The 126,706-nt window shown below is 38.7% G+C and overlaps 1 protein-coding gene across 5 annotated transcripts; it reads right to left on the bottom strand.

Annotated features, from left to right (window-relative positions):
- Window positions 1-21,405: 21,405 nt before the first annotated feature.
- On the bottom strand, window positions 21,406-107,715 carry ZFR (zinc finger RNA binding protein). 5 transcript variants are annotated; one of them, XM_025270654.2, is made up of 21 exons: window positions 107,551-107,713; window positions 107,159-107,258; window positions 83,472-83,495; window positions 81,733-82,015; window positions 79,948-80,092; window positions 76,720-76,938; window positions 67,892-68,139; window positions 64,261-64,452; window positions 63,446-63,737; window positions 59,587-59,780; window positions 57,790-57,909; window positions 56,557-56,702; window positions 52,785-52,947; window positions 51,500-51,705; window positions 50,659-50,809; window positions 47,955-48,096; window positions 43,275-43,372; window positions 42,311-42,406; window positions 28,332-28,443; window positions 28,120-28,217; window positions 21,406-22,935 (listed from the first exon to the last, which is right to left on the bottom strand). In XM_025270654.2, exons 1-21 carry the CDS (start codon window positions 107,585-107,587, stop codon window positions 22,756-22,758), a joined length of 3,246 nt encoding a protein of 1,081 aa, XP_025126439.1. In that variant the 5' UTR covers window positions 107,588-107,713; the 3' UTR covers window positions 21,406-22,755. The 5 variants fall into 5 exon arrangements, 4 of the variants coding, with proteins under 4 accessions (XP_025126439.1, XP_044788565.1, XP_025126440.1 ...); XM_044932630.1 differs by lacking the exon at window positions 64,261-64,452 and having other exon boundaries at window positions 107,551-107,715; XM_025270655.2 differs by lacking the exon at window positions 83,472-83,495 and having other exon boundaries at window positions 107,551-107,712.
- Window positions 107,716-126,706: the final 18,991 nt, after the last annotated feature.

The following is a 126,706-nucleotide window of genomic DNA, read 5'->3' as shown; positions in this document are numbered from 1 at the left end:
ATCCCTGATAGGCAGCTAGAATTGCACAGGTGCTGGCTGACCTTGGTACAATTCTACCAAGCAGGACATAATTGACATCTTTTCCAGGACTGTAAAAAGAGAAGCAAAGTGACTTCTCCCAGTGCTGAGCTGTGGCACCCTTGTTAAACAAAGATTTTTGTTTGTTTGTTTCCTTATTTTTGTTTTTAACTTCTGGCCCAATCCTTGAACTAAAAATAATGGCCTTTATTTGTAGTCCACCATATCAAATTTTCCTTCCTTCAAACCATCCTGTTTTATGATAATTATTTTATCCTGTTCTTCAGAATCCATTTGTGATCAAATGGGTTTGCAATGTGGTGATGCTAGAAACTTGATATAATCACTGCATCCATATATTCTCAGAAATGTATAGCCAGCAGGTGAGGAATGTTTTTAAAGACTGAAGATGGCTGCTGCTTCCAGGGGCAGTTTCCACTCAGTGAAGAAAACCTACATTGTCTTTAACGAGCAGTAAGGGGGTGAAGGGGGCTTCCTAGGTGGCTAGTGGGTAAAGAATCTGCCTGCAATGCAGGAGACGTGGGTTCAGTCCCTGCGTTGGGAAGATCCCCTAGAGGAGGGCATGGCAACCTACTCCAGTATTATTGCCTGGAGAATTCCATGGACAGAGGGGCCTGGCGAACTACATTTCATAGGGTCACAAAGAGTTGGACACAATTGAAGTGACTGAGTGCGCAAGGGGGTGAGGACGGAAAATAAGCCAACATCTGTTTCCATCTTCCTCTTAAGGTTCTCCAGCTACCAGCATATTTTCACTTGATCTTTAGGGTGTGGAGCAAATCTCCTTGGGAGAGGCCCTCCCAAATGACTGAAAAATTCCTGTCATGCTGAGGTCAAATAATTCTCTGTCTATTAATAAACACAGATGGTGGCCCCTAGACTTTGAAATATTTTAATTTTCACACAATAGTTTAAGGTCACTCTTTTCTCCTAATGCTGCCCTAAGCTTTCTTGGAGAAGTATAAATAGGAACAAATCTTAGCTCACATAGAAATGAGTGCCAGACCAAAGACAGTGCCGTTTCTTCCCACAGATGACGGAAGCCAAGAGTGTACTCCCGCAGGGTTGGGGGTGGGGGGATATTTTTCCTCTGGCAGATAGTGAAGCCTGGATATTTGCATTTCCTCCTCCTTGGAGTCACTTGAAGAAGCCTACATGCACATGTTACTCATCTTTATCTGCTAGGTACCAGGCTCATAGTTCAGTTCAGTTCAGTTGCTCATAGTAGAAATTCAATAAGTATTTGTACCTGAATAAAAGTGTATTCAATGAGAAGCAGCCTGGGCAACAGTTGATTAGATAGCAGGGGAAGCAAGAATTCAAACTGCAGCATGCGGGTTAGAGTCTGCACTTTTAAGTTGCTTGGATACAAAGAAAGACCTAATTTTTAAATGAATAAAATAAAACAAATACATAAAATTCAAGGACTAAAATGCACATATTATTTAATGGCCACTTGCCAAATTCCAATTTTAGCAAATGGTCCAGGTCTGAAGGCTTGCCCTCTTCTTTCACTGAAAATAGAAAATTCCTTAAGCTCTTGGTGCAACTATGGGTCTTCCAACACTTCCCTGAAGATGGTGAGGAACAGACCTGGATGAAGAAGTATTTGAATCGTCCTCCACCTTGTGGGGCAATACAGTGTGAGCCTGCCGGGGAGACTCAGTGATTGTGAACAAGGACCTCCTGGGGATTTTTTTTTCCCCTTTTTTACAACACACAACCTAAACTGGTCACATGGTAGGGGGCCTGATGAGCCCACTCTATGATTTGTATTCTGTCTTTTTCAAAACGAGACAGGCTGGGACCTGGGACCCTTTACTTGCTTTCACCTAGACAAGGGTCTCCTCCAGGATCTGAATACAAAGAAACTTGAAAGGAGTAAAAACAACTACATGCATGGATAGTAGGGGCAAATTATGAGCAGGATACAAAAAGGCCAAAACCCAACTGCCACTCCTGAGGGGTCAGGAAAGAAAGCAGGGTGCCACACATACACCTTGCACTCATCCCCTCCCCTCATTTCAGGGGCCAGCTCACCACCCACGCAGGGAGTAAGCGAGGGAACCTGTTCCTTGTTCTTGCTTTCTCATCTGGCCTCTTAACAATTCTGTTGATTAAAGAAGCCAAGAATCCAGGTTAGTAACAAAAATGAAAGTTAATGGTCTGACTCTTTCCTAAATAAAGGTTTCCTTGATGGCCCTCTGTGATTTGTCTCCCAGCCTCTCCCAATAAGACTGGAAGTTTGGGGGGCTTCCCTGGTGACTCGGTGGCAAAGCATCCACCTGCCAATGCTGGAGACATGGGTTCAATCCCTGGTCTGAGAAGATCCCATATGCTGCGGGACAACTGAGCCCGAGCTCTAGAGCCCGGGAGCCACAACTACTGAGCCTCCATGCTACAGCTACTGAAGCTGAAGCACCTCAAACCTGTGCTCCACAATAAGAGACGCCACTGCAATGGGAAGCCCGTGTCCACAACTACAGAGTAGCCCCTGCTGGCCGCAACTGGAGAAAAGCCCTCAGAGCAACAAAGACCTAGCATAGTCAAATAATAAAATTAAATGATAATAATAATAAAAGACTGGAAGTTTTTGAAAGCAGGGATGGTCTCCTCTATAGGAGGAGACCTATAGAGGTCTAGCACCTAACTAGCACCTAACTACTCACTGGACGCTAAAATATTAAGTGAGCCTCGGTGAGGACTGGAGAAACAGGGATTTGCATCCAATACTTCGGGAAGGATGAAAATCAATAGGGCAAGACGAAGGGCAATTTTGTGATAGTCATCAAAAAATATGTCAGGAATTTCACTTTGAAAAATATATCCTGACGAGACACATACATGTGACATGCCATCTATCCAAGCTTACTTTCTGCAGCAATTCTTTTTTTTTGGTAACAGCAGAATGTTGGAAAAAACCTAAATGTTCATCAGTAGGCAGGAGTTGAATAAATTATGGTACCGCCATACAGTACATAATGGGATACTATGCATCTATAGGAAAGAATAAGGAAGTTCCTTAGGTAGAAGCTATAAAGCTGAGTGGTTAAAAGCAAATATTCTTGTGTCAGACTGGGTTTATGTCCCACCTCCACCAGTTCCTAGATGTGTGACCTTTAGGTATTGATCTTCTTGGACCTCAATTTTCTTGCCTATAAAAAAAAATGAAAGTGATGAAGATTATAATGGCATCTGTAGATAATATATCACAGGAATGTTAATAAACAAATTATTTAGAGAGTTGGTATATAAGGTATGAGAGCCAACATGCATTCAGTGATCAAAGCAAGGTGCCCAAACATAGGCAGAGTAGGCTACCATTTGTGTAAAAGAAGAATGGAAATAAAGACTACATATACCTGGTTCCGTGTGTTTGCATAGACTACCTTTGGATAAATACAAAGAGAACTATGGCATTAGCTGCTTTTCCAATGGAAAATTGGGCATTTGGAGGAAAGACTGGAAAAGTGTTTACGTATATCCTTTTTGGTTTGTTTTTTCCAAACTTTAAACTTTTTGTGCTGGAATATATTCAACAATGTTGTGATAATTTCAGGTGAATGGCAAATGGACTCAACCATACATACACATGTATCCATTTTCCTCTAAAATCCACTCCTATCCAGGCTGGCCGGAGAAGGCAATGGCACCCCTCTCCAGTACTCTTGCCTGGAAAATCCCATGGACAGAGGAGCCTGGTAGGCTGCAGTCCATGGGGTTGCTAAGAGTCGGACGCGACTGAGCAAACTTCACGTTCACTTTTCACTTTCATGCATTGGAGAAGGAAATGGCACCCCACTCCAGTGTTCTTGCCTGGAGAATCCCAGGGACGGGGGAGCCTGGTGGGCTGCCGTCTATGGGGTCACATAGAGTTGGACACGACTGAAGTGACTTAGCAGCATCCAGACTGGCACATAACATTGTTGGAGCAGAGTTCCATTGTACACTAAAAAAAAAAATTTATTTGTTAATTTATTTGGCTACACCAGGTCTTTGTTGCTCTGTATGGGATCTTTTTAGTTGCTGCATGCCTGCACTGGCAGCCTGTAGTCTTAACCACTGGGCCACCAGGGAAGTCCCTATATGTTCTTTTTTATCTTTGGATTTTGAACTGTTACCTAGTGCAACAATAAATAAATCATGTATACACACACACATATATACATATATACGCACACACATACACACATAGAACCATCTCATGTAGTTTTTTTTAAATTTTAAGTGAAAGTCACATAACATAAAATTAGCCATTTTAAAGCGAACAATTTAAACACACTGAATTTTGATTTTAAAGCAAGAGCTTTTAACAAGACCTTGCCATTTTCTGTCTCTGTTGCCTTGGCATTGGTCCCCAAATCCATCAAGGTCTACTCCCAATGCTACCACCTCTTTGACATCTTCCCTGGAGACTGTTGGCACCCGTCTAGACGTCTTCCGGATTTCTAAGAGCGGGGAACCTGTATGCTGCCTTGACCCAGGAACTTGGCTATGTCAGAATCAGTGCAATTGTCTCCTTCCCTAGAGTTGAGCCAGGAGTTTCTCTCGTCCAGAGGCAGCCCCATGCTTCTCCATTTCCCCAGGAGCACTATCCTCGGGGCTTTGAGGAGGTTATCCGATGGACGGAACAGTATTCAGAACCTGACTCAACCTCCGCAGCCTCTAGGACGAGAAAACTGCGCCCTCTACAGGACTATTTTAAAATCGCTGATGAGGAGGGTGTTCTGAGCGCAGGCCGCGGAGTTCCCTCTGCTGGGGAGCTGGGGCACCTGATGAAGGGAAATGACAGAGAAGGCGGCAGAGCCTTGACCTCCCTGTCCTCCACCCGCCTCCTCTGGGCTCACCGGCTCAAGGACAACATAAAACATGCAGTAGAAACCAGGCTGGAGTCAGCTGCTGTCCCACCCCTAGAGGCTGTAGAACAACTATCAGAGCTGGAAAAAAAAAAGAAAATCATTTTGAACAGCCAGGGGTTGTGGGCGGGTGAGGTGGACGGTTGTCACAAAACCCGGAGAAGCAAAACAGCTTGCTGGTCGTGCCGCCTTGGGACTTACACAATCTGATTTCTGAACATGAGTGTTAAGCCACAGCCATCTGACACAGGCAACTTGGTCTGGTTATTTCTGAGCTTTATCTTTGTCACCTCAAGTCTTCTAAGCCACTCACAGTCCACCTCCGAGTTCCTTTCCATGTTTCTCCCCTGCTCTCTGTCCTGAGTTGAAGCTCCGGGTGCACAAAGCCCCAGCCAGCCCTGCGCTGGGGTGGGGCAGGCTGCCCATCTCCCGAGCTGGTTCCATTGCTCAGCCTGTTTGTCCCTGGACACGGAAGGTGCCTAGTTCAGAGGATGCCAGCCTCACCTTGCCCCTGAACAGATGGCTGGCATGGTGATTCCTCAGAGATTCAGCCAAGTCCTCATCCCTGGGATGCTTTGTGCCCTATCCTTGAATGAGGGGCTTGAAACTGTTGGTCGTTCAGTCATGACCGACTCTTTGGGACCCCATGGACTGTAGGTCGCCAAGCTCCTCTGTCCATGGGATTCTCCAGGCAAGAATACAGGAGTGGGTTGCCCTTCCTTTCCTTCTCCAGGGGATCTTCCTGACCCAGAGATCGAACCTGGGTCTCCTCACTACAGACAGATTCTTTGCCATCTGAGCCACCATGCGGGGATGTGGCCATTTTCTCTGCCGGGCAGCCTCCCAGGAGCACCCTGACTCTCTCTCTCCTAATTACTTTCTAGGTCTCATTTAGGGGCTGTTGAAAACTGTGGGTCATTTCCAAACCCCTTGGGAGATAAGAAGAGTCAAGGGGCTTATGCAAGCTCTCCAATACCTGGAAAGGCTGTGCTACCATTTCAACTACTGTCTGCTCGGGCCCAGGGGAAGGGAGAGCATCAACAAGGCATCACACACTGGAAGTCCCATACAGGGGGGCCAGACTCAGGCCCACTCTTCTCTTAGGTCCCCTGAGCCATAGGGTCACAGGGTGGGGAGGGGGTGAAGGTGGGGGGTAAGTGCAGGGACACTTCCTGCTGCTCACTCTGCTCTTTCTCTCTCAGGCTGGTCTCTCCCCAGCTCAGAACTCTGGAGAGAGAGAGACAGAGAGACAGAGAGACAGAGAGACTGAGAGACTGTGTGTGTGTGTGTGTGTGTGTGTGTGTGTGTGTGTGTGTGTGTGTCTGGAGTGGGAGTGAGGAAGCAGCAAGCAGAAAAACCTGTTATTTTGCTTGGCTTTTCATTTCACATTTCTCTTGACTCTTCGACTCCTGGGATAATAGAAGTCAAGGTTTGGCCTCTGATTCAGGGATGATCTCCAGGAGACAGCAATGAGAAAAGCTTGTTGGTGTCTCACATTGTGATGATTGACAACTTAACGCTTCACATGTCATCCAAGCATATGAAGGCTGTGTCTCACAAACTCAAAAGGGTGTGTTGTTCCTTCTTGAACTGTAACTGAGGTCAAAGCGTTGAGTTTAATCTTAAAATTTCTGATACTCCGGAGCTGGCTGGAGAAAAGTGAGGGACCTGGCCTCCAGGCTGTTTCTCCCAGAGATGGCACTGAGAGAATCTTCTCTTCCTTCCAAATTTTGCTCGGGGCTGAATCTGGTTTGAAAGTCTGGTAGAACAGTGGGAAGAACTTCTGTGCCACAGAGGAGGAACACTCGCATTTGGAGCCTACTGATCTCAGAGGGAAAAAGGAAGCTGTTGTCATAAAGGTCAAGAGAACCCTCTCTAATAAAAGCAGGCAAGCATGCCTCCCCAGTGGGTTATTTGAGCTCAAAATGCAGCCAGGTCTGTTTTGAGCTTGGCTTAACCCATGCCCACTCACTGAAAACATGAAAGGCTTATTGTTCAGGTGTTGCTATAAAAGGACACAGAAGGTGTGAAAGACCCACTGTTTTCTGTTGGAAATAGTCATCTGCCCCAAGGTATAAACGTAATCAAAATTGTTTTTTAAAAAATCTTTTTTGTCTAAAGGCAAAAAAAAAAAAAAAAAGAATGTAAGGAATGGAAATGGCTGAGCTGCAAAGAAATATCGCACTGTTTTTGAGAGTAAATTTTTCTGCTTGAGCACTGTTAATGATGGGCCATTCCCCCATCTCCCCATTTCCCTCCAGAACACTGGAGTCTATTCACCATTCATTCACCTGGTCTCTGGAACAGAACCTGAGGGCAGCCAAGTAAAGCACCAAGCCAGGCAATCTCAGACTTTGCAAATATCTGACGCAGGTCTAAGAAGCCTGAAAAAAAGTGTTATGGCTCAGCTGAACTGGGGACCCAGAAAGAGAGGGAAAAAAATGCAATCCATTCTCTCATCTCACATGAGACAACACAGACTAAAGAGAAAATACAAAGAGAAGGTTAATTTGGAACCATGTATGTGGTCAGAAAAATAATCAATTCATTTTAATTTTTTTTAATGAGATTTTTTGGTCACACTGGGTCTTAGCTGTGGCCCATGGGATCTAGTTCCCTGGCCAGGGATCAAACTCGGGCCCCCCCACATTAGGAGTGTGGATTTTTAGCCACTGGACCATCAGGGAGGTCCCTCAATCTGTTTTTAGAAAGAAGTCTCTCTGCTCTGCTTTTTTCTTGTCTCCTCATATTGCCAGGGTGCCACTTTCCTCAACCTAAAAGAGAGACTCTGCCCCTCTGGGTCATAGAAGGAGCCCCTCATAGACCAATGAGGCTGACCTCAGAGGCAGCAGAACACACACCGCATGCAGAGCTGGGAGCAAGCACTGCGCTGTGCAGGGGACAGGCAGGTAGGTCCTGGTACAGGGAGTAGTGGGAGAGGAGGCTTGAAGATCAGCCTGGGAGTACAGTTCATAGGGCCCTGAATGGCATGCTAAGGATTTTGGAATTTATCCTTAGGCGTGTGGAGCTTCAGTGGGGTTTTTACACCATAGTAATTATTTAAGTATTACTAGGTAATCATTTCCTATTACATAGTAAAAGTTATTAAAGAAACACAGAGATTAGCAAATCTCCTAATCAGAAACAAAAGTCATAACCTGCCGCATAGGGGTCACCACTGGGAACATTAAGGGAAGAATGGACTATATATATATCCTTCTCTAGTAAAACAAAAAGGGAGCATTCTTCACACATGGCTTTATAATCTGATTTTTTTCATTCAACATTGGAAAGTAACTTTCTTTATGTGTTAGGGCTCCTACATAGTTATTTTCCTGACCTAATATTCTTGAGGAAGCTAACGTCATCTCAGGGGTTGAATGAGTGGGGTTTTTTGTTGATTTGGGGGGGGGGAGGTTGTATTTTTGGCCATACTGTGAGGCCTGTGGGATCCTAGTTCCCAGATGAGGGATCGAACCTGGTCCCTCGGCAGTGAGAGTGTGGAGTCCTAACCACTGGACCACCAGGGAATTCCAAAAGTGATTTTTAAGGAGGGGGGCACTCCCTTTTATAAGCACTGGTCTATAATAAAACTTAGGTGATAGAACTGTATTTCATTAAAGTTCTTATTGGATATATTAATTGATTCTAATCTTACTTGCCAATAATTCCTCTGTAGATATATTTGAATTTATAGTTTGCTATACTTATCTGGTTAGATTAAACTCTTTTTTTTTTAATCAAAGAAGTGGAAAATCTTATTTGAGCCAAATTTGAGGATTATAACAAGGGAACAGCATCTCAGAAAGCTCCAAGAAATGTTCACTGGATTTAATTCTTTAAGATAACTTCTTTGAAGTTCAATTTCTGGGTCAAAATCTCTATCTGTATATTTGCATTAAAGAAAAAAGAGATAATTCTTTTATCTCTGGTGACCTTGTTTTTGCTTTTGAGATCTTAATATTACTTAATATTTTCAATCTTTATAGTCTTTGTCAATCTGGTTAACAAAATGTTTATTTTTAAAAATTTGTTTTTCCAGTAGTCATGTATGGATGTGAGGATTGGACCATATATAAAGAAGGCTGAACGCTGAAGAATTAATTCTTTTGAACTGTAGTGTTGGAGAAGACTCTTAAGATTCCCTTGGACTTCAAAGAGATAAAACCAGTCAATCCTAAAGGAAATTAGTCCTGAATATTCATTGGAAGGACTGATGCTGAAGCTGAAGCTCCAATGCTTTGGCCACCTGATAGGTAGAACTGATTCATTAGAAAAGACTGTGATGCTGGAAAAGATTGAAGGCAGGAGGAGAAGGGGACGATAGAGGATGAGATGGTTGGATGGCATCAGCGACCAATGGACATGAGTTTGAGCAAGCTCCAGGAGTTGGTGATGGACAGGGAAGCCTGGCGTGCTGCAGTCCGTGGGGTCGCAAAGAGTCGGACAGGACTGAGCGACTGAACTGAGCTACACAGATGTTTCATTTTTCTAATTCTTGACCATTCAGGTGGTAATCTTTATGCTGTGTCTAATTCTTTCCTTAGTGGAATCAGATTCAAATGATTTGAACATATTTATTAATACTAACTCTTTGATATATTATAATGGTTTATCTAGTTAGTTGTCTTTAAATTTTACAGTTTTACATTTTGAGTGCTAAAATTCACGTATTGATTTTCATACTGAGCCAGCCTTGCATTCCCAAGAGAAACTGCACTTGGTTGTGGTGATTAATCTTTCTGTATATTACTGGATTTGATTTGATAAATCTGTTAAGGAGTCTTCAGTCTAATTTCTTTTTTTTTTTAATTTTATTTATTTATTTGGCTGCTCTGGGTCTTAGTTGTAGCATGTGGGATCTAACTCCCTGACCAGGGATCGAACCTGGGCCCCCTGCACTGGGAGCTCAGAGTCTTAGCCACTGGACCACCAGGGAAGTCCCTCTTCAGTCTAATTTCATCAGGCATATTGGTCTGGAGTTTTCTTTGAACTGTTTCTACCTAGTTTCAGTATCAGGATAATGTTGGTTTCATGAAGAAAGTCGAGGTCGAGCCTCCGAAAAAGAAATTACTATAATTACTATAGTATTACTTATAAATAGCTATATGGGGTCACTTGCTCTCTCTCCTTCCCCTCCTCAGTCTGCATAGTATGTTCCAGTTCCCCCAGATGCCCCTTTTCAGCCCTCTGGCCCAGAAATCTGGAGTTTTAGTTATTGCATTCTGCCACACACTTTTATGGCTGCACTCAAGTCCAAGGCTAAGCAGTGAGTTTACCGCTGGAGGGGGATATATGGCAAAACTGTTGGTTTGATGATACTTCCGGTCTTTTCCAATCTGCATGCTACTAACTGTGGTTCAGGGGGGGCTTCCCTGGTGGTCCAGTGGCCAAGACTGCATGCACCACCTGGGTTTGATCCCTGGTTAGGGAATGAGTTCACACGAGGCAACTAAAGATCCTGCATGCCACAGCTAAGACCCGGTGCAGCCAAATAAATACATAAAATGTTAAAAAGAAAAAAAGGCTATGGTTCAGGATCCTCACATTGTGGTTCTATGTATTTTATCCAGATTTTATAGTTGAATTCTGAGGGAAATATGGGGAGGAGGATACTTACCTCGTCTTACCAGGACCTGGCGCTCATAAATTTGGTTTTGATTAATATGGCTGAGTTTCTTCACTGTTCACCTGAAACTGTCACGACATTGTTAATCGGGTGTATCACACTACAAATAAAAAAGTTAAAAAGTAAAAAAAAAAAAATGTGTTGTAGCTGCCCTTCCACTTCACCATAGTAAGCCCTCTCCTGTTTTAATATGCACTGCTTCTATAAAAGGAAAAAAAAGAACTCATGTAATTAAGATCTTGCCATCTAGAACATCTAGAAGCATTTTCCTTTAAGCCCATTTCCCCCTCCTCTTAGTCCAATCAAACAGCAGACAGGAAGACAAGCAAGCTGCTTGACTGTTACTGTGAGATTTTTAAAAGAGAGGTTTTGTTCTCTGTTCTGAAATAAAGGATTCCCTTGAGGCTTGGCTTGCTTAAATTTCAAGCCTCCTTCCTGACATTTCTCTTGAAACAACCAGTGAAGGAAACGTGTCAAGTGTTTCTTTACAGCTGTCTTTTACATTAGGTGAGGGAGACATCAAAAACCCTAGCTTTCGAAACATGTGATTACAGAATTGGAGAATTTTGGAACTGACAGTAATTTTACAGATTGTCTGCTCCCCAGTTTAACATATGTGGTTGCACATGAAGATTGGAAGGGTCCATAGGTAAAATGTCAGGGATCTGAAATATAATAAAACCAGATGTCCACAGGGTCGGACTGGTAGACAAAAATAGAGAACAGTAGAGGCTTTGGTAAGCTGTGCAGAACAGGCTTTGTCTTAAATTTTTCCTCCACAGGGAGTAAGTAGCCGTTACTCTCTTCATAGGAGCTTTGCCCTTTGTCATCAGATCTTCCAGTTTGATAGAAGTCAGATTGGGATTTTCTAGTGAAATCTTTGTTTAATATTGGCTCAAAGTTTCTAACAGTATTTGGGCCAAATGAGACACAGTTACATCCTGGGTATAGTACTTTAGGTATCATTTTTGACTTATGGCTTAAGTAAAGGTTAAAATGCAGAGCAAAGGAGATGGAATTTCCTTTTTCCTATCCTTACTTAAACATTGACCTTTGAAAGAGATACAGCTTTATAGGTTCTTTAGAATGAAGTGGGGGGAAAACAGCTGATGGGTAGGTCTTTGAAGTAGACCAAAATTGGGATACTTAAAATCTATTTGCATATGTCTTTTTAAATTTTTTAATTGGAGGATAATTGCTTTACAATGTTATGTTGGTTTCTGCCATACATCAACATGAATCAGCCATAGGCATACATATGTCCCCTTCCTCTTGAACCTTCCTCCCACCTCCCACCCCATTCCACCCCTCTAGGTTGTCACGAGCACCAGGTTTGAGCTCCCTGCATCATACAGCAAATTCCTACTGGCTATCTACTCTACATATGGTAATGCATATGTTTTAATGCTATTCTTTCAGTTTGTCCCGTTGTCTCCTGTACATCATGTCTTAAGCATTAAAATTCTGCAGAAAGAGGTTTGACTAAAGCAAAAATTAACACAATGTTGTAAATCAACTGTATTTCAATAAAAAATATTTTTAAAAGGACAAATCTATAGGAGGTACATAGCATAAAGGTTTAAAGTTCAGGCTTTGAGGCCAACAGGACTTTTCAGGAAGGTAGATTTCTGACGCTCTGACACATTCGAGAAGTGATATTCAAATGATCGTTATAGCAACAGCATGTTAGTCACCTCAATCCCTGGTTGATTCATGTGTGATGAGTATCTACCACCTAGTGATGTCCTGAAGATGAAACCACATATACCATATTAGCACAGTGATGTGGAGTTGCTTGAAGGTGTTTTGAGTAGCAACGATCAAATGGATGCTTTAGGAGGAATATACTGGGGGTTGTAGGTTGAACAGTGTAAAAACTGGAGACAGGAAATAAAAAAGCAAGACTGGAGACTGGATAGAAAGAAAGGATTTGGAAATAAATTTAACAAAAGGAGTATCTGAAACTTGGAAGATGGATGAGATCAATATCATGTATACATAAGAAGATGCTGATGATAGAACCATGGAAAGTACTATGCTGACCCTTAAACAATGTAAGGGTGGGGGCCCAGTTAGAGGAGTCGATCCTCTGCAGTGGAAAATTTGCGTAACTTATAGGTCTTCCATATCCCCGGTTTCTCTGTATCTGCCAATTGTGCAGTGCTGCTGTATTACCACTGAAAAAAATCCGCATGTAAGTGCACTGCTGCTGCTAAGCCGCTTCAGTCGTGTCCGACTCTGTGCGACCCCAGAGACGGCAGCCCACCAGGCGCCCCCGTCCCTGGGATTCTCCAGGCAAGAACACTGGAGTGGGTTGCCATTTCCTTCTCCAGTGCATGAAAGTGAAAAGTGAACGTGAAGTTGCTCAGTTGTGTCCAACTCCTAGCGACCCCATGGACTGCAGCCTACCAGGCTCCTCCGTCCGTGGGATTCTCCAGGCGAGAGTACTGGAGTGGGGTGCATTGCCTTCTCCATGTAAGTGCACTAGTGCGGTTCAAACCCATGCTGTCAGGGGTTGATTGTACTCAGAAGTCGCGGAAGCAGAGAAGGAATGCTCAAAGGTAGGAGGAAAAGATCCAGGAAAAAAGGGAAAAGTTGAGGTGTAGAAAAACCAGCACCCTTTTTTTCTAAAATATTATTCATATTTGTATTTTCACTGCCATGAAATAGTTCTTATCACCTTTAAGAACATTGATCATTTTGAGTTCTATTCAAATGATCTTTACTAGATCTTTACTCCAGTACTCTTGCCTTGAAAATCCCATGGATGGAGGACCCTGATGGGGTGCAGTCCATGGGGTCGCAGAGTTGGACACGACTGGGCGACTTCACTTTCACTTTTCACTTTCACGCATTGGAGAAGGAAATGGCAACCCACTCCAGTGTTCTTGCCTGGAGAATCCCAGGGACGGGGGAGCCTACTGGGCTGCCGTCTATGGGGTCGCACAGAGTCGGACACGACTGAAGTGACTTAGCAGCAGCAGCAGCAGGGCTTCTCTAATAGCTCAGTTGGTAAAGAACCCGCCCGCAACACAGGAGACCCCAGTACATGGACCAATAGTATAAAACCATTTTAAACTCAAAAAAGATGTTTTTATACCTAACGCCAAGAATTTTTTTCAACTTTTTATTTTATATTGGAGTATAGCCTATTAACCTTGTGATAGTTTCGGGTGGACAGCAAAGGGACTCAGCCATACATGTACGTATCCGTTCTCCTCTAAGCCCTCCTCTAATCCAGGCTGCTGTGCTACACAGTAGGTCTTTGTTGGTTATCCATTTAAAATATAGCAGTGTGTACACGTTGATCCCAAGCTCCCTAATTATCCTTTCTCCCCATTATTCCTCTGCTGGCAACCATAAGTTTGTTCTCTGAGTCTGTTGTAGATAAATTCATTTGTATCATTTCTTTATAGATTCCACATATAAGGGATGTCTTATGTTTCAACTTTCTTCATTCAACATGGCGATCTCTAGGTCCATCCATGTTGCTATAAGTAGCATTATTTTATTCTTTGTAATGGCCAAGTAATATTGCATTGTATATATGAACATCTTTATTCATTCCTCTGTCAATGGATTTTTAGGGTGCTCCCATGTCTTGGCTACTGTAAACAGTGCTTCAGTGAACATTGAAATGTATGTTTATGTTTGAATTATGGTTTTCTCTGGGTATATGCTTTGGAGTGGGATTACTGGGTCATATGATAGTTCTATTTTAAGAATCCTCCATAGTTGCTCTATCAATTTACATTTGCATCAACAGTGTGGGAAGGTTCCCTTTCCTCCATACTCTTTTCAGCACTTATTGTTGAGTGGATTTTTTGATGATGGTCATTTGGACTGGTGTTAGGTGATACCTCATGGTAGTTTTGATTTCCATTTCTCTAGTGACACTGAGCATCTTTTTAAGTGCTTTTTGGCCATCTCTGTGTCTTTTTTGGAGACGTGTCTACTTAGATCTTCCACTCATTTTTTTGAATGGATTGTTTTTTTGATACTGAGAAAGGTGGTTAATTTTGAACATGGTCAACAACTTCTTTGCAAGTGATCCTATCCATTTTATTGTTGCGCTTGTTTTTAAAAAGCCATTTCAACTTTTTCCCCTGTAGGTATTCATATCAGATGGTACTTAGAATCCATTCTCTCCCCCATATCATCTTTTTTCCCTCTTCTGTGGTTCCAAATACATGCCATAATTTTGAACAAATTCACTATCTTGGTCACTCTGAGTACCACATTAAAATTAATGCCCAGAGCACATTATCCAGTTACATATATGTATCCCGTATCTATTTAATAATATCCAAAAAGTTACCATCAAGCAATTAATGTGTTGTGTCCCCTGAGGCTTCATCTTATATTTAGTCTGGCACCTCCCACCCCAAGTGTGGGCCTCTATCTGGGCAGCCTTAGCATCTCTAGGAACAGTCCTACTGCAGACTCCTCCCAGCCAAGAGAATCAGAATGTGAATTTTAACCAGATTCTGGAGTGACTTATTCACATATCAAAATTTGAGGAAAGCTGGCCTGCCTCGAGCTCCAAGGAGTGTGGGCACCCTAGTTAATTGGACTGCACAGGGTTTTCTGGAAGCCATGTTTCTGATTCTCTGTCCTACAACTCTCTAAATCGCAGTTTAATTTTCTCCAGAGTAGTTGTGTGTTTAGAATGTAAGCTTCATGAAGCAGGCTATGGCAGACCCATGTACAGAGAATCTTGCCTATAAAGGCTTGCAGAACTATCTCAATAAAATTAACTGTGGTTGGTAATGCAATTTTTTAAAAAAAAATTATATTTATTGGTTGTGCGAGATCTTAGTTGTGGCATGCAAACTCTTACTTGCAGCATGTGGGATCTAGTTCCCTGACCAGGACTCGAAGCCATGGCCCCCTGCATTTGGAGCATGGAGCCTTAGCCACTAGACCACCAGGGAAGTCCCAGTAATGCAGGTTTTAACTTTCCTCCACCCCTCCACATTGTGCATTAGTAAAAAGCAAGCCTTCTGTTTCTGGGTACATTATAATACACTGAGATATAACTTCCCTTTAAATAGCTTATGGCAAAGCTCAAGGTAAATTACAACACCCTGGATTTTTCTCATCAAGAACCTGTCATACTGCATTATCCTGTATTTATTTAATATAGGGTCCATACTGATCCAAGCCCTAGGTATGTCCTCTGCTGTTTCTCTTTCTACTTCTGAGCTAATATTTGTGTATTTTAAGAATGATTAATTACTTGGGATCAGACTTAACTGCCTTTTCATACTTTCATTCAACAGATCACTTGATTTTTAAGAATATTTCACATGAGGTTACTAACTGATCAGTCCTTTCTAAACTGAAGACCCTTTGTCTCTAGTACCATGTATTTACTTGGGACTGTTAGGATACAGTGAATACAATAGCTTTATATTTACCATGGAACCAGCTTAAGTATTGTTCAGAAAAACTACTCAAGCTTTTAAGTTAGTTGTTTCCTATTTTCAGTTTTTACAGCTAATATTATTACACTAAGCAAGATAAAGAACTAAAATCACCTAGATGATGACTAATCAATAAAATTGTTTATGGAATAGGGATATTATGATTTGCTGAATATTAGTTAACTTATTGCTATATCATAAAACATCTTTGATATTAAATTTAAATAATTTAAACTGTAAAGCATGCTTATTAAAGTATGATCCATGTATAACTTGCATCACAATCACCTGTAACTGAAGAAAAACATTTGGAGATGGTCCTATCAGATCAGATCAGATCAGTCGCTCAATCATGTCCGACTCTTTGTGACCCCATGAATCACAGCACGCCAGGCCTCCCTGTCCATCACCAACTCCCGGAGTTCACTCAGACTCACGTCAATCGAGTCAGTGATGCCATCCAGCCATCTCATCCTCTGTCATCCCCTTCTCCTCCTGCCCCCAATCCCTCCCAGCATCAGAGTCTTTTCCAATGAGTCAACTCTTCGCATGAGGTGGCCAAAGGACTGGAGTTTGAGCTTTAGCATCATTCCTTCCAAAGAAATCCCAGGGCTGATCTCCTTCAGAATGGACTGGTTGGATCTCCTTGCAGTCCAAGGGACTCTCAAGAGTCTTCTCCAACACCACACTTCAAAAGCATGAATTCTTTGGTGCTCAGCCTTCTTCACAGTCCAACTCTCACATCCATACATGACCACAGGAAAAACCATAGCCTTGACTAGACGGACCTTTGTTGGCAAACTAATGTCTCTGCTTTTGAATATGCTATCTAGGTTGGTCATAACTTTCCTTCCAAGGAGTAAGCGTCTTTTAATTTCATGGCTGCAGTCACCATCTGTAGTGATTTTGGAGCCCACAAAAATAAAGTCTGACACTGTGTCCACTGTTTCCCCATCTATTTCCCATGAAGTGGTGGGACCGGATGCCATGATCTTTGTTTTCTAAATGTTGAGCTTTAAGCCAACTTTTTCACTCTCCACTTTCACTTTCATCAAGAGGCTTTTAATTCCTCTTCACTTTCTGCCATAAGGGTGCTGTCATCTGCATATCTGAGGTTATTGATATTTCTCCTGGCAATCTTGATTCCAGCTCGTGTTTCTTCCAGTCCAGCGTTTCTCATGATGTACTCTGCATATAAGTTAAATAAACAGGGTGACAATATACAGCCTTGACGTACTCCTTTTCCTAGTTGGAACCAGTCTGTTGTTCCATGTCCAGTTCTAACTGTTGCTTCCTGACCTGCATACCAATTTCTCAAGAGGCAGATCAGGTGGTCTGGTATTCCCATCTCTTTCAGAATTTTCCAGTTTCTTGTGATCCACACAGTCAAAGGCTTTGGCATAGTCAATAAAGCAGAAATAGATGCTTTTCTGGAACTCTCTTGCTTTTTCTATGATCCAGTGGATGTTGGCAATTTGATCTCTGGTTCCTCTGTCTTTTCTAAAACCAGCTTGAACATCAGGAAGTTCATGGTTCACATATTGCTGAAGCCTGGCTTGCAGAATTTTGAGCATTACTTTACTAGCATGTGAGATGAGTGCAATTGTGCGGTAGTTTGAGCATTCTTTGGCATTACCTTTGGGATTGGAATGAAAACTGACCTTTTCCAGTCCTGTGGCCACTGCTGAGTTTTCCAAATGTGCTGGCATATTGAGTGCAGCACTTTCACAGTATCATCTTTCAGGATTTGAAATAGCTCAACTGGAATTCCATCACCTCCACTAGCTTTGTTTGTAGAGATGCTTTCTAAGGCCCATTTGACTTCACATTCCAGGATGTCTGGCTCTAGGTCAGTGATCACACCATCGTGATCATCTGGGTCATGAAGATCTTTTTTGTACAGTTCTTCTGTGTATTCTTGCCATCTCTTCTTAATATCTTCTGCTTCTGTTAGGTCCATACCATTTCTGTCCTTTAGTGAGCTCATCTTTGCATGAAATATTCCTTTGGTATCTCTTATTTTCTTGAAGAGATCCCTAGTCTTTCCCATTCTGTTATTTTCCTCTATTTCTTTGCATTGATCGCTGAAGGAGGCTTTATCTCTTCTTGCTCTTCTTTGGAACTCTGCATTCAGATGTTTATATTTTTCCTTTTCTCCTTTGCTTTTCACTTCTTTTCACAGCTATTTGTAAGGCCTCCCAGACAGCCATTTTGCTTTTTTGCATCTTTTCCATGGGGATGGTCTTGATCCCTGTCTCCTGTACAATGTCACGAACCTCAGTCCATAGTTCATCAGGTACTCTATCAGATCTAGGCCCTTAAATCTATTGCTCACTTCCACTGTATAATCATAAGGGATTTGATTTAGGTCATACCTGAATGGTCTAGTGGTTTTCCCTACTTTCTCCAATTTCAGTCTGAATTTGGCAATAAGGAGCTCATGATCTGAGCCACAGTCAGCTCCTGGTCTTGCTTTTGCTGACTGTATAGAGCTTCTCCATCTTTGGCTGCAAAGAATATAATCAATCTGATTTCGGTGTTGACCATCTGGTGATGTCCATGTGTAGAGTCTTCTCTTGTGTTGTTGGAAGAGGGCGTTATGACCAGTGCATTTTCTTGGCAAAACTCTATTAGTCTTTGCCCTGCTTCATTCCGTATTCCAAGGCCAAATTTGCCTGTTACTCCAGGTGTTTCTTGACTTCCTACTTTTGCATTCCAGTCCCCTATAATGAAAAGGACATCTTTTTTGGGTGTTAGTTCTAAAAGGTCTTGTAGGTCTTCCATAGAACCGTTCAACTTCAGCTTCTTCAGCGTTACTGGTTGGGGTGTAGACTTGGATTACTGTGATATTGAATGGTTTGCCTTGGAAACGAACAGAGACCATTCTGTCGTTTTTGAGATTGCATCCAAGTACTGCATTTCAGACTCTTTTGTTGACCATGATGTCCACTCCATTTCTTCTGAGGGATTCCTGCCCGCAGTAGTAGATATAATGGTCATCTGAGTTAAATTCACCCATTCCAGTCCATTTCAGTTCGCTGATTCCTAGAATGTCGACATTCACTCTTGCCATCTCGTTTGACCACTTCCAATTTTGCCTTGATTCATGGACCTGACATTCCAGGTTCCTATGCAATATTGCTCTTTACAGCATCGGACCTTGCTTCTATCACCAGTCACATCCACAGCTGGGTATTCTTTTTGCTTTGGCTCCATCCCTTCATTCTTTCTGGAGTTATTTCTCCACTGATCTCCAGTAGCATATTGGGCACCTACTGACCTGGGGAGTTCCTCTTTCAGTATCCTATCATTTTGCCTTTTCATACTGTTCATGGGGTTCTCAAGGCAAGAATACTGAAGTGGTTTGCCATTCCCTTCTCCAGTGGACCACATTCTGTCAAATCTCTCCACCATGACCCGCCCATCTTGGGTTGCCCCATGGGCATGGCTTAGTTTCACTGAGTTAGACAAGGCTGTGGTCCTAGTGTGATTAGAGTGACTAGTTTTCTGTGGGTATGGTTTCAGTGTCTTTGCCCTCTGATGCCCTCTTGCAACACCTACCTACACCTACCGTCTTATTTGGGTTTCTCTTACCTTGGGCGTGGTCCTATAGTACTTGTTAAAGATGCAGTTTCCCTATGTGGACTTACACAGAACAATCTCCAAGACTCTAAGACATACTAAATGAGAAAAAGTAAAGTGCAGAAAAACATACACAATATGCAACCATCTGTACAGAGACAAGTGGGGCACACAGATTAAGTGCACAGACCATGTGTGAATATACAAATGGATTAACACTGCCTCTAGAAAGGGGAGCCACATAATTGGAAAACAACAGGAGGCAGAAGATATTTTGTTTTATGCTGTATACTCCTTTACACTTTTTGACCTTTACAACATGTTATGAACAATCTGTTCAAACAAATAACTAAGAGAAAGTCATCTTAAAATGCACATTTTCAGGCTTATTCTGGTCCTCCTCAGTCAGAATCTTTGGAACTAGGACCTAGAAATGTTAATGTTTAGAATGGTCCCCAGATGACTCTCATGAACAAATTTGAGATCACTGCTTTATTATCTACACTATAAAATTTGCCCTTTATTGGGAAAAATTTAAGTTAGCTCTGCCAAATTCAGTTAAAAAAAAAAATGGTGAATGCATTAAGGTAACTGTTTATAACTTAAATTCACAACTGATACTGACAACGTAACAGCACGACCAAACAAAAGGCTCATTATGCTCTTTTGTCAATAAGCAGGAAAAAAATGACTTAAAATACCATTAACAAAAAAATCAGAGATCCTTTCTTATAGCAAATTTGCATTTTTGATACCAGCTTATTCAAAGACATCAAAGAAACAACAGTGGTGAAGACATAAATCTAATTTGGAATGTATATCATGTAACTAGGGAGTAAGAGAAATCAGTTTATCTGGGTTATCATTACTGGAACATAAGCATGCACTGTAATAACAGGGAGAGCTAGTCTGAGATGCAGAGAATAAATCAGCTGCCAAAACAACTGGCTCAAGAACGCATTAGCATGGTGAGAACCAATGCTTGACTAGAGTGTTTACAGTTTTAAAAATTGTCAAAGCAGAAGAAAAGATACTAACAGATACTGAAGTCAGCCTTATTTCATATAAGATAGTTAATGCAGATTTAGCTAGAGCTATGAAAACAATTAAGCCATGCAAAAAATAAATAATACTGAAAAAAATTTAAGTGGTATCACTTGTGTATCTGGATGAAGACACCCAAAACTAAATGCAAAATTTGGGAATTTGGGTTTAAAACATTTTTAGAAGATAATTAATTGCAAGATGAAAGGAATAGCCTCAACTTTCCTGAGCATAAACTTTTGATATCTACTGATTTCAACTCTGTTACTAAATTAATGTACTAGCTTTGGTTAGCCACTCTGGGCTTCAGTTTCCTCATCTGGAAAATAAGTAATATAGTACCTTCACTTATTGTTATGATAGTTTTAAACAGGAAAACATATGAAAGATCTAGCACAATAATTATCATTAGTGCATGATAAATATCAGTTTTTTCCTTCTAAGTAAGAGAACTGTGAGAAACATAATTCCAAAATTTTCACTGGGTGACTAAGTATTCAAGAGTAAAATGAGACCTGGAAAGATTAAAAAAAAAAAAAAAGACACTTGCCCAAGATCAAAGATAGTGTATCACAAATTTGGAAGAAAAGCCCAAGTCTCTTGTTCCTCTAAGAGTCTGGGGGAAGATTGTGCCCAAGAAAGAAACTGAACCAATATGGTACTGAATTATACACTTTTCTGGAAATTATGTGCCCAGGAAGTATCATTTGTCAGGAATAACAAGATGTAAGTACCCAATAAATTTGAATATGGTTTTATGGAAACATTAAGTCATTTCAAAGCAGAAGTACTTATGTCAATTCTAACATATAATACATTTAAGCCATTGTATGAATTTAAGTTTTTATTTGTGTATTTCACTGTAGTGCTGTGACAACAAAATGACATCTGTATACCAGAGCATACATATATTAACAGTAAGATGTAACTTTTCATTACACCACTGCTAGAATATTTAGCTTTTTGTAGGACACATAAGCATGTAAGATGGCCACACCAAATAATTTTCTGGTTTTTTTCTTAGATAATCTTAATTTTTTTTTTCCAGTAATACTTTATCAACCTCACTGTTAATAGAACTGTAAATTATCTGGTTGATGGGGTGTAGGGGCAGGGGGAGGGATCATTCAACTGTTATACTGTAATAGTTGCTAGAGTAATCTCACACACACACCAATAAGGAACTGTCTTCATAATTAAGGGCTAGTTATTGTTGTTAGATGCACAATGATAAAGTTCTTTGAAAATATTGGTTAGCCCACTTATATATGAAAAATGCCCTTTCCACTTATGCAGAAGAAAAAAATATTCAGAAAGTTATTTTTGGCCTTGCTATGTCAAAAAGTCAACTGTACAAAGATCTACGTGTCAAACCTAAAATTATAATTTTAAAAGTCTATTAAAAACAAAAATGTCATGCATTTTTATTATCAATTATGCAGAGGCTTTAAAACTGTTGCAAGACCATATATTATATATTAGCTTTTATACTGCTAATGCACAACTAACAGCAAACTTGATTAGATTAACAGAAATCTGTCTTAATTACACCTTTATATATCACACTAGAGAGACAAATGCCACAAGATCTGCAGAAACATTTAGTTCTGAGCACTTAAATGGCAGGATAACTTTTTGTGTTGTAATCCATCACATAAAGAATAACAAAAGGAAAAAATTCTGCAGTCTCACGTTACAAAAAAACGTACTGCTGTAAAATATTAAGAAGGCGTAAAGGTTATCTGTAACACAAAGTAACAACTAGTATCAAACAGCAAACAAAACTCTAAATAAAAATATCAAAATACACATAGTAACTGAAGCACAAATACTGCATTAAATACAGTAAAGATTTAATAGGACTAGGTAATAAAAGACACAAATATAGGGGGAGCTAGGGCAACCAGTAAATAAAAACCAAAATAATGGGGAAAAATCAGAACCATTGTAATTCCCCAAGCTGGAGCACAATTTTGCGGGGTGGGGGTGGGGGTGTCTTTCCATTCATATAATACCTAACACTGTACATTAAGATTTTAGTATCACAGAAAAACTTGGTTCTTCCATGAAATTCTTTAAATTCTCGATAATTTTTTCAAAGTAGACATCATTATGAATGAAAAACAGCCAACGAATGGGCACCTGTTGTTTTTTAACACTGCAGATTTACAGAAACTTTTTAAAAGTTATCATAATCTTTTTTGTCTTTTTTCCCCTCAGCCTCAAATCCATCAACTCCATCACTATCCCTTCTTCGTTTTCTGTTGTTGTGGATGTTAAAACGCTGGTTCATCTGTGGTAGTGGATCCATGCCTAGAACTTTGTGTATCTGGCGGAATGCAAGGAGTCGCAATGCAAACTGCAACAAAAAGAGTATTTAGTCAAATTAAAGAACCAATATTAATTCTTATTAGGTTTACAGCCCAACATAACAATATAAAAAAGCATGTTTAATGAAAGAAACACCTTAAACAATATTAAGGTTCATAAATGAAAGACTCTGTATGTTCTGAAGTTTTTATTTTCAGGCTTTTCTGTGTGCATGCTATTTTTTTTTAATGTTAAGTTAAAAAAATATTCAAAAAAATTATTATGCTCATTAAAAAAATCCTATGACAGTATACAGCAAAGAAAAAAAGCATCTCACTCATCAAATGAACCTCTCTTTGGTTCATATTCACATATCTTGCAACTTTTTCTATGGATACCCATGTGCTCATCCTCAGGCACATGTGCCTCCCAACACACACCTCCACAGGTTTACAAAATGAGGATTATACTTCTTCAACTTGTTACTTAGTGAACTAAAAAAAGATTTTTCACTACTGTGGCTACGTATATACATAGGAATACATTAGGCATCAATGTCACAAGACCTCATGTGTCGTAAGATATTTTGAGACATAGTTTCCCAATATTCTGAGGGATATTTAAGGAGATTCTACAGTCATTTGATTAAAAGGCAACTTTCACTATGTGGTTAAATCTTCAATAGAATTGTTTAGACTACTTCCTGAGATATAATTCCATATAAGATTTGTTTTTGTAAAGTGTACAATTCAGTTGTTGCTTTTTTTTTTTAGTATACTTACAATTTTTCAACATTAACTACTCTCTAATCCCAGAACATTTTCATCACCTTCCCAATGTTCCAACCTCCCCTCACCCCCCAAAACCCCATGGCCCAATAGCAGTCATTCCTCAATCCCTTTACCCTGAGGCCCTTGCAACTATTAATCTACTTTTGTAACTTGATAGATTTGCCTACTATGGACATTTCATATAAACAAAATCACACAATATGACTTTTTGTGTCTGGCTTCTTCCACTTAGCATAAGGTTTTCAAGATTCATCTACCTTGTACATATCAGCACTTCATTCCTTTTAATGGCTGAGTAATTTTCCACTGTATGAATATATCACATGTTTTTACCTACCCATCCATCAAGTGACAGACACTTGGGATGTTTCCACTTTCTGGCAATTATGCATAATGTTACTATTTATGAGGTGAAACTAGGGATTATTTATCATAATAGGACAGTATTTATTTAGAGTTACTTAAAAAAAGGTATTTCCCAAAGATAAAAGAGAATAAGGTTTTCTTCTACATTTAAAGAAAATATCCAAAGTTATCTGCTACATAATAATGAATAGTTTTACTACAGAAATATTGCTACTGATCATCAGCCTATTCTCATACTAGGGGTTTCAAAATAGAAGAGTAGTTAGTTCAGTAAGGAAAACCACAGTAGCATCTGAGGCTGGAGTGAGCACTCTGTAAGCTCTTGCTCTGCATGTGATTTGCATGTACCTCTAAATTCTAACAAGAGACATTTCTAATGTATAATTGGAAATGATTTAAAAGCAAATGAAATTTGATGATACTAAAATTATTCCCATACAAATTCATCTTGAAATTTCTAAAAACAACATCAAAGAAGATGTAAAGTTTACTTAATCCTTTTATGAGAGGGAAGATAACCTTAAAATGTGCCCTTTCAAAGATATGCTGCTCTACTGGACACTTACAGGAAGGCATCAGAATAAATGACAAAAGCTACATCTTGCAGAAGCAACTCGAAAAAGATCACTAGAGAATACAGATACAAAAACAAAGGTAAATATTATGGAAGGAAAAGAAGAAAAGTCCCAGACAAAGGAAAAAAGGGAATTATTAATATGGGCACTATGGCCCATCAAGAAAGAAACTGAAATTGACCTAGGTCCAATCCATAGAGCTTATTCAGATTTCACCAGTTATATACACACTTGGTTTATGTGTGATGTATACAGATCTATGTAACTTTACCAAATGTGCAGGTTTGCATTAACCACCATCACAAGGCACTATACTATCACCACAAGACTCTCACTAGCCACATCTATCCTCGCCCCTATCCCTAACTCCGAGGAATCACTCATCTGTTCTGTTAGTTCATTAATGTTATATAGATGGAATGATGCAGTATACGTAACTTCCTCACTTTTATTTATCGAAGTATAGTTGATGTACAATTATTAAATAATTAACAGGTGTCCAATACAGTGACTCATAATTTTTAAAAGTTATACACATTTAGATATTAATATATTGACTATTTTCCTATGCTGTAAATATATTCTTCAGTTCAGTCTCTCAGTCGTGTCCGACTCTTTGTGACCCCATGAATTGCAGCACGCCAGGCCTCCCTGTCCGTCACCAACTCCCGGAGTTCACTCAGACTCACGTCCATGGAGTCCATGATGCCATCCAGCCATCTCATCCTCTGTCGTTCCCTTCTCCTCCTGCCCCCAGCATCAGAGTCCTTTCCAATGAGTCAACTCTTTGCATGAGGTGGCCAAAGTACTGGAGCTTCAGCTTCAGCATCATTCCTTCCAAAGAAATCCCAGGGCTGATCTCCTTCAGAATGGACTGGTTGGATCTCCTTGCAGTCCAAGGGACTCTCAAGACTCTTCTCCAACACCACAGTTCAAAAGCATCAATTCTTTGGTGCTCAGCCTTCTTCACAGTCCAACTCTCACATCCATACATGACCACAGGAAAAACCATAGCCTTGACTAGACGAACCTTTGTTGGCAAAGTAATGTCTCTGCTTTTGAATATGCTATCTAGGTTGGTCATAACTTTCCTTCCAAGGAGTAAGCGTCTTCTAATTTCATGGCTGCAGTCACCATCTGCAGTGATTTTGGTGCCCCAAAAAATAAAGTCTGACACTGTTTCCCCATCTATTTCCCATGAAGTGATGGGACCGGATGCCATGATCTTCGTTTTCTGAATGTTGAGCTTTAAGCCAACTTTTTCACTAAGAGGCTTTTGAGTTCCTCTTCACTTTCTGCCATAAGGGTGGTGTCATCTGCATATCTGAGGTTATTGATATTTCTCCCAGCAATCTTGATTCCAGCTTGTGTTTCTTCCAGTCCAGTGTTTCTCATAGCTTATTTTATATGCAATGGTTTGTACCTTTTAATTCCCTACCTCAATACTGCTCCTTCCCACTCCCCTCTCCCCAATGGTAACCACTAGTTTGTTCTGTGAGTCTGCTTCATTTTTGTTATATTCACTAGTGTGCTGTATTTTCTACATTTCAAATAAATGTGATGGGCTTTCTAGGTGGTACCAGTGGTAAAGAACCTGCCTGCCAAAGCAGGAGACATAAAGAGATGTGGGTTTGATCCCAGGGTCGGGAAGATACCCTGGAAGAGGGTGTAGCAACCTATTACAGTATTCTTCTCTGGAGAATCCCATGGACAGAGGAGCCTGGTGGGCTACGGTGCATGGGGTTGCAGAGTCAGACACAATTTAAGTGACTTAGCATAAGTGATACACAGTATCTGTCTTTCTCTGACTTAACTTCACTTAGCACAATGCCCTCCAAGTCTATCCATATTATTGGAAATAGCAAAAATTCTATTCTTTTTTATGGCTGAGTAGTATTCCATTGTATATATACACCATATCTTCTTTATCCATTTATCTGCTGATGGACACTAAGGTTGCTTCCTTATCTTGGCATTGTAAATAACACTGCTGTGAATACTGGGGTATGTATATCTTTTCAAATTAAAGTTTTTTGTTTTGTTTTCTAGCCATACACCTAGGAGAAATTTTTGGGTCATGTAGCTCTAGTTTTCGGAGAAGGCAATGGCACCCCACTCTACTACTCTTGCCTTGAAAATCCCATGGATGGAGGAGCCTGGTGGGCTGCAGTCCATGGGGTCACTAAGAGTCGGACACGACTGAGCGACTTCACTTTCACTTCTCACTTTCATGCATTGGAGAAGGAAATGGCAACCCACTCTAGTGTTCTTGCCTGGAGACTCCCAGGGACGGGGGAGCCTGCTGGGCTGCCGTCTATGGGGTCGCACAGAGTCGGACACGACTGAAGCAACTTAGCAGCAGCTCTAGTTTTTCTGAGAAACCTCCATACTGTTCTCCACAGTGGCTGCACTAACTTATATTCCTACCAACAGTGTATGAGGTTCCCTTTTTTTCCACTGACTTTTAACACTTTTCACTTCTTCACTTTTAACAAGGACATTTCTAACTACCTCCTAAAATCAGACCACTTTCTTCAAAGTCACATTAAAGCTTTCCTTCCTTCCAACTAAGAATTCTCTTATTAGTTTTCAAATGCCCTGCTTCTTACCCAAAAAATAATTTCTTAAGTACCAACGAAGAAAAAAAAGCCACTTATGGTAAACTGTCATCTTCCCTAGAAAATTAAACCCAAAGAAATTAAAACAAAACTTGTTTAATACACACAAATTGGAAATCTTGTGAGTCTGTAAGATATTCATAATGTTCTATTATTACTGACTCTTTCTCAAATTACTTTTAATCTAACAATTTATTTTAATCCTGACCTCTCAAATTATCCTTGCCAGAAGAGACAACAGAACAAAATCTTAAGTCCAACCAGTGCAACTGCCTTACACTAGATTGTTATTGTTTATAGTTGGTAGCCATTTCTCCTCTTAGTACACTTCTGGAGTCAAAAAAGGAAAGTTGTATACGTTTTAGACTGAATGAAAGATTAATTTATTTAATCTTCCCAACAATCTTCTTTGAGACAGATACTGCTCTTATCCCTTATAGATGAGATGCAGAGCTGGTATTTAAACTCAGGAGTCTAGACTTCAGAGCCCATACTTTAAATTATTATATTAGCTGGCCTTTTCAGTGGCAGGAAAGGCTAAATCATTACAAAAATTTCCATAAACCAAACAGCACATCACTTCTGTATACCCAGAGGACATGAATAGTTGCTCTACTGATCCTGACATATAACAACTAGATTTAATGATACTGAAAATACTGCAGTATTTTTATATTTATACAGGACACACACAGAGTTAAAATAATAAAATTGAAGATTAATGAAATCTAGTTTAAATTATATCCTCTCTAAGGGCTTACTTACTAAAGAAGCAGAAATAATGAATACTACATGGTAATTTCTTCTAGAGGACAACTATAAAAAACCAAAACTGTAAGGGAAGTGATAAAACAAAGCCCTGGGATTAGGAACACAATGGTACCTGTGCACTGGATGTGATGTCTTCACGCTGCTGATCAGTCATTGTCGCCAAGGTATCAAAGGGATCCTTCTCACAAGGATCCAGAAGTCCAGGACTACCTACAGCAATCACCATAGGCAGAATAAAGCATTATCATCATCCATTTGTAGAAGAATGAATAATTCTCATTCAACTATCAAACACACAAACACTAAAAATGAAGTAAAACTTACCTTTAAGAATAATCCCTGAAGAAATGCACTCAAAAACTCTTCTCAGAGCATCTCCAGGGCTTTGAGGACTAGAAGCACTACTGATTGCTTTCTCTACTAGTAACTCCATTGCCTAAAAACAAAAACATAAAAATGTGTTTGACAGCTTACAGCCCAAAGGAATTATTCATTTTCAGAATGACAAAATACTTATGAAACTGTCATTAAAACTTTTAGAGGTTGGGGCTTCCCTGATTGCTTGGTGGTGAAGAATCCACCTGCCAATGTAGGGAACATGGGTTGATCCCTGGTCCAGGAGGATCCCTCATGCTGCAGAGCAACTAAGCCTGTGTGCCACACTATTGAGACTGTGCTCTAGTCTGGGAGCTGCAACTACTGAGCCCAAGTGCCACAACTGCTCAAGCCTGAATACCCTGGAGCCTGTGCCCTGCAACAGGAGAAGCCATTGCAATGAGAAGAAGCCTGTGCATCACAACTGAAGAGAAGCCCCTGCTCGCCTCAACTAGAGCAAAGTCTGCACAGCAATGAAGATCCAGTAGAGCCAAAAATAAGTAAAATTATTAACAAAAAATATTTTAAAGATTGAAAAAAATCACACTGAACAAGTCACAAAATCAGAAAATAAAAATTACATGTAATATAAAATTAAAAGTAAGTAACGAAAACAAAATAAGGCAATATATAATTTATATTTTAAAAATTATTTTGTAATGTGTGCTTAATGAAGAAAAATAGACTAATGGGTTGTTTTGGATTTTCAGTTACTGCTATCCTTTTCTATTAAAATATGACAGTCCTTAAAATTCTTTAGATATTTAGGGCTCACATATACTTGTTCTTTAATGCCTACATACCGATAATACTGAAGAGTTATAGCAAGACCATATTCTACCAAGTAAAGATGACTTTTATTTTTCCTTTAAGAACAATTATCTAAATTTTCATTTAACATACAACTGTACTTCTATTATCCTTAAAGAAAATATAAATTATACTTTCACTGTAAATTACACTTGAGACTCAAAATCAGTTAAAACCAATGAAGAAAAAAAAGAAGTATGGATTTAGATCCAGAAAGCATTTTGAAGAGTTTATTAGAAAAATCTGCTTCCATTTAGATTCTAAAAATTAAGATATAATGTACAATTCAGTGGGTTTTAGTACATTTACAAAGCTGTTCAACCATAACCATTCTCTAATTCCAGAACATTTTATCACCTCCAAAGAAACTCCACACCTACTAGTAGCCATTCTCCATTCTCTTTCCTCAGCCCCTGGCAACCAATAAACCACTTTCTATTTCTATAGATTTGCATTTTCTAAATATTTCATACAAATGGAGCCATATAATAAGTCACTTTCTGTGTCTGGTTTCTTTTACTTAGCATTATGTTTAAGGTTTATCCACGTTGCAGCTTTTACTCAAATTTTAAATAAAATCACCAGTAACAATTCAAAGAAACTAAACAGATTGAAACTAGAATGAAACCCTTAAAATGATAATGAAGTTTAAAACACTGAGGATCCATTTTTAGTTGTGTACTTAAAAAACTCATAGATTTAATTAGAGGTAAAAACCACATCCACCTACTCACCCCAAGGCCATTACTCGTATCTTTTAAGTAACAATAATTCTTAAAAGATTGGACATGTGGAGGTTTTAGTTTCAAACAAATTAGGAGTAAGTTGTAAGAGAGATACGAACCTGAAGAGAGAGTACACATAAAGAGCAAAAAAAAAAAAAAAAAAAAAAGATGACGGCTAGAAGGAGCATGAAGTTTAAAAAAATCTGAGAGAAACAGGTGTTAATAATGATAAACGTAAATTGCAACAAAAAAATTAAGATGGTTCAGTCTAATTAAGCTGAAGAACGTAGGAAGTTGTTTAAGACATTTAAAGTTGTTCAAGACACAAGACCCTTAAAGGGTCTTCATTTAAAAATTTTACTATTTTAAGGCATCAGCTTCAGTTATCTAGGCAACTCTATGAATGCATATTAAACACTTTTCCTGTCCAGACAAGTATTATTTCAAGATGTCCAAAAGACTGGAATCTTTGAAAATAAGGATTGTCAATTATCATTTATGGAATCCCTTTGCCTAGCATAAATGGCTGGCATATAGAAAATACTTAATAAGTACCTATGATCAGAATACTTTTGGAAAGAAATGTGAAAATAATCCTGTTAATTAAAGAAATCAAGGGTTGTAATTAACAAGTTACTAAAATACAAAATTAATGTCTTAAAATATGTTCCTTTCCAAAAATACCTCAAATTTATATAAGTACTTTTAGAGAATGTTAAGGGAAAAACAAATATTAAATAATCAGCTATAATACAGGTGCATGCATACTAAGTGCTCAGTCATGTCCAACTCTGCAAACCTAAAGGACTGTAGCCTGCCAGGCTCCTCTGTCCATGGGATTCTCCAGTCAAGATTACTGGAGTGGGTTGTCATGCCCTCCTCCAGGCGATCTTTCTGACCCAGGGACTGAACCTGAGTCTCTTAAGTCTCCTGCATTGGCAGGTGGGCTTTGTTAACTACTAGCACCAGCTGGGAAGCCCCAGAATATAGCTATGTCAAGATACAAAAATATTAAAGGTAATTCAATGCTTTTTAAAAACCTGCTTATTGACTGACCTCTAGCGGGAATATATAATTTATACTTATGTATTAAGGTAGAAACTAAATAAGAACCAAGAAAGAAATGAGTATTTATGGAACACAAAGTCCATATATTGAATCACAGTAAAACTAAGTCAACTGTCTGCCTTCTGAGATCATTTGCTGTGAAGTAAGCAATTTAAAAATGTTAATTTTCTATGGAACATGGCTGGTCTCCAAGCAGATGTCCACAGTTAGGCAAGCAACAAAAGTAGAACATAGGAGGTTTATATACTCTTAAAAGCATGCATTCAAAAGTAAAAGGACAAAAAAAAGTAAAAGGACAACATCAAAGACAAACAGAATCAAACAAGGGAAATGATTACTTAAGCAATAATATAAAGGATTCTCATGGCAAAAGTTACTTAAAAAAGAAACGCTCTCTTAAATATTATATGTTAAATGACATGAAATCCAGGATTGCAATATTTGCTTTAGGGAAACATTCATGTGGTATATATTCTTCCTTCCCATCTTTAACAGTAGTAACTTACTCCTGCAAGCGAAAAGAAAGTTATTCGCCCTGTGATGTCAGTGTTCTACCATTTATCATTTAGAATCTCCTCACTGGTTCTAAAACTGACAGGAGCTCTCTCACTACAAGTCATCATCACTAAAATCTAATACACTCTTCCAAAAAAAAAATATATATATATAGTGTTTTCCAGGTGGTTCAGATGGTAAAGAATCTGGCTGCAATACAGGAGAGTGGGTTTGATCTCTGGGTCAGGAAGATCACTTGGCGGAGGGAATGGCTACCCACTCCAGTATTCCTGCCTAGAGAATTCCATGAACAGAGAGGCCTGGGAGTTACAGTCCATGGGGTTGCAAAGACCTGGACACAACAAAGCGACAAATACGTGAAAAGATATGTGGAGCACATATTTTAACTGCTGTATGAACAAAAAGAACAATTATGGCCTCTCAGCCTCTTCTTTGGGGACTATCTCATTTCACAGATAATTCTTTTTTTTTTTTTTTTTAAATAAAGAAAGATAAAATTCACATAATATAAAGTTAACTATTTTAACGTGAACACTTCAGTGGTATTTAGTACACTTACTAATATGCTGAACAATAGCCACCTCTATCTAGTTCAAAACATTTCTATTACTCCAAAGTAAAACCCCCAGCCCATCATGCAATTTCTCCTCATTCTCTCATTCTCTAAGCCTCAGGCAACCGCCAACCTGCATTCTATCTATCTGGATCTGCTAATCTGGATATTTTATACAAATGCCATCATATAATGTGTAATTTTTTGTGTCTGGCTTCCTTCACTCAGCATGATGTTTCGGAGGTTCATCCATGACAGATCATTCTCTTTCATAAAATATTCCTTAGCTTAATATAGATTTAAAAAATAAAATATATAATAAACATTAAAACACTAACTTTTTGCAAAAAAAATGCCTTTCTGCAATTTACAGCAGGTATACCATTCTAAAGGTATACTAATCTAAAGGAGGTTTCTATTCTACACAGCAATTCTTAAGTCAGATCAACCTTACAAGAGAATTTTACCTATACTTTCTTTACTTATCACTATAGATTTAGGACAAAAGAAGAACTAATTTGAAGGCGGTATATTATTTGCTGTACTCACTGTAGTGGTAAACACTAAAGGCAGGTGGTAGGACTTAGATTTATTCAATAAGTAATCTGAAGGCTAAACAAAATTGAAAATCAAGTTCACAAGAACTTCAAATTTCTTTCATGCAAACCAAGAAGAAAAGTTACTCTCTGCTTAAGGTGATAGTACTAAGCCAAATCTCAAGATCTCTTGCCCCCCAAACCTGGCTATGATTAAAGAAATATGTATGAAGCACACTACCACCACCCAAATAAATATAAAATGGCTTCAATTAAATGGAGGAAAAGGCCAGTGAGAGTATTTCTTTTTTTTTTTTTTTTAATTTTATTTTTAAACTTGACATAATTGTATTAGTTTTGCCAAATATCAAAATGAATCCGCCACAGGTATACATGTGTTCCCCATCCTGAACCCTCCTCCCTCCCCATTCCATCCCTCTGGGTCGTCCCAGTGCACCAGCCCCAAGCATCCAGTATCGTGCATCGAACCTGGACTGGCAACTCGTTTCATACATGATATTTTACATGTTTCAATGCCATTCTCCCAAATCTTCCCACCCTCTCCCTCTCTGGTGAGAGTATTTCTAAGAAAGTGAGTGGACTTGGGCAACTCTCCATTTACACTTCCCTAACTGGCTCTTTAGAAGACAATGGGGAAGGGGTTGGCAGTTGGTGGGGGAAACAAAAATCCAAAAATTTCACCAGAACTCTCTCAACTCAGAAAGTAAGAACAAGTCATGTTGTGGGCAGCCCGAGGCAAAGAAATTTTTCTAAAAATAATCACCTTTCATCCAAAAAGAGAAAGGAAAAGCAACAGAATTCATCAGTTTTGAAGGCTCTTTGCAGAAGACAGGTAGGGAAGAGTAGAATTCCAATTATCCACATCTAATTATCTCTAATAATAAATAGAGATTTGACTAACATGCAAATAAACAACAAAAAAAAATAAGCTCTTTCGAAGGAGTAAGAAACAGGGAAAATTAATATCAAAGACTGCTGTGAACTCTCAATGCAAGTTTCCCAAAGTGGCTTCACACACCCCAAACCTTCTGCTGATTCAGGTAAACAGAAAGGTGTTTTTGAAAGGAGATGGTGAAGAGTTTCAGGAAAAAAAACAGAGCAAATTCTGCACCGGCAGAGGCTCTAGGAGGCCATTGTGGGTTTGAAATCTGAAGCCTAAAGGTGTGCCAAGGGAATCTACCTCAAAGACTAGCACAGCGCATTGAATTAGGGAACAGAAGAGAGAAAGCCCATGTCTAGAAACTCCCTGGCAGTCCTGTAGTTAGGACTCAGTGATTTCATTGCTGGGGCCTGGGTTCAATACCTGGCGGAGGAACTAAGTTCTTTACATGGGGCACCCCCCCGCCCCCAAAAAAGAATACATGCCAAGAGAGAAAGCCAAACACTACTCCTTTCCATAAGCAATCCTCAAAGCAGAGCTCATGGGGGAAGAAATAGAAGTATTTTAAAAGGTGTGAATAAACTAAGACAGCTCTTGTTTGCATGTTTTAGTATCAAAGGATGACTTGGAAATGGAACTGACAATGCTAAGCCCTAAAGAAATGAAAAAAACTAAAACCAGGCGTGATATCTTTGCATTTGGGTGGAACATAGAGTGAAATATATTTCCTATGGACTTTGAGAGTCCCTTGGACTGCAAGGATTTCCAACTAGTCCATCCTAAAGGAAATCAGTCCTGACTATTCATTGGAAGGACTGATGTTGTAGCTGAACCTCCAATACTTTGGCCACCTGATGCCAAGAGTTGACTCATTTGAAAAGACCCTGATGCTGGGAAAGACTGAAGGCAGGAGGAGAAGGGGATGACAGAGGAGATGGTTGGATGGCATCACCGACTCAATGGACATGAGTTTGAGTAAACTCTGGGAGTTGGTGATGGACAGGGAGGCCTGGTGTGCTGCAGTCCATGGGGCTGCAAAGAGTTGGACACAATTGAACGACTAAACTGAACTGATGGACTTCGAATGATACTGTTAAGTCATTGCTTGTAATTAATGTATCAATCTGGTGCATATATTGAGAGGGAGATTTTGTATGTGTAAGGACAGACGGTATGTGAGAACTCTGTACTTTCTGCTCAGTTTTGCTGTGAATCAAATTTTTATTATTTAAAAAATAATATTTACTTAGAAAATAATTTATTCTGGAAGAATCTTAATTTAAGGGAATAAAGATACAATTTTCAACATTTTGAGTTATAGAGAACTTGATAAATAAAAAAACCAATAAAATTAAAACCTCAAGGTTGAGATGAAAAGGAAGACTGCAGAGCTAATTAAGCAAACTGAACATTACTATAAAACTAATAAATGAATTATAAATAGTAAATATTGGGACATGGGTGAAAACTAAATTACTGCCAAAAAACAGTAACAGGGGACAAAAGAGGAAAGAGAACAAAGATTAAAACAATCACAAAGATAATAAATATATGGGACAAAGGGAATCCAATATAAGGGTAATTGGTGTTAGATAGCATATTCAAAAGCAGAGACATTACTTTGCCAACAAAGGTCTGTCTAGTCAAGGCTATGGTTTTTCCAGGGGTCATGTATGGATGTGAAAGTTGGACTGTGAAGAAAGCTGAGCACTGAAGAATTGATGCTTTTGAACTGTGGAGTTGGAGAAGACTCTTGAGAGTCCCTTGGACTGCAAGGAGATCCAACCAGTCCATCCTAAAGGAAACCAGTCCTGGGTGTTCATTGGAAGGACTGATGCTGAAGCTGAAACTCCAATACTTTGGCCACCTCATGCCAAAGAGTTGACTCACTGGAAAAGACTCTGATGCAGGGAGGGATTGGGGGCAGGAGGAGAAGGGGACGACAGAGGATGAGATGGCTGGATAGCATCACTGACTCGATGGACGTGAGTCTGAGTGAACTCTGGGAGTTGGTGATGGACAGGGAGGCCTGGCGTGCTGCAATTCATGGGGTTGCAAAGAGTCGGACACGACTGAGCAACTGAACTGAACTGAAAATAGAGGATCATATTAATCATTTGTCAAATGTGCAGACAAAGATTTCAATGAAATGATGACACTAACAACAGATTCCAGGACATAATTTGGTTAAGTTACTAAAATTCAAGGATAAAGACAGAATTTTTTTAGCAACCTGCAGAAAAGGTAAAGGCAAGAAAATTAGGCTGGACTTATGGTGGCTCAGATGGTAAAGAATCTGCACAAAATGCAGGAGACCTAGGTTCAATCCCTGGATCGGGAAGATCCCCTGGAGAAGGGAATGGTTAACCACTTGAGGATTCTTGACTAGGGAATTCCATGGGCAGAGGAGCTAGGAGGGCTACAGTCCATGGGGTCACAGAGTTGGTGACCCCATGACTAAGTGATTAACATAAACTAGATTTAGCAATACTCAATGCTGAAAGATAATGGAGCAATACCAATAAAGGGAGGAGAAAAAATTGCGACCTAACAATATACTTTTCAATACAGTAATGGTAATTGGCAAAGATTCTCAAACATGAAAGAAATTTTAAAAACTTAAAACACTTTTTGATAAAAACTACATGATGATAAAATGCAGCCAACCAAGAAATAAAAAGAGGAAACCCCAGTAAAGCCCTAGTGGCTGGCACCAAAGCATTTAAATAGAGACCATTAAATAATCAAAGGGAATATACTGACACATAAGGTAAATGTAGTTATTTTTAAACCTTTAAGATTAAAAAATAATAATAATAATAAACCTTTAAGATTTAAAAAAGCATTAAGTGTAAAAAAGCATTTCCTGTTTTCTAAGTGGAATCAGCATTCACTGAGTAAAACAGATAAATCAAGAAACAGGTTTTGACACATTAAAATAAATGAATGAATGAAACAAATGAAAAAAAAAAAAAAAAGAAAATACTAACAAAAACCCAAGAGGATAGGAGAAGTAGGAGGAAGTGATCATTTTCTCAGCTTTTATAGATGAGAGGTCAACAGACATTATCTAAAATTGTTAAACAGATGCAATGAAAATACCATATAAAACTATAAGGTCAACAACTAATTGTCTAAATAATCAGAAAAGAAACATATTCACACATAAAAAAGAACAAGAAAAGGATAAGAATTATGGCAAAGGATAGAAAAATACCAGAAACATACCAGATAAATGCTAATAAAAACGAGTTTAGGAGGGTGCAGTATAGCTGAAATATATGAAGGGGATTTAGACGTTAAGCTTCCAGCTTTTAGATAAGAAAGTCATAGGTATATAAGCGCACATAGGGAATATCGTCAACAATATTGTAGTAATTGGTTTTACTGCAATAATCATTTCATAATGTATTAAAAAATGGAATTACTATGTTGTACACATGTATGGATGTGAGAGTTGGACTGTGAAGAAGGCTGAGCGCCAAAGAATTGATGCTTTTGAATTGTGGTGTTGGAGAAGGGTCTTGAGAGTCCCTTGGACTGCAAGGAGATCCAACCAGTCCATTCTGAAGGAGATCAGCCCTGGGATTTCTTTGGAAGGAATGATGCTGAAGCTGAAGCTCCAGTACTTTGGCCACCTCATGCGAAGAGTTGACTCATTGGAAAAGACTCTGATGCTGGGAGGGATTGGGGGCAGGAGGAGAAGGGAACGACAGAGGATGAGATGGCTGGATAGCATCACTGACTCGATGGACATGAGTCTGAGTGAACTCTGGGAGTTGGTGATGGACAGGGAGGCCTGGCGTGCTGCAATTCACGGGGTTGCAGAGTCGGACACGACTGAGCGACTGAACTGAACTCAACACCTGAAACCAGTAAAACTGCATTATAACTGTCTTTTTAAAAAGGCTAGAGTTTAGATATTAATAAACAGACAAGGCTTATTAACTAATGGCAGAAAGTGTTAATTAAATGCCCTTTAGAATGACAAAAAGTTCAAACTCACAATAATGATATAATTATTAAGTGTTTTTATGTCCAAAATATTACTGCAACAAAATAATAAAGTACAAACTGTAAAAAACACAACAGAAAGAGCAGATTTTAACTTATCTTCGTCACTGCATGGACAGACAAAGTAGACAAAAAATATGAAGGAAAAGAGATAGAAAAACAAAGTTAACTGATAAAGTTGAACTAAGAGGGACATATTATATGCTGAGAACACATTTTTTAAAGTGCCCACACTTTATAAAAGCTGTACAGATTAGACCACAAAGAAAATCTTAGATTCCCTATATTGCAAATAGTAGAATATATTTTCTGCTTCCCACGTGGCTCAGTGGTAAAGAATCTACCTGTCAAACAGGAGACTCAGGTTTGATCCCTGGGACAGGAAGACACCCTGGAGAAGGAAATGGCAACCTACTCCAATAATCCTAGCATGGGAAATCCCAGAAACAGAGGAGCCTGGTGGGGTATAGTCCATTGGGTTGCAAAAAGTTAGACATGACTTAGCAACTAAACAGCAACAGAATATATTTACTGGATTATATGCTAGAAAAATGGAAGTTATTTACAAAAAAAAAAAAAAAAGCAACTCTTCTTCAGTCATGTAGAATTAAAAAACTGCCTCAAAATTACTCTTGGCTTAAAGACAACATTGAAATGAATTTCAAACTGCAGAGAATATAAAGAGAAAATAGTACATATATAGCCAAAACCTATGTTCAGCCTTAAATAACACCTTTAAAATTTATCTATATAATTAAAGAATGAGTGAATTAAACAAGTATCCAACTCAAGAAGTTTGGGAAAAAAAAAAAGAAAATAAACCCAAGGAAAATAGAAAATTAGACATGAAATTAGAAATTAATGAATTATGGGGGGGGTGTACAGGAGGGAGGTCCAAGTAGGAAAGGATGTATGTATTCATATAGTTGATTTACTTCATTGTATGGGAGAAACTTACACAACATTGTAAAGCAATTATATTTCAATTACAAAAAGAAATTAATGGATTATTAAGAAGGAAAACAGCATATCTGGCAGCTAAATCCAAGGAGCTGGCTCTCTGAGGAGAGAAAAACACAAAAAAAGGCAAAATGGATAAATTACTGCCTAAGTTGACTCATTGGAAAAGACTCTGATGCTGGGAGGGATTGGGGGCAGGAGAAGGGGACAACAGAGGATGAGATGGCTGGATGGCATTACCGACTCGATGGACGTTAGTTTGAGTGAACTCTGGGAGTTGGTGATGGACAGGGAGGCCTGGCATGCTGCGATTCATGGAGTCGCAAGGAGTCGGACACGACTGAGCGACTGAACTGAACTGAAAGGATATAATGTTGAGAGCTATTTAAATGTCAAAGTACTGACATTTTGGTGTGCTTTAAACTACCAAAATACTCGTATTTTATGTTATATGTACATGATTTCAAAGACTGGCCAGCAGCTTTCTTTGCCCTCCCTGATTCGTCCATCATCACTCTGCCATGGCCCATGTTCCCCCAGTTCCTTTGACCTGTGCATCCTCTCTTTCCACTCAGTTCTTAAAGCTCTGCACCCTCAAAGCAGAGAGGGTCCCTTGAAGTTCATGGCTCTCTCTGATGAAGAGAAAAAGCAAGGTGTAGGGTAAAGGGCCATCTGCAGTGAGACTTTCAGACTTCAAGAATAGCTGAGAAGTGGCCTGAGAGTCCAGTCTCAAAAGTACTGAAGCTTAGACATACTATAACAGAAAGAGTCTCAAGGACACCTGGGTTGCATGGACTGAAGCTGAAAGAAGCAGGAAGTAAAATGATAATGTAGAATGCTTGTATTTTTATATATTAAAAAAAGTTTAAGTTATATAATGCACATACATTTGTATATTAAAAATCTATCAATAATTCATTGAATTTTCATCACAAGTAAATACTGAAACACCCATTGGTTATTTTGCTCCAATATTGCACCTGCTATTACTGACTAATCAATCAGAGAATTAAAACAATAAAGATGCTATAATAGGCATTTTTAAAACTTTAAGGGCACAGAACTCTATTACATAAAAGTTTGAGTATCTGGTTGAATGGGTCAATTTTTCTAGAAAAAGTTGCCAAAATTAACTCCAGGAGAAGGAAAAATTAAACAAAACAGTTACTCACAGTAAAAGAAATCAACAAGTGCTACCCTATTTATAAGGGACTGGGAACTGATAATGTCAAATGAATTTTACAAATGATCAAGAAACAGTATTTTTGATGATCCTAAAAACTGTTTCAGAGTTTAAAGAACAAAAGTTCTAAATTAATTTTTATAGAGTTAGTGCAAATCTAACAAGAAGACAAAAATAAAACACAAAACTTTATTGTCACTGCAAAAGTGATGATATTCTACCAATTATCTATTAATTCAATACAGTACTACTTAAAAATAATTAAAAGAACCCTGGAGTTCGTTAAACTGAACAAAATGGCAGTCAAGTTCTTTTGGAAAAAGAACATGAGAAAACCAAAACAAAACAAAACACACTTAAAACAAAACCAAAAACAAAGCCCACAAATAGTGCAAGATGGTCTTTATAATGAGCAGCAGAGAACGGAGAGGGAGAAACCCTGATGAAAAGGACATCAGAATTTTAAAACACACTATGAAGTTTTAAAAATTAAAAAGAGATTAAGGACTTCTTTGGTGGTCTAGAGGTTAAGAATCCACTTTGCAATGCAGGGGACATTGGTCCAATCTCTGGTTAGGGAACTAAGATGTCACATGCTGCAGGAGAACTAAGCCCACGAACTGCAACTATCGAAGCTCAAGCACTCTGGAGCCTGTGCATCACCACTAGAGTCCATGCACCGCAAGGAAAGATCCCACAGGACACAAGGCAGATTCCGTGTGCCATGACTAGACTCGATGCAGCCAGTTAAAGAAATATGTAAAAAATCAATAGAAAAAAGAGTTTAATAGAGAAGATTGAGGAATGAAAGACTACTGTAGAAACAGGCCTGCAACAAAGGAACTTTGGTTTAACAAAGGGTTTCTCTTCCTCAGTGTTATCGATAACTAGTATCGACATCCAAAAATATCTCCAAACATTGCCAAATATCCCCTGGGGGCAAAACTGAAATGTGGTTGAGAACCACTGGTTTATGATAATGGTGATATTTCAAAATGGAGGTTGGGAGAATGAACGTCACTACTAAATAAAATGCTAAATGGTATTGGAATAATTGACAATTGGTCTGGAAAGACATATTGCTAGATCTACCTCTAGTCCATTTATGATTTTCAAATTAATTTATAATTATACAAGTAATGTATGTATATTTTATCCTAGTAAAATCCAAACATTACAGATCTCTAACCTAAGCCCACTTCTCACTACTGAGAGACAACTCGTGTTGTAATACAGAATATATCCTTCCAGGAATAAGTAAGCAAACACCTATAATAAACATAACTTGATTGGGGGAAAAACGCAGAAGAAAGCATGTGTGAATAATCTATAATCTAAAACATGAGAGAGTATTTTGTAGACAGAATACAAAGCTGTTAAGTCATAAAACACTAATGGACTAGAATTTGTAAAAATTTTAAACCTTTTATAAAACAGCAAAAATTATTAAGTTGAAAAGCAAATGAAAACTGGAAAAATTATTTTAATATAGGTAAGTGTTAATTTCTTATAGAAAGTAATTATAAATTATGGGAAATATGAATAACAGGAACTGACAGTTAAGAGAAAAATAATTATAAATGCCAATAATCACTTAAAATTTAAATAAAAAATGAGACTCCATTTTTTACCTAACATGTGTTAAGAAGTGTGATCTTACCCAAAGTTAGTGAGGATGTGAAGAAAATGCTAAGTTCAACAATTTTTGGTAATTTTAAATGATCCACCTTTCCTGGGTACAATCAAAACATGTTCTTTGACCTTGGAATTCTATAGCAACTGACCCTAGCCATCACATGTATATAATACTCATAAAAGCGTGACCACCATACAATGAAAATTTAATAGCAAAAGACTGCAAACAATGCAACTGTCCATCAGATGGATACCAGTTAAATAAAATAGGCATGTCCATACAAAGGAAACACCGAGTAGTCAATACCGCTCTCAAAGAGCTCCCATTATTAAGATAACCCTGGCTAGTCAATTCTCTCTAACCCAACTCTAGAATCTGTAGGTTCAGTTATACTTTTGAATGAATCCTTCTGTATCTGAATTTTTGCTATTTAGGAACTCAAATATTTCAACATCAAAGAGATATTTGTACATAAATAAAAAAAAATAGGAATATACACGACGTGCATATATGCATTTCTCCTCCCTGGAAAAAAATCACAACAAATTGTGCCATGATAACTGGCCTTTAAATGATGAGAAGGCTTTCACTTCTTATTTTGTGCCTTTCTGCATTATTTGAATTTCCTAATTTTATGCATTTTTTTGGATAATACATATTTTTAAATGTTAAAAATTACTTAAACATTGTTAAAATATCAACAAAATCCTGCATAGGGAGATTAATAGCTCATTTAAAATTTTCTTTGTATCTTTATGTATGTACAACTAATAATTGCACCTATAAAAGTAATAAACACTGTGTGAAGAGTTAAAAAAAAAAGGAACATTCAAAAAGAAAATCAAGTATAATTCTCAGCAAGTTCAACAGTCTGATAAGACCCTAGAATTTCTCATGAGAAAAAGAAAAAAACTCCATTTAGGAAATGGAAATAAAGTTGATAATTAGATTTAAGATGAGGCTATAAAAAACTGCAGAAGTATTTCTGAGACGTTTATTTTTCACATACAGTTACATATTACTTACCCAGCTTGGAAAATCAGACCAAGTTGGAACTCGTTGACAGAGGTCCCGGAGAATACGTATGATAATCACACAGGACTGTAGACCATTAGCTCTAGCCTTGAGAGCAACACAAAAATCAACTAAATTAATCTTAGAAATATTAAAAATATCCCTTGATGAAAAAAAAGTTAAAATACCACTGTTCAATGGAAGCTCAGATAAAAATAAAACAAAAATAACCACACTTAAAATTGGATTCAATGAGCTGCCATTTACAGCAATATTTTATGCCAGGATTAGTATTTAAAAGCTGATATTTTAGGTCAAAGTAAACAGATTATGCAAGAATAATTGTTCTTGATCCCCTGTGAACCTTGACCTGTGTTCATTTAAATCAGTAAACTTAAAAAAAAAAAGTCTGCCTACATTAGAAATTAAAGAAAAAGTAAAGAGCTAAAAAGTTTGTCTAGGGACTGAAAGATTAAGGAAATCTGTTTGGTTTCCTTTCTGTGCCTTTGCATAATTGCAAAGTCACTAAACCAAACAGCTGCTTCCTCACCTTTCATTCCCTACACTTATTAACTTAAGAGAAAGAGGGGAAAAAATCTTAAAACTATACACAAAGCTTTAAACACATATTCCATTATTTAAAGCAAAGTTAATCTGCAGCCTTATGGAATATAATATATATACACAAACATGTGATGTTCCTGAACAAGTCAGCTTCAAATATGGCCACTAAAAATAAAAATAAAAAACCCCAAACTACAAAACACCCCCCAAATCCTAGTTTATTGTCAAATTAATAGTAACTGCAATATGCAGATCTTCATACCCAGCTTTCTATGTTAACATATTTTCTGATATTTAATTTAAAATAGTATTGCTTGGGCAATCTTTTGAAATGTTTAAACACAGTTAAACATGTTGTACTGAACTACTCTCTCATAAGGCTACAAGAAAAAAGTAAAATGATGTTCCGAACCTGGAACCACTTAGCGTGGCGTAGAGCAGCCAGAGCGTCAAGGCATTTTTGCCTGTCCAAGACGTCCGGTGGGTCTTTCACCATACCCGAGGTTACATCTAAAACGGATTGAATTGGCAAAATGCAGTGAGGAATGGGTGTTTGACCAGGTGAGCAAGACACTTCCTTAAAGTAGCATCAGTGTCACACGAGCCATTTGAGGGTTTTGTCAGCACTTTAAAGTAACCCAGGAAGTTATTTAACAAATTTACATAAATCTAATATGAAGATCAAGAATTAAACTCTTTAATTTATAAATACAATAAGTAATTCCTACAAATATAAACCCTACCCCACCAAAAGAAAATCAAAAGGCAGGATTACTGGATACAGCGCACCAGCACAAAGACAACAAGAGGGAACACAAAAATCCACCTTAATAAATGAGAATGTACAGTAAACTATCCTGTTTGTTCAGTATTTTAAATGGTCACAGGTTATTTTGGGACTAAAATGTCAAAGAACTAATGATAAATATGGGATGATCAATGTAGTAATAATCACAGAAAAAATAAGGAGTCAAAAACAGGCATTTCTAGGAGTTCAATGATTTCTCTTCCACAAGAGAACTTTAGTTGTAAAGGAATACGAAATGCCCTTTAAAATTCAGTTTCCATAAAGTATTCCAAAGAAAGAATAACTGGAGAGAAACAATGAGTAAAGTAGAGAAGGGCAACAGGAACTAGCATGGTTAAACAGAGTTAAGTATAGAAATAGAACAGATACAGTAAGCAGAATGGTTTGATGATAAATATGCAGAATCTTTTAAGTTATAGAGTTTATAATAACTGATTTTAATCATTATATTAAAATATAAATGAGTTATATAAAACTTGAGAAGAAAATCTGAACCTAAATCAGGGCAAAAAGTTAACTTTGTATTAATAAAACTAGTTGGAGGGCCAGCTTACATTCATCTAAACATATAGGTAAAATGTATATAAAAGTTGCTAATCAAACTATTCATAACTAAATCAATCTAATTCACAATTCTTGGTGATATTTAAAAATTTTCTAAATATAGGAAAATAACAAGCTAGGCAAGTAATTTATTGAATTTAGCAGCCTTCTAGATAGAAAGCACCCAAATTAAAGCACATTTAGTATAAGATTTAATAAATCATTGAGGGTACCAAATGAATATGAGACAAACAATGAAATATATGATAAAAGAACACATGAAGGATAGTTTTAAGAGTACCACTGCAACTCTGGGCAAGTTATTTGATGGTATATTTTTATATGAACATTAAGAAATCTTAAGAGATACTTGTCCTTATTTTGAGTAGAAGATATATTAAAAAGCATATTTTTAAAGTGATAAAAAAATTATATCCCTTGTCTGGGCTTTTCTTTTCTTAGTTCTTACTCCTTAAATAATCAGATGGCATGGATTTTCAGAGAACATATTAGAAGGGAGATTTACAGATACTCAAAAAACAGTGTGGCATTCTGAAAATGCCACTGAAAGAGGAACCTGGGCACTAAAAAGAGAGCAGCAAGTCAGAAATACTAGTAATTTTTAAAAAACCAATAAATAACCTCAAAATCTGCAAGATCAACTACTGAATCCAAAAATATAGTGAACATAGTTAAGAAATGGGCTATTCTGAAAGAAGGAAAAAGGACACCGGGAAGCAGAGCTAATTGAAGAACTAAAAAAAGAAACAACAACAAAAAACCACTCCCCAAAGCAAGGTTATAGAACAGGCTGAAGAACCCTTTCCATGTCCCTTATTTATTTATGTTATTTGCTAAAGCTAAAATGCAAATAGGTGATAATGTGCAATCTCTAAAGAAGTTTCTGAATTTTAATGTTAATTCATGTTTTAATTTCCTCCAATATAAGAAAAGTTTTCTTTTTGCACACAAACATTTATAACTTTGGAAATTTAAATTAATGATACAATTTCAAAGATGCCAAGACACCTATTGCAATTTAAAAACAAATTAAGAGCTATAAGTAGGAAATGTCTGTCAAATTTAGAGTGTGGATTTTTGCACCCATTCTATATTTCAAGTGGATTAACCCCTTAGATATATTGTACTAAAATCATACTTGCTTCCTAATACCCAGTTAACAAAAAAAAATTAATTAAAAAAAAAAAAGGCAAATTCTTACCCTACGAGAGGTATTTTATGAATTTTAAGGGGTTAATCACCAGTTAGAAGACACGCTGTGTCCACACTATTTTATGATTAAAAGTTAATGGGAATATATTAATTTAAATTAACATGGTTATGTAAAATATATAATCCACCCAACAATTTAAAAACTAGTGTGAACACTGCTCAATTCTAGAAGAGACAAAGACAAACAGAACAGCCACACAAAGGACAATAAATGCCAGACTCTGCATCCAATATCCCTCTTTAAATCAAATGGCAGGTGTGACACTGAGCTTTTGAAAACCTTGGTCAAAAATCCTTCCGATGTCTTGGCAGCAACCCCTGACAGGAATCAATTCCCTCTGCTAGAAGGCTTTGGACCGGGCCTGATAAGCTAAAGGTGGAAAAAAACACACACAATACTTGACTTGCTACAGAAGAGATGCTGTAGCAAGGGTTAGAACATTTGAACATTTTAAGCTTCACGTCAATTAAAGGTTTACTTAATATTTAACTGTCAAACACAATACTGTAAAATAGATCTGTCATGTGTTTAACAGTTATTTGGGAAATGTAATCATATCCTTTAAATAATTTTTGGTATTAAACAGGACCATTACTCATTTAAGAGCCTACCACAACTATGTGCAAGTCACCAGTCTCACGGTTTACAAGTACTCTTCCGGCAAAGCCTTCCTTACCCTTGGACTAACTCCCCAAAGCAAGCTAGAGGCTTTAAATGATTTTAAGACACAGAGCATTCAGAGCTGCAGTGAGGGAGAATACATACCGTTATTCTGCAGCAATCTTCATAATGAGGCTAAAGACATGGTTTACTGCAGTTATCTGCAGCAAGGAACACTATCAATGTTTCTACACTTTTTGCACATCCAACTTTTCAGCTCAGTGTCTTGAAGAAAATCTTTCAATTTCGGACTGATCATTTCTTTCACCATAATACTTATGAAATTCAGAACAATAATTCTATCTCAAGTCTGGGTCAGACAAAAGTATAATTTTGTTTCCTTTAGAAGGGATAGGTTATTAAAGACGACTACAAATATGATAATTATTAATTTCAGACTTCTGCAACAAAATGACTTGATACTGCACAAATTTAAATAAACCTAAATATAACTGGACAAAATGTGCTCTGAAATAAAGATAAGTGGTTATATGAGTATAATTTCATACTAAATACAGTAACTTTTATCTATAACATAATCAAAGATTTCCTTTTCAAATCCTAAGAGTCATATGCTGCATCCGAATTGACCAGATTTGACTCAGGAACTGTTTTTCCAGCAATATCCACAGCCAGACCTTGAGTGGAAATTCATGATAATATAAAAGAACCTTCACACAAAACCCACGTATTTTTAAGATAAAAGCTTATACAACATACAAGTCCTGATATGTGGTATATCTATATTATGTATGCAAAGTTAGACAAGTCTCTTAATAATCGCATTTTTAGTAAAAATGTTCTTTTCCTGGGTTGTGTAAAGCCCAGTGCCTTTAAAAAAAAAAACAAACTGGTTTGCTGTAAGAAAACAAATTTAAAGGGATAGTAATTGAGAGCCTACTCATGCTATTTTAGACAAATTAATTTTAAGTATTCTTTTCTCCTCTGTATCACAAAGAAATATTAGTGTAGACTATATAACTCCATATTCAACCAATTAAGATGTACAAAAACAACATGAAAGGAAACAAAGTAAATTTTATCTGACCCATAAAACAACAGAACCAACATACCGCAGACACTGACCATGCTTTTTGGCTTAAAAGCTTTTGAAGCTTTGAAAATGTTATAGGACAGTCCCTAAAGCAACATTGCTGGCACCAGCAGGATTTCATAGTCTACAATTGTAAAGTAAGTTAAAAACCACTAATTGTGCTATAACTCATTAACTACGCCTACCATCATTTCTTTTTCAAATCTCTGGTAGAAAAGCGGGGGTCAGATGCCCAAATCTAAGTGCATTAGGATGCTCTGCATTTATGAAAGCGCTCCAAACCAAAGAGCAACCTCAGAGAACCAGAAATATTTACCTCAGGACAAGCCAAATCCATGATTACATATATAACAATGTCTCTTAAACTGTTATGAGTATTCATCCAATTTTACTTATGAAGCTCCCTTGTCTTTTTTAAAGACAAGAACAAGGACTTAAGAGAAGTTAAATTTGTGGCCCTTTACTAGCAAGATTTAATTTTTCATAAGTCAACTATGCTTATGACTAAGAATAATTTAAACTTTTTCCAGAAATCTGAGGTTAGCAAGAAAAGAAAAAAAAATCAAGAAAATGAATACCATGGTGTTTTATATAAAAGTACATTACTAAAAAGACACTAATAAAAGATCTGGGAAATAATCTTAAGCAAAACTAGTTGCTAGGTAAGTCAAATCTATCAGATTCATATGTAATGCCAGCATGTTGCCTTCTAGGGCTTAATGCCATCTTAAAGAGTAGGTAAATGGAAAAAAAAGAAGTTAATAAAAAGTAGAATGTTTAATGGCTTTCCAACCTCCTTCCCTCATGTTCTCTTCTCGAATAATTGGAGATGTCAGGGTGATAGTGACTTGCATTTTGGGTTCCACACACGAGTTCAAAATTATTGCCGCTTCAGAAACAGCACATTTTATGTCATACTTCTCAGGACTTATAACCTATATAATGAAGAGTACAAGAAATTAGCTGGCCCTCTTACATTATCAAACAAAGCAGTTTCATTATGGCTCTTTCACTTTCTCACACTACTTTAACCATTTTGTAAGGACTAGATCATATACTATTTCCCTCCAAGCCTTGCAAAACATGCAAAATTATAGTCTCTCACTCCGTTCTTCCTTTTAGAATTCTTTGTTGAACTAATATTTACCATCATTTGTATTATATGAGTTATCTGTATGTGTGTATGCACCTTTTAGATGATGAATTTTTGGATGAAAGAAACAGTGCTATAGTTATTACCATACCTTCCTAAAATAGCATCCGGGTAGCTAGTATTGCAATATTTGCAGAATATGAATGAGACTAAAAAAGATACCTGAAACTAACAGGAGCTGTAATTCAACCATACCCAGTGCACCTTGTCTGTGAAATCAACAGATCTACATTTTAAATCAGGGAGCAGAAAGTCTGGCTCAACAGAAAAAAAACAACAACAGGATTCACTGCAATTTAGTATACATGTAATAAGCTTCAGTATGCATGAACAAAGGAAGACTCTAGAAATTACACGGAGTGTTCCCAGTATAGAATCTAAATTCACTGGAAGGACTGATGCTGAAGCTCCAATAGTTCGGCCACTTGATGTGAAGATCCAACTCACTGGAAAAGACCTTGATGCTTGGAAAGACTGAGGGGAGGAGAAGGGGCGACAGAGGATGAGATGGTTGGAAGGCATCATATTCAATGGATATGAGTTGGAGCAAACTTCAGGAGATAGTGACAGGGAAGCGTGGTGTGCTGTAGTCCATGGGGTCGCAGAGTCAGACGTGACTTAGCGACTGAACAGCAATAACAATCTAGGTTCAAATCCTAGCTCTGCTACTTTACTAATGATGTGAAGCTGGGCAAATATTTAACTCCCCTATACCTGTTTTTATAAAATGGTAACAGTAAAATTTATCTAACCTGTAAGACTGTAGGAAGAATGAATGAATTAACTACACAAAGAACTGAAAACAGTGCCTGGCACACAGTATCATGTAGACATTAACTATGATAGTGATGATAATTCTCTCTCTCCTGCTTATCCACTGTACAAGTACAGATTGATTCGGAAACTGTATTTTGTTTTTGGGCTTCCCTGATGGCTCAGATGGTAAAGAATGTGCTGTAAAGCATTAGCTTAACTACTGATCGTTCAGTTAGAATATAACATTTTCTCCTTTGTAGTTCTACAAAACACAACAATTTAAGATTTTTTTTTTTTTTGCAAATTACATACTTTTTTCAAAGTCCTCAAGCTTATTTTCCTCCCTTTCACTGCCCTAGCAGCCTCAAGGAAAGGTAACAAGTAGACACATAATGACAATTCTCCTGGCTCCTATGCTTAAAAAGACTCATCCACAATTTTAAAAAATCTCACATCTGGAACAATGGTAATATAAAGCAAACAACAATAAGTGCCAGAGTCATCAGAGCTCAAGTTTAATAGCATGCTTCACTATCCATTTTGGTATCAGCTGGTCTGCCGTGGTCAGGTACTAGCTAAGTCGATTCAGTCGTGTCTGACTCTGTACAACCCCATAGACGGCAGCCCACCAGGTTCCCCCATCCTTGGGATTCTCCAGGCAAGAACACTAGAGTGGGTTGCCATTTCCTTCTCCAATGCATGAAAGTGAAATGCGAAAGTGAAGTCGCTCAGGCATGTCTGACTCTTCGCGACCCCATGGACTGCAGCCTACCAGGCTCCTCCGTCCATGGGATTTTCCAGGCAAGAGTGCTGGAGTGGGGTGCCATTGCCTTCTCCACTACCAATGAAATGCCAATTCTTGAATTTCAAATACCTAAGTAAGTTTTATACATTAAATTATTCAAGGAACCTTTGTTTTAAATTCCAGTCTGTGATTCTGACAAGATACTGTAATAAAATTTTTTTTAATTCAAACTTAAAAACAAGTTTTGTTTTTGTAGGACCAAAAAGGGATATTCTATTAATTGAATTTGCCACAACTTCCTGGATAAAGACAGCAACAAGTCATTGTTACCATTATAACATGTACAAAATGGAAAGTAATCATAATAAAGCTGGGAAAATTCAAACCAGAAAGTCTCTATTTTAGTTACTATATTTTATTAAAAACATGTATTCAACTAAATAGGCAAGAAGTTCATGAATTCTAAAACTTTAAGCTTACTATACATACATGGGCTTTGTTTAAAAAAAAAAAAAAAAAAAAAAAAATCAAAAAATGAAAGTTTTCCCTGAACTGTCTTCTCTCTTATGATTCAAATCTTGAAAAAAGTATAGGAAGAGGACATGTGCTGCAGTTTTACATTTTAAAATAAATTAGCAAGATGGCTTCATGTTGAAGAGAAGCACTATAAAACCTAAAAAAACAAAGTAGAAAACTGTGCTACCAATTTGTGCAATCAAGCAATTTGTAAAGTCAAGCCAAAACTTTAAAGGCTGGCTTAGGTTTAAGCTGAAGCACAGTTAGTCCTGCCAAAAACTTCTGAACTAGACAAGGGGTAAAAATGAACATTTCCATAATACTTACAGCAAGCTGCTTGGGTAGGTTTTCTGCAATACGGCTTAATAATGTCTTTGAAGGTTTCTCTGAGCACAGCAAAACAAGGTTGACATTTCTATCTCCTCGGAGAAGTAATCCTTTCGCCAATACTCCCACTCGCAAAACTCCTTTTAAAGCTCTGTGGTGAAATCAAGTTATATTATGACATTTCCCTTCTTAACCACAACCATGATAACCTCTCAACACATAGTAGTAAATGAAATAATTTTTACATCATTAAAATTTGCATCAATTATAGTATAAGAACATGTAATATTTTTAGAAATACCCTTTATTTAGATAAGAAATATGAAAAAATTAATAAATCAAGAGATAAGTTCTCAGGAACAACTGAAAAGCAAAGGCCATTAATGCTTTTCTGTCTCATAAATTAGAATAACAAAAGTCATGTTTAATATACACAGATATAAAGATGTTGCTAAAGTTTGAGCTTATTCATGCTTATGGGTCAATGTGTTAAAAGATAAAGTAAAAAACAAAGAATGAACATGGAACAGATGCAACAAATGAATAAACAATGAATAGCTGAAAGAAACTGAAAGACTACAACGGCTGCTTTGAAAACAGACTTGAAATAGTCTTATATAAGTTTAAATACAATGAATAAATTACAAGGTTAGAGATTGTATGAAATTATTTTTTATTTCAGCAGAAAGCAGCTGAATACATTTAAAATCTAACACAAGCATAACACATGTAGACTAACACCAGAGAATTTTTAGTCCTTGTAACTTTTATTTCAAGTATAAGTTAAGTCTACATAAGGAAAACCAAAACTATACAAAAGTAAAAAACTCTGAAAACACACCTGTCTTTACCTCCCTCTTTCTTATCATCTCCCTCTTTGCTCTTGCTCTTCTCGTGTTCAGACAAGCTGTCTGAAACAAGTTTTAAAGCACGTTCAGTGATAGAAACAATTTTCTGAACCGCCTGTAATTCCTCTTCAGTTGGATAAATGGTAGCATGCTTTGTCATTACATAACGGTCATCAGATGAGTCAGGACGACGTAAGGGCTGGAGATGGGGGAAAAAAAGATAACTCCATTAAAAAATGTTTTCCAAGCAAAAGTAAACTATTATTTTTCAACTACACATATGCTTGTTGCATTTTTCAATAAGAAAGCCAGTTACACTGAATGTCCATTTAAAGCTATCTTCCCTTTTTTTTCCCCATTTTGGTAAAAACAAAAATGTCAACTGTAGAAAGGTACAGTATCGAAAGCAAGTATGTAAGTATGTATGTTATGCACTCAAAACAAGTTATAATACGTACCATTTAAAATTATGAAAATACATTTTCTACAACTTTAAAACCAGTTCTCAAACGTTTTGCTTTTAACAAAACAGATTTTACAAATGCTTATTCTATGGAAAGACAAATGAGAAAGAATAGGTTAAAGAGCAGGAATTTAGACTGTTTCCTTCTAAGTGTTCTCTGGAAAACCAGAACAAAGAAAAAAAAAATCTTATTTTCTATAGGCTGAACTTATATGAAATGCTCCTCATAAGCCAGGTATCTTTTATCTAGCTTCTACAGAACGCAGACTCTCAAGATATACCTCTTTTCTACAGTTCTCCTAATACATCCACTGCGTGTTATCTCCAACCATTTACCTACCCCTTATGTGTTAGTTGCTCAGTTGTGTCCAACTCTGTGACCCCATGGATTCTACCTACCCCTTATCACGCACTTAAATTTAGAAGTAGTGGTAGGTTTTGAAGGCTAAAGATTTGAAAAAAGGACTCTAAACCATACATAATGGGAAGACAGAAATAATTCTGAAGCCAAAGCAACAGCCTTCAAAATTAGTTGTTCTTGATTATCTAAAGAACAAAGGCAAAAAAAACTCTTAAGATCTGCTTCCTTAGTTTATACTGAAAATAAGAAAGATTCATGGAAATTCTACAATGTCCTTATACATAAGGACAGGAGTTGAGAAAGTATAATAAAAGGAGAGAAAATTCTAAATCAGATGAAAAACATTGAGATTTGGATATTATTAAGTCTAAAAATTAGCTCTTCAAACTGTTATTTTCTAATGCTGAACTAGTCTTACACTTTCACTGTCTATGTAAACAAAGTGGACACTCACTGCAGGCCCCTGTGGCTGAGGAGGCATGCCTGGTCGGACTCCCAGAAGGCCTAGTGGGCCCGGGGGACCATGAGGATAGCCTCCATCAGGCATTCGGCGGCGATCATCCCAATGATGCTGTTCTTCCTCCATTCTTCTCCAGTACATGTCCTCTTCGTAACGTCTGAAACATAAAGAATGATACTGTAAGCCACTTCGAAAAATATACCCCCAGAATTTACATCAATAATTATATAGAAAGCAATAAAAACCTCCAATCAGTCTAGCTAACACCTTTATTTCCCCCTCTGTATCGGATTACATTTGCTTTCATCAATTAGTGAATGAAAGTGAATCCCAGTGAACAGATGAGAAAACAAAGATAAAAGCAAAACAAAATTTCACAGTCTGAAGACAGAGTTGAAAAAACAAGCACGAGAAACCTCATAGTTCATTCCAACTTCTCCCTCTTTAGAGATTGTAAACTTAAACGCCTACCTCATGTGGCCAGACTAATAGTGTGTGTGTGAAAGACCCAAAGCACACATTCAGTAATTTTCCTCATGTCTTCAAAGAAATGTGCTGGTTTTTTTTTGTAAGAGAGAACTTCTTAAGACAACCTTTAATCTCCTCATCTGATACAGACAGAGACAAAGACATTTTTCTACAATGAGGAAAAACAACAGGGATAAATGGCAACTCACATCCCATCTCACTTTTGGGGACGTGCTAAGGATGATGGGAAGTATGGTAAAGAAGGAAAGCACATGCTCTGGCTAGAGACAAGAGGGCCACACAGCTATTAATTACTGTCACAAGGGAATACCAGATGGTTATCCCAAGGTCAATCAGGACTTTTGTGAAATCTCATGGTCTTTAAATGTTGATTCATGTTGGTGTCCAAAAAATACTATGGGCACCAAATACAACACCCACGGGCTGAACTTGGTGGGCAGTTAGCATGTAGCCTCTGTTTTAATGGTCAACATTTTTGGAATCTAATTTTTCACCACATGACTCTCCCCCTCTCAGTTCTATCTTTGCCTTCAGCTTCAAACTAGGATACCAATAATTCCCCAGGCAGTCGTGTCTTTATAGCAAATTTTTGTTAACAATAAATTTTTACTAGACAAATTCATTTAATACAAAATGTAAGAAAGAAGTATGCTTCTCAAGTAGTACTGCAGAAACCATCAATTTCTTCAGGTCAGGAATAAGCAGTGCTTTCTGGGTCATCCAATTTAGGACAGATAGAATCATACTTCTAATTTTATTCAGGTCATGAGAGAAAATGAATAATAACAGCTTGAAGGCTCTGGAAAACCATGTTCATTCTAGTTTTGACTATTCTATTATTACTAAGGATGTTTAGCTTACATAAGGGCATATTTAAATACTGATTCTTTACCAATTCATACTGGGTAAACATAGTATACTATAGTGCCTAACACACTATATGCTACTTCCTGGCATACAGTAAGTCTTTAATAAATATTTGATATAGCAGTAAAAGAGGAAATAACTGCATAATCTAGGTATAGAGAAAAATTGCCAGTGCATTACAAAGGCAGAAATTTCATAAGAACAAAGTTAAATTTAAATACATAAAAAATAAAAATTGATACATAAACAACAGTAAAGATTAAAGATAACATGTTAATGGGTTAATAGCTATAAGAAGTGTCTGTACAAATCTGTTAACAGGTAAGTTAACAAATGAATAGGCAATTCACCACAAAAGAAATTTAAGTGATTAAGCATGAAATAAAAATTTAATTTGCCAGCAATACAAAGTTGAAATAAAACTGGCTTTCATGTTTCTATTTCTCACAGGCAGATATTTTAATACATTATAGGAGCATCCCTCAAAGTGTGGTCTGGGTAGTCTAGGTAGTCCTTGAGACACCTTCAGGGGGATTCACAGTATCAACTGCTACTGCTGCTAAGTCGCTTCAGTTGTGCCCGACTCTGTGCGACCCCATAGATGGCAGCCCCCCAGGCTCCGCCATCCCTGGGATTCTCCAGGCAAGAACACTGGAGTGGGTTGCCATTTCTTTCTCCATCATAATATCAAAGTTACTCTCAAAATAATATTTGCCTTCTCTATTCTCTTTCTCCTATGAGTCTACAGTGGAGTTATCCAGAGGCAAAATGTGTTATCACAACCTGTTGAGTACAGAAGCAGAAAGAGAATCAGGCTGCCTTAAGCTAGACATTAAAGAGATCTGCAAAAATGTAAAACAATGTCATTTTTAATGGAGGAGAAACAATTATTTATAGTTAGCATATTATATTTACATTATATTAATAAATACACCTGATTTAATATAATTAATATTTAACTACATTTAAACAAAGTTATATAAAAATAAGTTCATAAACACTGAAACTTCTCAGTTTTCATTTCTAATACAATGTTGACAGCCTATAACCTACACACACAAGAACTCTTCAGAATCTTCAATAATTATTGAGTTATTGCAATATTGTAAAATACTTAGCCTCCAATTAAAATAAATAAATTTATATTAAAAAATAATTATTGAGTTATAAAAGGTCCTGAGACCAAAAAGTTTGAGGATCACTAAGTTAAACTATCTAGCACAGGCAAAAGTACAGGTATCGGTCAAACATTTTTGCTTCTGGGATTTGATTAGTGTCAACTGATAGTGATTTATGCAATAATACTGCCTCAAGGTTGGTCAATGTAATAATAACAATAGGTAAATACTATAAAAAAAACTCTAAATACCTAAAAATATATGCAACAGGTTATAAAGAAAATATTACATCTTCACAAACAAGTATTACATACGCATGGAAAATAATTTTAGCTTACTTTTTAAACAAGTTGGTATGTAAATGAAAAAAAGTGTGTTATAAAAACTTGTGCACAAACACTTTTGGCAGCAGTATTCATAACCCAAAAGTGGAAATAACACAAATGTCCATCAATTGATAAATAAAATGTGACACATTTATGTAATGAAATACTATGCATGCATAAAAAATAAAGTACTGATATATGCAATGACATGCATGAACCTTGAAAACATCATGCTAAGTGAAAAGTAGCCAGACACAGAAGTCAATTTGTTTTATGATTCCATTTATATGAAATCTCCAGTACAGGCAATCTAATAAGATGTTTATTAGTGGTTGCCCAGGAGTAGAGGGAGGAGCTGGTGGGGAAATAGATATTGATTGCTAAATGGGTTTGTGGTTTCTTTTGTGGGTCATAAAAATGTTATAAAATTGACTGTGCTGGTAACTGCACAACTCTGTGAATAAAACCAATGAACTGTGCCACTTAAAGATATGTCAGTTATATCAGTAAAACTAAACATTTCTGTATCTATTGAACATATTTTCTCATTTATCCTTTCCTGTAGCCTCTAAAGTTTTTAAAACAAACTCCACACATTATTAATGTCTAGAATCTACTCAATCTTATATTTAGGATATTTTTTATCACGTAACCAAATGCTCTATTTTGCTTGTTTTAAATTGAGGCATTTATTTATGATATTAAACTATTTATGTATTTAAATATATAAAAGATATTATTTCCAAAATAAGTCCTAATACCAAGGACATGGTCAAATATCAGAATAGCCAGTAACTTAACTTTAATGCATTTCTTTCCTAGATCTAGTGTCTCCCTCACAAGTGAAAACTAAAAATATTTCAAATAAATCTGGATTGCTCTGAATGGGACTCACATACTCAGAACAGCTAAGTTTCTTAGAAAGTCTAAACAACCTATCATGGTACTAAAAGTTAAAAATACTACCTCATTTCCATTCTCCAGCGTTCTTCCTCTTCTCTTCTTCGCCAGTACTCCTCTTTCTGCATTTGCTTTCTCATTTTCTCTTCTTGAATCTTTCTTGCTCTAATACTGGGCTTTACTTCTACTTGCAAATCTGGATTTACTTTTTTCTGTTAACATAGATAAGATGTCTGAAAAACCAGCAATCCTTCCAACAATCTACACATATCTTAAATCATACAATCCCACATATTCTTTCATCAGAGGCTTTTATTTGCAAATCTATTATAAGAGTTAATGTAGTAAAATAGGTTGAGTCAGAGAAAAACTCAAAATACATTCATAAACATTCTTTCTTCCTTCCCATCCCCAAAATTCTTGGTTCTTCTAGTATGCAAAAAGTACTTAATTTAGTGTTAACCAATAAAAGAAATCCTTAGGAGACTGATGGGTATTTAGTATTCCTTTGTTTGTTTGTTAATAAATGTTTCTAGATATCTGAGTGTGGGGTTAAAACCTTTTTTTCATATAGAAGTATTACTGCCCCTTAACAAATTATTTTTAATCTCCACCACTTCTGTGTTTAGAAAACATGAATCTAGTGCATAAGTCCAATCTAATTAAAAACTTTAAATACAGTATTTAGATTTAACTTATTACTTGGAAGTGTTTTCAATGAAGAATTCCTCATCTCAAGATTCACTTTAATGCAAATTCTGCCAAGATAAAGGACTGGAGACCTGACATTTCTTTCAAACACTTCCTTTGAAGCAACTATTTTTACATGATTACTTGATCCAAGTAATGTCAGTTTTATTTTGCCACTAGAAATAATGAAAAACGACTACACTGCTTCTTCTTAAGTATAACAAAAGTGATAGGTACTCAGTTGTGTCCAATTCTGTGACCCCCAAGGACTGTAGCCCACAAGGCTCCTCTGTCCATGGAATTCTTTGGCAAGAACAATGGAGTAGGCTGCCATGCCCTTCTCCAGGAAATCTTTCAGACCCAGGGATCGGACTTGGGTCTCCTGCATTGTAGGCAGATTCTCTACCATCTGAGGCACCAGGGAAAGCCCTAAGTATAACTAATCAATAAAAACTAAACATCTGACTCTCTAAGTGAGACATGACACGCCAATCTTAGAGTGGGAGTTCATGGACTTAGTGAGTTATATTTAGATGCTTTATTTTTGCATCTAGAATGTTCCAAGCTATATAAAAAGAGAAAGAGAAAAATAGCTGAAATTTTCCTCACTTTATATTGAAGTCTGTGTCTTCGTCCTTTTAAATGCATCTCCTTAGCATTGGGATCATTAAAGCTGCACTCGCATAATTTGCAATGGAATCTAATCACTTTTCCTTCATCATTTCGTACCTTGATGTCAGGGGGAAAAAAAAGTCAAGAAATCACAACAGGAATGTCACAGGTGAAGATTTCAATTATAAACCCATCTCATGAGTTGTAAATAACTTTCAGAATTTGAAGTTAGAAAAGGGGGAAGGAGCAATGTCTATACTTTTTAAAGAGGATAATCTACAGAAATGAACAGGGTTAGAATTTTTAACTGTATAATGCAAGATGTGTTACTATGTATTTGGCTCTTATAGTTAAACTTCCTCTATATGTAAACATTTAGATTTTAATGCAATAGACACCTTCAATTATTGAAAAGATATTTATTGAATACCTGCTCCTGCCAAGTACTGTTCTTGGAAATGGAGCTAAAGATGATTAAAGGCATTATTCTCATTTATTTCTACAAAGCCCAAGACTTTATACATGTACAACTTTATTGAAAACCAATGTTGATTTTTTTCTAACTGCACAACCAGTTAGGAAGACAAGTAGACTAGAATGTTATTAAAAGCTATTAAAACTTCAGCAAGTTTTAAAGATTGGTTCTAAACACAATCCTCTGAAGTTAAGATTACTTAGCCAGTATTACTGGTGATTAAGTATTCTGGCCAGATGTTCTGGCTGTACTTTTTTTTTTGAGACAACCAAGTCTTAATAACAGCTAAAGGTTTATTATTTATTTAGAAGTTTATTAACCTTTAAATGTCTTTTTTTTTTTTTTTTTTGCCGTACCATGCTGGCATTGTGGAATCTTAGTTCCCCGACCAGGGATGAAACCCAAGCCCAATGAAGTGGAAGCAAGGAGCCCTAACCACTGGACTGCCAGGAAATTCCCAAGACCTATAACTTTAAATTAAAACTGCATGCGAATGACTTGTAACTACACAGCCCAGTTTTCCATCTTGTAAACAAAGAATTCGATAAGTAATTTTTCTTGATGGAAAAGGATGAAGGAACAAATAAATATCTGCCAAAAATCCACCATATGCTAGGCACTGTGCTTAGGTACTTTATTTGATCTAAGCTTCACATCTTCACTGGGAGATACCCAAATTTTACAGATGTAGACACTGAAATTTAAGAGAACTTGTTCTGTTCAACTGTTCTATAATACAGCAAAAGCAGAATAGGGCTATACCACTATATGTTCATCTTTCCACTAACAGCAAATATCTATCAAGTCCCTTCTGATACTTCCTTATCCTCCATTTACTAAGTTATTTTGTAAAACAGGAATAGTTTTCTAATCAGCTTGAGAAATCAAATAAATAGTCATCTGTTAAATCAGCAATCTAAATTTTACACACAAAACTGTTCAGAAAGAGATATTTGCTTTCTTTGTCATTTCTGCTGTTCACATTTTTTTTTTTTACTTTTTATGTTCAGCACAGTAGAAGGGTTACGTTAAAAGAAGGCCTGCCAAATGAACAGAAAGTTACTTCACATACTACAGTGATTGTGTCAGCAGGGAAAGAGAAAAGTTAGCAAAAAAATTGTGATGTCACTTAGGCAAGCTCAAAAGGCAGGCTTAAAAAAAAACAACACAAAACCTTCAACAAAGATGCCTTCAATATCCCTTTATAAGTAATCTAAACCTAAAATATAATTAAATTTTACATGTAAAGCACACTTGTGACAAAGTGACACACGTCTTTCCTATCTAATCTCGCAACAGGAGTATTCTCAAATCAATACCTCCTCCACATAATCATGGCCCACTGGCTGCACATCGCTCTGCAAAGCAGCAAGAGACGCAGGTGTGACTGGTTCTGACACTGTGTCTGGCTTTACTTCTGGAATTGGTACAGAAGTGACAGGAGTGTTTTTAACACATTCAGTTCCTTTTAAGTCTTCTGTTTTATTTCCTGTTGACTGCAGCTTATTACCACCTAGAACATAAAAGAATTACAGTAATTTTAATTTTCTTCTTGTATAATGTATGAACTGATACTAGATCTCTAGATCAAGTTCTGATCTTTCCTACCAACAAACTCCTGCTTGACATACAATAGATGAGAATTTTGAAGAACCATAGAAACCATTTGGTTTTTTTATGCTATTAATGAAATACATGTCTCAATCTCCCCATTCTTTCTCTCATAATATTCAGTGGTCCTCTCTGTCCTCACCATGGCTCTTATAACATCAAGTACCTAAAAAGTAAAGAGCAAGTACCTGAAATAGTAGTGTCTAAGCCTAAATCACTGCAGATGGTGATTGCAGCCATGAAATTAAAAGACGCTTAACTCCTTGAAAGGAAAAGTTATGACCAACCTAGGCAGCATATCAAAAAACAGAGACATTACTTTGCCAACAAAGGTCTATCTAGTCAAGGCTATGGTTTTTCCAGCGGTCATGTATGGATGTGAGAGTTGGACTGTGAAGAAAGCTGAGTGCCGAAGAACTGATGCTTTTGAACCGTTGTGTTGGAGAAGACTCTTCAGAGTCCCTTGGACTGCAAAGAGGTCCAACCAGTCCATCCTAAAGGAGATCAGTCCTGGGTGATGCTGAATCTGAAACTCCAATATTTTGGCCACCTCATGTGAAGAGTTGACTCACTGGAAAAGACCCTGATGCTGGGAGGGATTGGGGGCAAGAGGAGAAGGGGACGACAGAGGATGAGATGGCTAGATGGCATCACTGACTCAACGGACATGAGTTTGAATGAACTCCAGGAGTTGGTGACGGACAGGGAGGCATGGCGTGCTGCGATTCATGGGGTTGCAGAGTCAGACATGACTGAGTGACTGAACTGAAGCCTAAATCATGCTTAAATATCCCTTTGCCATGGAACTGGGCACCATCCTACGTTCTAGTAACATAATAATACAGTGTGGCTGTCTTTGAGGTGTCAATAATTTAAGGTCAGGTATGGATGTGAGAGTTGGACTATAAAGAAAGCTGAGCACCAAAGAATTGATGCTTTTGAACTGTGGTGTTGGAGAAGACTCTTGCGAGTCCCTTGGACTGCAAGGAGATCCAACCAGTCCATCCTAAAGGAGGTCAGTCCTGGGTGTTCATGAAAGGACTGACGTTGAAGCTGAAACTCCAATACTTTGGCCACCTGATGAGAAGAGCTGACTCATCTGAAAAGACCCTGATGCTGGGAAAGATTGAGGGCAGGAGGACAAGGGGACGATGGAGGATAAGATGGTTGGAGGGCATCACCGACTCAATGGACATGGGTTTGGGTGGACTCCGGGAGTTGGTGATGGACAGGGAGGCCTGGCGTGCTGCAGTTCATGGGGTCGCAAAGAGTCGGACATGACGGAGCGACTGAACTGACTGACATGTTATTATAGTACAATGTGTTAACAGAGTATTTTGGGAATGTAAATGAAAGGAGCCACTACCCTTTAACCTGATCCAGTTAGGAATAGCTTCAGCAAGTATGACACCAGGGCTGGGCTTAAGAGTGCTAAGTATGAACTGGTCAGGCAGAAAAAAAGAGAACCATATCTAAACAGAAAGAACAGTATGCACACGTAAAATACAAAAATATGGAGTTAAAAAGATTATGGTAACAGAATTGAAAGAGACATGTGTACCTCAATGTTCATTGCAGCACTGTTTACAATAGCTAGGACATGGAAGCAACCTAGATGTCCATTGGCAGACGAATGGATAAGAAAGCTGTAGTATATATACACAATGGAGTATTACTCAGCTATTAAAAAGAAAACATTTGAATCCATTCTAACAAGGTGGATGAAATTGGAGCCTATTATGCAGAGTGAAGTACGTCAGAAAGAAAAACACCAATACAGCATATTAATGCATATATATGCAATTTAGAAAGATGGTAACAATGCCCCTATATGCGAGACAGCAAAAGAGACACAGATAGAAAGATCAGACTTTTGGACTCTGTGGGAGAAAGCGAGGGTGGGACGATTTGCGAGAACAGCATTGAAACAAGTATATTACCATATGTGAAACAGATCACCAGTCCAAGTTTGATGCATGAAACAGGGCACTCAAAGCTGGTACACTGGGACAACCCTGAGGGAAGGAATGGGATGGGGAGGAAAGCAGGAGGGGGAATTCATGATGGGGGACACATGTACACCCATGGTTGATTCATGTCAATGTATGGCAAAAACCACCACAATATTGTAAAGTAATTAGCCTCCAATTAAAATAAGCAAATAAAAATAATTAAAAAAGACTGTGGTAAATTCAAAAAAGACTTGGTAATTCAATAGGACTTATCACCAAGGTACAGGGCTTCCATGGTGGCTCAGATGGTAAAGAATCTGCCTGCAATGAGGAGGCCTGGGTTCAATCCCTGGGTTGGGAAGATCCACTGGAGGAGGAAAGGGCAACCCACGCCAGTATTCTTGCCTGGAGAATCCCATGGACAGAGGAGCCTGGCAGGCTACAGTCCATGAGGTCACAAAGCGTCTGACACAACTAAGTGACTTAAGCACAGTACTGAGGTAGAGGTAATGGTAACTGAGGTAGAGGTTAATTTGTGAAAGGACTTGGATGACATCATTAAGGAATACAGACATTTTTCTTATATGCAAGGGGAAGGCCACAGAAAATTTTTAAACGGGAAACTAACACAATTTGATGAATATTTTTTTATAAAATGACGAAAGTGTTGCAGAAACTGGATGCAGTAAGAGACAAAGCTCTGAGGAAGAAGCTTTGAAGGCCTAAAAACAAAGCAGAGGCTATGAAGAGAAAAAGACACTTTTTGGAGAATACTGTGACAGAACCAGACGATTAGAAACAACTGGAAGAGGCAACAAGTAAGAAAAAATGTCAGTGGACTTTTTCATGTGAAAAAGCAGCAGTTTTATGAGATTATTCACAGTACTCTTGTGATGAGATAAAATGTTAGAAACAGACATTAACAGGCATCAACAGAACCATACAGATAACGACCAGGAAATACCTAAAATATGGTTCTAGAACTCAGGTGGGCGTTCTGAATTTGCCCAAACGATTTTAAAGTTACTGCATACACAGTGGAACAGATAAGACCACTCATGAATACTAAGTGAGTGAGATGAGAGTCACAATCAGAATCTTAGCAATACTACCAGCTAATGAACATGAGAGCCAGAGAACCAATAAAGAGGAGTCAGTGGACCCAAAATAGAGAGACAGAGACATAACTAAAGCTTTAAGGTATAGCAGTCAACTGTTTCAAGTGTTAGAGAGGTCAACAGGATGAAACAGAAAACTTGCCATTCAATGTGGCAAGTAGGTTTTTGGTGATTTCAGAAAAGGGTAGAGTTGAAATACTATGAGACTGAGGACTGGATAGGAAGTAGAGAAAGTAAGAATTAGGTTAACAGCCTGAGGAATAGTAAAATAACTACATATATATATATATATATATTTTTTTTTTTTACATATTTATTTTAAGTCTATGGCTGAAGAAAACGGAACTAAAAAAATTTCAAGAAAAAAAATACAGATATGTAATTAAATAAGGTCCCAGAAAAGAAGACAACTGTGTAAGTAGAATAGCTAGTCCTGGAGTAGAGGACAAATACCACTTTAACAGAGTTAGAAGGAACACAAAATCTTCTGTACTTGCCAACAAAGTTTATTTTGGGTGTAGATGTTTTCTTGGCAGCCATATTTGCAGGCACTGCTGATACTTTAGTGTTGGCTGTACTATTAAGAGATGAGTTTCCTGTAGTTGTAAGACCTTTCACTGAAGAAGTTGCAATTGATGAAGTATTCACAGTACAATTGCTTGCTGCAATGCTTGAAGGAGAGGCAGTTGGCTTTGAAGCAGATACAGCTGTTGAAGAAGTAGCTTGGCTAACAACGTTTGGTTCTGTTGAAGGAATGGGTTTACCAAGTTTTGTGTGTAATTTAACCACCTACAAAATAAAAGCGTATTTATCTGTCAGAAAACTCAAGAGAATGTAGATTTTTTTTTTTAAAGTTTGCCTAAAAGACCCTATAAAATGAAAATCTTAACCATATTTTTCTTTGTTGTATTTTTTTCTCTTATACATTTTAAAATAAAAACTCATTACTTTCAAAACAATTTGTGTGAAACAGATTCAGATACATATTACATCTATCACTTGGTGAGGAAATGACTTGGCCACATGCATACCAACCTATACTTAAGCATAACAGAAGGCAGAAAACAACTACATGATTCAATTTCAGTTGGTGGGAGAAAAACGACCGAGTTCAATTTTAAGAAGGGTCACCAGTCTTTCCTTCCTTTAAGCAATGACTATTTGACGTCACCTTTATATATACATTAGGCATGTAATACCCTCAAAAATTTTCAAATTTTGAAACCTCCTTTACTTTACCCCCAACCCCCACCAAAAATGGAAAAGAAAAGAGAGTTAAGACATAAGGATGTGTGGGAAAAAAAACACCTACTTTCTGATGCTTAGCACCACGAATGTGGGCAGCATATGCATCTGCTCCTGTACAAGACACATCACAGAGCTCACAACGTAGCTGATTTTGAGTCCCACGAGTAGAGTTGTTGCTGCTGCTGGTATTCTGTGAGGCTTTCAATGCGGCTTCTTTTTTTTTATGTTTCTGCCCTTCTAAATGTTCTTTATAAGTCTGTCTCAAACAAAAAGAATAATTTTGCTTCACTACTTTTCTATCTACATTATTTGCAATGATTCATTCCAATCTCTAATACTCATTAAAATCTCAGCACTACACCATTTTAAAAGCAACTGAACAGGAGCATGTGGCTTCCCTACATACAGGATGTATTTGTGGTTCTCTGTACCCTGGTGGCTCAGAGGTTAAAGCGTCTGCCTGCAATGCAGGAGACCTGGGTTCTATCCCTGGGTCGGGAAGATCCCCTGGAGAAGGAAATGGCAACCCACTCCAGTGTTCTTGCCTGGAGAATCCCATGGACGGAGGAGCCTGGTGGGCTACAGTCCATGGGGTCGCAAAGAGTCAGACACGACTGAGCGAATAGTCTCTCTTGTATCTTGTTTACCAAGAACACACTTACCTAACACTTTAATTAACAAAGGACTTTCACACATAGCCAAAATATCAATATAAGTTAACTGCTCTCAGTTTGAAAGAATTTGAATCTTTTAGTGCTAATGTATGATGTTCGGTAGAGACTAATAAGAGGGATCATTCCAAAAGAAATTATTTAATTATAGGATTATGAGGAGGGAGGAAAAATGTTATCTGCCACATGAGAAGAAAAAACAATGTTACTACATGGTAACAAGACTCTTTATAAACAGGTATGATTTTACTTATAAAACTGGCTTAGAAGTCAGTTGGATCTGAGAAAATTTAAGAATGCATTTTCACAATTTGTGTTAGAATCCATTCCACCCTGAACAAAAGTATATTAACTGCCAGAATTGTATCCCTTTTGAAGGAGAAATAATATTATTGTAATACTAGCCACCAAAATAGTGCAAGTATATATTAAAAATTGTCTTCAATGTCAATGACTGAGGAAGGCAGTTTTATAAAAATGCGAGGAGGTCAATAAGGACCTTGAGTGGGGCCAGTTTGGGCCAGTTTATTATTTCCTATATTATTTAAAAAAAATTTATACACACATATGATGAGCATAGCATAGAATCTCAGAGCTGAATGGGACTCTAGAGGTTATCTAAAATGATTTTCTAAGTTTGAAACAAGAAAATCCTTTCTCAAAATGAAATCTTATGCACAAGTAAGCAAAGTTACTGTTTTTCAAACAAAAGAGGAAGACCTAAGACCTAGCCATCTGATTCTCTTCTCACCATCTGCAACAGTCTAAAGTGGCTTCGTGAAGCAGTGTGAACCTCAATTATTTAGGGACAAGTGCCTATTACAGAAGTGAGGAAACAAAAGCCCAGACAATTGACTTAGTCTCCAACTTGCCCAAGGCCACAAGTTAAGTCGCAGACACAGGACTGTTGGGAAGCGCAGCGCAAAATAGCCGTGTAGGAGAAGGTTCTTGGGAAAATGGCGGAGGGCCAGAAGTACCCCAGCTTTGCGTGCTGCTGGCTGAAGAACATCTCCTGCCTTTAGCTATGCTCGGCGCCAAGATTTAATAATAAACATTAAAGATGTTGCTTGAGAAAACGGGTCATGGGCTAAACACATGGGTCACTTAGAACGCGCTGCCCTTGAAATATTGTTTACTGATCATGTCTTAACCCCATACGCGCTCTCCTGGCCGTATACTCTAAGCTCTTTGTTCCTGCTTCTATAAAAAGGCTTAACTGCAGAAATAAACTTGTCAGTCCTTGCAAGAGACTGTCCAAGTGTCATTCTTTCAGGTTCGTTGTTTCCAAGTCCCGGGGAGAAAATCCCCACACAGGACTGAAACAACAGCCTCTCATACTAGAACCAATTTAGTCTCCTTTCTTATATCTACACTAGTCTCTAACTCACCATCTCATTCATACAGTATTTTTCTCCATAGGTTCATTAACCCCTTATGGCACTGCCTCTGACTTAACAGAGGTACTCTTGGCCTGTTTTCTTGTGTAACCCTCCAGCTCCCCCAAATCAATGGTCAGCCTTGCATATATATGCTGATTCTAAATGCTATTAACTTATCACCCTAAAGCTATGTGCTATCCTTTTATATGTTACCACATAGTCAAGTCTCTTAACATTTGTAATTGCCACCACATCATCATTCACCCTAAACAGTCATTACTGAGTAGGATACACTCCTCAATACTAAAGCCAATATTCTTGTTCCCTTTCATGTTTAGTGCTGGGTTGCTGCAAACATTCCCCATGTCTCCTCTCCCCCGAGCATGTTATCACAATGAAACTGTTTTCTACCAAACTTAAAATAGGAAAAAAAAGGTCTTATCTTAACAGCCACATATATTAAACTAGTCTCTAATTTGGTGTAACTCAGAGAATGCTGACAATTGAAAATAACTCCCAAATTCTATACCGAAAAGCAGACAGAACTGATCTAGTAAATTTAAAAGAATGTACACAGGTTGGGAAAGGGTGATAGATGATGTAACTGGAAGAAACCACTGAAGACTCAAAATCTGATCTTTTCAAATACTATGCCTTTTGTCTGCCAAAATGCTTACCAAATTTTTAGATAAACACTAGACACTCTTAAAGAAAGTATTAACAAATAAAGTTGGGAAGGGAGTTGAACTCACTAGACTTTATAAACAGATTCTTCCCTAAATCACTTATTTCATGTTTAGCAACAGCAAGAAAACAATAACAAAAAACAACAACAAAAAAAACAGAATAAAGGAATAAAGGTTCTGCATGCTTCTTTGGCTGATATTTTTGAAAAAGACACTTTCCTTCAGCTTTCTTATTCCCAAAGTCCCTACAGCCTCATGGAGGAAATAAGTATATAGAAACAAGTAACATTCTATAAAGCATATACAAAAGTCAGTCTCATGAAAAATGTTATCCTAAAATTATAGATTATTAAAATAGCTTAAGGATTTTTAATACTAGAGAAAGGCAACTTCTGCTCTTTATATCTGACAAAGTCTTTTCTTCTCATCTCGTTAGTGTATAAAACTTAACTATCTCTATGGTCATCCTTTCTTCGACTACAAAATTCTACTCATACACTCAATATGGACCTTGAAGAACTAAGAAAATCAATATCCAATTGTCTTAAGTTCAAGAATTTTGCATAAAAGGCTTAAAAAATAAGTCATAAATGCCAAAAAAGAAATAAAAATACAATCTTACTCCCAAATCCCAACTAATCTGAATATAAAACTTTTAAGCTAAATTAAAAATTTTATTTAAAGAGCAATATATCCTTCCTAAAGAAAAGCTCAATTTTTCCACTTTTTAATAACATTCATAATTATTTTTACTGTATTTTTCTTAGAATTCTTGTATGTCAATACAAAAACCTTTAAAAAAAATGGCCATTTGATGAAATATGTTCATGTTAACTAAAAGCTAGCAGGAAAGAAAAAAGTAAACTTTCTTTGTAGGCATAAGAATTATAATGATCAATCATACTTAACTATCAAGGACAACCACTGAAGATTTATGGTGAAGCATACAACATACGTACCTGTGGTCCAGCACAGCTGATCTTACAGACATCACAATAGTGAATCTGGGGTGGTTTGGGAGGCTGTTTTGGTTTCAGTTGTTTATTTTGGAATGGTGCTTTTTTAGTAAAGGTGGTCCCTGTCCAGGCAGCTGTTGCAGCAGCCGCCGCCGCCGCTGCCGCTGCCTGCTTCTGTTGCTGCTGCTGCTGTTGGTAGTAGGAGGATGCAGCTGAATACACTGCTGCTTCATAACCTGAATAAGATGTACCTTACAAATAAAATCAAACAAAGATTATGTTACATACCTGTAAAAGGCCAAGAAAGATGATGGGAATTTAATCCCAATAAATTCTGCTTAAAAAGATAGGTTTACATGTGTGTATTTACAAATAAATTGTATCTCACAAAACCTAAGAAAAATGTTACTTATCCTTCTTTTAATGTAAGTCAACCAAGTATTTACACAATACATGCCAGGTGTTAGGATAAGATTTGGTCACTGCTTTCAAGAAGGCTTATAGTACTGCCGGAAGGCTGTGATAGAATGTCTGATAAACTTACGTGGTTATGGAACTGTTATACAGTATTTTCCCCAAGCAGAATCCCCCTGAATACAATTAAGAAAGTGCTGGGTTTGAGGAAAAGTCTGAACTAGAATACAGAAAGGAAAAAAAACAAAGTCATGAAACTAAGACTATACGTGCTTGGTGGTTTAGAGGATAAAAGATATGAAAGAGGAAATTACACAAAGAGGACACCAAGATTTTGAATCCCAGTGACTGACTGAAGGGGTTGTACAGTCAATAAAAGTAAGGAGCTGATAGAAACTGGTTTGGAGAGGTAAGGTGACTAAAGCTTGGCAAAAGTCTGTAATATGGAATCGGAGTTCTGATGAGTATCAGGACAAAAAAAGACAAGATTTGAAATAAAGAACCAAAGACATTGGTTCTCATCTTCCAAAAGGTGAAAAAGCACTGAATTTTCTGGTTAAATATATCAATTCTATCCTTCCATTGTTCAAAGTCTTTGATGAATAAGCACATTAAGCTAGCTACATATATAATATATACAAGTTGTTTATGTGCAGGGATTTATAGATTTAAAAATCTATAAAAGCTTTACATGTGACAAAGTTGCTGATTTTATTTATAACCCTGTGTTAAAACTGGAAAACTTACTGTTCCTTAAACTAAGATCCCTGGAAATCTGCTGGATTCCCTAATTGTCATCCTTTCCCCTGAAGAGGAAATGAGTAGGTCAAAAGTTAAGGCTCAAGAGAGAGATTCCTAGTTGCTATGACAGCATAGAAGAACTACTTAAAACTGAACTTTTTGATATCTCAAATGCAAACTGCTATACTAAGAAGTAAAGATTTAAGACCCACTCACTTTAATATATTTTACACAGGGAAGAAAACATGAATTGGAAAGGTGAAGGTTAAGATGCATGGGAAATCAGAATCATAAGATTCTGAAATTTTTATTAATAGAAAATTTCCAAATGACTAGTTGTGTGCAAGAACTGTAAACATGCTACTTAAAAATGCAGCTTCATGAATTATGTATCAAGAAAATAAAAAGGTGAATAAGACCAGCAGCATCCTACAATACTGGATGATCAGAACTTCTAGGCTCTGGGTTTTTTTCTGGCCATGCTGCATGGTTTGCAGGATCTTAGTTCTCTGATTGGGGACTGAACCTGGGCCTATACCAATGAAGCAGTCAGGTACTAATCACTGGACTATCAGGGAATTCCCTAGGTTTTTTGAAAACTGAGAATCCATACTACAAGAGGCAGTGTTCCAGACACAGTGATATCTCAGAACAGAACTACAGGTATGTATTACTATACGTACTTTATAGATGAGAAAACTGAGGCTGTGGCTCAGATAATGAACTCCTTATTGCCAAAATTCAGACTTAAATTGAAGAAAGTGAGGAAAACTAGACCACTCACTAATGTCACTAGACCATTTAGGTATGACCTAAATCAAATCCCTTATGACTGTACAGTGGAAGTGAGAAATAGATTTAAGGGACTATACCTGATAGAGTGCCTGATGAACTATGGATGGAGGTTCATGACATTGTACAAGAGACAGGAATCAAGACTATCCCCAAGAAAAAGAAATGCAAAAAAAGCAAAATGGCTATCTGAGGCCTTACAAATAGCTGTGAAAAGAAGAGAAGTGAAAAGCAAAGGAGAAAAGAAAAGATACACTCATTTGAACATAGAGTTCCAAAGATTAGCAAGGAGAGATAAGAAAGCCTTCCTCAGTGATCCGTGCAAAGAAATAGAGGAAAACAATAGAATGGGCAAGACTAGAGACCTCTTCAAGAAAATCAGAGATACCAAGGGAACATTTCATGCAAAGATGGCTCAATAAAGGACAGAAATGGTATGGATCTAACAGAAGCAGAAGATATTAAGAACAGGTGACAAGAATACACAGAAGAACTGTACAAAAAAGATCTTCACGACTCACATAATCATGATGGTGTGATCACTCACACTCACCTAGAGCCAGACATCCTAGAATGTGAAGTCAAGTGGGCCTTAGAAAGCATCACTACGAACAAAGCTAGTGGAGCTGATGAATTCCAGTTGAGCTATTTCAAATCCTAAAAGATGATGCTGTAAAAGTGCTGCACTCAATATGTCAGCAAATTTGGAAAACTCAGCAGTGGCCACAGGACTGGAAAAGGTCAGTTTTCATTCCAATCCCAAAGAAAGGCAATGCCAAAGAATGTCCAAACTACCACACAATTGCATTCATCTCACACGCTAGTAAAGTAATGCACAAAATTCTCCAAACCAGGCTTCAGCAATACGTGAACTGTGAACTTTCAGATGTTCAAGCTGATTTTAGAAAAGGCAGAGGAACCAGAGATCAAATTGCCAACATCCTCTGGATCATGGAAAAGGCAAGAGAGTTCCAGAAAAACATCTATTTCTGCTTTACTGACTATGCCAAAGCCTTTGACTGTGTGGATCACAATAAACTGTGGAAAATTCTGAAAGAGATGGGAATACCAGACCACCTGATCTGCCTCTTGAGAAACCTGTATGCAGGTCAGGAAGCAACAGTTAGAACTGGACATGGAACAACAGATTGGTTCTAAATAGTAAAAGGAGTATGTCAAGGCTGTATATCATCACCCTGCTTATTTAACTTATATGCAGAGTACATCATGAGAAATGCTGAGCTGGAAGAAGCACAAGCTGGAATCAAGATTGCTGGGAGAAATATCAATAACCTCAGATATGCAGATGACACCACCCTTATGGCAGAAAGTGAAGAAGAGCTAAAGAGCCTCTTGATGAAAGTGAAAGAGGAAAGTGAAAAAGTTGGCTTAAAGCTCAACATTCAGAAAATGAAGATCATGGCATCCAGTCCCATCACTTCATGGGAAATAGATGGGGAAACAGTGGCTGACTTTATTTTCAGGGGCTCCAAAATCACTGCAGATGGTGATTGCAGCCATGAAATTAAAAGATGCTTACTCCTTGGAAGAAAAGTTACGACCAACCTAGATAGCATATTCAAAAGCAGAGACATTACTTTGTCAACAAAGGTCTGTCTAGTCAAGGCTATGGTTTTTCCAGTAGTCATGTATGGATGTAAGAGTTGGACTATAAAGAAAGCTGAGCGCCAAAGAATTGATGGTTTTGAACTGTGGTGTTGGAGAAGACTCTTGAGAGTCCCTTGGACTGCAAGGAGATCCAACCAGTCCATCCTGAAGGAGATCAGTCCTGGGTGTTCATTGGAGGGACTGATGTTGAAGCTGAAACTCCAATACTTTGGCCACCTGATGCAGAGAGCTGACTCATTTGAAAAGACCCTGATGCTGGGAAAGATTGAGGGCAGGAGGAGAAGGGGACGACGGAGGATGAGACGGTTGGATGGCATCACCGACTCAATGGACATGGATTTGGGTAGACTCTGGCAGTTGGTGATGGACAGGGAGGTCTGGCATGCTGAGGTTCATGGGGATGCAAAGAGTCGGATACGACTGAGCGACTGAACTGACCAGCTTTTAAGGTCCTTTGTATTATTTAAACAACAAAAAATCACTAAGCATAATATTTACAAAATAATCTCCTTCATTTGCACACATGTAGTCTAAAACTAATAAAAGGTAAGCTTAATTATAGCTTACTATTTAGCGTTTTTAAAAAAACCAAAGCATAAACTGAAAGGTATGCTGAAGGTTCTGGAACTCTGCTAAGGGATCGCCTTTAAATTTCCTATAACTACTAGCAAACACACATACATTTCTCATAAAGCATTATGGGAAAATAAATATAATGTTATGCCTCTAAATTAAGTAAAAGCTCAATTCTGAAAAGCTAAAACAATTTCACCTAAAAAGCACCCTATTATTAATATTTATCAAATAAGAAGTTGCATAATTAGAACAGTTAGAATATAATTTTTAAAGGTACAGTATCAGAAACAAAGACTACCACCTCAGCAGTAAATACATTTTATCACAACCCATCATTTAGTAGGTACCAACACTAGAATTCATTTTCAATAAAAGATAAAAAGAATAGCTGACCTAAGCTGTAGCAGATATAAAATTGCAGACACAGAATTCAGAAGCCCTAATAATGATCTCTTTGGATGGCAATTTCACATTGTGTATCATATGTTCTTTAAAATGTGTATACACTTTGATGTAACAGTTACACATCTAGGAATTTATATGAGGAAAACAATTGGCAAACACACAAATCTGTACATAAAATTATTATTTTACCCAGTGCTGTTTCAAGCTTTTCCTTAAACTAAACGTTCCCAACAAAAACTTTAAAATGTAGCACAGGCATACAATAAAACAGTGTTAGTCATTAAAAACTATGTTTTTCTAAGCGTAGATCTTGGTTTCTAAATACCATTGCCATACAAGAAACCAAGGTTCCTTTGTGAAATGGCTAATTGTGAGTCTATGGCAGGAAAGGCTCAAAGTTTATTGTTGTTTTGCATTTTTATTTATTCCTTAATACTCTGTCTTGTTCTGCATAGGTTATAAGGAGGTAAGGGCCATTTCAGTTCTTACCTCTTGATGTTTTTGTTATAGAGCTTGAGTGTGGGAAGCCTAGATACTGAATTTTTAAAATATTTTTTTTAATTCCTCAGAGATTTTATCTCCTACCCTATGTCAAGTGCTATGCTGGATATTAGGGACGCAATGGTGAATCAGGCAGAGTAACGTCTTACTGTGCCAGAAAAGAAAGAAATGCTCAAAGACTAATGATGCCAAGTTCAAAAGACTCAGAATTGGTTTGAAAAGGATCCTTTACTATCCAAATTTGGGACACTGTGTGCCTCAAAAAGAAAAATGAAAGCAATGGATTACACTAAACTGAATAAAAAAGAAGCCTATAGTAACACTAAAAAAAAGAAGAGGTGACAGGACTCTTCTTCAGGGAAGAATTCCTAAGAATCCAACTCATTTCACACTGATTCTTGGTAAAAGGATTTTTCATTCACCAATGGAGAGTTTGATTCAGTTACTGATTTTCAAAGGATGTAACACCTTAGAAAGATAGCTGGGCTAATAGGCCCATAGATAACTTGGTTCATTACAAAATGGAAAAAGATATCTTTAAAAAAGAAAGATCTGGTAGTCACCACTACAATCAGTGATAATACTGACACCATTAATAAGGAATAAACTGACATTATTTATTACATGGCTGGCTTCTATGATAGCTCAGTTGGCTGCAATGCAGGAGACTACGGTTTGATTCCTGGGTTGGGAAGTTCCACTGGATAAGGGATAGGGTACCCATACCACTACTCCTAAGCGTCCCTTATGGCTCAGCTATTAAAGAATCTGCCTGCAATGTGGGAGACCTGGGTTCATCCCTGGGTTGGGAAGATCCCCTGGAAAAGGGAAAGGCTACCTACTCCAGTATTCTGGCCTGGAGAATTCCATGGACTGTACAGTCCATGGGATTGTAAAGGGTCAGACATGAAAGAGCGACTTTCACTTTATTACATGTACCTGATGTGCTGAAATGAAATGCTGACATAGGTAGTTTTACTGACTAAAAAACTGCCAGAATCTAAACATAAAGAAATCAGATAAATCCAGATTGTGGGATAGTCTACAAGACAACTTGTCTGAACTCTTCAAACACATCAAGGCTGGGATCTTCCTGGTGGTCCAATGGTTAAGAATACACCTTCCAATGCAGGGGACACGGTTCAATCCCTGTTCCTGGAACTAAGATCTCACATGCCACGGGGCCTGCACACCACAACTACTGAGCCTGTACTCTCCGGAGCCCATGCTTGTACTGAGCCTGAGCCTGAGCCTGTACTCTCTGGAGTCTGTGGCAAGCATAGAGATACCTGCTTGCCACAACGAAGGCCTGGTACGCCGCAACTAAGATCTGACGCAACCAAACAGTAAATAAATAATATAAATTAAAAAAAAAAAATCAAGGTCATGAAAGATAATATAAAAATAGAAGTTATTCTGTGGTGGTGGTTTAGTCGCTAAGTCATGCCCAATTCTTGTGATCCTGTGGACTGCAGCACCCCCCAGCTCCTCTGTCCATGGGATCTCCTAGACATGTATACTGGAGTGGGTTGCCATTTACTTCTCCAGGGAATCTTTCCAACTCAGGGACTGAACCTGAGTCTCTTGCATTGCAGGTGGATTCTTTACTGTTAAGCCACCAGGGAAGCCCCAGGGGTAATTCTACATCAAAGGAAAATGAAACTAACAACCAAATACAATCTATAATCCTTGACTGGACCCTGAATTTAAGACAAAGTACAAATACATCAACTATAGAGAAAGTCTAGCCATAAAAGACATTTGTGGACAACTGAGGAAAATTTATTTGATAATATCCATGTCCAATTTCTGATCTGCATTTTGTTATATAAAAGAATGCTCCTATTCTTAGGAAATACATGTGGAAGAATTCCAGGCAAGGCACCATGTCACTGGCAACTTAGAAAACAAGGAAACATTACTAAATCGTTTGAAAATGTGTTTAAATAGAGGAGAGTTAAGCAAATGTAACAAAATAATATTTGGTGAACCTACGTAAATGTTGTATGGGCACTTGTTGTCTGGTGTTTTTTTTTTTTTTTTTTTCAATTTTCTGCAGAAGGAAAATTTTCTAAAATTGGGGAAAAAACATGAACCAGGGAATGGTGTATCTCTATACTTAGGGCATTCACAACAAGGAAAGCAGTTTACACTGTAGTACATATAAGACAAAATTCACCCTTTATAAAGAAACCATGATGTTTATATATGCATAATCCCATGGAAAAAAGTACAGAAAGACATGCACTAAAAAGTTAATGGTAATTAGTGTCTAGGGATAGATGCCTAGTAATTTAATTTTTCCTCCTTTTTAAATCCATAGCTTTGAGTTTTAAAATGATATATTACTTACATACTAAAGCAGTAAACAGAAATAATTATCTTCATGCTGTGTAAGGTATATTCAAGAAACTGAGAAAGACAAAGGCTGAGAGAGGCAGAGAGAAAAAGGGAAGAATAGATGAAAGGGAAAAACAAGGAATAGGAATGGATACTATCACATTCCTTATTTATTAAAGCTGATGTGGGTTTTTTTCCTTAAGTGTCCAAATAGATTTCACTGAAATAACTCCATTTACAGTTATAACCAGTTAACCAGAGAAAGGCAGAAAAGTTGTATCATGAGTAACAAATCAAAGAATAATAATATCTCCTTATGTCAGTTCATTTCCAAACGGCTGTCTTAATTAATTTACAAATCTGTCCCCATTGCTCCCTTTCTTGAGCTCTCTTTGGCATTCTGTCTGCCCACAAGATAAAGACAAGACAACACAGCAGACCATACAAGGCTTTCCACACTGACATTTCCAGCCTCAATTTCCTGTTATCCTGTGTATCCTGTATTTCTGCCACAATGAACTCTTGATCCCAAACATATCATGCCTACTTTGTATCCCTAACACCATGCACAGAGTTCGACATAGAGTAAGAGATTAAAAATAATCTTTGAGAAAAAAAAAATAAGTTTAAAAATTCAGCAGCTACTTCTAACACCTCAACTACCAAAAAACATCAAGAGATGAAAAATGAAATTACCTATGCCACCTTAAATCCTCCATGGAACTAGACAGCGTACTAAGGAATAAGTAAAATGCAAAACCAACAACAAACTATACATTAGTACAACACTAAGTGTCTTCAAAAAAGCCATGTGTGACTTTAAGCACTCCAATACTACAAAGTACCTCAGTGGAAAATTAGGAAGAACAGTGGGCACAGCAAGGTTTTAGTGATTATTCTCGGCCAGGAAAAATATATGATTACTAAATAAATCTACTCTGTTCTTCCAAGAGATGTGTTACATAACCATCATCTATGGATGTTTATAAAGGCCCCCAATATTTTCAAATTACTTATTCCTGATGGTAAATATGAAGATATAACTCCTTGCAAGCTGAAAAAACAATGTAAATAATCTGTCAGTGGTACTTCCTGAAGTTAACCTTGAACTTTCAAATTCATTTGGAAAAGTCAGACAGGAAATGACCCTGTAGAATACTAGATGTTATTTTCTCTAACTGCAATGCTAGGCCCAAGGTTTTAAAAGCCCAGAGGGCATTTTTACATTCTGCTAAAATTTCCTGGCATTAAGAAAAAAAAAAACATATTAAGAGTAGGTTCATCTGTCACATATGTACAAATATTTGTATTAACACCTATCAATTAATTCAATTCTTGCTTTACTGGGAGTAAGATCATCCCACAGAAAACCAAGATAGTTTCTTAGTGAGTCTAATTCGCTTCCTCATTTAAACACACTTCATCAGTCTTACCAGAATAAGTAACTGCCGTGGTACTATAAGTAGCACTCTGGGTATAGGATGGCACCACAGTAGCTGCAGCTGCTACTGGCTGTACGGTGGAGGATACAGGATAAATGGAGAAAGTAGTGGTAGCTGGACTTGGTGTGGCTGGTTTTATGGCTGTCACTTGTCGAGTTTGCTGGGCTTGTGTATACTGAGTTGCACCTTGGCTATAACCTGCTTTAGGGGCTAAATTGGGAAAGAGACATAAGAAAATTAGAAAAGTGAACCTTAGTTACTGTACCAATATCCTAGAAAAAACAAACATAAACATCATTAACTGGAAATTTTATGCTAGCAATTTCTCCTTGATAAAAGAAGTAAAATTCTTATTACCAACTTCATAAAATACAACATCTATATAAATAACTGTTCTTCCCCAGATGCTTTCTACATATTTCCAAAATGACATTTTGTCAAGATTTGCCACTAACTGAAATATCAGCACTACTTAAACCATGTCATTAACAAATAAAGTTTTAAGGAAAGAATGTGTGTGTGTGTATTTGGGCTAGTCAGTATACTTGAGAGTTATGCTTAATACTGGGAACAAAACAGAGAGTGCCTCAAAGTATAGTTTAAGTCACAGTAAAATTTTCAATGCTTGATTATATGGAACTTGTTCAAACACCATTTAAAAGAATTTTACTGATTTGTCCATAGTGAACTTCAAGCTAATTACAACCCACAAGGAGCTACTTATTTAATTCTTCAAATGTCAATAGCTCGAGTGCAGCTGTTCTTAAACGGCTGTCATTAAAGTCTCGCCTGAACTTTCTGCTGTCTTTGAACCCATTAAAACCAATGTATACCCAGGGTGCAATGTTAAAAGAATCTGCCTATTGATGCAGGAGACTCAAGTTTGATCTGTGGGTAGGGAAGATCCCCTGGAGTAGGAAATGGCAACCCACTCCAGTATTCTTGCCTGGAAAATCCCACGGACAGAGGAACCTGGTGGGTGGGCTACAGTCAATGGGGTCACAAAGAGTTGGATATGACTAAGTGCACACACACACACTTGAATACCTTAAGAATCTTATGAGACTTATCATCACTAAATTAATAATTAATCCCTTATTAAGGATCACTAAAGCATACAAATGTAATTTTCTGAGAAAGGCCCAAATATATCAGGGACCAAACTCATTTATGCTTTTAAGTAAATGTACTTTAAATAAACAGCACTTAACAGTTTATAAAACTTTTTCTACACATAGTATGAAATCTGATCCACATGACATACAGATGAGTACAACATTTTACAAGAAAACCCTGATGTGCAAGAGCTAAATAATTTACAAAAGTCACATGGTCATGTCAGATTTTAGACTATACCATGGTAATCTGACTCAATATTAATTCAGTACTCTTCAGCATAATCCATCAAACCTTGGTAATTAATCAGGAAGTTTATTAAAGCTCATCGTACCCACAAATCATTAGAAAGGAGACTTAAGAAAAGTCAGTATCATTATAATTCAAAACACTTTTAACCCACTTTCTAAGGGACTCATAGAATCAATCTTAGATCTAAAAGTAGCCTAGAAAGAGCTAAGTCAACCACCCCGTTCACAAATAAGAGAAGAGATGAAATGAGGTAAGCAATCACTTGCCCATGATAATGGTAACACTAGGGCTAGAAACCAATTCTACTCTTTTCTAATTCAAGGCTCTACCCACACTCTCATGGTCCTTTAAAAATACGAGTCGCCTATTCAAGCTGTACTGTCACTCTGTTTATTTAACTTATATGCAGAGTATGTCATGTGAGATGATGGGCTGCATGAAGCTGGAATCAAGATTGCCGGGAGAAAAATCAATAAACTCAGATATGCAGATGATACCACCCTTATGGCAGAAAGTGAAGAACTAAAAGAGCCTCTGGATGAAAGCGAAAAAGCAGAGTGAAAAAGCTGGCTTAAAACTCGACATTAAAAAAACTAAGATTATGGCATCCAGTCCCATCATTTTATGGCAAATAGATGGGGAAACAATGGAAACAGTGACAGACTTTATTTTCTTGGGCTCCAAAATCACTACAGATGGTGACTGCAGCCATGAAATTAAAAGATGCTCGCTCCTTGGATGAAAAGCTATGACCAACATAGCATATTAAAAAGCAGAGTCATTACTTTGCTGGCAAAGGTCCACCTAGTCAAAGCTATGGTTTTTCTAGTCGTCTTGTATGGATGTGAGAGTTGGACTATAAAGAAAGCTGAGTGCCGAAGAATTGATGCTTTTGAACTGTGGTGTTGGAGAAGTCTCTTGAGAGTCCCTTGGACTACAAGGAGATCAAACCAGTCAATACTAAAGGAAATCAGTCCTGAATATTCATTGGAAGGACTGATGATGAAGCTCCAATACTCTAGCCACCTGATGTGAAGAACTGACTCCTTGGAAAAGACCCTGATGCTGGGAAAGATTGAAGGCGGGAGAAGGGGATGACAGAGGATGAGATGTCTGGATGGCATCACTGACTCGATGGACATGAGTTTGAGCAGGCTCTGGCAGTTGGTGATGGACAGGGAGGCCTGGCATGCTGCAGTCCATGGGGTCATAAAGAGTTGCACACAACTGAGCAACTGAACTGACTAACTTTTCAGAACTTGGAGAGCTTTGGTCTTAAAGGTGCTCAGTTAAATTTCTATGAAAAAAAATCCATCTTTTAAAGACTATAGATATGTAGGCTTCTTTGCAAACAAAACAGTTCCTGCATTCAAACCATTAATATATATTGTACTATCAGTGGCTGATAACAATACCAACTGTCATTACAGATCAGAGAAAGGTGAATTAAAAATATGGGTCCACAAAATAGAAACCACCATCAGGGCCTCCACTAATTACAAAGGAAGGTGTGTCTGGGCATTTCTGGGCAAAAAGCAGGCAGCCAGAAGTTACTGCCACAACTTCTTTTGTACAGCTTATTTCAGCAGAAAAAGAACTGTAAGCTGAAGATCAGACATGAAATACACTTCCAAGAGAGAAGAACATGATTATGAACTGCCTCCGGGGCCTTCTCTCTTTGGGACTCAAAGGCATTTTTATACAGAAAGAGAACATGACTAGAACCTGCCTCTCAAGGTAATATAACACAACAAGTTTAGATGGATTCAAAAGCCTATCTTCATTAAATAACACCTTGAATAATATGTTTCAACAGTGTACAATGAAAGGGTGGTATGTTAATAAACTCACCTGTCTGATAGTAGGTCTCAGCAACGGAAGGCTGAGGCTGGGCGGCGGCAGCTACAGCAGCAGCAGTTGCTGTTGGTTGTTGGTAGTACTGCTTACTATCATAAGCTACAGCAGGAGCTGTGGATCTTACATATGAGTACGAATCCTAAAGAAAGAGAATGAAATCTTGCTATCAGTGAAGTGGCAGAGGGAAAAAACCTCATCTTTGCCACATTAAAAATCTAATAAAGGAAAACAGAAACCTAAATATGTATGAATATAAACAGAAGATTCAAATTCAATACAAAGGGGATTCATTTGGGACTTCATCAAATAAGGTCAAAATCATTTGAGGCAGCATGCTTAACTTTTACAATTGAAAAAAATCATCAAAACATTTAAAAATAAACATTTAAAAATTAATTTTATTTAAAAATTGCATGGTGGATCTGCCTTAAAGATGGATTCCAGAGTAAAGAACACCTGGATGTTCTAAGCTTTGTGACTTGTTTCAGCTTTCTTTTTGTTCATCCTTATTTACCACTATTTATTAACATAATGATGAGTAAGAGCTTCCAGGTGGAGGGAAGGTAAACAGAGGTTCTAAGGGAAAGGAATATTATTTACAAATCTCCAAAGCAATGAAGATCAAGGTGAGCTGGTGAATTCTAGCACTGTATATAGTGAGGAGGGCTTGGGAGGCACACAGGTAGAAAGACTGAAGAAGCAGGCAGGACCCAGAAAATTACGGGCTTCATACACCCTATTAAAAATAATAAAATGTATTATATTCCGTCTTTGGACATAAGGAAAACAATCACACGTCAAAGTAATTCTGAGTTTAGAAATCTGCTAAATATTAATAGCAAATGCTAATAATGCTGATCCATATGTCAATTTCTTAGATAACAAAATAAATCTCTCTATTTTAGAAAGAATATTAAAAAATCAGAAGCTCCAAAGTTTAAAAACCGGATCTTAAAAGTAAACAAACAAAAAAATGGGTTAAAAGAATTAGGACCAAATTTATTAAATAAGTGAGTAGTAATTAAGTGCCATACTAGACATAAGAGACCATATTTTTATAAAGAGAATTAAGAGCTTTATGTTCCCATAAACCTAACAAGAAGCAATTAGATGACTTAAGGGCAGGATCAATTTCTGTTATAGATAAAGAAACAGTATCTCGAGGGGAAGAAGTACATATAGGCAATAGACTTTCCACAGTGTTTCAGGAAGACATTATGTAATTTGCTTTGTTTAATGGCATTCCAGCATGTGGGTTCCCACACCAGAGGCTGAACCCATGCTCCGTGCAGTGGAAGTGCCAGGGACTGGCAGGTAACCACCGCACTGCCAGGGAAGTCCTGACACTATGTAATTTGTTTGTCCCACATAGCTGAAGCTCATGGTTCTCAAAATAGACATAGGGGTGTCCCAAGTGGATAAATAATTCCACAGTACCAACAAGGGGCAGAAGACCTTATATATCTTAATTTTTCTCAAAAACTTGTTATAAGATTAAAATATTTAGCCAGTAATTAATTTTTTTTTAAATTAAACCAAACATATATAGAGAGTGAAGTGAAATGGACTGGGAGATTATTAATATAAAACTCACTGCAAGGAAGCTTAATCCCTGGAGTATGCTCCCAGATTACCTAGGAATACACACTCACTTTTCTCTATCATTAGAGGTATATTTTGCAAGACTCAAGTTTGAAAAGTATTGGCTTGGACATTACATTAAACACTGATGTCACTGAACCTGTATGTTAAGGCTAATGAAAGCAGAAGCTTTCTTACCTGGTAGTTCTGTGTAGTAGCTGGGGGTGGTGGTGGAGGTGCTTCTTGTTGCCTCTGTGTATAACCATAGTCAGTCGCTGTGTGTGCAGTGGGGTAACCTCCATAAGCAGCAGCTGTTGCAGCAGCTGCAACAGCTACTGGAGCAGGCCTGGCAACTGCAACTGTGGCGGCTGCTGGTGCATAGGCAGCAGTAACTGTGTGAGCAGCTACTGGAGCCTGATGGACAGTGTAGCTAGCAACGGTGGTTGGATGAGAGTAGGCTACACCCGAAGCTGGCTGCTGGCTATATTGTGGAGTAGAAGAATAAACAAAATACAATTTAATTTTTAAAATCTAGGAATTCAATCAACTTAAAAGCACATTTCCCAGTAATTTAATCATGGACTACAAAAGAACAGGTATGAACTTAATAAACCACCTAATCAAATATCCTATTTGTTATTGTTGTGTAATTTTCATCCCTTAATCTGAATAAATTAAGATAGTCACACTTATTGTTTCAGATCAAAAGATCATTATCACAAAGCAGGGAGGACAAACTGAGATAAGAAGCAGTATTAGGAAGAAAAACTGATCAAATTAGGAGCTTAAAAAAGTATCTGCTGTATGTAAAGTTCTTTATTATGTTCTATAGTTTTAAAATACTGTATTCTAGCTCCAATTAAGGAAAACATTTAAGGTAGAAACTGTTACTGACATGACTTAAGAAATACTTCTGATGCTCTAAGGCAGTGGTTCTCAACTAGGGGAGACTATGCCCTCCTGGAGATACCTGGTCATGTCTGGAGATATTTTTGATGATCAAACTGCAGAGGAGAAGGTGGTGATGTGTGCTACTTGTATTTAGTGGGTAGAGGTCAGTAATGCTGTTATATATTCTATAAAGGACAGCTATCCACAACAAAGAATTATCCAAAGAATGCCAACAGTGCTGAGGTTGAGAAATCCTTCTCTAGAGTACAGATTTTACAATGCAGTATCTGTTATATTAGATACATTTTCCAGGTTATAGGCAGAAATCATTATACACATTTCTCTCTTAAAAATGTAGCACATGCTGCAAAAGGAGACCTAAGTCAGATGCTTTGCAATCATAACCATGTAGACCTCAAAGAGACAAAACCCTTTTCCAAAACTCTAAATTAAATGAATCTTCAGGTAAAGTTCTTAAAATAACATTTACTTTAATTTTTAATTTGAGAGCCTATGTCACATAAAACAAGGCCCACAGATGTTAGCATATAAAAACATTTTTGTTGTTTTAGGTTCTCTGTTAAGTAATACATTCACAATCACACCTGCTAAAGCTCTATTACCAAGGCAGAAATGCCTTCTTAAAAAAAAAGGATAGCCCCAACAGTTATTTAGCTGACAGGTTTTAGTTGACCATACGTTTTAATACGAGTCAAAAGTTAAGTACAGCTAAGAAAAAAATGCCTGACATAGCTGAAGCTGCACTAATAAACTAGTGTGCCTGATTCATGGGTTACAGTACAGGATATTCTTCACTGGTATGCACAATACCAAAAAAATATAGCATAGAATTAAAATCTGGGGCCATCATATTTTAACTGTATTATGGAAGACACTGACAATTAGAATGTATTCAAAAGGAATCAGTATGAAGTTTATAAATATGGGTATTATTTTACATAAAAAGTAGAGGACCTGGGGACATTCAGTCTAGAAAAGGTGACCTTGGAAGATATGATAGCTGCCTTCTAATAGAAGAGACTTACTCCATGCTGCTCCAGAGAACAGAACTAGAACCAATGGATGGAAGGGTGGCAGATTTCAGCCCAATATGAAAAAGAAAAAAAAACAAAAACTTAGAACAGAGTCCAAAGAAACTCTTATAATTTCTATTTGGATGAGGTTTTCCACATTTTGACACTAAAAATTAGCTAACATTTTCTACATATATGCCAATTATAAGACAGGAAAAAGGAAGTTTAAACTGCCAATAGTGGGAAATTAGATGGGCATTGACATTTTCTATGGATAATTCCACATTGTTAAGAAAAATTCCAGTAACGTATACCTCTTCAAAATTCCTAGAACCGAGAAAAAGAATCATGTTTAAAATATAAATGCACCAGTTCTGTGGAACTTGTATTTAACATTTACTGGTAAGATTTCGCACATACAGGCTATATGGCTACATAAAAATCCAGAGTCTTGAATTCCTATACTGTTTCCATTCATCTCACTGCTCTTCATCGAGCATCTGTTCATGTTTCATGCTCCCCAAAATGTGTCCTATAGGACAAAAAGCAAAAGTTGGAGTAGAATAGGAATATCAAGTATTCCTATTCCAAGGCAATTTGATGTATACTGCCTCTGATCTTTAGAAGTCCACACAGCTTGGGGACGGATGACCTTGTGTTCTGGTTTATGCCTATTGCCCCACATATTTATTAATAGTATTCTCACTCTCCTATGTTCCAATTTGAACAATAAATTTTATAGTCACCCTTCCCAGCAGCCATATAAAAAAGATGCCAGTGCATTTAGCAATTACCATATATTTACATTCTTAAGGTTAACTAATCTAACTTGCTCTGTACAACCAGGTCCCTAACCATCATCTGGACTGGAACCACAGCCTCCACCAAAGCATCATGAAGGATGATGATCCACTCTCAGTTCCCAGGTAGTCAAGGGCTAGGGCAGCTGACAGCAGTTAAGAATAAAGATTCTGTGGCGGATTCGTTTTGATGTTTGGCAAAACTAATACAGTGTTTGAGGTTTAAAAATAAAATAAAATTAAAAAAAAAAAAAAAGAATAAAGATTCTCTGATCTGTTATCTTAGATCCATCTAGGAAATTCTTTTTCAATTTCAAATACCTTTAGACAAACGGTCTTTTACATGACACAGATGACCACACTGGACTACACTAACTCAATGAAATATCAAGTAGCTAAGTCTAAACAATTTTTAAGAATTCAGGCCAAGTTCAAATTAGTTTATGTAAAATTAGTCTTAAGTTGAAACAGTTCAAATCAAGGTTTTTGCCTAGTCTCGAGTGTTAGAATAAAAGGTAAGTTATACCTCTATATAAAATTTAAGACTTAACCATCTTTATGGAGAAGAAAATGGCAAACCACTCCAGTATTCTTGCCTGGCAAATCCCAAGGACAGAGGAGCCTGGTGGGCTACAGTCCATGAGGTCGCATAAAGTCGGACACAACTGAGTACACACGCACAACTGTCTTTAAGTTGTTTCTTAAATAGGGAACTCCCTGGTAGTCCAGTGGTTAGGACTCTGAACTCTCACTGCCAATGGCCCCAGTTCAATCCCTGGTTGGAAACTAAAATCCCACAAGTCATGTGCTGCCCCCCACCAATCTTAAATAAACCAGGACATAAAATAAAAACCCACATCCTATGCCACAAAAATAATCTGTGAAATGAGATTTTCATTTACCAAACAACCAGGAGAGCAGAAGCTTTTATTTAGATGATAATATCCTTTGTGAATAAATTAAATCTAATCAGTTTCAGTCAGTTTTAAAGTTCAACAAACTAAAAAACAAATTATGAAACAAACATAGGAAATCAACATGGGTAAGAAAGCTTAAGAAATAATCAGACATAAAATAGGAATGGTATTTCTCTTGAGGGGGGAGCATTTAGGATATTATTGATATTAAAGAGTAAAAAATAAATGTTTCATATTCCTGAACTGTTTACCTTCAGCTAAAGATGTTCAAACCACCACACAACTGCACTCATTTCACATGCAAGGTAATGCTCAAAATTCTTTAAGCTAGACTTCAGTAGCATGTGAACCAAGAACTTGCAGATGTATAAGCTGGATTGAGAAAAGGCAGAGAAACCAGAGATCAAATTGCCAACATTCGCTGAATCACAGGGAAAGCAAGAGAATTTCAGAAAAGTATCTACTGCTGCTTCATTGACTATGTTAAAGTCTTTGACTGTGTGGATCACAATAAACTGTGCTAAATTCTTAAAGACATGGGAATACCAGACCACCTTACCTGTCTCCCAAGAAACCTGTCTGCAGACTAGGAAGCCACAGTTAGAACCAGACATGGAACAACAGACTGGTTCAAAATTGGGAAAGGAGTACATCAAGTTTGTATACTGTTACCCTGCTTATTTAACTTCTATGCCGAGTACATCATGCAAAATGCTGGGCTCCATGAAGCAGAAGCTGTAATCAAGACTGCTGGGAGAAACAGCAACTACATCAGAAACGCAGCTCATACTACCCTAATGGCAGAAAGCAAAGAGTAACTAAAGAGCCTCTTGATGAAGGTGAAAAAAGAGAGTGAAAAAGCTGGCTTAAAACTCATCAAGAAAACTAAGATCATGGCATCTGGCCCTATCACTTCATAGCAAATAGATGGAGAAAAAGTGGAAACAATGGCAGATTTTATTTTCTTGGGCTCCAAGATCATTCCGGATTGTGACTACAGCCATGAAATTAAAATGCTTGCCCTTGGAAGGAAAGCTATGACAAACCTAGACAGCATATTAAAAAGCAAAGACATCACTTTGCTGACAAAGGTCCGTATAGTCAAAGCTATGATTTTTCCAGTAGTCATGTACAAATGTTGAGAGTTGGACCATAAAGAAGGCTAAGTGACAAAAAATTACGCTTTCAAATTGTGGTGCTGGAGAAGACAACGAGAGTTACTTGAACAGCAAGGAGATCAAACCAGTCAATCCTAAAGGAAATAAACTCTGAATATTCATTGGAAGGATTGATGCTGAAGCTCCAATACTTTGGGCCACCTGATGCGAAGGGCTGACTCATTGGAAAAGACCCTGATGCTGGGAAAGGTTGAGGGCAGGAGGAGAAGGGGACAACAGAGGATTAGATGGTTGGATGGCATCATCAACTCAATGGACATGAGTCTGAGTAAACTCCTGGAGATAGTGAAGGCCTGGTGTGCTGCAGTCCATAGGGTCACAAAGAATCAGACACGTCTTAGCAACTGAACAACAACAAAGCTGAAAGTGAAGACAGTCAGAAGCCTTATCAAAATAAACAGCCATCCAAAATGACCAGATATTACTACAAACTGAAAAAGAAACAAGAATGATTCCATGGGAAATGGATAACTCAAAGCAACAGGTAAGAATTTTCAAAATCTCCAATTTGTATCTACAAAATAAGAACTTTACACGTGTTAGAAGATAAAAATGAAGGACATGAACAAGGTAAAGAAAATGATTAAAGAGAAAGGATAAATATAGCAGGTCTAAAATTCTAACAAGAAGGAATTTCTAGAGAAAAGGAAAAAAGCAGATGGAAGAAATTAAGAAATAAAATTTTCCCACCCTTGAAGGGAGGAATGTGTTTTCAAATTCAGAGGTCTACAGAGTGCAGAACAGAAAGGATGGACAACACTGACATTTAGCATTTCATAACACCTCAAGACAAAGAGAAAAATCCTTTAACTCTCCAGACACAAACAAAACAGGTTACCTACACACAACTAAATGAAAATCAGACTTATTTTTAACACTAGTGGCTGGAAGACAATATGGTAATGTCTTGAAAATTCAAGGGAAAATGGTTATCAATGTGGAGTTCTGCACCCAGCTAAACTATTAACACAGAATATAGATTCTGACATTTAAGGTCTGAAGTTTACAGCCTATATGCCTTTTCTTAGGAAGCTACATGAAAATGTACTTCAGCAAAAAATAAAACAAGAAAAATACCATGGAATTCCACACACAGTGGATTCAAACCAGGAGAGTGATAAAAGCCCAGGTCAGCAATAATACAAAGGCCCAGATGAGACTGCAATCAAAGGAAGGACAGAAGCCTCCAGGAGAAAGATGTTCAGGAAAACAGATGACTGGACAATAGACAGCAGATCAGGAGCCTGGGGAAATCTCATGATATAATCAAGGCACCAAGAAGATTTGGGTGAAAAACAGGATAATGAAGGACTTCAGGAAATATGAAACTGGTCAAGATAAATGATCATAGCTGAGCAACTAGTAGAGTGTCAAAAAAGGAAAATCCATTTGAACTTGAGCCTAGAAAGATTATTAAGTGATACAGGGTTATAAAATGGAATACACTAGGAATTCTAATCATAGGTCAGTACTTGGCACCACAGTATATACTATTTAAAGTCATAAAAATGAAATGGTTTTTGCTTTCAAGTTTTAGAATAAACCTAAATCACGGAAGATAAACTATTACAGAACACAATGTAAATGCTATCACAAGGAAAACTATAGCTGAGTAGAGGGATGGAGTGGAGAAAGAGGGAAAGTGAAGCAGAAGAATTTAAAGATTCCTAATAGTACCAAGATACTATCAGCTTGTGATGGAACTACAACAGAACTGACAGTATTGTTGAAGAGAGACAGCCGTATCACTGAATTTGGGAGGAGAAACATGAGAAGCATGAGAGAGTATATATGAACTCCTAACCATGATTTTAAGAAGTCAAAATAATGTAGAGTTGATAAATTAAGATATAAAAATGCAGCATACTATTTAGTGATAAGGAGGTTAGAAATAAAACCAAGATATATTAAAGGTGAGGGTCCCTGGGAAGTGGAATTAGAAGGAAGGGAGAAAGAAAATAAGGGACTTGTTATCATTAAGTTCTTCTATCTATGTTTAATTAGTTAATGCATTATTCTGGGAAAAGGGAAGCATAAGATATTATAACAGAATTCTCAGACAGGCAACTTTAATGACTAACAAACCAGCCCTAAATTTAAATACTCCCTTCTAGTTATTCCAATACAACTCTACATCTACATTTCTGGCCTCAACCTGAATCTATACCCGACTCTGGGCTCATCTTTCAAATTCCATTAATATGACCTGGCTTTTTATTACACTACTAAATTTACAGTCACTACTGAAATCACAGTAAGTTATGTGTACAAATGGCTTGTCCACATAAATGGCATCTAGTAACAGGGAAAACATTCCTATATCTCAGTTCTCAAAACTGAGCAGTTCTCAAAATGTGATCCAAAGGACAGCTAAGGGTCCCTAAGATTATTACAGAAGGTCCACAAGGTTGGTTCTCTTTTTTCAATTACAAATTGCCTTCATATATTTTAATCCAAACAACTTACTGCAACACACTAAATGCAAAAGCAGATATGAGAATCCAACCATCTTAGTGAACCAACCATCTTATCTATCCAAGCAGATATTAAAAAGATTTGTAAAAATGAAAAACAATGCTTCTCATCTCACTACTTTTTTTGTGGTTGAAATAGTTAGTTACTTTTCATAAAAATATTCTTGGTTAACATGTAGTGGCTTTACTATTATTTTAAAACAATTTTATAAATACTTTAGAAGGGTCCCAGAACCAGAAAGTTTGAGAATCACCATTTTATGATACAGAACATTAACTTAAGATCTGTGATGGTATTCATCATTCATTTTCCTGCTCTTTACTTACAACCTCTTTAAGCAAAATGCTTCCTTCTATCTTATGACAGAGAAACAGTATTTGTTGTCTGTTAAAACGAAGAGTGCATGAGTGGCCAGAGATCTGTTGCCTAAACCTATAATAGTCTTATCTAGGGCTCCAAATCTCCTCTTGGTTAACTGCTATACATACCAATTTCTGTGTTAACAGAGACATCAAAGGCATTGGGAAGTAAAGACTCAGAACTTTGGCACCCCCACAAGAAACTAACAGAAAGTGAATTAGGAAAAAGCCCACTTCCCCCTTTAAGGGAGAACTGTATGCGAAATGTTCTTGTCTGAGCCTTGGCTCTAGGTAAAGGAGAGAAGGCTCTTTGATAATTCTTAACAAGTGAGCACTCTCCTTAGCTTGAGCTCTCGAATTCACATTATCTGACCAGGGAAAACACCAAACCAAGTAGTTAGTTTATCTCTGTGCTGACAATGCTTCCAGGTGCCACAGAATCCAGATTTCTCTCTAATGCTACAGTCCTGCAAGAAAGAGATCTCAATCAAAAATGAAACCCATAAGGAAATAAGATACTATGAGCAAGAGCTTGCAAAATTATTAAAAAACTGAGAAAACTATAATTATTAGAATTATTGGATACAAAACAGAAAATAAACACACTAAAGAGATAGTCAAAACCAAGACCAAGAGGTCAGTCAAAAACAACCAGATGAATGGAAACAGTTTCCAGAAATGAAATACAGTGCATAAAAATTAGAATCTTAGAAAGGAATCACATAACTGATTAGACATAGCTGGCAAAAAAAAAAATCTATAAAACTTACCCAGAATGCACACAAAGAAATGAAAGATATTAAAGAGGATAAAAGACCAGGAGCAAAGAATAAAAAATGTTAACTTGAAACTCAATGGAGTTACAAATGAAGAAAAAGAATGGGAGAGAGGAAACATTTAAATAGAATGTTTGATATAACAATCCTCATATCCAGGAGTCCCAACTAATCCAAAGTAAGATTAAATAAGGAATTCTCACCAAAATCCATCTGAGTGAAACTGTAAACACCAAAGAGCAAAAACCACAACTAATCTGAGGGGAAAAAAATTCCCTAGAGACTAAGTGATGCCTTCTCAAGAATGAGAAGGGAGACATGAAAATATTTTGAGATTAAAAAAACAAAACAAAAAAATCTGTTCTTAGTAAACCCGTATTAAAGGACATTCTCAAAGATATACTTTAGAAAGAAAGAAAATGATCTCAGGATGAATGAACATTAAGTTAAAAAAAAAAAAAAAGGTAAATTTGAAGGCAAATTTAAATAGTCACTGGCTATATAAGACAATTTTGTCCAACAATTGTCACAGGGTTTAGAAAATCTAAAAACAACAAAAGCACAAAATAAGGAGGCAACTGATCCAAGTTAGAGCATTTTAAGTCCTTGTTTTGTTTAGAAAGGTACTGTTAAGGTACCTTCCTAAACAGGTAAAGGTAAGGATTAACTTTGAAGTGAAGTGAAGTCGCTTAGTCGTGTCTGACTCTTAGCGACCCCATGGACTGCAGCCTACCAGGCTCCTCCATCCATGGGATTCTCTAGGCAAGAGTACTGGAGTGGGGTGCCATTGCCTTCAATATTTCTTTGAGCCCCCACTTTTTTTTGCAGGTGGTGGGGGGGGGGGCAAGAATACTGGAGTGGGTTGCCATTCCCTTCTCCAGGAGATCTTCCCGACCCAGGGATTGAACCCGGGTCTCCTGCACTGTAGGCAGACGCTTTACCGTCTGAGCCACCAGGGAAGTAATTAACTTTAAATTAAAAATGTGAAATTTCTAGAGGAACCACCATAGGACAGATGCGGAATGTTTAATTTCTGACCTTGAAAGGCAATGAGGAGAAAAATAATCTCAAGAAAATGTAGGTAGCTTCTGTCACTTGCATTATTAAGTGTGCTTTTTTTCCCTCTGGAAACTACTGTTGAGTTTATCTGTTTCAACTTTGGATAACACAGTAAAGTAACTGATAAAACATTTTTTCCCTTCTCTTGGCACACAAAACACAACCTTTCCATTAGCCCAAATTTAATGTTCAACACTGTTGGACTCTTCTAGGTCAAATTATAGGATTTTCTATGTCTACAAAACTGTCAAATTTATCTTCTTTATATTTAACATTTTATAATGTTGAGAATGATGAAAAAAGACATACTACCTTTAGGTATTCCTTAAGCTTGCTATGTCATGCTCTATTACCTTTACAATGCTATTAAAACAATAACTGCATCACTGCAGAATTTTGGAAGAAACTTAAAATTCAGGCTCTATTTTCTTCTTAAAAACAAGAACCAAAAAAATAATGAATCCTACAATTTCTACCAACTCATTAGATTTGTAGACTACAAGGGAGAAGGATGATTAAATATCTGGATTAAATATCCCAGCTGTGGATGTGACTGGTGATGGAAGTCAAGTCTGATGCTGTAAAGAGCAATACTGAATATGAAGATGGAATGTTAGGTTCATGAATCAAGGCAAATTGGAAGTGGTCAAACAGGAGATGGCAAGAGCAAACATCGCCATCTTAGGAATCAGCGAACTAAAATGGACTGGAATGGGTGAATTTAACTCAGATGACCATTGTATCTACCACTGTGGGCAAGAATCCCTTAGAAGAAATGGAGTAGCCATCAGAGTCAACAAAAGAGTCTGAAATGCAGTACTTGGCTGCAATCTCAAAAATGAATGCTCTCTGTTCGTTCCCAAGGCAAACCATTCAATATCACAGTAATCCAAGTCTATGCCGTGACCAGTAATGCTGAAGAAACTGAAGTTGAATGGTTCTATGAAGACCTACAAGACCTTCTAGAACACACACCCAAAAAAGATGTCCTTTTCATTATAGGGGACTGAAATGCAAAAGTAGGAAGTCAAGAGATACCTGGAGTAACAGGCAAATTTGGCCTTGGAGTACAAAACAAAGCAGGTCAAAGGCTAATAGCGTTGCCAAGAGAATGCACCGGTCACAGCAAACACCCTCCAACACAAGAGAAGACTACACATGGACATCACCAGATGGTCAATACAGAAATCAGACTGATTATATTCTTTGCAGCCAAAGATGGAGAAGCTCTATACAGTCAGCAAAAACAAGAGCAGATGACTGTGGCTCAGATCATGAACTCCTTGTTGCCAAATTCAGACTTAAATTGAAGGAAGTAGTTCCCTACTAGATCATTCAGGTTTGACCTTAATTAAATCCCTTACGATTATACAGTGAAAGGGACAAATAGATTCAAGGGATTAGATCTGAGTGCCTGAAGAACTATGCACAGAGGTTCAGGATATTGTACAGGAGGCAGGGATCAAGACCATCTGCAAGAAAAGAAATGCAAAAAGGCAAAATGGTTGTCTGAGGAGGCCTTACAAATAGCTAAGGAAAGAAGAGAAGCTAAAGGCAAAGGAGAAAAGGAACGATATATCCCTTTGAATGCAGAGTTCCAAAGAATACCGAGGAGACATAACAAAGCCTTCCTTGGTGATCAATGCAAAGAAATAGAGGAAAACACTAGAATGGGAAAGACTAGAGATCTCTTCAAGAAAACTGGAGATACCAAGGGAAATTTCATGCAAAGACAGGCACAATAAAGGACAGAAATGTTACAGACCTAACAGAAGTAGAAGATATTAAGAAGAATATAGAATATATTCTGTGGCAAGAATACACAGAAGAACTATATTAAAAAAAAATCTTCATGACCCAGGTAACCATGATGGCGTGATCACTCACCTAGAGCCAGACATCCTGGAGTTCAAAGTCAAGTGGGCCTTAGGAAGCATCACTACGAACAAAGCTAGTGGAGGTGATGGAATTCCAGTTGAGCTATTTCAAATCCTAAAAGATGATACTGTGAAAGTGTTGCACTCAATATGTCAGCAAATTTGGAAAACTCAACAGTGGCCATAGGACTGGAAAAGGTCAGTTTTCATTCCAATCCCAAAGAAAGGCAATGCCAAAGAATGTTCAAACTACCACACAACTGCACTCATCTCACATGCTAGAAAGGTAATGCTCAAAATTCCCCAAGCCAGGCTTCAACAGTATGTGAACCGTGAACTTCCAGATGTTCAAGCTGGATTTAGAGAAGGCAGAGGAACCAGAGATCAAATTGCCAATATCCGCTAGATCACTAAAAAAGCAAGCGAGTTCCAGAAAAACATCTACTTCTGGTTTATTGACTACGCTAAAGCCTTTGACTGTGTGGATTACAACAAACTGTGGAAAATTCTTAAAAACATGGGAATACCAGACCACCTGATCTGTTTCCTGAGAAATCTGTATGCAGGTCAAGAAACAGTTAGAACTGGACATGGAACAACAAGACTGGTTCCAAATAGGGAAAGGAGTAAGTCATGGCTGTATATTGTCACCCTGCTTACTTAACTTATATGCAGAGTACATCATGAGAAATACTGGGCTGGATGAAGCACAAGCAGGAATCAAGATTGCCGGGAGAGATGACACCACCCTTATGGCAGAAAGCAAAGAACTACAGAGCCTCTTGATGAGAGTGAAAGAGGAGAGTGAAAAAGTTGGCTTAAAACTCAACATTTAGGAAACTAAGATCATGGCATCCGGTCCCATCCCTTCATGGCAAATAGACAGGGAAACAGTGGAAACAGTGTCAGACTTTATTTTTCTGGGCTCCAAAATCATTGCAGATGGTGACAGCAGCCATGAAATTCAAAGACGCTTACTCCTTGGAAGGAAAGTTATGACCAACCTAGATAGCATATTCAAAAGCAGAGACATTACTTTGCCAACAAAGGTCAGTCTAATCAAAGCTATGGTTTTTCCAGGAGTCATGTATGGATGTGCGAGTTGGACTATAAAGAAAGCTGAGCACCAAAGAATTGATGCATCTGAACTGTGGTGTTTGAGAAGTCTCTTCAGAGTCCCTTGGACTGCAAGGAGATCCAGCCCGTTCATCCTAAAGGAAATCAGTCCTGAATATTTATTGGAAGGACTGACGCTGAAGTTGAAACTTCAATACTTTGGCCACCTGATGTGAAGAACTGACTCTTGGAAAAGACCCTGATGCTGGGAAAAATCAAAGGCAGGAGGAGAAGGGGACAACAGAGGATGAAATGGATGGATGGCATCACCAACTCTATGGACATGAGTTAGAGTAAGCTCCAGGTGTTGGTGATGGACAGGGAAACCTGATGTGCTGCAGTCCATGGGGTCACAAAAAGTCAGACATGACTGAGTGACTGAACTTAATACTGAATAAATTCAGGCTCTATTTTCTTCTTAAAAACTAGAACAAATAAAATAACCAATCCTACCATTTCTACCAACTCATCAGATTTGTAGACTACAAGGTCCAAGAGGGATGGTTAAATAGCATATGAACTGTTAACAGTTTTCTTGAGATCTTTTAACTCTCAATATTGTAGTGTTCTGTGTTTAGTTGCTCAGTCATGTCTGACTCTTAGGAACCCCATCAACTATTGACTGCAGGTTCCTCTACCCTTGGGGATTCTTCAGACAAGAACACAGGAGTGGGTTGCCATGGCCTCCTCCAGGGGATCTTTCCAACTGAGGGATCAAACCTAGGTCGCCCATATTGCAGGTGGATTCTTTACCATCTGAGCCACCAAGGAAGCCCAAGAATACTGAAGTGGGTAGCCTATCCTTTCTCCAATGATCTTCCTGACCGAGGAATCAACCAGGGTCTCTCTTGCATTACAAGTGGACTCTTTACCAGCTGAGCTACCACCAGGAGAAATGTCATTTGGATCCACTGAATCTCATTCTCTCCTTTTCAGTATTTTTGAGGTTATTTGACCATTTACATAAGAATAAGGGATAATGAAAAACTATTAGAAAATTTTCAATACGAATTAAAATTCTTATCCACATATAGATAAAATGGACCATGTTTTCTAAACATAACTGCTCATCAACTTTAATGCATGGACATGAAACATGTCCATCTGTAAATGCTAGTTCCACATTTTAAGTATTTCTCTAATGAGTTCCAACTCTTCATTACCTTCGGTTCTTCCTACATTTGAATTGTCAACATACAATGCTTTAAAAAGTTTTGATATGTTTTATGGCTCACATTTTTCTGGAGAGAGAGAGAGATGATGATGACCATATTTGATTCATAACTGCAAAACATTATCAATTTTTTGTTCTGGAATTATCTAATAAATCTTTTAATTTCTACACCATCTATTTCCTTCCAACTACCTTTGTATACATATCTGCCTTGAAGATTTGTTCACTAATGCACCATACCGAGTAAATTTTAGTTCACAAACATCACAAAACAAGAAAGATTTCTGCCACATATACTTCTAGCAAAATGGGATGTTCCTAATATTGTCACAGAATATTACATAATGAAGTCCTTCTTATTTATTAGATGAGAATACTTTTTCTTTTTTTATCCTTAGAAATATATTGTTCGTTTACTGATTCTTCAGTGTGAAGAAACTCATCTCAGACAGTGGTCCCCAACCTTTTGGGCACCAGGGACCAGTTTCATGTAAGACAATTTTTCCACAGATGGGGGGAGGGAATGGTTTTGGGATGATTCAAGTGCATTACATTTATTGTGCACTTTATTTCTATTATTATTACATTGTAATATATAATGAAATAATTATACAATTGCCACCTGGGCTTCCCAGGTGGCACTAGTGGTCAAGAATTTGCCTGCCAATGCAGGAGATGGAAGAGATGCAGGTTCGATCTCTGGGTTGGGAAGATCCCCTGGAGGAGGAAACACAACCCACTCTAGTATTCTTGCCTGGAGAATCCCATGGACAGAGGATCCTGGCAGGCTACAGTCCACAGGGTCACAAAGAGTCGGACACAACAGAAGTGACTTAGCATGTACACATACAATTGTCATTCACTGACAGGGTTCTGACAGGAGTCTGCACGCAATTGATTGTGGTCTCTGTGCAGTCCAGCAACTAATTGTGGTCCCTGTGTAGTCAAATCTCTCCGCTAATAATAATGTGTATTTGCAGTGGCTCCCCAGCACTAGCATCACCTCAGCCCCTCCTCAGATCATCAGGCATTAGATTCTCACAGGAGGAGCTTTGCAGCTCCTATGAGAATCTAATACTTCTGCAGGTCTGACAGCAGGTGGGGCTCAGGTTTAAAGGGAGTGATGGGAGCCTCTGTTAAACACAGATGGAAGCTTCCCTCACTGGCCTGCCACTCACCTCCTGTGTGGCTGATTCCTAAGGGTCTGTGGCCTGGGGGTTGGGGATCCCTGATCGAGGATATGGTATCTAAAGACCCTTATGCTGAGATTTTGCTCATGCAATCAATTTCACCATTATCATTTGTCTTGAGTAGTGTCCTTTTGTTCTTGCATTCATCTTATTTATGTAAAAACTGTCAAATATTTTCTTGTGTTAACTTTCTTATCTTTTGACAGCATGAACAGAGAATGACTAATTCTGACTCCTCAACTGTATTGAAGGAAAACTAAAAGCCAACAATTAAAGGTAGTGTCTCTCTCTTCTTTTATACCATCTTGAAAGATGCAAAATGTTGGGCAATGCAATATCTTCCACTTATTTCACTACCGTACCATCCTTCGAGGTGCTTCCAAAACCATTTTGCTATTGCATTACTTTTTTTTTTTAGCATAGCTGGAAATAAGTGATGAGTAAAGAGGAAATAATCTCTTTTTTCCTCTTTTTTTTTAGGATCACGAAATAGCAAAATGTTTCAAGAAACAGAAAAACAAGATCACTAAGATTCCATACTCTAAATCTTAAACTTATAAAAAAAGATCTAGTGGATCCATATGGTAATTGAGATAAAATAAATTTTATTCCATTTTGAAAATAAGCGAACAGTTTTCTTTGGAAGACATCTAAAAGAAAGTAATGCAATGTTAATCCTTGGAAATAATTGTCAACAGAATTACTCAAAAAAGAAACAAGCTATTGGGTATAATTAAAGCTGATGGATACCATAAATTAAACCAAAGTGCTCTATAACTTCCTATACTCAAGAAAAATACATCTTTCATTGTATCTCAAATATATTAACATTTCTTCAGAGAAAGGTATGGATACTCACAGAGGTGAAACTAAAAAAATTACATCCCGCCTACCAAAGACAGACAGAGCCAGGGAATGTTCAAACTACTGCACAATTGCATTCATTTCACATGCTAGCAAGGTAATGCTAAAAACTCTCCAAGGTAAGCTTCAACAGTATGTGAACTGAGAACATCCAGATGTGCAAGCTGGATTTAGAAAAGGCAGAGGAACAACAGATCAAATTGCCAGAATCTGCTGGATCTTAGAAAAAGCAAGACAATTCCAGAAAATCCTCTACTTCTGCTTCACTGACTATGCTAAAGCCTTTGACTGTGTGGATCACAACAAACTGTGGAAAATTCTTAAGAGATGGAAGTATCAGACCACCTTACCTGCCTCTTGAGAAACCTGTCTGCAGGTCAAGAAGCAATAGAACCAGACATGGGACAACAGACTGGTTCAAAATTGGGAAAGGAGTACATCAAGGCTGTTTATTGTCACCCTGCTTATTTAACTTACATGCAGAGTACAGCATGAGAAATACTGGGCTGGATGAAGCTCAAGCTGGAATCAAGATTGCCGGGAGAAATATCAATAACCTCAGATACACGGATGACACCACCCTTATCACAGAGTGTGAAGAGGAACTAAAAAGCCTCTTGATGAGAAAGAGGAGAGTGGAAAAGCTGGCTTAAAACTCAATATTCAAAAACCTAAGTTCATGGCATCCGGTCCCATCACTTAATGGAAAATAGATGGGGAAACAATGGAAACAGTGGCAGACTTTATTTTCTTGGGCTCCAAAATCACTGCAGATGGTGACTGCAGCCATGAAATTAAAATACACTTGCTCCTTGCAAGAAAAGCTATGACCAACATAGAAAGCGAATTAAAAAGCAGAGACATTACTTTGCCAACAAAAGTCCATCTAGTCAAAGCTATGGTTTTTCCAGTTGTCACGTATGGATGTATGGATAATAAAGAAGGCTGAGTGCCCAAGAATTGGTGCTTTTGAACTGCCGTGTTGTAGAAGACTCTTCAGAGTCCCTTGGACTGCAAGGAGATCAAACCAGTCAATTCTAAAGGAAATCAATCTTGAATATTCATTAGAAGGACTGATACTGAAGCTCCAATACTTTCGCCACCTGATGCGAAGAGCCGCTCATTAGAAAAGACCCTGATGCTGGGGAAATACTGAAGGCAGGAGGAGAGGGGGACGACAGAGGACAAGATGGTTGGATGGCATCACAGACTCAGTGGACATGAGTCTGAGCAAGCTCCGGGAGATAGTGGTCAGGGAGGCCTGGCGTGCTGCAGTCCACGGAGTGGCAAAGAATCGGACACAACTGAGCAACTGAACAACGAGCAACAACCTGCTCTTCATGTCGGTTTTTCTTTTTTTTTAACTAGTATTGTTTTCAGAATTTTTTGGATATCATCTGAATAATGAACTGTAAGTCTATACAATAAGACCCTCAAATCCTCTAAATGTGAAGCTAGGATAACCAGATATTCTGAAAGTAAGGGTTAGCAAATGAAGGATTTTAAGCATAAGAGTATTTTGATAAAATTTATAGTAACTATGTCTGCTTACAGTAAAAAATGGTTTGTGATGGGTAGAACTGGGGTAGTGAGAGTAGCAATAAAATCATCTTCATAAACCGTATCACTCTTTGCCCTACTTCCCTGGTGGCTCAGAGAGTAAAGCATCTGCCTACAATGCGGGAGACCCGGGTTTGATCCCTGGGTGGGGAAGATCCTCTGGAGAAGGAAATGGCAACCTACTCCAGGACTCTTGCCTGGAAAATCCCATGGACGGAGGAGCCTGGTAGGCTACAGTCCATGGGGTCGCAAAGAGTCGGACACGACTGAGCGACTTCACACACATATGTATTTTTAAAAGGCTCATTGTTTTTTCTATCAAAAAGTATTATTCTTCAAATTTCAAGTTCTCTGCCCATTTAATGCAGACTACTATACCAGTATAATGCAATTATATATTATCTTTTTCAAGAAATAAAAAATTAATTCAAAATTTTATTTTCACTTCTTTTATCTTTAAACACAGTGCCTCCCAATATTTTAAGCCCATTTAACCTCTAGGACCCTCAAGAATTTATTTGTGGATAAACAACAAAGTCCTACTGTATAGCACAGGGACCTATATTCAATATCCTGGGATAAACTATAATGGAAAAGACCATAAAAAAGCATGTTTGTATGAGTATAACTGAGCCACTTTGCAGTACAGCAGAAATACAGCATTGTAAATCAACCATACTTCAACAAATTTTTTTTAAAAAATTATTTGCGTACTAAGTTAAACTGCAAAACCTATTGTATGCAAAATTTTATGCTTGTCTTTCTGTAGCTCCAAAAAGAGTCAGATTCTAGTTTTTCTATAATGGCTGCCCATGAAAATTAAAGCAATGATTTTGATAACTGTCAATTCTTTACTTGGCCTCTCTAAAGCCTTAATATTGCTGACTACTTTATCTTCTTTAGGTTTTTATGAACACTACATTCTCCTAGCTCTCTGTTCACCACCACCCTGGCCCCGTTATTTGTTTCTTTCTCTGGCTCTACTTTGAACACCGAAGTTCCCCACATTTGTAACCCTGACTCTATTTTTTTCCCCCACTCATTCAAAAAAAATTTACTAAATGTTTAAATTAAATGTTTGATGCATGACAAGTAGTTCCTCTGGTTCATCCATACTCACAGCTACAATGGTGGATTCACCACCATATATGGCTAATATTCACATTTACACTACGACCCGTATCCCAATTCTGAGCTCCATTTCCAAATGCCTACTGAATATTCTGAGCACCTTACAAATGTTATCTCTTTGAATTCTCAAATCATAATGGAGAATGTAGAGGCCTCCTGGGATGCTGATAATGTTGTGTTTCTTGGTCTGGGTGCTGATTATACAGTGGTGCCCAGCTTCTGACATTTCATCAAGCTATATTCTTATTATATGTGTTCTTTTCATATATATCACACTTCAAGGGAGAATTTTTCAAAAAATTTCAATCCTACGAGATAATTATTAGTATTATCTCTAATTTATAGATGAAGAAACTCAAGTACCAAAGGACTGTTTGCCCAATGTCACATGGAAACTAGTAGAGGGAGCCAGGACTTCAGAACCAACCAACTACCAACCATATTAAGAATTTAATTCAAGAATTTTCTGGCAGTCCAGTGGTTAGGACTCTGTGTTTTCATTGCTGAGGGCACATGTTCAATCCCTGGGGAACTAAGTCCCTACATGCCACATGGTGTGTCCAAAAAAACCTACACAAACCAAAAAAGAATTTAATTCCTTCTTGCCTTGGCCAACACACTTTGTCTAAAATTACCCTGCCTCGATTTTCAGAATACCGTGAAGACTACCTCAAACCCCATAGTTGAAATACTTCAATTCCCCATTTAAGTATTTTATTAAAAATCAGTACGATCGTTACCATAGCAGAGTTACCTGTAGGTATACCTGCCCCTACTCTCATTTTCCAGCAGAGTAAACTCCTTGAGAGCAGGGACTATGCGTACTGCAAGTTACTCCCTACAAATGCATTTTAATGTAGTTATTACATGAGGAGACTAATATTAAAAAAACAAAAAGTCAAATGTTCTTTATTTCAATAATTTGCCCTGTGTAAGGGTGAATTAAGAGCTGCACTGTACACAGCTTTCAGAAAACACTAAGCAATGTTATTCTTAGAACGACGACCCCAATTATGATAGAGTGATGCCAAGGACAATGTATGGATAAGTACCGTAGGCACACTCCCCACCTTTCATCTCTTTCTAGTAATTCTAACACACTTTGTCAGTTACTACATTTACAAGCTGAAGGACTGTTTTCTGATTATCCTGATTATTTATTTCTGAATAACAATTTGGTTGATTTGCTTTTTTTGACAAGTATCTCTACTTAAACAGCCATATATTCTAATCCACTGCCCGTAAGCATACATCTATTTCTGGGATCTCTACTGTAAGCCAACGATCTGTCTGTCCCTCTACCAATACCACATTTTCCTGTTTAGTAACATCTTTTGGTCCCTGCTAATATGCATGATATCATGACAAGACTGTCTTGACTACTTTTGGACAAATACTCTCTTCACTGTCAACGTAAGAATTTCTTTATCAAGTTAACCCAAAAAGTCTGCTGGTTTTTATTGGAGTTACATTAAATATATGGACTACTCAGGAGAAAACTGATTAACTTGATAGTATTGATTTTTTTTCACTCCATGAACACAGTCCATCTTCATGTATGTCTTCTTTTATGTTCTTTATAGCCTATTTTATTTTTTCCTTAAAATGTTTTGCATTATCTCATTATTTTTAGATCTACTTAATAGATTTTATGGCTATGTACAAAGAACTTATTTGAAATATAATTACCTAATCTGACATTGATGAAACATGACTGTTACCAATATTTCCCTGATCTTAGATTCAGGAAATCTGAATTCTTATTATTTCTCATATTTGTCTGTTAATTATAATCATGTTACTTGCAAGTAATTAAAAATGTGGAGGTCTCTATTAAACTGACACTGAAACTGAGGCTGCCAACTGATACTCAAGTACCTACTTTTAACATTGAGATGCTGCTGCTGCTGCTAAGTTGCTTCAGTCGTGTCTGATTCTGTGTGACCCCATAGACAGCAGCCTACCAGGCTCCTCTGTCCCTGGGATTCTCCAGGCAAGAACACTGGAGTGGGTTGCCATTTTCTTCTACATTGAGATGATGAAACTCCATATATCAAATGTAGGATAGATATCAACTAAGGATAGCTTTTAGAACCCTTTTAATATTATTATGCAAATCTCTGCTGAAAACTAACATGGGTAAAGTACCTATTGAAAATCAGGCACTAGGCCAGGAAGTTTTATATTTAATCTTCACCTCAAGGCAAGTCAGCTGAAGAAACCAAGTCGTAGAAAAATTAAGGGACTTGGACAAGTGCCTAAAGAGACAAGAGATTCAAATCCAAAGTGTGACTAGCTGATTCCCTTTTCATTATACTATACTGTGAAGCAGGTTACAAAAGCAAAAGCACAGTCAAGAATACACTTTAAGCATTCTATAGAGTGCTATTTTGGCTCACACTGCCCTTAAGGCTATTAATAACACATACAGGACACATCCCTGTAATAGCACTAATCCTTTTGGAAAGAAAACGTTCATTATTTCAAATTCATTCATGCAACATGAACCCTAAGATCTCTAATTCAACAATGGAAGTTAATATAATTAGCAGCTGCAGTAAATTTTTTTCGGTAGAGCCAGTAAATTTCCATCACTAACATGGTTTCAAAAACCTGTTCATCTGGTTTTTTCCCAGTCTCAGTTAGTGACCTTACTAGTGTTACTTTTATTCTTTCCTCCAAGATACAATATTCTTAACTCTACATTCCAATAAAAAGGAAAAAAGAGAAGGAAAAAAAAAGAAAATTCACTGGCTAATCAGCCTATCCAAGTTACCTTAGTGATGTGAAGAGATACTCATCCTTTAGGAATAGATGTCCTAAAGACATCTCAAGAATCACTAGATGAGATGACTAGCAGATGTTTAAGCTAATATCCAGACAACAGTCAAAATCCACCTAAACATTTATTATTTAAGAATATTATTATTCTAAGATATGGGGGCAATTATCTTGGATCGTTATACAATCATTACTCAAGTTTTTGAACTCAATAAATTCTAGATATTAAAAGGGTAAAAAATGTTGCCAAATGATTATTTTAAATAGCTAACTTTATTGAAGGTAGAATAACATTCAGATAAGAATTATAGACAGAACAAAGCAAGTTTAAGCACAAGCTAAAGATTCAGGTTATGCAGGAAACAGACAAGTATCTTGAGTAGATAGGTGACAAGAACTGTAACATCCATGGCTTTTCTAAGGAATAAGAGAAACTGGCTGTTTAAAACTCTCAAAGAAAAGATTATGTCCTATTAATAGTAAACTATAATGAGATTACATTAATTTGTATTATAGTGTATTTGTTTATGCCACAAAATTCCTTAAAAAACTGAAGAACTTCTATGAGAACTTCTGTATAACTCCCAGTAAGAGAGGAAAAAACTGATTTGATCCTACGAAACATTAATTTTTAGCAAGTTTTTTCCACTGAGAATTATCTTCCTCACATTCTTTGCTACGGTTAAGTCCTTACAACTGTTAAAATTGTTTTCTCCAAAATTTATTATAAAATTATGTCTAAAAGTTTTAAAGTATATCTTCTCAAACAAAAACAAGTACTGTACTGAAGTAGGTACCTATCCAACCAAGTTCTCTTTCTGCCATGAAGCCATTCCAATTTTTTTCACCATGCCTGAAATCTGCTTTGTCCTGCACACCCCAAATAAACATTCTACCAGAAACATATACATATAAACACAATAATTAATAATTTTTTTGATTTTGTAATTTCCAAGGGGGAAAAAAGCACATGAATGGTAAGAAAATGAAAAGATTACATTTGCAATAGTGGCCAAATGGCACAATAGGTTTATTTAGTAGCGTTAGAAGAAATACAAAAAGAAAAAAAAAAGAAATACAGAAAGCAGGAAGAAAAATAATTCAGTAGCTGATGGAATATGTAGCATAAAGATTGAGTAAATGCTTATCACAAAATATCTAATATGCATTATACAAAAGAAAAACTTGGTTTATCTAAAAATTATTAGTAGCAGGACTTATATTCTTATAACATCTCTTAAAGAACTTTGCTATTTAGTATACCATTATAAATCTCAAATACTAATAAGCAAAAAGAAAGCTTAAACTTAAAATAAATTTAATCAAATACCTTACATAGCTGTAACCAAGAAAACGAAGAACCACAATTAAACCTAGACTTAAGAAATAGTTACTTTCAGTTATCTGTACTCTACGACAGGTGAAGCCAATTATTCATGTAATCCAACAGGTAAATGTTTAAGATTTCCTTGAGTTTACATCCTTTAAATTAAAAAAAAAAAAAAGTATATTTTTGAAAAGTAATCCGTGGTCTTCCATGTCGGAAAGTTGTATTTTAATGATTTCTAGACAGGAAGAAAGATGAACATCATCACTGCATTTTTTGCATATGCTTTTACTATTATTTGTTGATCCTCCTTGAACAAGTGTTAGCATTATTGAATCTGATTTCTTTCCATTAAAAACAAACAATTCCATGTACTATGTTATGTACAAGGCTAAAGTATCTTAAAAATCCAGGTTCGATGCACGATACTGGATGCTTGGGGCTGGTGCACTGGGAAGACCCAGACCTGGGATGGTACGGGGAGAGAGGAGGGAGGAGGGTTCAGGATGGGGATCATGTGTATACCTGTGGCAGATTCATGTTGATATATGGCAAAACCAATATAATACTGTAAAGTTATAAAAAAAAAAAAAAAAAAGAACAGGAACCAAAAAAAAAAAATTAGTTTTGCCAATATATGCATAAATAAGAAACATCAAAAGACTAGTCTTTTCTCATTAAAGTGTTAGTCGCTCAGGCGTGTCAGACTCTTTGCAACCCCATGGACTGTAGCCTACCAGGCTCCTCGGTCCATGGTATTCTCCAGGCAAGAATAATGGAGTGGGTTGCCATTTCCTTCTCCAGATCATCTTTCTGACCCAGGGGTGGAACCCGGGTCTTCAGTATTAGACACACATAAATATATAAAAATCAGTTTAATATTTTGGATTGACGTAACAGTTTACTAAAACTATTAAGATTCAAAGTAAAAAAAAAACAACAAAAAAACTACATAGAGAAATTCTGTAATAGCTTCCTATAATGGGATAAAATACATATATACAAATATTTTCATCTGATTAAGTACCTTTAAATTGGCATTTCCTCCCCTCATTTCTATCTATAGGTTTGCATTAGAAAAAAAACTTCAAACTGCCACAAAGAACTCACTACGTTTTCAGTCAAGTTAATAAATAATCCAACAAATCTATCATCACTCTGGAAACAGTATAACAGAAAAATAGTGTTAATTAAAATTTAAGTGGTTAAATAGTCTTGTCTAGAACACATAGTACTTGGTACCAGTAGATTTAGGACACAGATGCTCATTAGTTATCTCTTATTTCCCAGAGAAAGAAAAATGGCTTGATTTTTCTCTTCACGATATTATCAGCTGTTTAAAGTAGCTGAAACTTCGCCAGTGTTTAACGATCACAACTTTTAAGCGAAGACTTTTTTTTTTTTTTTTTAACGTTTTTGCTCCAATAATCTGTCATCTCAGTCCTTTTTCTCCAAGTAAGCTTCAAGGTAAAAGGACTTGTAAAAGACGCCACATGCGTTCAAGGCATTCAACAATTAGTAAAATATCAATTTCATCAATAAAATATTTATACATCTCTTAAAAATCAATGGTGTCTTAAACATTGAGTGCTTTAAATCGGCAGTGGGTTTTTTTTAAGGGATACATAAAATAATGACACCCTTTCCTTTACAATATATGGTGGTGTTTAGTTGCTACTCCTGTCTGCCTCATTTACAACCCCATGGACTGTAGCCCGCCAGGCTCCTCTCTCCATGGCATTTCCCAACAAGAATACTGGAGTGGGTTGCCATTTGCTTCTCCAGGGGATCTTCCCTACCCAGGGGTCGAACCGAATCTCCGGTATTGGCAGGCGGATTCTTTACTGCCTAGCCACCAGACAAGTGCTTGCAAGGCACAGCATCTTATTATTCCATGAAATATGGCAATTGTGTTTCAGAATTACAAGTTTTAACCACAAAAGACAGCTTTATTTTACAGATGAGGAAAATGACAGCTCAATTAAGAGATACTCCCACTGTCATAAAATCAGGAGCAAAATAGACTGGAACTCAGGTCTTCTAGTTCCCAGTGATGTCCTTTCCATTAGAGCACCCACCTTCTGAAGTGAATGACGTGAGAAAACTACCTAGGTTTTAAATTGCCTACTACACAGATATCTAATATAATCTTTCTATATTTAAAAAGTTGGTCACTTAGGAGCCCTGTATGCTTACAGCCTGAATCTAGAGCCTCTCAGAATGACTCAAAAGTAACAAAATCTAGCTTTTTTCTTTCTTTTGAGAAGATACATAACGAACTACAGACATTTCAGAAATTAGAGCTTCCCTTAAGGTAGAGATTTCATATGGGGCATTTCACTAACTCTGTACCTCACTAGCCCTTTTCATTTCTCCGGAGGAGAAAGACCCGCCCAGGGGAATTACCGGCCCACCTGGAGCCTAATCGCAATAGCTGCAACAAGGCAGTGGACTCATTTGTCAGCACTAGAAACTTCGCGCATCTTTTCCAGTCCACCAGCTACACAATTCACAGGTGGTTGGTGTGTTTACCTCTCTCCTCACGGGGAAAACTAAATCAACCTAATGAATACGATGACACCCGCAGTTAGTTTTGCGGGGCTCGGGTGGAGGGCCAGGTGAGATCACGGGACGCAGAAGGCGCCGAGAAAACGACACGTTATCTGGGCTCGGGGGCCCGAACACCCGGCGAGCAGAGGCAGCGCGCGGGCCGGGGCGACCCCCACTCCCTCAGAGAAGCCCTGGCCCACTCTCTCCATCCCCAAGCGGGAGGGGGAGCCGAGGTGGGGACCGGCCCGCGGGGCGGGGGGACCGCAGGGGCCTCGGCCTCCGCTCCCTCCCTCAGCCCGCCGGGCGGGGGCGGCGGCGCGGCTCCGAAGCCGCGGGAGGCCATTTTAGCTGCGGGGCCGCCGAAGGCCCGGGCGGCCCTCCGCGGCCCCCAGCCTCACCGTCCCCTCGCTCCCGCCCCGGGCCGGGAGAGGCCGCGGGCCTGGCCTGCCACGGGCCGGGACTCCGGGGGGTGGGGAGTGGGGGCGGGCGCGGGGGTGTCGCGTCGGCGGGATCCCGGCGGAGGGGCGGGCAGGGGGAGAGGAGGAAAAGAGCGGGGAGCCGTTACCTATACTGGGCCGCAGCCGCCGCCGCCGCCGCCCCGCTGTGGGTGAATCCAAAGTAGTTGCCGGTCGCCATTTTGGCATCTTCCCCCAGCCGGCTGGGCACTGCGGCGGGCAAGGAGAGTCGGGTCCCATGGCGGGAGAAGAGGCGCCGAGGGGCAGAGACGCCGAGGGAGGGAAGGGGGAGAGAGAGAGAGGCGCCGTGAGAAGCCGCCCTCGCCGGGCCGCGGCCGCGCCGCCTCCCCCTCCCGCCTCGCACTCCCTCACTCACTCGCACGCCCGGGTGGCGGCGGCCGCCGCCTCCTCCCCGGAGCCTGCCCCAACCCCCGCGCCTCCCCGCCGCCCCGGGCCGGGGAAGAGGCCGGGCGGGGACCCCTGAGGGGCACATTATACTCACCATAGGTGAAAGAAACTACAGGGCATATGGGAATCATGGGCTCGGGCTGCTGCTGCTGAACTCTGAACTCTCACCCGCTGCCTCCCTCCTCAGCCCCGCTCCTCCTCAGCGGAGAACAGACCGCCGCCTCCCGCTGCACTGCGCAGGCGCGCCCGCGCGCGGCACCCTGGGAACTGTAGTCCCGCCGCCTTCGCGGCTCGGGCGGGCGCGTGCCGGGCCTCAGCCGAGGCGGGCCAGGGGCTTCCTCCGAGAGAGGCGGGTCTGGCTTCCTCCGCGGTGGTGACCGGGCGAATCGCCTCGGGCCAGTCGAGAGGAGGAGTCAGAGAGAGTAACTGGAGAGAGTGACGTCTACCAGTCTTTTCTTCTTACTTTTCACTTCTTTTTACTGTTGCGTGCGCATCTGTTTTTCTCCCTTTCAGCCCTTCTCCAACCCTTGCACTTTTCATCAGGATTTGAACTGGACTAATGTGGATTCTTTTTCCTCTGTATTTCTCTCATTCCCGCTTCTTGTCCTTAGCCTTTGAAGTGGAGAGGGACAGACGGGGAGGGGAGAAAGAGAAAAAGAATGGCAGGTGTGCTATTGCGTTGGCTACCCCTTCCGAATTAATCTCTTCCGGTCGCCTTTCTCTCACTCGCGCCCACTCCCTTGATTCCGAGGATGTGTATGAATCCTCCACAAAGCGTCAGGTCCCGTTCTGGGTACCGGAGATAGAGCAGTGAGCAAAACAAAAGTCCCGGTTCATACTGAATTTACCTTCTGGGAAACTGGAGTGGGGGGGAGGGGAGGAGCGGGGTGGGGGGTGGGGGTGGTGGTGAAATTCAGACAATAGCCAAATAGTCTGTCGGCTGGTTGATTGCAGCTTAAAGAATAAAGCAGGGTAGGAGTTAGAGAGCGAGGGAGAGAGCGAGGGTGTGGTTAGGGACGCCGTCGAGTAGAGCTCCAGGAAGTGAGGAGATAAACCTGGTGTCGCTGGTTGCGGGAAGAACAGCAAATGGAGAGCCCTAAGCAGGAGTGCTCAAGAGCAGCAAGGAAGTTAGTCTGGCTGGAGTCGAGTGACAGGGAGTCGGGATCATAACGGTCTGCTAAGAGAGCCTAATCTGTCAGGGTCAGGACAGGAGGGTACTCTTCCCCCGTGCAGGCGTGTCTTTGTTCCCTCTGCTTTCTCACTTTTTTCCAACTATTCTCTTTCCTCTTGCAATCCCTCGTCGGATTGTTTCTATTTCTCCCACCTTATCTCGTTTCCTGCCTTCCGTCAGTGCCTAGGTGCTGCACTTCACCTGTTCTTCACGGTGTTCACGCCCAACCCCCAGACCCTCTGCTTGGTGTCTGTTCAGTCCCGTCCCGACTCTGGACTGTGGTCCCTCTGTCCACAGGATTTTCCAAGCAAGGTTACTGGAGTGGGTTGCCGCTGGGGAATCTTCCCGACCTAAGGGATCGTACCTGCGTCTCTTGGGTCTCCTGCATTGGCAATCGGATTCTTTACCACTAGGCCACCTTGGAAGCCGTCTCCTGCCAGAGCAGAGATAATATCTCAGTTCTTATTTGTGCCGATCCTTACCCCCCCACACCCCCATACCTCCTACAAAGGCACAGGTTCTGAAATCCTGTCTGCATTATCCTCTTACTCTTTTCAAAAAACAGAAATGTAGTATATGTGAGATAAGTCAATGTCATTGTTTTTGAGAATGCAGATGTTTCCCCAGGCAAAAGTTATTTGTACTCCAAGTGTGTTGCTAGCGGGGGGGGGGGGGGGGTGTGTGAATCTTCACTCGGGATATTGCGTTTTAAAAGTAATTTGCCTTGAACTTCAGGGAGCAATCAAGCCTTCAAGGTGCTGACTGTAACTGCTTTGATAAATTTGCACTATTAGTTGCTAGGCTACTTGAATAAAACTGGCGGAGAAAAGACAGGGCCAAGAAGGTTCTTTTTTGGCCAGTTTTGTCCTTGGTTGCTTGGCAGGCATTTGAGGATAGAAGAGGACTGTGGGCATACCCCAATGAGCAGGCAGGTAACTGGAAAGAAGGGGGCATGCCTTTTCTCTTTGGTAACTATTCCTAGAGATCAGGGTAGGTGTGGCACCAGGAAAGGCCTCGACTTGTCCCTGACTTGGGTTTATTTAAGGAAGGAGTTTTGGAAGCAGCTGGGAATCAAGAAGACTCAGGTCCTTTTCCGGGGCATTTAGTAGTGGAATGACCTGAGCACATTGTTTAGCCTTTCTGAACCTATATGACTAGAATAACAATAACCCTCACAGGATTCTGGTGGGGTTTCAATGAAGTAGCATTTCTATAAAACAACAGTCCTTCACACTTCAGACAGACTGATGGGTTCAAAATGCAAATCTGATCAAAGCCCTCTGTGCTTCACCTCCCTCTTAGGATAAATCAAAAGTTCCACATGGCTTACAAGCCCTGTGTGGTCTGACCTTGCCACCTCTTCAGCATCTTCTTTCTGTTAACCAATATGGTGTGTGGGTCTGGCTGCTTGTTACTCAAAAGCCAATAAACAGGTCAGCTTGGTGGAAAGGAAAGTTTGCTTTATTTCAGATGCTGGCAACTGGGGGGTGGTGTGGGGAGCAAGGGCATATGTCCAAAAGCTAACTCCCCCAACCCTGATGAGCAGGGGGTGAGAACTTTTATAGACACATTGCGGGGGCGGGGGGTGCTACATGCAGAAACAGCACAGTCTTCTCTGACAGTCCTCTTCAAATTGGTGATCAGTGGTCTGACCAGCATCATCTTGGTTGTTTTAGGTATACAGTTAATCTTCAGTTCCAGGGTCCATTTGTTCCCATTTCTTTGTGGCTAGTTCTTGGTATTGTGGAAGCTCTTGTCCTGGGGACAGTCTGGTCATCATGTAGTTAACTTCTCCACCTGGTGTTTTGGTATCTATAAGACAGCTCACAGGATATGGCTGAGAATATTATCTCTAGCCCTTGAGAAAAAGTTAAAGTTTCTTGGCTATGCTTAATGACTACATTATTATTATTTAATCTCCTTTGACTGTCTTACTTTGTGTTAGTATGTCTCACTTCTCTGATTAAACTTATTTTTTGACTAAAGTTTTCCACAGACAAAAGGCAGGCAGAGGACATGGGTGGAGGGGTGGATTGGAAAGACTATAGGGCCCCGCCCCATTTTACTCCTGATTCTCTCCATTCCAGCTTCCTTAGCCTGCTATTTACCATGCTCTGTCCCACCCCACTCCAGTACTCTTGCCTGGAAGATCCCATGGATGGAGGAGCCTGGTGGGCTGCAGTCCATGGAGTCGCTAAGAGTCGGATACAACTGAGCGACTTTCACTTTCACTTTTCACTTTCCTGCATTGAAGAAGGAAATGGCACCCCACTCCAGTGTTCTTGCCTGGAGAATCCCAGGGACAGGGGAGCCTGGTGGGCTGCCGTCTATGGGGTCGCACAGAGTCGGACACGGCTGAAGTGACTTAGCAGCAGTAGCAGCAGCAGTCCCACCCCAGGACTATCATGTTCTTGCCTAGAATGTTCTCCCCACCTCGCTTCACCCAGTTAATCCTCATGCTTCAAGGTGTCCACCCAGCCAACCCCTCTTAAGTCTTCCATGATCCCCTGGCTGAGTCAGACCCTTATTATGCTTTCAGCACTTAGTTGCCCTTGTCACAGAATTATTTGATTAATATGTATTTCTTCCCATCAGACTGCAGTTTGTTGAAGGTGGGGTGCCAATACTGGGTGCTTGGTGGTAGAACTTATTTAGTGAATGAACCAGCTGTGCAGAGCTTAATCTTCCTTGGATGATTCAGAAGGCAGTTCAGGAACCTGTAGCACCTCAGGGTCATCATGAGAAACCTTAAATAGCATCTGAGGTCAAAGGAAATGTCAATTGGCAGACAAGGTGGAGCTAGGAGGACTGCCCCTAAACTCTCCTGAAATATATCTAATTGCCTTTCCTCATACCTTTCGGTCAAGAACTGGTATCCTAAAAGGGTTTCTTACAATACAAACATGTCAGCCAGAAAAGATAATATACAAATAACTCTATAACAAGACAGGGCTTCCCAGGTGGCACAGTGGTAAAGAATTTGCCTGCCAATGCAGGAGATGCAAGAGGCACGGGTTCAATCCCTGGGTCTGGAAGTTCCCCTGGAGGAGGAAATGGCAACCCAGTATTCTTGCCTGGAAAATTCCATGGACAGGGGAGCCTGGCAGGCTACAGTCCATGGGGTCGCAGAGAGTCGGACACGACTGACCACACTGACAGGGATACCAAGAGGAGTATGGCATAATGAATAAGACTCTGATGCTGGGCCCATCTGGCTTCAGATCTCAGCTCTGTCACTGCCGTAACTCACCTTAGCCACAACCTCTTTGTGCCTCATTTTTCTCCTCTGTAAATAGAGATGATGAATGTACTACCTACAGCAGGGGGTTGTTGGTAGAGTTTCACGGTGTCCTAGACGCCTGGCCACTGCAAGCACTTCATGAGTGTTGGCTGTTATTCCAACCACCACCCTCTCTTGTTACAGTAAAAAATGAGCCAAAGGATGGGAATGTATTTTTGTGGCAAGTGGGGAGGGAGACCAAGCCACGCATGGCATAAAATGGGAGGTACCTAGACAGTGTGACGGTGAAAGACCAGGAAGCAGGCCCATCTAAAATCTTACTTCCCTACACCTTCTCTCCTCTGCCCTCCCTTCCACTCTGCTCTCCTCACCTCCTTTGGAGGAATAACTGTTGTCTAGAAGATACGTTGAATGAAAAGATATTCCTTAGAAGCCAGTTAAAATTTTTTCTTGAGTTTTGGCCAATGGATGGTGGATGGTGGATAAACGGATGGATATGTCAGGATTTTTGAAATAGTTAAGGAACAAACTGAGAACTATAATCCAGAATCAGATAATAGGGTAATCCACAGAGATTAAATGTATCCTTTGCCGGGAGAAATATCAATAATCTCAGATATGCAGATGACACCGCCCTTATGGCAGAAAGTGAAGAGGAACTCAAAAGCCTTTTGATGAAAGTGAAAGTGGAGAGTGAAAAAGTTGGCTTAAAGCTCAACATTCAGAAAACGAAGATCGTGGCATCCGATACATTGCTTCATGGGAAATAGATGGGGAAACAGTGGACACAGTGTCAGACTTTATTTTTATGGGCTCCAAAATCACTGCAGATGGTGACTGCAGCCATGAAATTAAAAGACGCTTACTTCTTGGAAGGAAAGTTATGACCAACCTAGATAGCATATTCAAAAGCAGAGACATTACTTTGCCAACAAAGGTCCGTCTAGTCAAGGCTATGGTTTTTCCTGTGGTCATGTATGGATGTGAGAGTTGGACTGTGAAGAAGGCTGAGCACCGAAGAGTTGATGCTTTTGAACTGTGGTGTTGGAGAAGACTCTTGAGAGTCCCTTGGACTGCAAGGAGATCCAACCAGCCCATTCTGAAGGAGATCAGCCCTGGGATTTCTTTGGAAGGAATGATGCTAAAGCTGAAACTCCAGTACTTTGGCCGCCTCATGCGAAGAGTTGACTCGTTGGAAAAGACTCTGATGCTGGGAGGGATTGGGGGCAAAAGGAGAGGGGACGACAGAGGATGAGATGGCTGGATGGCATCACTGACTCGATGGACGTGAGTCTGGGTGAACTCCAGGAGTTGGTGATGGACAGGGAGGCCTGGCGTGCTGCAATTCATGGGGTCGCAAAGAGTTGGACATGACTGAGCGACTGATCTGATCTGATAAATACAGTGACAGATGCTGGAGTGAAAGGAAATTTAGTGCAGAAGATAATGTTATTTATCTCAGGAAGAGAGTTTATGATATAGTAGTCTGTTCTAGGGCCAGGTTTGGTGGGTTCCTATCCTACTCACATCACTTACTAGTTGTGTAGATCTAGGGCAAGTTGCATAACCTCTCTGGATCTCAGTTTCTCCAGGAACTAATGATATCTAGTTTATATGATTGTTGTGGTTATTACATGAATTAAGTCCTGTAAAATCCTTGGAACATTGCTTGGCACACAGGAAGTGCTCAGTGCTATCCTTTTGGTTGCCACCAAGACAGAATAGATATTAAAGAATCTCTAGGCATAGACACTCTCTGATTTCTGTCACCCTATTATACTATTTTAAAAATTTATTTGACATATGATATTTAATTCATGTACTGTAAGATCCATGGTTTTAAAATATTCAGTTCAGTAGTTTTTAGCACATTTACAAAATTGTGCAACTCTCAACACTATCTGATTTCAGAACATTTTCATCACGCCAGTAATAAATCCTGTATCCATTAGTAGTCACTTTCCATACTCCTCCTCTCAGTCCCTAGAAACCACAAATCTACTTTCTGTCTTTGTGGATTTGTCTGTACTGGACATTTAATATAAAAGGAATTATACAATATGTGCCTTTTTTTATCTGGCTTCTTTCATTTAGTCTTATGTTTTTAAGTTTCATGTATGTTGTAGCAGGTATCAGTACTTCTTTCCTTTTTATGAGTGAATAATATTCCTGGACAGTGTGTTGAAAAGCAGAGACGTTACTCTACCTTGTTGGTAGAGTTTGTATAGTCAAGGCTATGGTCTTCTCAGTGGTCATATATGATTGTGAGAGCTGGACTATAAAGAAGGTGGAGTGCTGAAGAATTGATGCCTTCAAATTGTGGTCCTGGAGCAGACTCACGAGAGCAAGGAGATCAAACCAGTTAATCTTCAAGGAAATCAACCCTGAATACTCATTGAAAGGACTGATGCTGAAGCTGAAACTCCAGTATTTTGGTCGTCTGATGCTAAAGCTGACTCATTGGAAAAGTCCCCGATACAGGGAAGGATTGAGGGCAGAAGGAGAAGAAGGTGTCAGAGGATGAGATGGCCAGATGGCATCACCAATGCAATGGACATGAACTTAGGCAAACTTCAGGAGATGGTGAGGGACAGAGAGGCCTGGTGTGCTGCAGTCCGTGGGGTCGCAAAGAGTCAGACACAACTGGGTGACTGAAAACAATATTCCATTGTTTGGATATTCCACATCTTGTTTATCATTCATAAGTTGATGGATGTTTGAGTTGTTTGCACTATCTGGCTATTAAGAATAATGCTACTATGAATATTTGTTCACATGTGTCAACTTGACTGAGCTAAGAGATGCTAAGATAACTGGTTAAACATTTTTTTTTCTGGGTGTGTCTGTGAGGGGTGTCTCTGGAAGAGATTAGCATTTGAATCAGAAGATGGCCTCACCAATGTGAGTGGCCACCATCTAATGCGCTGAAACCCTGAATAGAACAAAAAGGCAGAGGCTGGGCAAATTCACTTTCTACCTGAGCTGAGACATCCATCTTCTCCTAACCTTGGACTTGAAGTTCCTGGTTCTTGAGCCTTTTGGCTCCAATAGGGACTTAACACTTTTGGTTCTGATTCTTAGGCCTTTGCTCTTGGGCTGAATATCATCACCTGTTTTCCTGGTTCTCCAACTTGCATACCAAGGGGCTTCTCAGCCTGCATGACAGAATGAGCCACTTCCTATGGTAATCTTTATACATATCACTGTATATCTTATTAGTTCTTTTCTCTGGAGAAGCCTGATTGGTAAAAGTTTCTGTGTGGATATATATTATCATTTCTCCTAAGTGGGATTCCTGGTAAGTACCAGCCACCCCCTCAACTGCCTTAAAAAAAAAAGTTCTAAATGTCTCAAATTCTCTTCCTCTTCACAGCCTCTTGACCAAGACCATTTCAGCAGCTCACTAATTGATCTCTCTTCCTAAGGATCTAACTCTCTCAAACTCATCTTCCCCATAATTATCAAAGGATATAAAATTTTTAAAATAGTAGTAATTGTAGGACTTCTCTGATGGTCCAGTGGTTGAGAATTTGCCTTCTAATACAGGGGACTTGGGTTTGATCCTTGGTTGGGGGCTTTCCTGGTGGCTCAGATGGTAAAGAATCCACTTGCAATGCAGGAGATTGGAGTTTGATTCCTGGGTCAGGAAGATCCTCTGGAGAAGGAAATGGCAGCTCCAGTATTTTTGCCTGGGAAACCCCATGGACAGAGGAGCCTGACAGGTCACAAAGAGTCCAATACAACTGAGCGACTAACACTAACACTGGGGAGCTAATATCCTACATGCCTCGGGTCAACTAAGCCCATGTGCCACAACTAAAGAAACCTGCACAGCAATGAGAGAAAGCCCTTGTGCTGCAATGAAGACCTCGAGCAGCAAAAAAAGAAAAGATAGTAGTAATTGTAAGAAAAACATCAAGGTACGTTGCAAACATTTATTTTTTATAAAAACCTATGAGAAAAAAAAAAACCCAAAAAACTAAGAGGTAGGGACTATTATGCTCATGCCATTTGAAGATAATAAAACTGAGTTCATGAAGTTCATCAGGGGTAGAGGCAGGATTTGTATCTTGACCAACATGACTCCAGGATGCCTAACCTCTATGACATGCTGCTAAGTTGCTTCAGTCATGTCTGACTCTGTGCCACTCCATAGATGGCAGCCCACCAGGCTCCTCTGTCCATGGGATTCTCCAGGCAAGAACACTGGAGTGGGTTGCCATTTCCTTCTCCAATGCATGAAAGTGAAAAGTCAAAGTGAAGTCGCTCAGTCATGTCTGACTCTTAGCGACCCCATGGACTGCAGCCTACCAGGCTCCTCCGTCCATGGGATTTTCCAGGCAAGAGTACTGGAGTGGGGTGCCATTGCCTTCTCCAAACCTCTATGACATACCACCTCCTAGAACACCTCCATGCAACATGTCTCTATCCTGCTGAAAATCTTACACAGATTCCCACTGGTCTAAAGTAAGAACATGTCCTATTAGTTTACATGGCTATTTCTTATTTATAAACTACCAGAGCACTTATATTATCAGCTCTTTAGTTATTTTGTCCCAAAGTATGCCACACTTTGCATTTCCTGATACACAACAAACTTACTATTTCTTTGCCAGAAGCCAGCATATTGCATATTGCATATTGAGTGCAGCACTTTCCACAGCATCATCTTTCAGGATCTGGAATAGCTCAACTGGAATTCTATCACTGCCGGGAGCCAGCGTGAGGAACTCTGCCCATGACAAAGGTCATGAGGAAGGAGGCTTGGCATACGCAAAGGCGGGATCGAGCCTTAGGAGTCCCCCTGGAAATTCTCGAGCATCTACCCCCAAAACCAGAGTCTGCCTACTTTCTGCTTTGTGCTTTCACCTACACCTCTGACTTTATGGGGGGCTGTCCCCCACTACCTCTCTCTGAAAAAAGAGTTAGCTTACAGCTCCAGTTAATAATTCCTGGGTGTGACAGTGTTTCAACCTACAAACTCCTTTGGAAGTCCTCTAGCCTGCCTGAATAGGTTTTTCCGGCCACATGTGATTGTTCAGAGCCTCCCAACTGTGAGAGGCAGGAGATGTTCTAAACTGTCTAAACACAGATTCTTTTGAGTAGTTAAAAGATTGATTAGAAATTGTATTGGTGAAGGGTTTTTCACTTATTGAGCCAATGTTTGCTGCTAAGTCTCCATACTCCTTACCTACTGTGTCCTTGGCAGTGTATTGATTGATATAATGGGTGTATAGAAATGTAAAATGCAGCTTTGTCCAATGCTTTTTTGGAGGCTGGTGCCTGACTTTGGAATAATCACCTTTAGAGAAAAATAAGTTTCTTAAAATGTTAACAGGCCTCCGGGCCAGAAGATGATGTAATTCACCTGAACTTTTGCATATGATAAGTTTGAAAGCCTGGCTTCGATTAGGACCAGGAACTGCTGTCCTTGCATGACTCCACCCCTTCCCCCATTATCCTCTATGCACAACTTAAGGTATAAAAACTACTTTGGAAAATAAAGTGCGGGCCTTGTTCACCGAAACTCGGTCTCCCCATGTCTCTCTCTCTCTTTCAAATTCTGGCTGAGTCTCCATCTGGAGCGTGGAACCCGCCATGCTTGCTAATTATGCCTGGGCTTCTAAGATCTGACCAGGGAGGCCTCAGTGTCTCCTCTCCTTCAGGAGAACGGAAGGACGCCTGCGGCCTACGTAAGTGGCGCAAACTTCTTGTCTTGAAGTTTTATTGGTCTCCCGCGTAAACCAAGCTACTCAGCCTCTTTTCTCCACTGAATTTTCCTACTGAGCTATCCTCATTCTATTACTCTTTATATCTCTGAATAAATAAATAAATAAATAGGTTGCCTATGCCATCTCTCCTTCGAATACCCTGGATCAGCTGGGGCTGGACCTCGGCATTTCTTACTCAATGTCTTTCTTTCCCCAAGCAAAGAACGGAAGTTCCACAGGGTTGGAACCTATGTCTGTTTTATTTGCCTCTAAATTCCCAATGCCAAGGATCCTGGAAGGAACATAGTAGGTACTAAATAAGTGTTTGTGGGATAGAGGAGCTTAATCCTGTATCCTTTATTTCCTGAGAACAACGGTGTTATGATATTTATCTTTGGTATCTTCCTCCACCCTCCTCCAACTTCCAGCTGACACAGTACCAGACATATAAGCAAATGCCAACCTATTTTAGTCATCTGTGCAACTTTGACACTCTAGCATGTATAACCTGCTGCAAAGTCTCGACACCCAACACCAGTACTGTAAGGGTTTCTTTGTGTCAATAACGTTCTTTGGAATCTGAGCAACCTGCAGAACTCAAGGCAGACACAGGGAACAGCTATTTAGGGAACTGGAGAAGAGTCTGATCCATATTGCAACCTGATTTAGAACTTGATATAATCGTTAATGAGAGATGCTGAAGGTTGTATTGGTTTAGAGCCCACACTCTAGAGCAACACTGCCCAACAGAATTTTCTTCAAAGATAGAAATGTTCTATATCTGTACTCTCCAAATGGCAGCCACTAGCCACATGTGTCTGTTGAGCACTTGAAATGTGGCTAGTGTGACAGAAACTAAACTTTTTACTTAATTTAAATCTAAATACCTGTATATGGCTGGTGACTATCATATTGGATAGTACGGTACTGGAGTCAGATGCGTGCATGCTAAGTCGTTTCGGTCATGTCTGACTCTTTGCAACCCTATGAACTGTAGCCCACCAGGCTCCTCTGTCCATGGGATTCTCCAGGCAAGAATACGGGAATGAGTTGACGTTCGCTCCTCCAGGGGATCTTCCTGACCCAGGGATCGAATTCACTTCTCTTACAGCTCCTTGGTAGGCAGTTTCTTTACTACTAGCACCACCTGGGAAGCACATGATCTAGGTTCAAATCCTGGCTCCACTATTCACTGACTATATGACTTTGGCCGATTTACTTAAACTCCTCATGTCTTGGTCTGCTTATTTAAAAAATAGGAAGAATAATAGTAGTGCTAATCTGACAAATCAGATGTGAGCATAAAATGACTAAACATACGCTTTGTACATGGGTCCATCAGGCTAGTACTAGGGTGGCTGGGGAAAGTGGTTAACCCACATCCATAAATGGGTCATCTTGCCCTCTGATTAACAGAGTGCCCTGTCCTCTGAGAACACCCTGTGGTGAACATTCACATCATACAGCAAATTGCCACAGACTTCCTGGTTTAAAACAACACATTTACACATTATTATTCTGTAGTCCAGAAATCTCACTGGGCTGAAATCAAAGTGTTAACAGGGCCACATTCCTTCCGCAGGTTCTAGAGGAGAATCCATCCTTGCCTTTCCCAGCCTCTAGAGTTTGCCTGCTTTCCTTAGGTCATGGCCCTTTCCTTTCTTCAAAGCTACCAGCAAAGCATTGTCAAATCTCCTTCTGTCAGACATTGCTGTCCTCCTTTTATAAGAACCCTTGTGGTTACATTAGATCTACCCAGAAAATCCAGGATAATCTCCCTATCTCAAGATCCTGAACTTAATCATATCTGCAAAGTTCTTTTTGCCATGTTTAGTTCAGTTCAGTCGCTCAGTCGTGTCCGACTTTTTGTGACCCCATGGGCTGCAGCACACCAGGCCTCCCCATCCATCACCAACTCCCGGGGTTTACTCAAACTCATGTCCATTGAGTCAGTAATGCCATCCAACCATCTCATCCTCTGTTGTCCCCTTCTTCTGCCCTCAATCTTTCCCAGCATCAGGGTCTTTTCAAATGAGTCAGCTCTCCGCATCAGGTGGCCAAAGTATTGGAGTTTCAGCTTCAACATCAGTCCTTCCAATGAACAGCCAGGACTGATCTCCTTCAGGATGGACTGGTTGGATCTCCTTGCAGTCCAAGGGACTCTCAAGAGCCTTCTCCAACACCATAGTTCAAAAGCATCAATTCCTTGGTGCTCAGCTTTCTTTATAGTCCAACTCTCACATCCATACATGACTACTGGAAAAACCATAGTTTTGACTAGATGGACCTTTGTTGGCAAAGTAATGTCTCTGCTTTTTAATATGCTGTCTAGGTTGGTCATAACTTTCCTTCCAAGGAGTAAGCATCTTTTAATTTCAAGGCTGCAGTCATCATCTGCAGTGATTTTGGAGTCCCCCAAAATAAAGTCAGGTAAGAGAACATATATTAGGTTTGAGGGTCATTCTTCTGCCCACTCCTCATGAGATATGAACATTTTCACATTCAGTGGTCATTCTGGAAGATCTATCCATGTACCTCTCCCCCAGACCTTCATGTCGCATTTCCTAGCCTTGTTTGTTCTTTCCCAGTCCCTGATCAGCTGTGATGGCTTATTAATAAGCATAGATCTGGGAACTTCCCTGGTGGTCCAGTGGTTAAGACTCTGTGCTTCCAATCCAAAGCTGGTGGGAGGTGGGGGTGGGCTGTGTTCAATCCCTGGCTGGGGAATTGGTTCCTGCATGCCACAGCTAAGATCCAGCACAGTCAAATAAATAAATAAATATAAGTATAGATTTGTACTCAGTCTATCTTTACTTACATATGAAGCAAAGGATAAAGTGCACACCCCAAATCCTGCCCTCTCAGAGGACTTTTCTTTTCCACTGTACTTCAGGGTCACCTGAGTGGGAGGGCAGCAGCTGTCCGATTTCAAATGGAGTGGCAGACCATGCAGATGGATCAGTGATTCAGGAGCTTGATTCCCCTTGTTTGCCTCCTGCAGTAACTGGTTGTGGGGAATTCCCATGAGACTGTAAGAATGACTAGAGGAAGAGAGTGCAAGGCAATAGGAGCAGGTACCATGGGATTCTGGGCCACCGGCTTGTGATAGTTTACCTGTACCTTCAGACTGCTCCAGCCTCATTTTATGTATGTAAATATGTTAGTCACTCAGTCGTGTCCTACTCTTTGTGACCCCATGGATTGTAGCCCGCCAGGCTCCTCTGTCCATGAGATTCCCCAGGCAAGAATACTAGAGTGGGTTGCCATTTCCTTCTTCAGGGGATCTTCCTGACCCAGGGATTGAACCCAGGTCTCCTTCATTGAAGGCAGATTGTTTACTGTCTGAGCTACCAGGGAAGCCTATATATATGTGTGTGTGTGTGTGTGTGTATATATATATATATATAAAATATATAAGCCCATATATATGTCAGAGAAGGCAATGGCACCCCACTCCAGTACCCTTGCCTGGAAAATCCCATGGATGGAGGAGCCTGGTAGGCTGCAGTCCATGGAGTCACGAAGAGAGTCAGACACGACTGAGAGACTTCACTTTCACTTTTCACTTTCATGCATTGGAGAAGGAAATGGCAACCCACTCCAGTGTTCTTGCTTGGAGAATCCCAGGGATGGGGGAGCCTGGTGGCCTGCCATCTATGGGGTTGCACAGAGTCGGACATAACTGAAGTGACTTAGCAGCAGCAGCAGCAGCATATATATGTATTGCTTCTACTTTGAAAGGCTACTGTATAGGTTTAGTTTTATAATTTGGAGGGTAAGATAGTACCTAGTATAATTATGATAGACAGTTCTCATAGTCAACTGGTGTCCCATCTTGTCCAGGGCCCAGAAGCCTCCCAGGCTAGAGGTAAATTTCTCAGTATGGTACTTAACTGATTCTAATCTGCTGTAGATTGTAAAAGCAAAGAAAAAACTATAATATTTGTAATATTGATTACAATATTGATTACATTGATTATGAGATGCATTCCAAGTTCAGAGATGTATCAATGTGAAACAAACAAATAGAATCATCAAAATAAGGTACTGCCTGTTCCACCCTTCTATTGTATTCATAAGGAAACAGATCTAGAGAGGTAAGTGACTTTTCCAAGGTCACACAGATCCTTAGTGGCAGTGCCATAGCCAGACACATCTGACTTTCAGCCCAAAGCCAGCCTTATTATTTATTTATATTAAATAATAAATATAAATTTATTATTTATGATTTGTATGAAAACTAAAACCCCAACTTTGCAAAATAAATGTTTTCAGTTCCCTTATTCTGCTTTATGTCAGATATACCAGGAAAAATAGAGCCTGGATCTTTAGGGTCTGTAAGCCTCTTTGGTGTCTCAGCAGTAAAGAATCTACTTGCCAATGCAGGAGACTTGCAGCAGACCTGGGTTTGATCCCTGGGTTGGGAAGAGTCGGACACGACTTAGGGTCTAAACAACAACAAACTTTATGGTCTGTACCCCTCATACCCACCACCTGTTTGCCTGGGGCAAAACCAAATAAAATTATAATAAAATTACTTTAATCCCAGTATTCCCTTCAACTTTCTGATAATAAGAGCCACCTAGTTAGTTTAGTCATTCAGTCGTGTAGCTCATGGACTGGCTCATGGACTGTAGCCCGCCAGGTTCCTCTTGTCTATGGAATTCTCCAGGCAAAAATGCTGCTGCTGCTGCTGCTGCTGCTAAGTTGCTTCAGTCATGTCCGACTCTGTGCAACCCCATAGATGGCAGCCTACCAGGCTCCCCCATCCCTGGGATTCTCCAGGTAAGAGTACTGGAGTAGGGTGCCATTGCCTTCTCTGAAAAATACTGGAGTGGGTAGCTATTCCTTTCTCCAGGGAATCTTCCCAACCCAGGGATTGAACCGAGGTCTTCCACGTTGCAGGCAGATTTTTTACTGTTTGAGCCACCAGGGAAACCCAAGAATCACCTAAGGAGTCTGTCAATAATAAAAATTCTTAATTGCAATTGCAGTCCCACTAAGTTGGAATCTTAGACCCTGTGGCCTGGGAAACCATACCTTGAAAAAGTTTCCTCAGGTGCTTCTTATCAACAAGGAAGTTGGACTATGCCCAGTCCCCTCATTCTAAGGATAAAGTGATGAAGCCCAGAGAAGCTTAATAATTCACTGAAGATGCACGCTTAGTTGCTCAGTTATGTCTGACCCTTTGCAACCGAATGGACTGTAGCCAGCCAGGCTCCTCTGTCCTCTGGGGATTCTCCAGGCAATAATACGGGAATGGGTTGCCATGCCCTCATCCAGGGGATCTTCCAAACCCAGGGATCAAACCCAGGTCTCCCATATTGAACCCAGGTCTCCTGCAGTGCAGTGGATTCTTACCATCTGAGCCATAGCTCTATGTCTGCTCTTGGGTAGGCACAGGCTGCTTCTGGAAGGACCATGAACCAAACACTGAACATAGCTTTTGTCTTAGAGTTTTGTTCAGTTAGCAAAGCAAAAATTGAAGTTTTCAACCAGCCATGATAAACATAGTAAGAAGGGCTATATACTCATGAAGTAATTAAACCAAAAATTAGCTTTCATAGGTCTAAAGCATGGCTTCAGAAGGTCATTTAAAATCAATTAAGGTACTGTTGGAAACAAAAGTAAATCTCTAGAGAAAGAAAACATCAAGAATTTTAAATTATTTGTACAAATTTTCATGCATCACATCAGAATTCAATAAAATAATGAATATATAAGTAAGAAAGATATACAGTTTATCAAATATGGACTGGAAATTACCTTTAATTACCTGATCAAAAGTTAAATGACAGAATAGACAATTTTGACAGAGAACTGAAGCCTTTCTTGGGGAAAGGATCCTGGAGGATTGGCAACCTAAGAGGCAAAGAGGTTTTATTTTTTCATGGTATGAAGAAACATTTGTGGTGGTTGGGGAAAAGTTTTCCCTGTATAATGAATTAAATTTTCTATTAAAAACCTAGTTCTAGTGCTTCCCTGGTGGCCCAGGTAAAGAATCCGCCTGCCAATGCAGGAGACACGGGTTCGGTCCTTGGTCCAGAAAGATCCCACATGTCAGGGAGCAAATAAGCCCGTGTGCCACAGCTGTTCAGCCTGTGCTCTAGAGCCCGGGAACCACAACTTCTGAAGCCTGTGTGCCCTAGAGCTTGTGCTCCACAAGAGAAGCCTCCACAATGAGAAGCCCGTGCATTGCAATACGGGGTAGACCCCACTCCCCAAAACTAGAAGAAAACCCATGCAGCAAGGAAGACCCAGTACAACCAAAATAAGTAAATAAACAAAATTATTTTAAAAAAAAAGAAATAAAGGAATAATAACCTTAATTAAAAAAAAAACAGTTCTATATCAGATTTGCAAACATGTTGGAACTATATAACCATTTATACCCCAACTTTGGCTATATAAATGGCTATATTTCTCTGACTTTCTTGCCTGGAGAATTCCAGAAAAGAAGAGCCTGGCAGGCTATAGTTCATGGGGTCACAAAGAGTAGGACATGACTGAGCAACTAACACACACACACACACACAGACACCCTGATTTTCCCACTCCCACCTACCTGGAGTCTGCTCTCTGGCTGATAGCCCACTCTGCTTACTTCACGCTCCACCTGTGCAGGAGGCTGGAGCCTAGGCTGGAGGCCAGGCACATTTGAACAATTCCTTCTCTGCCTGAAGGGCCTTGGTGTTGAGTCATCCTCCTCCTGAGATGCAGTGGGAGCTCCAGAGCCCCAGAGATGGCTGCACGTGGCTGTCAGTCAGCCAAGGCCTTGCTCACAGCACTCACCAGCTATGCTCCCCAGCAACACTCAGCCTTGAGCACATTCAGAGAGCATTCTGTGCTGAGGGGATCACCCTCCATCCTTGATAGTTTCTAAAAGCCTGGAGGGAAAGATTTGGTATCAGGTGGGGTTGGAAGAATACATTTAATTGTCTAAACCTGAGAGGGTAGAGCAAATGGAACTCTCATAGCTGCACAGGGAGGGCAAATCACTTCAACCACTTTGGAAAACTGGCAGAATCCATTAAAGCTCAACAAACACACACTTATGATTCAGCAGTACTACTCTCTAGGTACACTTATGGAAATATATATATAAATATATATATGTTTAACAAAAATATTTACAAGAATACTTCGAGAAGCAACTATTCTTATAGTCCAAAATTGTAAACTACCCAGATATTCATCAACAGTCAAATGGTTAAAATAAATTCCATTACATTTGTACAAAAGAACTGTATCAGCAATGAGAATGAATTACCAATATGTGCAGCAGCATAGATGGTTCTCACAAATATGATGTTGATCAAAAAACATCACACATGCATAAGTACAGAATTTTTGATGTCATTTATATGAAGTTTTTTTCAGTTTTATTGAGATATAATTGAAATATGCTGTGCAAGTTTAAGGTGTACAATGATATGACTTGATATAGTTATTGAATATTATATATATTGTGAAATTATGGATATTATAAAGTTAGTTAATGCAGCCATTGCCTCCCATAGTTATAATCCTTTACATGAAGTTTTAATGAAAACTTGGCAACATTGGGAGTTCCCTGGTGGCATAGTGGTTAGGATTCATGGCTTTCAATGCTGTGGTGCAGGTTCAACCCCTGATCGGGAAACAGATCCCACAGACCGAGCAGTGTGGCAAAAAAACCCTCCAAGACAAAAAATAGGCAGTATTAATCTCTGGTGTGTAAGTTAGGATAGTGAGTGAGAAGTGACCAGGAGGAGAATGAAACGGAGTTCTATGGAACTGGTAATATTAGGATCCATCCGAGGAGATGGGTAGATTTTAAAAATTTAATTTATAAATTAAATTACATTTTTCTGCATGTATGTTTACTTCAGTGTAAAGGTTACTTAAAAAAAAAGTTCCCATAGAGTAGTGGTTCTCCATTTTATCAAACCCAAATCCCCCTCTTTTATAACAAATGTTTTGTGACATCCTCGGTCCTCTCCTGAAATGAAAGTTGTAGATAATTGTACATACTACTTGTATAATTATTTTTTTTCTTTTTAAGATAAAATTTTAATTTTATAATTAAAAATAAGTTAATGTGGAGAAGGCCATGGCACCCCACTCCAGTTCTCTTGCCTGGAAAATCCCATGGATGGAGGAGCCTGGTAGGCTGCAATCCATGGGGTCGCTGAGCCAGACACGACTGAGTGACTTCACTTTCACTTTTCACTTTCATGCATTGGAGAAGGAAATGGCAACCCACTCCAGTGTTCTTGCCTGGAGAATCCCAGGGACGGGGGAGCCTGGTGGGCTGCCGTCTATGGTGTCGCGTAGAGTTGGACACGACTGCAGTGACTTAGCAGCAGTAGCAGCAGCAGCAGTACCTTAGTAGGGATATAAAGAAAAAAGAAGAGGGAAAAACTTTTAAATAAGATAATATGTATTTCAGTGTGTTGATATTTGGTCAGGACTGCTCTGGAAGACACTGAGTACAAAAGGTGCTTGCACCTAGAGTGGAAACCTCCATGAGTGCAATATTTGCAAGTGCTGATGGCATCAGGTAATATACTAGCTAATTACTAGGATGCTGGGGACGGAGTTTTCTGAAATGGTAAACAATCTGTGTTAACATTTTAAACAGAACACAGCCCAACCATCCTTCCATCTCCACAATAATGATGTTCCTTTCAAATCTAGAGCATGTTAAAACTGTGCAAAAATACTTTGTTCTTAATATCAAAGCCAGCTTAGATTCTAGGCTTCTTATAAACACACTTTTCATGTACAGGAATGTCCAATTTGATACTGAGATAATCCATGCCCTATAGAACTGTCTTGTCATAGCAAGATGTTTAATGTCCGTGCCCCCTGACCATTAAATGCCAGGGCTGTCATTGCAACAACCACAAACTTCTAATATCCCCCCAGGACAGGGTCACTTTGGTGGAGAACCATCTGTGTAGAGGGCAACTTCTAGGCCATAAGCCATTAATGTTCTTATTCATGAAGCCTTCAAAGATCTACCAGTATCAAAGTTATCTGATGGGTATAATAATTTAAATAAACTCTCTTAGGTCTTTATAGCTTCTCTACTCATTGCACTGCCGATCCACCCCAAATTAGGCTCCCTAGGGTCTTTGCTTAA

Source organism: Bubalus bubalis, chromosome 19, assembly GCF_019923935.1.
Source record: "Bubalus bubalis isolate 160015118507 breed Murrah chromosome 19, NDDB_SH_1, whole genome shotgun sequence".
NCBI classification, from domain to species: Eukaryota; Metazoa; Chordata; class Mammalia; order Artiodactyla; family Bovidae; genus Bubalus; species Bubalus bubalis.
Note: the sequence above shows the minus strand (reverse complement) of the source record. Positions and strands in the feature narration are given on the sequence as shown.

Coding starts and splice junctions, on each gene's coding strand:
- ZFR (XM_025270654.2), bottom strand. CDS start 107,587: ATGATTCCCATATGCCCTGTAGTTTCTTTCACCTATG. Junction 63,738..64,260: donor GTGGTGCTAAGCATCAGAAA/GTAGGTGTTTTT, acceptor TTTATTTTGTAG/GTGGTTAAATTACACACAAA. Junction 50,810..51,499: donor AAAGAGGGAGGTAAAGACAG/GTGTGTTTTCAG, acceptor ATTTCACCACAG/AGCTTTAAAAGGAGTTTTGC.